A 123796-nucleotide genomic window follows, 5' to 3' on the forward strand; every position below is an offset into this window, starting at 1 on the left:
AAACTGATAAAGGCAGTAAGAGAGTGAGGTTCTGCAAAACTGAGCCAAGAGTGCAACACCATCATCTTCTGACGCTAGCAATTAAACTGCTGGAGAGAGATTTCTGTTGTAATGAATCCTGAAGACTGCTTTTCTATATGGATATATAGGGGGAAGACAGACACATCTGAAAAAATATCTTCTGAATATCTGCTGAAAAATATCAGAATATCTGCTGAAAAAATATCTTCTGCTCTCTCCAAGGGCGGACACACCGCCAGCTCCGGAACACAGCTGCAGCAAATCCGCACAAACACCAACTCCAGCCGTCCCGTCAATAAATAATTTAATGAGGTTACAGTTCTGCAAGAAACCACGCCAGCAGCCCCCCCCAGCCCCCGCCTCGCCCCGCCGGCCGCAAACGGCCGCCGCGCCAGCCGCCCGCCGGAACGCACGGATCTTCACAGAATACAGCGCTGCAGGCCCAGGCGCTCGCACACCGGTGACACGCTCGCCTCGGTGGGAAGCACCCGTGCGGCGCCCGCCCCCAGCCCCCCAGCTCCCCCCGGCCAGCTCCTGCCCCAGGGACCGTGCGTTAGGGGAGGGGGAGAGCCCAGACCCACAGGTACCAAACAGAAAACCACGGGGGTGGTGAGATGAGGAGGAAGGCTGCAGCAAGGCTCCCTGCCGCAGGCGGTGAAGATGACTCCGGCGGAGCGCAGCCAGCCGTCAGAACGGGAGTCGCTTCAGCTGCTCGTACGTGATGAAAAACTGGAGGGAAGGTCAAGGAACGGGGCCAAACACACCCTGATAGAGGGGATTGTAAGAAATGTGAAACTATAACAAAAAGGCTTAATATTTTCTAGTTTTTAGTAGTCTTTAGTACTGTAACTTGTATTTCTGTGTGCATAGTGATCTAACGATGTAACTGTTACACTAATCCCTGTTTTCTCATTAAGGAATGTAGTGGAAGGACATGAGCACACGCTATCACAGTCGTTAGACAAAATAATGAAGTGAAACAAAAGTGGTCTTGGTTCCCAGCAAATAATTGGGATAACTGTGGGATAAAAGAGACTCCTCAATAATTCTACTCCAGACAGCCCGGCCTTGGGAGGGCAAATGCGCCAAGCTCCAGAGATAAGGAGGCACCCAGAGACCAACAAGAGCGGAGCCAAGTGACCTGAAGGACACGGTATACGTGATCCTAGAACTGAGTCTGCGCAGAAACAAATGTCAATCAGTGAACAGCATGATGAAGAGGATGGGCCTTCATCTTGGGACCCCCGAAGACCACTCAAAGATGCTAACAGACATGCGTGAAAAATATTTACATATGCTAATTAGTTCCTAGAAATATAATGAATATTTACATGTGTGATTGTATTTAACCTGAAGCAACAGGGTGTCTGGCGCGCACGTTTGGAGGAGAAATCCCCCGTGTGCCCGGCGCCGCGATAAAGAATCCCTGCTGAGCAGTGTACATTGTACTGTTAGGTTTTTCCTACCGGATCTTCAAATCAACCCGGCCGTGCCTGGCAAGGCGAGGCAGGGAGAGCATCGGCACCGTCCAGCTGAAGAGCGGCGCGGGGAAGCCGCTCTGCCGGGCAGCATCGACCGACCCACACGGGGAAGCCTGAGCTGCGGGACAAGAGGTACCAGGAGAGGGCAGAGACCGACCCGGCAGCAAACCAGCCCCGGCTCGCCGAGACCACTGAGAAAGGGAGGTGGCTCTAACCCCAGGCTGGAAGGTCTGTAAAACAAGCGATGCCCACTATCACAGAGCGCAAGAAGGATCCAGCGCAGCAACGCTGGTGCCGCAGAGCAGGTCAGCACCCGTCTGGGAGCAGCAGAACGCTCCCCAGGCTTCCCTCCCCCAACAGGAGCCGACCCAGGATCCGCAGCACCTCCGGAGCGCGGGCCAGCGGGAAAGCCTCCAGCCAAGCACCCGAGAGCCCTCGCTCTCCCGGAGAGCAGCCGTGCTGCCGCGCTGCGGTGCCTGCGCTGGCCGCCCGCAGAGCTGTCGGAAGCAGCAGTCGCAGCGGCGGCAGTGCTTGGCCCCTGAACCAGCAGCAGCCACCTCACAGCTCGCGTCTGTCCAAGCAGGACAGGGGCCTCTACTCTGCCCTGGTGAGGCCCCATCTGGAGTACTCTGTCCAGCTCTGGGCCCCAGTTCAAGAAAGAGGAGGAGCTACTGGAGAGAGTCCAGCGGAGGGCTACGAGGATGGTGAGGGGACTGGAGCATCTCTCCTACAAGGAGAGGCTGAGGGAGCTGGGCTTGTTCAGCCTGGAGAAGAGAAGGCTGAGAGGGGACCTTAGAAATGCCTCTAAATATCTGCAGGGTGGGGGTCAGGAGGATGGGGCCAGGCTCTTTCCAGTGGTGCCCAGCGACAGGACAAGGGGCAACGGGCACAAACTGAAGCAGAGGAAGCTCCAGCTGAACACGAGGAAGAACTTCTTCCCTCTGAGGGTGATGGAGCCCTGGCCCAGGCTGCCCAGGGAGGCTGTGGAGTCTCCTTCTCTGGAGATATTCCAGACCCGCCGGGACGCGGTGCTGTGCAGCCTGCTCTGGGTGACCCTGCTTCGGCAGGGGGCTGGGCTGGGTGACCCACAGAGGTCCCTGCCAACCCCCGCCATGCTGGGATTCTGTGGGCTCTGGGCTGCCACAGGGCAGACAGAGAGGAGCCCCACCACAGCGTCTGCTCCGCGCTTTCCTCCACAGCTCACTCCTCCCCCGCCTGTCCGTACCCACGACCTCCCCGCAGCTCGCTGAAGGATACGATGATGTTCCAGGGACCCAGCCGGAGCCAGTTGGGCCAGAAACCTTTATAGAGCGCGAAGAAACCCTCGCTCTTCCATGTCTGGGAGGAGAGAAGAGACAGATCGGTCATGAGACACACCGGGTCCGCGCTCTGCCCATCCTCCTAACGCCACGTGTGCCCTAACAGACCTCCACGCTGCTGCAGCACGCAGGCAGGCCGGCACAGACGCGCCCGCGCTGCGTGCAGTGTCCCTGACAGCCTACGAACCCAACCAAACCCCAAAAAGCTTTGCCCCGCGAGGCGGGGAGCTGCTCAAGCTGACGGCGACCGCAGGAAAGCGACCCCAGGCCCTCCTCTGCTGTGTCCCAAACACGCGCCAACACGCGCGCTCTGCCGGTGCAGCATCTCCCCGCTCCCACCCGCGGCGTGCGGCGCTGGAATCCGGCCGGCCCCCCGCCCCCCTCACCTCCTTACCTTCACCAGGCCATCCAGCGTGCCCTTATAGAGCTCCGTGCTGCCCACGATCGCCCGCTGGTTCATCATCCGCGTCCGCACCACGTCCACCGGGTTGGAGGCGACGGCCCCAGCCAGCCCGCAGGTGAAACTGGAACTACACACAGCGAGAGGGGAGAGAGGAGCAGCTCTGAGCGCGGCCGTCCCTCCACACAAGCACAGGAGAGCATCTTTCACTGGATTTTACGGAAGGCTTTTAGCAATCCACGCTGGCAGCACTACCTGCTCCCGCCCAGGAGCCAGGCAGAGGGGGAACCAGGCCACCTCGGGAGCCCCGGGAGCTCGGGGAAGGGCAGCACTCGGCTTCGGCTACTCCAGAGCCTCGCCAGAGCCCCCGGCGGGGTCTCCACAGGGCAACCCGCAGCCCAGCAAGCGTCTCCGGGTGCTGTCAAGGTGACACAGACCTGAAAGCAGCCTCTTGGAAGTGCACATCCTTCTCCCCAGAGCAAACATTTCTTCGGGGCGGGGAAGGAGGGAGGAAGACCAAGGGCAGCAAGAGGGAGCATGCAGCTGCCAGTCTCCTCCCTCCGCGTATGGTCTAGTGCTGGTCGCCTTCAGCCCACAGCAGGCAAACCCAACAGAAGCACTGCAGCATCTCCAGCTAAAGTGTCTGCCAGAAGAACAGGAAAATGTAGGTGAAGAAAGACTCTGGGAGGTCTCTAACCCACCCGCTGCTCAGAGCAGGCTGACTTCAGGGTCCTGCCAGCTTTGCAAGGCTCTGTTCGCCTCGCCCAGCTCTCACAGCGACGGCTGCAAGGTGACGGGGTCGGTAGGGACGAGGACCCAGGGCTGGAGCAGCTCTCGGCCGGCTGCCACAGGCAGTCCCACGCCTGGAACGCCGGCCTTGCTCCTGCCAGGGCGCCGACACCGAGCGACACTCCTGGGCATCGGCCAGCAGAAATCACGCTGCCATGTCACGTCAACAAAGGCTTCAAGCGGGTCTCGCCCCAAATCCCACCTCGCTCCTCCGCTCCGCGCAGCCCTGCCGAGCCGGGAGAGTGCGGCAGCTGCGGCAAATACTCACACGAAGTGGGCGAAGATGGTGTCACCCATCAGGCCGGACAGAATTAAGTGCTTCTTGGTGATGTCGTAGACCGGCAGTTCCACCCCGACCACGATGGCAGCTCTCTGGGCCGTCGGGACGACACCCTGCAGAGCACAGACGCCGGTCACGAGCGCCAGCGGCTGCGTGGGGACGGCGGCTCATGTCACATCTCCCCCGGCTCCTCCTCGCCCACCTCGCAGCCGCAGCTCTCCAGGCAGACCAGCTCACCATCTCCCAGCTTTACTCCAAAGTAAAGAGGGATTCCTCCACCCTGGCAGCGTTACTCCAGCGAGAGGAACTGCACATCGCTTCTCCCCTCCCAGCCACCGGCACCGGGCGATCGCCCGCTCACCCTCCCCACGGAGCAGCACCCACCCCTGTCAGATGCCCTCCGCACCCCAAGAGCAGCAGCTGCTCAAGGAGCTGGGGCTCCAGCTCCTCCCTGCCACACGCCAGCAGAGAGCGTCTGCGTCGGCGAGGCTTTTAACTCCGGAGGTTTTATGTGTTGGAAGAGCTGCTGCCGGCAGGACGGTGATCTGGGAACCGGCAAGACAATTACGGGAACAACAGGGCGAGGGAGCTTCTCCTCCCCCTCTGCTCTGCCCTGGGGAGGCCCCATCTGCAGTGCTGTGACCAGTGCTGGGCTCCCCACTTCAAGAAAGATGAGGAGCTACTGGAGAGAGTCCAGTGGAGGGCTACGAGGATGGTGAGGGGACTGGAGCATCTCTCCTACGAGGAGAGGCTGAGGGAGCTGGGCTTGTTCAGCCTGGAGAAGAGAAGGCTGAGAGGGGACCTTAGAAATGCCTCTAAATATCTGCAGGGTGGGGGTCAGGAGGACGGGGCCAGACTCTTTCCGGGGGTGCCCAGCGACAGGACAAGGGGCAACGGGCACAAACTGAAGCAGAGGAAGCTCCAGCTGAACCCGAGGAAGAACTTCTTCCCTCTGAGGGTGACAGAGCCCTGGCCCAGGCTGCCCAGAGGGGCTGTGGAGTCTTCTTCTCTGGAGATATTCCAGACCCGCCTGGCCGCGGTGCTGTGCCCCCTGCTCTGGGTGACCCTGCTTGGGCAGGGGGTTGGGCTGGGTGACCCACAGAGGGCCCTGCCAGCCCTGACCATGCTGGGATTCTGCGATTCTGTGAATCATCTCCCTTTCTCCAAGCTCAGGGGAGAGGAACCAGCTGCCTTCTGCCCGGGAACAGCCCGGCAAACCCCGCACCAGGAACCAGATAAAAGTGTGCAAATTCTTCTTGCCTTGCCCAACACGGACACGGCAGCAATGCGCAGCGGGGCCGCTCCACAGGAACCCGAACACCGCACACGTCCTCGGGGCAGACCCACGGCATCACGAGAGAGCTCCCGGGTCGTGGGGCCGGCAGCGACCCTTCGGCATGGGCGAACGCCGAGCCAGCCCCCCAGGACAGGACAGGCAGAGCCCTCACCACGCACCACCAGAGCAACGGTGACGAGTCCAAGGACCTTCCAGGTTCGCAGCTCCCGCTGGGCTGAGGCAGCACCCAGCAGCCTCCTCCCGGTTCCTGCCCAGTTCCCAGCCCCGGCACAGCCCCACCAGATGAATGCTGGAACTGGTGAGACTGGTGAGCACGGGTCTTTGCCTCAACGCGAGGGAAGGCTGGAGGGAGCAGACAGTGGTTGTCCCCGACCAGAGAGCAGCCAGACCAGCTCGATCCCTGGAATCCACCGTGAGACCGACCCATCTCTGCACCGCGTCCTGCCTGCAGCTCACCCCAGCAGCACAGAGGGTCTCCCTTCTTTTCTAGTCCTCCCTCCCCTCATCTGTGGCTTTGTCTAGAGAGCAGAAACCGTCTCAAAATAAACACTGGGTCAACACTGGCGGTTGGTTGACTCCTCCTCCCCTTCCCAGGCAGGACACGGCAACAGCCACCCTTCGGTAACAGACTTCAGCGACCCTAAGAGGGAAGAACGGGGCTGCTGCCTGGAAGCAAGCACTGGGATCCCGCAGCTCCCACGCCTGACCTCGCGGCTCGGCGGGCTGCTGGGTAACGGGGCGCGTGGAAGCCCTGCGAGGGAAGGGCAACGCGAGGTTCTCTGACAGAAGCCGGAGAACCGCTGCTAAAACGCGAACGGCAAGGCTTGAGCACCGGTAGCTCCCCTCTGCCTTCAAGCCCAGGAGCTTCCCCAGAAGCCACCGCTCTGCCCGACTCTGCTTGCTCAGAGGGCAAGCGTCCAGGGGTCTATGGCTGCGCAGGCGGGGACAGAGGGCAAATCTGTCCCTCTGCAACTTCAGGAAGCTCCTGCATTATCATCAGTGTCTCTCAGGTTACTTGGAAGAACTTCTCCTCCTCCTCCTCCTCCTCCTCCTCCACATGAGGAAGTGCTCGGCCACTCACGCTCAGAGGGGTCAGTCGCCCTGGTCACGGCGTGCAGGGCCACCTCCGACCGACCCCACCACACCCAAGGCAGAGCGAGGAGAGGGCCCGGCCCCCAGCGCGGGGCCACCCCAGGGACACCCCTGCACCTCAGACTTCACGCACAGCAGCTTCAGCCCTGTGGCAACCAGGTCTGCCCGGCCCCGCGCTGCTGCTGCCACAGCACCGGCCCCGTCTCGGCCGCCGGCACGCTGCTGTCTGTCCGGCAGCCAGACGCAGAGCGTTGCCGCTGCCCTGGGTTCGCAGTTCTCCAGGAGCTGCGCCTGGGCGTAGCGAAGGAGCCGAGGACGCCGTCAGTTGTGCCGCCGGCGGGGGGTTCCAGCGGCTGGCGCTCACCCTCCAGAGGCCTCGGGTGCCCTCCTGCTGGTAGATGTCGATGAAGCTGCCGATCATGCCGCCCTGGAACAAGCTGCCTTGAGCCTGCATTCGAATCTGAAAGGAAGGCGAGAGTCAGCGGGACGAGACCGCGCACCCGGGAGGGCAGAGAGGACGGAGAGCAACGCGGAGCAGAGCGACGGCGCCGTCCACGAGCCCCCTCCCCGCAAACCACGCCGCGACCGACGGTGGGCGAGGGGCAGGGGCAGCAACGGGGGGAAGCAGAGGGCAGAACTCGGAGTGACAGGCAAGGCTCCCGCTCCGAAAGCCGTCTGAGAAGGCTGATCTGCACGGGGAGACACGTGGGAAAGTGCTGCGGGCTCCCTCTGCTCAGAGCAGAGCCACGTCCACCCCGGCAACCCCGCAGCGGGGAGCAGAGGGGACCAGGCAGAACCCATTGGGCCCCAGTTGCTCCACGTAACAGGCAGGACTGGGCAGCGGCGAAGCACGGCGCAGTGACCAGAGGGAAAGGGGCCGAGACGGTCCGAGGAACGGCCAGCTGCCACCCCAGCCGGGGCAACGCAGCCCCCGCCCCACGCCGTACCAGATCTCACCACCTTTATGAGCTGCATTTTTAAAAATCTGCTCATTGCTCTGGGCTCTGGTTCCTGTTCGTAACAACCCCGGCTCAGCAGGGCTGCAGCCAGGGAGAGACGCGTCCTCTCTGGGGAGCGGCGGCTCGGCGTGCCAACCGCAGCCGGCCGGAGCTGCCTCTTACCTTCAGCACGTCTGTGGGGTTGGCGATGGCCGAGGAGATCACCCCCGACACCACTCCGCAGAGCACATTGATCAGCAACGTTTCATCTGCCGTCGAGAAAAGAGAGTCAGGTCCCGACGATCCCCGGAGCAGGCGCGCAGGTCGCAGGGAGCAAGCAAGCAGCTCGTGGAGCAGCGGAGCAGCCCAGCCGGCAGACCCGGCGGCGAGGCTGGGGGAGCAGCGGCTGGCCAGCCCCCGCCAGCCCACCGCAGCTCCGTCCCCACGCCCGGAACGCTCGGCAGCACGCTCCCGGCGAGAAGCGGGCCCCACCGAGGAGCCGAGCAGATCAGACAAGGAAAAGGCTGGGATACACGGCAGTTTTGAACAATTATCCGAGATTTGAGTGCCCAGTGACGCGTTTCACAGAATCACAGAATGGGATCGCCATCTCACGATGGAGACAAGCCAAGAAGAGGAGGACAGAGAGGGACAACCCGGCGCTCCGCACGGCACCCTGACACCGATTTGCTTTGATCTGGAGCCCCAGCGGGCCGCCCTCGGAGCACGCAGCCACCCGGGGAGCACCGAGAGCAGCCGACCCCGGCAGCGACAGTCAGAGGCGATCAGCTCTGGGGAGCGGGCGGAAGGATCCAAGGCTCCCAGGCCCGGCATCAGGGGGACGGTTACGCTGGGGAAAGGCCGAGCCCCTCGCTGGTACTGACCGCAGCGCTTCCCAGAGGAGACCAGGCCACGGGCTGCCCAGGCCTGCGGGGAGACAAACGTTCAGACAGCGGCACCGCACTGGGAAATGCCACGGCAGCAGGAGAGGGGACGCGTGGCCCGGCACGCCGACCACGCGCGGCGAGGGGAGCTCCGGGGGGACCCTGCCACGCTGCGCTTCCCGGCCATCCCGCTCTCCCGGCGCGGAACGGTGTCACGGTATTCCCCCGTGTCACGGCGGGGTTTGACACCGCGCCGGCGGGACTCGGGGCTCCCTCCGCGGCGACGCAGCGGAGCCCTGCCGCTCCGCTCTCCGGGCAGGACCGCAGAGGCCGGGAGCGTTCCAGCGTCCCGTCCCGGCGGTCGGAGCTGAGGCTGCGGGGCCGCACGGGGCAGTTGCTACCCGGCTGTGCCACGCTCGGCACAGGGACTCAGCCTGCAGCTGGAAGGCAGGAGGGACTCGCTGCGGGAGCCGGCAGCCCGCGCAACACCTGATGTGCAGACGGGACGCGATGTCCTCCCTGAGCCCAACCAGCAAGGAGAGCTGCGCCTGCGTCAGCGGCACCTTTTTTATTTGGCTCCAACGCCACAGAACGGAGGCAAAGGCTGGGGACCGGGCAGGCGTCGGGCTCGGGGCCGCGGGCAGTGCCACGCGCGGCGGGATTCACGCCTGCGTCAGAACCCATTCTCGCCAGCACTGCACAAACAAACCCGCCGGAACTCTGTCCGCCTCGGTGGGAATCTACAGCCGGGGAGCACGGAGAGGAAGGAATGCAGTGCAGCCAGCGCCGGACCTCACGCCGCGGCGCCCGCGGCCACCCGCTCGCTGCCGCTGACCTTCCAGGCGATCCACGAACAGCCGCTTCAGGCTCTGGTAAATGCCGATCTTTATGGTGCCGTAGGACGCCTGCCGCAGCAACGCCGGGGCGATCCTGCGCGGGGAGCAGAGGAGACCGCTGAGCCCCCGGCGCGGGGTCCCCCGGCCGGCCCCGCGCAGCCGCTCCCCCCGGGGCAGAGCCCGGCCAGCAGACCCTCCCGAGGAGCGGCCCTGCGCGGAAGCTCCCCACCACCGACACCAGGCAGGAAGCTCTCGACGCCAGAAGAGAAGGCTGAGAGGGGACCTTCGAAATGCCTCTAAATATCTGCAGGGTGGGGGTCAGGAGGACGGGGCCAGACCCTTTCCAGTGGTGCCCAGCGACAGGACAAGGGGCAACGGGCACAAACTGAAGCAGAGGAAGCTCCAGCTGAACACGGGGAAGAACTTCTTCCCTCTGAGGGTGACGGAGCCCTGGCCCAGGCTGCCCAGGGAGGCTGTGGAGTCTCCTTCTCTGGAGATATTCCAGACCTGCCTGGACGCGGTGCTGTGCAGCCTGCTCTGGGTGACCCTGCTTGGGCAGGGGGTTGGGCTGGGGGATCCCCGGAGGGCCCTGCCAACCCCTGCCATGTTGGGATTCTGCGATTCTGTGACGCCAGCGCAGAGGTGCTGCTTTATCGCTCCGAGCTTGTGTCACCCTGTTACACACACATGCACTACACTTCCCGGAATGTTTATACATATTTATACTATGTCCTGGGCCTAATGATCATATTTGCATGGTCATGATGCCTGCAGCCTGGGTCAGCTCACTGAGTAGCCTGTGGGTTTCTCAAGCTCCTTATCCTGGTTTCAGCTGGTGGCTGCTGGTTTAGCTGCACCTCCTCGGGACGCGCCAGTTACACGGCCTGGGGTGCGTTCTGCCCTCTGGCCTCTGACAGCCAGCCCACGGCTTCTGCGTGTTCTCTGTGGGGTTCCTTCACCCAACCCCAGCCCGGCAGGGACCTCTGGGGTCACCCAGCCCAACCCCCTGCCCAAGCAGGGTCACCCACAGCAGGCTGCACAGCACCGCGGCCAGGCGGGGCTGGAATATCTCCAGAGAAGGAGACTCCACAGCCTCCCTGGGCAGCCTGGGCCAGGGCTCCGTCACCCTCAGAGGGAAGAAGTTCTTCCTCATCTTCAGCTGGAGCTTCCTCTGCTTCAGTTTGTGCCCGTTGCCCCTTGTCCTGTCGCTGGGCACCACTGGAAAGAGTCTGGCCCCGTCCTCCTGACCCCCACCCTGCAGATATTTCGAGGCATTTCTAAGGTCCCCTCGCAGCCTTCTCTTCTCCAGGCTGAACAAGCCCAGCTCCCTCAGCCTCTCCTCGTAGGAGAGATGCTCCAGGCCCCTCCTCATCCTCGCAGCCCTGTGCTGGGCTCTCTCCAGGAGCTCCTCCTCACCGCTCTTACACGTCGCAGACTCCCTGTGCATCACAGCCCCCCCGCACCATCACCCCCCCGGACACCATCACGCACCCCGTACATCATCACCCCCCGCCCCCCCCGCAGTGCGGCAGCCCCACGCCCCCCCCCCCACACCCGGAGCCCGCAGGGGGGTCCCGGGGGGGGTCCCGGAGGGGGTCCCGGGTGTCCCCGCGCTCCTTACCCCGAGTACAGCGCGCGGCCGCCCTCCTCGCGGCAGATGCGGAAGAGCGCGTGGAACATCCCGCGGTAGCGGGGCTCGCGGCTCCGCGCGCCGCCGCCCTGGCCCTGCACCTGCAGCCGCGTCTTGGTCAGGTCCACGGGGAAGGTGCCTGGGGGGGGGGAGCGGCCCTCAGCGCCCGGCCCCCCGCCGAACCCCGGCCCCCCGCCGAACCCCGGCCCCCCGCCGCCCCCCGGCCCTCCCCGCCTCACCGAACTCGGCCACCATGGAGGCGAGCCCGCCGTAGACGAAGGGTTTCCAGTTCAGCGCGGACATGGCATGGCGGGGCGAGGCCGGCGCCGAACCGAGCCCGGGGCCTCCCTCCGCGCTGCGCGCCCGTGCCCAACCGGAAGCGCGCGGCAGGGCGGGGCGGGGCGCGAGCATCCACACCCCCCACCCTCGGCTCAGCCCTCGGGGGCGGCAAACCCCCCCCCTCGGGGCTACCAACCCTCCCTCCAGGGCGACCCAGCCCCCCACACACCCCCCAGGAGACCAACCCCCCCCCCCCCCCGTGGAGGCCGGCGGGATCCGTTCTCCCCCCCGCTTCCCCCCCGCCGTCCGGGCCGCTGGCCGCAGGCCCGCTCCCGGGGCCGGGGACAGAGCTCCCGGGACGGGCTCCTGCTCAACAGGGAACATTTTATTAAAAATAAACCCAAAAACAAGCCAGATCCCACCCAGCCGCCCCCTCCCCCTCCCCCCAGGACCCCGAGCCGGTGTGGGGGGCCCCCCCAAGACCCCACCGCTCTCCCGCTGCCGTGCAAGAGGGGAGACACCCCCCCCCCCCCCCCAGGCCCGGCAGTCTGGGGGGACAGGGCCCTGCCGCTCCCTGGGACACCGGGTGGTCTCATCCCACTCTGCAGCACAGGGCATCAGGGCGAGGGGTCCGTCCCGAGGGGCACAGGGAGGCGCGGAGCAGGGTCGGGGCCCCCCCGGCCCCCCCAGGGCTCAGCAGCGGCTGGAGGCTCTCGCCGAGCCCCGCTCGCCGGGCCGGGCCTGGGGGTCCGCAGTGCTGCGCTCCCGGGCTCTGCCTGCCGCCCTGCCGTGCCCATCACCCTTCCTCCCGGCCTCCTCGCTCCTCTCCCTCTTGTCCCACAGATCACTCCGTGCCCTCGGCTCCTGGCGGCTCGGCTCCCCGCTGCGCTGCTCCCCGCTGCGCTCCGCCGGCCGCCGGGGCCTCCGCTGCTCCTCGTCGCGCTGTGGCCTCCTCGCCGAGCCCTCACCGGGCGGCTGGCTCCCGCCGGCGTAGCGCTCGTAGCCGGGGTCCTCCTTCTCCTTCTTGATGCGGACCCCGGAGTGCGTCTCCGCGGCGGACGCCGTCCTCTCCGCGGCCTGGCAGTTCTGCTTCTGCCGCTCCCGCCGGCTCTTCTCCTCTGAAGCACGAGGGGCAGCCGTCAGGGCGGGCAGCAAGCGCTGCCTCAGCCCCCCGCGCTCTGCCGGGCAGCTCTCCCCCTCCCCTCCCACGCCAAGTTCTGCCCTGGTCCCCAGCTCCCCAGCCTGCCTCCCCCTGGCAGAGCCCCTGCTCCCAACCCCAGCTTTGCTCCTCCAGCTCCAGCCATCCCACTCCCCCCTTCGACACTGGCCCCGCCGCGTTGGTCCCAGCCGGGACAGCGAGCACCTCCCTTTCGCTCCCCTTCCCCACCGACATCCGCGCAGTAACGACACCGCGATCCGCCCCGCCGACATTCTCCAGACCCAACGCTGCTCTTCCCTCTCCCTCTCATTTTGGTGTGTCTCCTCGGCGCTCTGGAGCAACACCCCGTCCCCACCCTCAGTTCTGCTGCCTGTTTCCTTCCCTCCAACCCTCCTGCAGTGGGACTCCAGCCTGACTGACGTGCCCCCTGCCCCAGGTGCCATCCGTCCCCCGTCCCCCTCGCAGCACGGCGCTGAGCCCCTCGCTCCTTCAGGGTCGGGTCTCAAACCCCGACAGCGCGGGGGCTCAGCTGCAGCGGAGCTCGAAACAAAAAACTGCCAGAAATTCTTCCCCAGACGTGGAACGCGGCCCCAGACCGCTGCTGCCCGTTCCCGCCGGCCGCAGGCAGAGCCCGGCCCAGTGAGGGAAGGTCCCTCCGCTGCCAGCCCAGCTCCCTGGGAGCCGCAGCCCACCTCAGCCGGGTGCTGCCTGGAAGGGGTCAGCACGGCCCAGCCCGCAGCTCCCCGCACTCCGCTGGCCCTCACAGGGGTAGCTGGCAAAGTCGCAGACTGGTTTGGGTGGGGAGGGACCTCTCCAGGCCAAGCCAGACACGGACTGAGTGCGGGCACCCAGCCGCCCGTCGGGAGATCGCAGAGCCAAGCCCGCACGTCAGGCCCGTGGCTCCTCTCCAGAGCACACCCGGCCCCAGCGCTGCCCCGAGCCAAGGGCCCTCGCGAGGCCGAGGGCTCCGCGCAGACCCAGCGGCAGGGCTGGCAGGAACACGCCTCACCTTTCCGCTTTTTTACGGGCACGTCACCATCTTCCGACAGGGAATCGGACGACACGTGAGGCGGCGTTTTAACTCCACAGCCCTTCGCGTGGAGGGTTTTTGTGACGTCATCCAAGTCATCGGAGTCTTTGGGGGGCCGGTAGTTGGCCACGTGGTCCACTCGAATGGTCCTCCCTTTGATCTACAAGCGGAGCCCGGCTGTCAGTGATGGCACGGAGCCGCTCCCAGGCGCCGCGGGTCGCCCACCACCCGCGCTGCCGGGGCTCCCGCCCGCCGCGTGGCCGCACCTCGGGAGCCGTGGTGGGCAGGCCCGGGCTGCCTCACTCACCTTGATCCCATTGAAGTTGTCGACAGCGAGAACGGTGCTCCTCTGGTCCTCGTAGCACAGAAAGCAAAAGCCTTTGGACTTGCCAGTCTTCTTGTCCCGCACCAGGTTGATGTTGACGACCTCCCCGTACCTGCAACGGATGCTCAGCACCCGAGGCGGCGGCCGGGGCGCGGCAGGGCCGGGGGCTGCGGCACTTACTGCGAGAAGACGCAGATGACATCTCCCTCCGTCAGCTCGTAGGGCAGCCCGCCTTTGGGGAGCGGGAGAGGGGGGAGAAGAGAAGGGAAGGGGGCACCGGTGGCCCGGCCCGGCCCGTCACACCATCCCCCCCAGACCCTGGCCGCCCCCCGGCCTGGCCCGGGTCCCGGCCCCACCACCTCGCCCCCCGCCCAGCCGCCCCCCGGCCCGGCCCGTCCCCACGCCCCCCCCCCCCAGGCCCCGGCCCGGCCCGGCCCGGCCCGGCCCCGCCCCGGCCCGGCCCCGGCCCGTACCTACGAAGACCCAGGCGCTGTCCTTGTACTCCGCGTGCCACGACACGGCCTCCTGCACGCCCAGCTCCGCCTCCCGCGCGTTCAGCTCGTTGATCAGCTTCACCTTCGTCAGGGGGCTGAGGGCGAGGGCACCGTCAGCACCGGGACCGGACCAGACCGGCGAGGCCTCCCCTCCCTCCCCGTCCTCTCAGACTTACTTCATGGCGGCGGCGCACACTGCGCATGCGCCGAGAGACGCGCATGCGCGCCGCGCTCCGCCCAAGCCGAGCAGAGACGGAAATAGACGAGACGAGCCGAACGCAGATGAGTGGTGACGAAGCGACACGAACGGAGCCGAGTGCAGCCGAACCGAGCCGAGTGCAGCCGAACCGAGCCGAGTGTAGCCGAGCTGGGCCGAGCCGCGCAAAGCAAGACCCGGAGCGGAGTGGGGCCGCAGAGGCTTTATTGGGGTGACCGCGAGCGAGGGCAGCGGGCCCGGCTCAGCACGGGCAGGAGGCTTTGGCACCAGCGTCGTGGGTCGGCTCCAGCCGGCGGGCCTGGCCCGGCCGCCCCTCCAGGTCCCGGCAGAGCAGCGAGCGCTGGGCCTTCAGCCGGCAGGCCAGGCACATGAAAATGGCGTCCACGTTCTGGCTTTCCTGAGGGTCCTTGGCCGAGGTCTCGAACAAAAGCATGTTGTGCGCATCGGCGAACTTCAGGGCCATGCTGGATGGCACTTGGATCAGGTCCTTTAAGTCACACTTGTTCCCAACGAGCACCCGGGGGACGAGGGGCGGCACCGCGTGCCCGTTGCACTCCTCGATCCACATCTTGAGGTTGGTGAAGGAGGCCATCTTGGTGACGTCGTACACGAAGACGACGGCGTGCACGTTGCGGTAGTAGTGCTCCACCATGCTCTTCCGAAACCTCTCCTGGCCAGCTGTGTCCCACACCTGCACCTGGGGAGAGAAGCAGACAAGGGAAGGCTACGGCAGCGCCGAGCGTCCGCCCCGGGCAGGGCCGGCTGCTGCGGCAGGGCCCCGGCTCGCCTGGCCACTGCGGGGAGCTGTGGGAGGCTGGCCCGGCAGCGGTGCCATGGCCGGAGCCGGGCGCGGGCAAGGCCAGCCTTGCGGGGAGGGCAGGCCCTCGTGAGACAAACCAGCGTCGAGGGGTGAGCCACACCAGCTTTCGGGCCTACGCTGACGGTGCCCGGGGCTGTGTCGGCCGGTGCACGTGCTTGTGTAACTCAGCCACGCGAGCCCGGCGCCTCTGGGAACAGAGATCGCGTCCGTTCACTTCCAGTATTCACAGGGCAGCGCCAGGCTCGGCACAGCACATCCCGCTCCTCGGCCACCGCGGCTGATCCTCTCTGTTCAAGAGAATTGGCAGCGCAATTTTCAGCAAGAAAGGGCCCTGCCTGACGGCTCAGCTGGCTGCGCAAACCCCCTCCTCCAGCTCCCTGCCCCTCATCCCCGTCCCGACGCACTTGGCCACCACCCCCACCGCAGAAATGAACCCCACACAGCACGCCTCGTCTCACAAAGCATCCCTGCGCCAGGTCAGGACTTCTGTCCACCTACTCCTACGCCATGAGAGAACCCTGACAATTACACGGCGGCACGCACAGAGGAGTCGGGGCCACGAGACGATGGGGAGGGGGAGCCAGCCTTTGTGTGGGAGCAGTGGGAAGGCAGGGAGCTCTGCGTGGGGATGGGTCAGGAGCCAGCTGAGAGCTTCTGGGTGAGCAATACAGAGCAGACTGGCGCGGGCGACGCTGCAGTGGGTGTCTGCTGTGGGCCGCCTGACCAGGAAGAACAAGAGGATGAGGCTCTCTGCAGACAGACGGGAGCAGCCTCCCGTCTGCAGGCCCTGGTCCTCACGGAGGGCTCCAGCCACCCCAGTAGCTGCTGGAAGGACGGCACAGCAGGGCACGAGCAAGCCAGGAGGTTCCTGGAGAGCACTGGTGACAACTTCCCGACCTAAGTGACGGAGGAGCCAACAGCTCCCGGGCTGGATGAGCAGGCAGCGAGCTGGACTGGAAACCGGTGAACATCTGGGCCTAGAAGGCAGCGATCAGGGACACAAAGTCCAGCTGAGCACTGGTAACAAACAGTGCACCCCAGGGGTCAACGCTGGGCTTGTTCAGCGTCTTCATGAACGATCTGGGTGGCAGGGCAGGCTGCACGCTCAGCAGGCGTGCTGGGAGCGTGGCTGGGAGGCGAGGTGGTCCTGCGGCCATCCCGAGGGACCTCAGCAGCCTGGAGAGATGCGCCAGCGGGAACCTCACGCAGTTCCACAAAGAAGAGGTGCCAAGCCCTGCCCCAGGGGAGGAACAACTCCAGGTACCAGCGCACGCTGGAGAGCGCCCAGCTGGAAAGCAGCTCTGCAGAGAAGGACTTGGGGGCCCCACCAGGTCGAACACGAGCCAGCAGCGTGCCCTTGCAGCAGCGGTGCCAGCAAACGGTATCCCGGGCTGTGTTAAAGTATTGCCAGCAGGCCGAAGAGGTGAGCCATCCCCCCTGCTCAGCGCTGGTGAGGCCACACCTGGAGGGCTGTGCCCAGTTCTGGGCTCCCCAGCAGAGCAGAGGCTGGAGAGGGTCCAGCGAAGGGCCACGAAGATGATGAAGGGACTGGAGCGTCTCTCCTGCGAGGAAACACTGAGAGAGCTGGGACTGTTTAGCCTGGAGAAGAGGAGGCTCAGGGGGAATCCTACCAATGTGTGTAGACACCGGAAGGGAGACTCCGAAGAGGAGGGGTGAGCTGAGCCCCAGCGGTGCCCAGTGCCCGGACCAGGGGCGGTGGGCATACACTGAAACACAGGAGGGGCCCTCGGAGCACCAGGAGAGACCTTCCACCATGCGGTGACTGCCCAGGGGGGCCCGGAGCCTCCCTCCGCAGGGATGCTCCAAAGCCACCTGCCCGTGGCCTGGGGCCACCAGCCCTGCCTCAGCGGGGGCTGGAGCAGGTGGCTCCAGGGGTCTCTTCCAACCCACGCGGTGCTGCCAGCCGAGGACCCTGAGCGTGCTCTGGGCCCTTGCAGGTGAAATTTCGAAGCTTGGAACTGGCAATTTCCAAACAAGTGTCGGGTTAATCCGAATCGCCCTGCACCCCACCGAGACGTGCCCCGGAGGCCTTCAGGGCGCAAGAACGCGGGCGAAGAGGAGCTGCCGCTCATCCGTCTCCCTGCCGGTCCCTCCGCAGACGCTCCATCCGGGCAGAGCGTCGGGCACCTCTCCCCTCTCCCGCTCCCCTCCTGGACGTGTGGTCCCAGGCAAAGGCCACGCCGCCGCGCTGCCTCCCGCTCCTGCCTGCTGGATGCTCCAGCGATAATGGACAAACATCGCTCCCCTTAACGCCCAGAGGTGGGAAGCCTGGTGGCGTTTCCCGGCGGAGAGACAGGCCCGATGCCAGCCTGCCCGACGGCTTCCAGCACCACAGCCCCGCGGCGCTGGGCAGAGCTGGGGGAGGCAGCGGGGGAGAGCAGCACCCTCACGGCAAAGGAGCGAGAGAAGAATGCGCGCGGACAGTTTAACAGCACAACTGAAGTTCCTACCCGCTGATGGCGACTCCGATTTCATCGCGATTAGTCCCTCGTCTCCCGATCGCCCGTCTGTCAGCAAATTTGCAGTATTTGGTGCCCAGCGACAGGACAAGGGGCAACAGGCACAAACTGAAGCAGAGGAAGCTCCAGCTGAACCCGAGGAAGAACTTCTTCCCTCTGAGGGTGACGGAGCCCTGGCCCAGGCTGCCCAGGGAGGCTGTGGAGTCTCCTTCTCTGGAGATATTCCAGACCCGCCTGGCCGCGGTGCTGTGCAGCCTGCTCTGGGTGACCCTGCTTGGGCAGGGGGTTGGGCTGGGTGACCCACAGAGGGCCCTGCCAACTCCGACCATGCTGGGATTCTGTGATTTGCTTCTCCCGGCAGCCGGTCTCACACGCCGACGGCTCTCGGTGCCGATCCCCCTCACCGTGCTGGCCCAGCCCCGCTGCCCGCTGCCCTCCCCAGCTGCCGGCCCGCGGCTCTGCTCGCTGCCAGGGCTCTGCGCGTCTGGGCTGGCGCCTTCCCTGCCGCTGTCACGCCGGCCTTCGCGCTGTGAATCCCTCCCGCTCCAGTCCCGCTGAGGCGGCTCCCTCCCGGCGCTCGCCAACCGCAGCCTTCGGCGTCAACGCCGCCAACGCCGCCAGCCCCCGGCCGTCTGCTCCCCCAGACCCACGCCCGGTGCTGCCCACGGCTCCCGGCGGCGCTGCCGTTCCCTCCGTCCGGAGACCCGGCGCAGACGCCGCGGGGGGTCGGGAGAGCGGGGGACAGCGGCGTTCACCCCCAGCCTTCGCCATCCCTCCAGACTCCGGCCAACGGCACAGAAGGCAGCGACGGAGCGCGGGAGGCGTCTGCGCGACGCGGGGACGCGAAGCCAACCCCTGTCCCTGCTCCCGAGCGCGGGAGCCCCCCGAGCGGCAGCCGGGGCACCGGGACGTGGGGCCGGGGCCCACCTTGATGCGCTCGCCCTCGATCTCCACCGTCTTCTCGCGGAAGTCGACGCCGATGGTGGCCTCAGTCTTGTCGGGGAAGGCGCCGCCGCAGAAGCGGAAGGTCAGGCACGTCTTGCCCACGTTGGAGTCGCCGATCACGATGATCTTGAAGATGCGGGTCTGCACGTAGGGCTCCGGCACCGCCGGGTCGGGGCCCGCCGCCCGCCCGCCGCCCGCCGCCATCCCGCCCCGCCGCCGCCGCCTCACCGGAGCATGGCCCCGCCCCGCGTACTGGGCATAGCACCGCCCCGCGCACCGGCTGCGGCACGGCTCGGCCCCGCCCCGCCCACCGGGCATGGCCCCGCCCCGCGCACCGGGCATAGCCCCGCCCCGCGCACCGGCTGCGGCACGGTTCAGCTCCGCCCCGCCCACTGGGCACGGCCCCGCCCCGCCCACTGGGCGTAGCCCCGCCTCGCGCACCGGCTGCGGCACGGCTCGGCCCCGCCCAGCGCACTGGGCATAGCCCCGCCCCGCGTGCCGAACATCGCCCCGCCCCGCGTACTGAAGATGGCCCCGCCCCGCGCACCGGACACGGCCCCGCCCGGAGCCCCCCACGGCCCCCTGACTGGCGCGGGCACGGGGAGCGGGTCAGAGGCGCGGCCGGGGACAGGGCGGCAGGGCCCGGGGCAGGCGGGGAGGGGGCACCCGCGGCGGGGGCAGCAGGGCGGGCAGGGAGGCCACGGGGACCCTCGGCACCGGCTGGGCAGCCCCACGGCCGGTGACACCACAGGGACCCTCGGCACCGGCTCGGTGTCACCACAGCCGGTGATGCCCCACGGACCCTCGGCCCCGGCTCGGCGTCACCGCAGCCGGCGATGCCACAGGGACCCTCAGCACCGGCTTGGTGTCACCGCAGCCGGCGATGCCCCAGGGACCCTCGGCACCGGCTCGGTGTCACCACAGCCGGCGATGCCCCAGGGACCCTCGGCACCGGCTCGGTGTCACCACAGCCGGCGATGCCACAGGGACCCTCAGCACCGGCTCGGTGTCACTGCAGCCGGCAATGCCATAAGGACGCTCTCGGCAGTGCCGGGGCTGCCCCATGGGTTTGGGCACGTGCTGGTCACTGCACCGCTGAGCCCCAGCACCGGTGGCACTGCCCGCACCGGCGCGGGCAGGGGGACACGCAGCAGCTCCTGCCAGAGCCAAGTCGGGGCTCCAGCCCCTCTCACAGCTCCGAGGGCGGCGGTGGCACTGCCACCAGCCACAGCCAGCACCAGGGACGGCATCACAGAGCACCGCGAGGGAGCAGCTGGGGGCCTGCCCCTCCGCGGAGACCCCCGGCGCTGCGAGGGGGCTGTGCCGCTCCCGCAGCCCAGGCAGCTCCGGAGGAGACCCCAGCCCCGCAACAGGGGCCGGGAGGGACTCGCCAGAGGGCCCCAAGCGGTCACAGCCACCTCGGGGCTCCAGCAGCGCCGAACGGGAACGCAGAGCCACAAGAACCCACGCAGCGGGCGCAAAAGCCTCGCCGCGCCGAGTCTGGGCCCGAAACCCAGCCCCTGCACCCAGCTCCGGGCGCGGCTGCAGGTCTGCAGCCCACCCGCTCGCCGCTGCGCCCTCCCCTCCCTGCACGCTGCCGCCGGTGCGGAGCAGCGGCACGGGAGGGATCGCCGCACGGCCACCGGCTCCGCTGCCGCTCTGGCCCACGGAGGAAGCCCAGCCGACGGACCCAGCAGACTGCGTCCCCGAGGCGTCACCACCTCTGCCCACCCCAAGAACCTGCGGGCGAAGCCGAGACGAGGAGCCCCGCTGCGGAGCCGCCGCCCGGGCCTCTCCCCGCGGCACACCGCTGCCTTTCGCTGGCGCGGAACGGCGTGGTTCACGGCTGGCGTGGGACGGGCAGCGTTGATTTCTGAAGCGTTCGGCAGCGCTCAAGCCCTCTCCTCCATGAGGAGGAAATAAAGCTCGTTCCTCTCTGTGGAGGCGGCTTTCAACCCCGACAGCTCGCTCCATTCCACCACCCGCAGACGGGGCGAACGTGCTTTTAACGACGACGACGCTTTCCGGGATGTCCCGGAGGCTTTTATTCACAGAGGCCGTTTGTCAGGGCCTAGAGCTCCTCGGCTTCCGCCTGGTGCTGCCCCGACTGCTCCAGCCTGGGGAACAAGACGCCGGTGTCGGGTCCGAGCTGTCGCCCCTCAAAGGGACACGGCTTCCCGTCGTAGCGGGGCAGGAACGTCAGACTCGAGAGGCCTCTCTCCTCCGGCTCAACAGCCAGCCTGGAAAGCAGCCTGTCCGCAGCGTGAGGGATCACGGGCTGCAGGAGCGTCCCGTAGACACGCAGGCACTCCAGCGTCACGTGGACGACGGTGTCCAGCCAGAGCTGCTCGCCAGGGTCTTTTTGGTCGAGTTTCCAGGGCCTGTGTCTCTGGAAGAAACCGTTGGTCTGCCGCACGCACAGGGCGATGCATTCCAAAGCCTTGTAGATCTGGAAACCTTCGAAATAACCAGCCACCTGCAGAGGCAGCGACGCCACAGACGCCACGAGCTCGTAGTCTTCCGCAGAAGCCCTGCCCGTGGCCTCTGTCTCCTTCGGAAAGCAGGACTCTGAGAAGCGAGGGTAGGTGTTGCTGGGGTTAATGCTGGGGGCCGTGCACCGATTCAGGAGCCCCCCAAGCGCGTCCGCCAGCTCCGAATTCAGCACCTTGACGACCTTCTCGTCGTAATAGTCACAGTCCCGCTCGGGCACGCCCTGCCTCAGCAGGAAGTACCGAAACCCATCGACGGTGTACCGGCCGACACAGGCGGCGGGGTTGACCACGTTGCCCAGGCTTTTGGACATCTTCTGCCCACGGACAGTCCAGTGGGAGTGCACGAAGATCCGCTCGGGGGGAGCCAGCCCCGCGGCCATCAGCAGCGCCGGCCAGTAGACGGCATGAAACTTGAGGATGTCCTTGCCGATGACGTGGTGCGCGGCGGGCCACCACTCGCCGTGCGTCTCGGGGTAGCCCACCGCGCTCAGGTAGTTCACCAGGGCGTCCACCCACACGTAAATCGTCTGTGTGGAGTCACCGGGGACGGGGATACCCCACTGCAGCCGGCTTCTCTCCCGGGAGACGGACAAGTCTGGCAAGTCCTCCTCCAGCCAGCGGAGCACGCGCTGGTAGAAAGGCTCGGGGGCAACGGCGCGGGGGTTGTCCCGCAGCCACTTCCACAGCGGGTCCCGGAATGCCGACAGCCGGAACATGTAATTCTCCTCTTTGGTCCAGTGCACCTGAGAAGGCGGGAGGGAAAACGGGAGAGAAAAGGATTACGGCCCAAACGCTCTGCAAGCAGTCGTACAATCCGCACCCAGCGTTCCCAGCGTGGTTCGTCGCCCGCTCCCTCTGCGCTTGGCGTGCTCCCCACCACGCGTGAAGCCCCGGGTGTCTTTCTGTGATGAGCGGGGACCCCCTCTCCTCCGAGCCCGCCGCCCTGGGCTCCCCGGGACAACCCAAGGCCTTGGGCACGTGGGAGGCTCAGCACGCTGCCTCGAGACGCGTGTGCCCCCAGGGAAGGAGCACCTTCACCTGCCAGATTTAGGTCTCATCAGGCAAGAATGAGGGAGACGAGAATGCACTTTCTTAAAAACATAGTTTTGCAATAATAGTAGAAAATTGTGAAAAGACAAAATGACATTGTTCACTGCCGCCCTACCAGCAAGCCTGGCGGGCGCCTTGGCTCTTCTCCTAGGTGCTGTGTTCCTCTCTCTCCCCAGTTTAAGCATCAGCGCATCTTAGTTGCTGACTTCGTTAGCCCATAATCACGTTGAAGTACGGACAGCACTTCTCCAGCACATTTAAATACATTAAACAACACATTTAGCTAAATCAATGAAAACTCCGTGGGTAGCTACGGTATGAGCAAGCTACATAAAGGCACTCAAGAGATCTTCGGCTCGGTCCAGGACTTGTAAAGCTCCAGAAGGCTCCAAGATAAGAAGCGGAGGCTTCGGCAGCCCACAGGAGAGCTTCAGTCTCGGCACCGACCTCGCCAGCTGCTGACCGAGCCAGAACGCGCCTCGCTCTCGACACGGGCAGCAAAGAGCCCGGCACAATGAGCCCTACTGGTACAGAACGGCCTTACGACGTAGCTGAACTTGTCCAATTTCAGCAGCAGCCAGGAGCAAACACGACCCTTTGCTCGCTTGCTTAGAAGGTCACCCCAGAAGAAATATCCTTCCCTACACAAACCACGAGCAAGTTACACAAAAAAGGTTTGGCTCCCCCTCCACCCCAAAATTTCTTTAAGTTTTTCCACAATCTTTTTCATGTTCTGGGTACCAGCTCTCCGCGCTCCGCAGGAGTAACACTTCCCACAGAGCCAGCGCCACGTCCCCCCATCCCATATTCCCTCTACACAACCCAGCGATCCTTTCGGTAAAAGCCAACTCAAAGTGGGACCTGCAACCACTTCTTCCGGCACGCTGCTCTGCAGAGCCCACCTCGCATCGCCTGCCAAGCGCTCAGAGCCGAGCCACCCACCAGCTAGCCACCTGCGGAAAAGGTGGTCGACAGGTGAGTGGGAAGAGGAAAAGGGATCAGAAACATGCTGTGTCCCGAGAACTGCTACCTCAGAGCCTGCAGCACACACAGAGGTCGATAAAGGGCAGAGTAATTAGAACAACCCGCAAAACCGGCGCCCTTGTTCCAGGCTTGCCTGTGAGCAGTTACCGAGTACCTGCCCTGCAGAGAAACCTGCGTGCTGTCTCTCCTGACCTTCAGACAGCCCCGACCTGGGGAGCACAGCACAACTCAGAAGTCTCTAGCGCAGGCTCCTGCTCCCTGCCGCCGCCTGCGGGGTTAGAACAGGTTACTCAGGGCTTCCGCCAGGCACAGCTCCAAAACCTCCCCGGACAGGGACCGCAGAACTCCCCCCGGCAGCCTGTTCTGCTGCGCGGCTGTCCCCGTGGGGAGGAACTCTCTCTGCTGAGGCTCTGAAGCACCTGGATGACACCCTGGAGCTCCTGACGCCTTGCAGAGAACGCGGAGGCAGAGACTCTCGGTCAGGTGCCACGCTCCTGGCTGCGTCGCCACTCAGTCATCAGACCAGACCACAGGCCGGTGAGGTTACTGTGCTTTACGTAGGGCCAAAACCCACGCAACAGGGTGGATGAAAAGCGCCCAGAGGCCAAACCGAATTGGCTCACAAAACAGATCTGAAACTCCAGATGCCCAACGCACACCTCAGTTACAAACACCTTCACCCTGCCGCACAGATAACTTCTTTCACTACGGCTTTACAACACTGCTTGCAGGGCAGCAGCCTGTGGAACCCAGCAGCCTGAACCCTTCCCACGGCACACGGCCGAAGCTTGCCCCTGCCGGCTGGAGGGTCGGCAGCTCTGCCCTGCACAGCCCCACACCGCTGTGAACACAGAAGAGATGTTCTGTGATTTTCTATCCTTGGTTTTCTATGATCACCGAACCCCAGCCCGGCAGGGATCTGTGGGTCACCCAGCCCAACCCCCTGCCCAAGCAGGGTCACCCAGAGCAGGCTGCACAGCACCACGTCCAGGCAGGTCTGGAATATCTCCAGAGAAGGAGACTCCACAGCCTCCCTGGGCAGCCTGGGCCAGGGCTCCATCACCCTCAGAGGGAAGAAGTTCTTCCTCGTGTTCAGCTGGAGCTTCCTCTGCTTCAGTTTGTGCCCGTTGCCCCTTGTCCTGTCGTTGGGCACCACTGGAAAGAGTCTGGCCCCGTCCTCCTGACCCCCACCCTGCAGATATGATTTCCTAGTCTATGAATTTGATAGGTCAAGGGGTGATGGCTTGCAGCTGAAGAGGGCAGATTTAGATTAGATATAGGGAAGAAATTCTTCGCTATGAGTGGTGCAGCCCTGGCTGCCCAGAGAAGCTGTGGCTGCCCCCTCCCCGGCAGTGCTCAAGGCCGGGTTGGACGGGGCTGGGAGCACCCTGGGCTGGAGAAAGGGGTCCCTGTCTGGAACCAGGTGCGGCCCCTTCCAGCCCACACCGTTCTGTGGCTCTGCAAAACACAGGCGAGCCTGGGCTGACGGCCACGGGAAGCGTTCAGCACCCCCAGAGCAGGCCAGGCCGGAGGACCAGCAGCTCCCGCAGCCGCGCCGCTACCTGATGGCCGCTCTCCAGAGCCACCCTGCAGCGGCGTCCCCGGGCGTCCGGCCGCTCGCCGAGCTGGCTCTCGGGCACGAAGCACTCCTCGGCCGTGCAGTACCAACCCTCGTAGGCCCCTTTGTAGAGGGCCCCGGCGTCCCGCAGCGCGCCCCAGAAGCGGCGCACGGCCCGCTGGTGCCGGGGCTCGCTGGTGCGGGTGAAGTCGGTGAAGGAGACGGCGGCCTGGGCCAGGGCCCGGCGGAACAGGCCCGAGACGCGCTGGCACAGCTCCGCGGGCGATGTCCCCGCCGCGGCCGCGGCCTGCTGGATCTTCAGCCCGTGCTCGTCGGTCCCTGGAACGGCAGAGAGGGCGGGTGAGGCGGGGGGAGCGGGGAGAGGCCCCCCCACACCCCGGGGGGACAGGGCCGCTCACCCGTGGAGAGGCGGCCCGGGCCGGCGGCGCGGAGGCGGCGGTGGCGGTGCAGCGCGTCGGCCAGCAGCGCGGAGTACAGGTGCCCGATGTGCGGCGGCCCGTTAGCGTAGAAGATGGGGGTGGAGAGCAGGAGGCGGCGGCCGGGCCCGGTGGCGGCGGAGCGGCGGAGCGGGGGGCGCGGGAGCCGGCGCGGCGGCCGCAACATGGCGGCGGCGGCGCCACCACAGAGGCGGCGGGGCAGAGCGGCCGCCTGGACGTGGTCGGCGGCGGAGGCGGCGCCACCATAGAGACGCGGGGCAGAGGGGCCGCCCAGACGTGGGCGGTGGCGGCGGCGCCACCATAGAGACGCGGCGCAGAGCGGACGACCGGAAGTGGTCGGCGGCGGCGGCGCCTGCGCGGTGCGTGTGGCGGGGGTCGGCGCGGCGGGACCGGGCGACAGGCGACAGGCGACATGTTCCGCTGCCGCGTGGCCGCCGCCGCCGCCGCGGGGGGCCTGGCGCGCGCGCTGCGCCCCCTCAGCCCTGCCCCGCGGGGCCGCGCCGCCGCCGGTGAGTCGGGACCGGGGGCCGAGCCGGTGGGGCCTTGCCGGTGCGGCGGGGCCCGGGGCCCTTCCCGCGGGGCCTTGAGGCTGCAGCGGCCCGGAGCCCCCCTCCTCCCCGCCGGGCCCGGGGCAGCGCGGGAGCCGCCGGTGTGCGAAGCTGCGGCTGCCCGGGGCTGCGGGTCCCGTTAGCCGGGCAGCGGGCACCGGGCGCGGCCGAACGAGGAGGCGGCTTAACGGAAAACACCGCTTTGGGCGGCGGGGGAGCTCGGGAGGGGAAACCTCCGTGTTTCTTCGGGACACCCGGGGCTGGCTGCGCGTCCGTGCCGGCCGGGATGCGGATGGGCCGCTCGGGGCGGGAGAGCCCAGGCGCTCGGAGCAGCCCCCGGGGCCCCCCGGTTACAGCGGGGTGAAGCGGGGTGTCACGGCTGCTCGGCTGAGCGAGCGGGAGGCCGTCCCGGCAGCGGGAGCCCGTTGCTGCCGGCAGGACGAGCGGCCTTGGCCAAGGGACGTCGTGTTGCCGGTAGGACCGTGCCCGCTGCGTGGGCTGGCGAGTCGGCGGCGGCCTCTGCCCACGCCTGGGGCGCGGTGCGGCCTCAGGCCAGCGCTTGGGTCGGGAGGAGGGAGCGAGAGCGGCAAACCCGCAGCACCCACCCACCCGCACCCACCCACCCCTATCTGCGGTGCTCTCCCAGCGAGGAGAAGGGAGCGAGGGTGGCAAACCCCATAGCACCCACCCACCCGCGCCCACCCACCCCTATCTGCTGCGCTCTCCCAGCGATGTGCGGCTCGAAGGCTCCGGCCGCCAGCTGTCTGCCGTCCTGGCGGGTCTCCCTCCCGTTAATTAGTGCAGCTGTTCTTTGATCTCGCAGATGTTTTCGGTATCCACGGCTGCCCGGAGCCCTTGGTTGTGGCGAGAATAATTCCCCACAGCCGCTCAGATGTGGTGCTGGGCTTCCCGAGCGAGTAGCTGGCTTGCTTGGTTTCAGAAATTACTTGGTCTCTGAATTTCAAAACGTGACTTTGTATTGACAGTCTCTTTGTGTTTTTCTCTAACGAATTGTGTTCCTCAGGCAACTTGTTGCAGCGCTGGAGCGTTCCCATAGAGCTGCAGCTGAGCAGACAAGTGGCTAGCTCTGGTGTGCCCGGGGGCAAAGGCCATAGTTCTGTTTTTGTCCTTATTGTGGGCTTGTCAACGTTAGGAGCGGGTGCCTATGTAAGTAGAAAGGCAGTTCACGGCAAGAAGCCGCAACGCCTCTCTCCTGTCAAGCATTTGCTGTATCTCAGCTAACTTTACTGAGCTTTTTATCTCTGTAGCTAGTTCCTCCTTCAGAAAACTTCACAGGGAGCTAACTGAACTGTCTGGAAATTAACTTCTTATGATAATTTTTTAACTGTAATTTCAGTTACCTTTTAGGTTTCTTTATAGTAAAGGCACTCCTTTTTCACCAGCCACAGCTCTGCCTGCTGCCTTGTATGTGACAGCAGCGTGTGGTCCCAGGCGAGTGGGGTGGCCTGTGTTTTTAGTACCGAAGCAAACCGCTCTTTGCCAAATCTCCACTGAGAACATCAGCTTTTAGTGTGTTTGTAAGCGTACCAGCTCAGCCCAAAACTGGTGAGCGGGCATGTATGTCCTGCTCAAAAGATTCAGAAGGATAAAGCTTTTCAGGCCGACTCGGAGAGCAAATCGCGTTCCCAGCCAGCTGAAGAGTAGCAGCATTACCTAGGAGTGGACGGGTCCTAAGTTTACATCGTGCAAATTTCAGTTTCAAAATTCTTACTCTTTGAGGATCGCATTCATGAAAAGTTCCAAGTCCTGATTTTCTCCTAATGAAACTCTTTGCATGCAGAAGGCTCCTGGGGAGCAGAAAAAATTCGAAATGGTGCATGGAGGAAAAGTCTTTCCCTGTTCCCTTTAGATACTCTTTACTGTGCCCTGCTGTACTTTTTCTGCCCAAGAAGGTAACTGAAATTACGAGGCGCATCCTGCTGTTTTCCCAAGATCTGTTTAATCGAGAGTGCTCCTTAATACTCAGCTCTTCCCCTCTCTTCTTTCTCTGCCTGTCTTCACCTACAGTTTTGCAATGTCATCATCTAAGATGCCCTTCTAGATCACTGACGTCTTCAGGTGTTCCTGGCAAAGCTGGCAGCAACCTATTGCTGTACTTAATTGTAGGAGGAACGGTCACTGGGACAGGAGCTTATGTAAGATGCTGAAAGCAGCGCGGTGTCCCTGGGGGCGGGGGGAGGCCGGGTGCCGCGCTGGGTGCCGCACCAGGTTAGCCACTGACTTTAACTGAACCGTCGTTGTGCTCCCCGGCCTCGGGTATTTAATTCCCAGGGACAGTGTCAAATAATGGAAGCTTACAAATGTTATACTCTCAAACAGTGTAGTTCTGAGTGGGAAAAATTGCCTTGGAATTAACTTTTCTGTGTGAAATCTAAAAGCAAAACTGGCCATCCTCGGTTTGTAACCATCAGAAAGGCACAAATTAATTCACGCATCTATTCTGATATCAGTCATGTTGGCATACCAAAAAAGGAAATCATCAACTAAATAGAAGTATGCCAGAGGAAGGTAAAGTTGTCTGACTTGGTGATTTCTTCAGAGCAGAGCACTGAAATACCACTCCGGTTATCGGGCAAAGTACACAGCTGTGCTTCTGACTAGGAAGAACTTGGCATTGTCCCCTTGGAAATATTTATCCTGAAGGCCTGATCTGGTATTTTGCATGTACAGAATCGTCACTTCTGAGGGCTCAGATTTAGTTTGCTGTACGCTGGCCTTCGGACTTGCTTAAAAACTTCATGGTTCTGCTTGCGAAAGCAGAGGTGGTTTTGTTAACCTTGACTTTTACATGTTTAAGCAAAAGGCTTTAAAAATACCTGTATCTTAATCCTCTTCAACACTGACGAGTTCTTGTTTTCTGATACTTTTGCCATTGTTTCAGTTCCCTGGCCGTGCTTTTGTCTGCCTGTGCTCTTTTTTGTGCCTGGCATGAAATTCCTCGGTTCTCGTCTGAGACGATTTGCTGTGGTATAAAGCACCTAATTGTGGAGACTGGGGAAATGCAAAATGTCTAGGGAGTAAAAGAGATTTCAGTTCCCCGAAGGAATTAACTTCTGTTCAAACATAGTTTGGATGTCGTAACAGTCGCTTAGCTAACAGTGAGTGGTTTGGCACCAGCTGCAGCGTTACCTGTCGTGCCTTCACGTTTAGGAGGCAGCTGTTATTTCTTGCTGGAAATCTTCCAGTTTTAATGTTCTTTCACAATTCAAAATCCAGTGATGGGATAGAGCGTTGCGTTTCAGGCCGTCTCGGTAGGGTTTTTACCTTTTATAAACAGCGCAGAATGAAAGCTGGTGTCGTGCACACGTGGTCCGGATTATTTAGCAAGGCTAGGTTTTGCCTTAAAAAAATGGTTTGCTTCCCTCTAATTTGTTAACTGGGAGGGCAAATATCATACCGTGACCTGCTTCCAGCAGTCGCGTTGCCTTTTGCTTCTCCACATTACCGGTTTTTCTTGGAAGTTAACATGATGTCTGAGAAGATGTTCCCTCCTTGTCTGCACCGCTGAATCGTACCCCCAGAGCGTGCAGGCCTGGCTTACACTGTGCCCCGAGCTCAGCAGCCACACACGCCGCGGGTCAGCGCTGGGACGCGGGCATCGCTTCCAGCTGAAGGCTGTCACCTAGCCCAGCCCCGCTCCGTGTCTGAGGACACTGCCAGCATCACGCCTGTCACAGCTGGCCTGAAGAACGCCGGTCAATCAGGCTGTTGGCTTGTTCTGGCCGCCGCTCTGGGCTCCTGAAGCTGGGAGATGCCTTTTGCCTTGGATTTGTCCTCCTTTTCTGCAGCCGTGTGTGGTGCCCGTGCCACGGCCTAGTCTGCAGATAGCCTGGGGTCCGTTTGCCTGCATTTCCTTTGCTGTATCTGCTTCCTCTTGGAACACGTCCGCAGCCCAAAGGCCACACATCTGCAGAAAGGTTGGTTGCTTGCTTATGGGAAGCAACCAGACAAGTGAGATTTGTCACATCGTATGTAGAGCAGACCCTGTTCCCAGTGCACTCCTCTGTTAGCTATGCATACGTACCTTTACGGGCCCTTTTTTCAGTGAGGTATGTTTTGGTCTGCCTGCTTTAATTGAAAGCAGATGGCATTTCTGAGCAAGCAGGACAGACAAAAGCCTGTCGGGGGGTCGAAGCAGAGTGGTGCCTTGCTGCTGTCGGATATAAATATCTCCTTGTCTGTCTCCAGGTATACAGAACATTGAGAGAAAAGAAAGAGCGATTCACCAGCCGAGTCACAACAATAACTGCGCGATCGCAAGGAAACGAGTCGTCTCCTTCCGGTGGGTACTGGCCAGCCAGTTCTCGGTTTGGCTCTGTTCTTCATAAGCTGCTCACTTGAGACCTCTGAGACGAGTGAACAGAGCCCTGCTGGACACGGAGATCAGCGTAGGCTGTGCCTGCACAGCACTGGTGCTTCTCAGCGCCTTCTGTTCGTGGTGAATTCCCGTGCCCTCCCAGCGTAGCAGACGGGGCTGGCTTCCCATGACCCGGAACAAGGCTCTCTTTTACAGATAATCGTGAGGATAAAGCAGGTTATCTCTCGGGGCTCCTTTCTGCCGTTTGTGCTTTCTGTGATGAAAGGAGGAAAGAGTTAGCCCTGCTTTTGGCCTTTACCCTTACGTGGGCTGGCAAAGACGCTGTGACTCCGAGGGATAATACGGCCTGCCAGCACAAACGCCTCCGCGCCGTGCCACGTCCCTGTGCCGCGCGTGGCGGGCTGGGCGTGCGAGAAGCAGCGTGTAGAGGGAGGAGTCGGGACCATCAGTGAGGTTCTTGAAGGTGCTTTGCAGGCTGCCTGCGGACCGCAGGTTGCTCATTGAAGGTCTCTTAATTTATGAGCTCAGATAGTGTCTGAACTGTTGAGCCAAAGGACGACGTGTTTCCTAATAACAGTGGCTTTAGGTCACAGAAGATAGGGTGCGTTGTGTCCCTTTACTGGGACACCAGCAGAAAGAATATCCTGCAGGCAGGCCAGAAAAGTGGTGATTGCTTTGGTTTGAGGGAGAGGATAAAGTGTGTTTATCGTGGTTGAGGCTGGAGGACAGAGAGTGAGAGCCTAAACGCTGAAGCAGAGGTCTTGGTAAGTCTGCATTGCTGGAGGCTCTGTCCCTTTGCAGTGGAGAGCCTGTCAGTCCGGTGGTCTCCTCGGGTCAGCCCCGAGCTGCGGCTTGCTGGCCGCACTATCCTGGGTAGCCTGTGCTTCGCTGAATTAAGTCGATGTCTTCTCTTTCAGATGCAGATGCTGCTTCTCAGGGCACAGCAGGTGAGTCTTGATGGTAATATTTAACTGTTTTATTCCTACAAACGGTTTAACTGCATGTTGCTTAGAAACAGGACCTGCATGTGGGAGGAGATGCATTCTGGTAGGAACTCAAAAGTTGGTCTCCTTGCAGAGTACAGCTATAGAAAAATACGCCTTGGCATTTTAGGGAACTCTTCTTTCTTATAAACTGTTCACTGAACGGCTGGTGCAGGGTTGCTCCCAAGTTGATTCGTGTTCTTAAAGCTAGATCAAACACTTTGCAGTTCATACTTTCCAAATAATTTTGAAAATTGCTTTCTGATTTGGATGACACCCAGGCCACATCTCTTCCCCTGGTGTTCTGAATGATCTGTAGGCGATGTCCCTCGTGCTGGCTCAGCAAACTGTCACTTACCTTCAAACCTGAATGCGGGATCTCTAGTGCGTCCTTTGGCCTGAGTAGAGGCCGAGCACGTTGTTGCTATGTCCTGATCTTATGTGAAGCTTCTGAAATCGCGTGTTGAATGCTGGAAATGAGCTTTGCGAGCCTCCGACTTTGCAGCCGCTTCGCCCCGCTGTGCAAATGTGAGCAGCGGTCTCCAACAGATCGGTTTATAAAACGAAGCGCTCTGGGAGTCTGCTGGGCAGGCAGCACCCATTCAGGGTAAGGCCTGACACCTGTTTCCAGGCCGTCCAGGTGGTGGTGTTTCAAGCTTGTTATGTAGAACGGTCTGATTCTGAACATCTTAAAAGCAGAGAGAAGTAGATCTGTAACAGAGAAGCTAAAGCCGTGCGATGAAAGCTGTGCTAATGGTCTGTTCCAAAACTCTGCGATTACCGTTGAGCTCCGCTCTGCAGCTGTGGCTTGGGGGGAATAATTTGCTGAAACCTGACAGCCTGATTTATGCAGGGAGCCAGCTTTGAGTGAAGCAGCTGCATGGTTCTTGGGAAGCGTGTTGGGGTGGAAGGGGAGGGGAGGAGAGGGTGTCTGAAGGGCGATTTGCCGAGGGAGGTCTGTGCCTGAAAGGCGTCTGGTGACCAGCTCTGTGCTTCGGGGCTGGGCCTTTCTCCCTGCCGTCCTCGCAGTAAGCTGTCCAATGTGTCACCTGCAGCTCCGGGAGCTCGCCCCGAGGTCCCGTCTCACGTTCCTTTCCTGCTGATCGGTGGAGGAACTGCTGCTTTTGCTGCTGCCAGATCCATTCGGGCTCGTGACCCCGGTGCCCGGGTAAGAGGTGCCCTGTTCTGGTGGATGACGGAACACTGTGCTCGCGTCGGAGCCTCTGCTTTGCCATTTGCCTGGCATCAGTACAGCTGACGTGTTTAATGACCAATTAAAGGTGCTGATCGTGTCTGAAGATCCTGCCCTCCCCTATATGCGTCCACCTCTTTCCAAAGAACTGTGGTTTTCAGATGATCCAAATGTGACAGAGACTCTGCGATTCAAGCAGTGGAACGGCAAGGAGAGGAGGTATGTGTCGCTTACTGGTAGCCAGGGTGAAGGAGAGTGTTTAATGAAGAGCTGACGATGATCAGGCTGTTGTGAGAGAGCCACTGCAGAGCTCTGGAGGACCCTGGAGTGCTGTGTGGGCGAATCACGGGGTAGATTCCTGTGGTCGTGTGGGCTGTGAGAGAGCCCTGTGGCGTGCGAGTGCCGGTGTGCGGTGTGGCTGGGCGGATGGAAGGAGGGACAGCGGTGCGTGCTGCGTGCGGAGCTCGTGTGGTGGTTTGTGCTGGACCAGCTGACTGGAGGAGCCGCCGAGAGCCCGCGGGGCAGGCTGCGGGCCTGTGGAGCGTGGCTTCCCAGAGATGCTGAGGTGTTGCAAACAGGTCAGTGGAGCTCTAAGGAGCAGGCTGGAAGGTGCGACAGCGCTGGCAGTCGCACACAAGAGTCAGCTTGGTGCTTGGTACCTCCTGAAGCTCGCTGCGATTCCCCTGGGCGTGCACTGGCAGAAATCCTGTGAAAGAAGTTAATAGCAAAGGTGGGGGTAGAGTTTCACAGTTTAGAGCAGAGCTCCAGGGACCCTGGGCCACATTTGATTTTTGTGATAAAGCCTTACCGATCTAAACCCTTGAACTTCAACAGTGTGAAGACCCTGATTCTTAAAAATAAGAATTCTGGAGCTTGTTATGGATGCATAGAGTAGTCTTTGTGTCATTGGTAATTGCTGAATAGCTGCTATCGCAGAGAAAGTGGAACGCATTTGATAATGGAGCTTTTTTCAGTATCTATTTCCAGCCGCCGTCGTTCTACGTGCCTGTTCGTGACCTGCCTTTTGTAGAAAACGGTGGAGTAGCAGTTCTCTCTGGCAAGAAGGTGGGTACGGCACGAGCTGCTGCTCTGGCGTTGCGCAGTGCTTCCCGAGCAGAGCCGGTGCTCCAGGCTGGAACTGAAGAGCTGTAGCTGGTGGTGTGGAGGGAGGGCTGGCTGAGGAGGAGAACCTCTGGGAGAAGGGTCTGTGATGAAGCAGGGACTGTGCTGATCTGAAGGACAGCATGAGTGACGTTTGAGAACGGGACAAGGTATGAGGAACAGTAGCGAGCTGAGGGAAGGGTAAGTCTAGAGTTTGGGCATGGGACAAGAACGTGTAGAGCTCGGAGACGGGGTGTGACGAAATGGGAAGCAGGCTATCTGCTGGTCAGAGGGTGAGGCAAGGGGAGCAGGGTGATCCGAGTACTGGGTTACAGTGGGAGCAAGAGCATCGTGCAGAAGCAGCAGGAAGGTGCACAAGTTTATGGCGAGGCTTCTCATATATTTGCCTCCTCAGCTTTTTAAATGCTGCTAAAATAATATTTCGGTGACTCCTCTTACTGCTGAACTACCACGCTAGTGTCTGAGTCCGTTCCTTGGCCTCAGATCCTGGGAGAATACCCTGATCTATGATGGCTGCCCAAGAGTCTCAATTCCTACTTCCAGTCTTCTCCCATCCCCCTAAACGTAAAGGTGGGAGCGTGTGGCTTCCAGGCTTGCTCCTCGCATCGGTAGTCTGCGTGGTTTAGCTCCGACGGCCTGCGGTGCCTGGGAGCTGAGCTGCCCTGCCTGTTGAATTTTGCAGGTTGTGCACATGGATGTCAGGGGCAACACAGTGAAACTGAGTGATGGGACCCAGATATCCTACGACAAGTGTCTCATTGCCACTGGTAGGTTGTTGGGTTTTCTCTCTTTGTTCTTTGTCTGGTGCCAGGCTTTTTCTTTCAGTGGCATTTACCCGACAAGGAAGTTTCTGCGGTATGCGTCAAACACTTGGTAGAGCAGTCGCGTGCAGGACAGTCGCACAGACAGCCCCGCCGTTGGGTTTTTCACCTGTGCCCGCGGGACATTCAGGGTTTTGCCCTGTGCCAGTCAGCGGGGAAGGAGGGAAAGGTGGCTTCCCTCGCAGCTGGGCGGAGGAACTCCAGTACAGGCCAGGCTCTTCAAACCCTGCCCACAGCAGCAGCCAGCTCGTGCTTGGGCAGAGCCCTGCTCCAGCATCTGCCGCTGGCAGTTCCGCAGCCCTCTGCGGTGAGTTAGAGTGGCACTGGCTGTCTCCAGTCGGTGGAGCAAGGTGTGCAGCATTAGAGCTTCTTACCCTGGCTGTTGGGTCAGCTGCTGCTCACACAGAAGGTCTCTCAACTTCAAAGCCCAGACAGCAACAGGGAGTAGAGCGTATCGTAACAGTTTAGAAAGCCCAGTCCAGGTTAACGATGGCTTTGCGTTGTCTGGACAGCCAGTGACGTGGCCGTGGTATCACGAGTCTCTCTTTCTCTCTCTCTCTCCCCGCCCTTGTCCTCAGGTGGCTCCCCGAGGAACCTACCCGCCATCGAAAGAGCAGGGAGAGATGTGCAGCAAAGGCTGACGCTGTTCCGGAAGGTAATCTCCAGGTGCTGCTGGTGCTGGGGTGAGAAACATCAGAGCCACTGCCGCTCTTTTCAGCTTTTGAACTCCTCTGCTTCGGGTCCGGGACAGCCTTGCTGTGGCAGCTGCTTCCCTCGGCTGGTAGCCAGGAGCCCGTTGGCTACGTAGTCCTGTTCCCCAGGCAGGGAACAGGGGAGAGTCCACCAGAACACTCACCCACTTGCCTCAGGCCTGAGAGCTGTGATAATCTGCGCTTAAGTTTTTTAAAAGCACGAGCACGGTAGTGCGGGCTGTGAGCAGCGTGTGCCTTCGGGAAGCTGGCGTAGGACTCTGGCCTGGCACCCTCTCGACGCGGTGTGCGCCGCAGTTGTGCAGCACGTGGGCACGAGGTCGGCCTTGGGCGTGAGGCCGGGCCGAGACTGCTCTCGTGCTCTGAAGTTTTACCTGAGTGTGAAGCTGGGTGTTCACGTTAGCCCGTGGATTGGCTTAAATAGTTTGCTAATGAGCTAATAAACCGATACCCATGCCTCCTTCGTGGCACTTCTTCACCCCCCATCCTGTGCCTTGGGACAAAGTGAACGCAAGCCATGGAAGCTGGTCAATGGTCTTCTGGTTTTCGCTGTAGAGTTGCTTTTTGTTAATGTACCCGGCTTTCTTGAAAACCTGGGATTTAGAGCAGGCACGCAGCCTTCTCCTTGGTCCTGTTCAGGGGAGGAATCGGGAACGAGAAGCCACATGGGAAGTGTCTGCTTTGTGCTGGACTTCCCAAAGGTCTGGTCTCTCAACGGTGGGAAGGGAAAGATGGGAAGTAGCACTCTCTGTGCTGCAGTGCCTTCGTGTCTAGAAACTTTGTTGCAATTTCTCTTGAAATTCGGGGGAGAATGCAGGAATCTGAGAGTTCCTGGACAGGGAACAGCTTGCACAAACATTAGGAAGCCAGAGGGTTTCTTCTGTGCAGTAGATGAACAGGAGGAAGGAGAAACAGATTTCCCTTTCTGGCTTGGGGAGAGAGTTGCTCTGATTTCAGAGGGAGAAACTGGAGAAAAATACCTTCTGCTGCCATTCCTCTTTGAGGATATTTGAAATGGGAATAAATCTTCTTTCAGATTGAGGACTTCAAGAATCTGGAGAAGATTTCAAGAGAAGTCAAGTCCGTCACGATTATCGGCGGTGGCTTTCTGGGCAGCGAGCTGGCCTGTGCTCTGGGAAGACGAGGTGAGTGTGCTGCTGCGGGCAGCTGGTCTGCAGCCGCCGCCTTGACAGCAGTGCGGGACGTTGGGCGTACGCAGCCTGGCATCACAGGCTTCCTTTTCATGCCCCAGCTGGTGAGTTTTCGCACAGACTTGTGGTTTGCCTGCAGTAACCTTGACGCACGGGGGTGGTGTTGGCTGTGTGGCCTGGCCTGCTTTCCCGTTTTCCCTCTCATTAGCTGTCGAGCAGCCCCTGACCACGAAGGTTTTTGTAAGTTGGGCTCCCTGGACGCTCTGCAGGCCAGTGCGTGTTGCCCAGTCATTCCACCCTGTAAAAAGTTACCTTTGCTCTCTCCATGCTAAAAGCCACCCTAGAACACTTGTTTCAGAGAGGTTGTGAACAACTGGATTTGGCAGTCAAGGGCCTGCAGCTTTCCGAGTAGTGTCTTGTGGTGATTTCTGTAATACGGGAGGTTTTCTCCAAAACACTAAGCGTTCTATGCAGAAGTCTGCTGCCTGTTGTCCCAGTGTCTGCCAGAACCAGTGGTCACTCACTTGGTGACTCCTGTGGAAAACCTGGGAGCCAGAACTCCCCGTTTTGGAGACTTCTGTCAAGCTCCTTGCCTAAAGTAAAGCACGTGCTGGTGTCCCCAAGCCTGTGCTGCTGCTCTCTGTCCGTGGGTTGTAAGAAGCCTGCTCTTTGCTTTCCTTCCAGCACGAACCAGAGGCCTGGAGGTGATTCAGCTCTTTCCAGAGGGTGGCAATATGGGCAAAGTCTTGCCAGAATATCTGAGCAACTGGACCACGGAGAAGGTCAGAAGAGGTGAGGCTGCGTTTGGGTGCTGCTGCTCCGCGAGGGGCAGAGCTGTGGTGTTCAGGCCAGTGGCTGCTGTGTGGCTCTTCCTCGTGGAAGACAGCGCTCTGTGTGATCCATCAGCGGGGCCGCGGGCAGGCCGGGTCCCTGCCGTGGTGGCCCAGGGGCAGAGCAGAGCAGGTGGTGGTTCAGGCAGCTTGGGTAGCACAGAGCTGCCCTGATCTCTGGCTTCTTAGCAGTTCCTCTGGGAACGCCGAGCAATTACGTACGCTGATGCCGGTGAGATTCTCCCTCTGGCTGTTCCTGCACGGAGCGATCCCTGCGAGCATACTCACGAGTTTAACGGCCTCCGTAGTCTGGAGCCGAGGCTGTGTTACGATAACTGCCTGCTCTCCTCTTCTGAGTGGCCCTAGCCTCGAATAATTGCACTGCCGACAGCCTGCCGCGTCAGCCTAGAGCCCCTCGGAGAGAAGGGCTGTGCAGCCCCACGCCTGGTGCGTACGCCGTCGTAAGGCAGCTGCTGCGGTGTGTGGCCGATAAAAGCCGGCAAGACCCGAGATAACCTTTTCTCCATTCAGTGCAGGATATATTGCTGTGCGTGGGTAAGTGGAGTGGGGCTGGAGGGAGCAGGGATACGGCTGGGGCTGCAGACTGCGGGGCCTGGCAGCCCACAGGTCCGAGCAGCGTTGTTTTGTCCATGGCAGCTGCCTTGTCGGAGCTCTGGGTCTGGCTGTGACAGGGCACGGGGTAGCTGAACGTCCCTGGTGCCTGAAAACCTGCCTGGGGGAGCTCGCTGGGGTCATCATGTGAGACGTGTACTTCTGATCGGCCTTTAAGTCGCTCTTTCAAACTTGTTAGCTGGGTTTCTTTCTCCCCATGCTTCACTCAAAACTGCGCTGGCACAGGCAGCGAGAAACGAGGGTCTCCCTCGGCTCCTGACCTGGCCCCTGCTCTGCCTGCATCCTGCTGCCGCTGAAACCGGTCTGGCCCCGAGCAAGCAGCCCTGTTCGCTGTGTTTGTTTCCAGAGGGCGTTAACGTCATGCCGAACGCCGTGGTCAAGTCTGTCTCCGTCTCTGGCAGTCGGCTGGTGATTAAACTGAAAGACGGCCGAAAGGTAAATGTGAAAGCAGGGAGAGGGTAAAGTTTGCGGGGGCATTGAGAGAATTAAGAGAATAATTCCGACTTCCCAAACAGGTGGAGACTGATCACATTGTGGCTGCAGTGGGGCTGGAGCCTAACGTGGAATTAGCAAAGTCGGCTGGGCTGGAGGTGGACTCCGACTTCGGAGGGTTCCGAGTGAACGCAGAGCTGCAGGCGCGCTCCAATATCTGGGTGGTGAGTACGCGCAGCGGAGCTGCGGTCGGGACACGGAGAGTTTCGGGGGCTGGCATGCCCCCGTTAGGCGCATGGGGCGAAGAACAGCGAGCAGCGAGGCCGACTGCGGCGCGGATCCTGCCGGCAGCCGCCGAGGCTGTTCATGCAGCACAGCACGCTTCGTTGCTGTGGTAACGACTCTGCGAGTTCTTGAATATTTATGCTGTGTAAGAGGAGTTGGGGTGACCTAAAGATAGCGCGGATTACTCTGTTGCGTAAGAGGCCCTCGGGTGGGAGTCACAGCTTCGGTTCCTCTGGGAAACGTACCCGATGCTGTCGTCGTTTCCCGAAGATCAGTCAAAAATGCGGAGAAACTGGCAGCTGTGTAGCCCGGGGAGCGGGATGATGCAGTGGTGGTGGTTGGGGTTCCGCTTTGTTCTCTTCCCGATGCCTCATTTGTCTGTGCATTGATTGAAGCTTTCGGTGTCCGTGCTCAGCCCTCACTGAGTGGTTCTTTCTAAGGCCGGGGATGCTGCCTGCTTCTACGACATCAAACTGGGCAGGAGACGCGTGGAGCACCACGACCACGCTGTGGTGAGCGGCAGACTAGCTGGAGAGAACATGACGGGAGCTGCGAAGCCCTACTGGCATCAGTCCATGTTCTGGTAACGCTGATCCCTTCTCTCGGTCGTTCTTTGGCTGCGCAGCGGGAGCTGTGAGGAGATGCACCGTGCCAAGGCTTCCGTTTCCGGAGCGCAGGGAAACCGCTTCAGCAGACGCCTTGCACAGCTTCGTGTTCCCAGAGCCCAGGGAACCGGAGGGCATTTGGGCCTTCGCTGCTCTGCCCTGACCTCTCTGAAGTGTTTTTCCTTCCGGCAGATCCCAGTTTCTCCCTGAACGAGTCCCGTTCAGCAAAGCAATTGGCAGTAAAGAGCCGCCCCTCTCCTCGGAGCTGGCTAATTTATGGGTTGAACTTGGCAACAGCTTTTCTGTTACAGTCACCTGAAGCTCCCCGGCACAGTCTGTTGGTTTTGGTGACGCTGCACTGTCGCTGAGGAGCTGAACGGCCGCTGTAGTAGCATCGCCGCATCCAGGAGCGTGTGTGATGGGTGGGCGTGTGGTGCTTTCCAGAGAGAGGTACCGAGAAAAGGGGCAGTTCCGCTCTATCCTTCTGAAGCTCTTTTTAAAACAAAAACAAACAAACAAAAATCCCAAAGCCTGTTAGCTCAAGATCAGGAATTTAAAGTTAGCAGGAGTTTGAATATGGGGAAAAGAGTTTTACTTCTCTTGGAGAAATCCCCTCAAAACCAGCCGTGACTCGCTGGCCGTTACCTGAACGCGTGGTCTGTGCTGCGTGGACTCTGGCCACAGGCGGTTTCTCGCTTCGCTGTTAAAGTCGGACGCGGAAGCACCCCTGTCAAATGCACGTTCTTCGGGATGCCCCCGCCATGCCACGGGCGCCGGCAGCCTGGGACGGCGAGCTGCAGCCCGCCTGGTGTGGGCAGGTGCTGACCCCGGGGCTTGGCCGGCCCCACGCAGCGAGGCCGCCGTCCCCGGCGCCGAAAAGCTGGCGAATGGCAGCACCTCCTCCTCCTCCTGCGTGTTTTCAGGACGTTCAGCATCCCCCCCGAGCTTCCCCACCACTGGGTGCCTGGGCTGGCTGGCCGGCGTGTTACTGGTAGCCCAGTCTGCCCCGGAGGGTGCTGATGTGCACAGAGAGATGCCCGAGTCGTTTCAGAGGATGCATCGGTTTGCGCAGCGTAGCTGGGAGCGCTTCGGACACGTTGTGCTTACCGGGCCCCGACCCACAGCTGCGCTGACACCCCAGCGAGCACCCCCGGTCCCCTTCGGCGGGTGCCCAGTGCGGGGAGCTGTTACAGCACCGTGTTCTTCTCTTTAATATTCAAACGCCCTCGCTGAAACACGCGCGAAACAGCTGGCGGTGGCCAGCGCTCGCCACCGCGCCCTGCCGCAAGGCTGCTCTTGGCGGGGCCCGGAGGAATGCTCGCTGCTGCCCCAGCTGAACCGCGTCACGGTGGTTCGAAGCCAGCAGCAAAGGAGACTTCGCCGCGCCCCAGTACATGCGAGAGCCGAGGGCGGGTGTGTGACTTCCAAGATGCGTGCGGCTCCGGGCAGCCAGCCGGCTTGCCGCGAGGGAGCAGGCCCCAGCGTCTCGGGGGTTTGTTCATCGAGCTGGTTTCTTCTGAAGCCGCTGGCCGTAGCCTGGCTGTGTCTGGGCTCCTCTTCCGTGCCGACGGGCGCGAGGAGGCTGGTGCGTGTCCGTCAGCCTGCGGACAGCGGGCTCTCGCACGCCACCATCGTCGAGGATTTCGGGTTGCGTGGGGTTGCCCGGGGTTCATCTCGCCAATGCCACCAATGATTTTGTTCCTGCTTCGTTCCTAGGAGCGACCTGGGCCCTAACATAGGGTACGAAGCCATCGGCCTCGTTGACAGCAGTCTGCCGACAGTAGGAGTCTTTGCTAAGGCCACGGCAAGAGACACCCCGAAGAGCGCGACGGAGCAGTCAGGTGGGGCTGGGCCGCGCGGGGAGCGGGGTGCGGGGTGCGTGCGGTGTTTGTGTCTCACCCGGGGTGGTGCCCACCGCGTCAGCCGGTCTCACTCTGCGGCACGAGGAGGCGGCAGCCCGTCTGCTTCCTTCTCGACCAAGCTTTAAAGGCCGGGTTTGATATTAAAATGGGATTAAAACGTAACATTCCTCCCAGACAACATTGCGTCACTCACCGACCAGAACCAAAACGTTTTTCCCCGGTGATGCCTGATTTCCTCTGCGGCACTAAAACGGCCCGGTTTTGCGCAGAAGCGGTGCTGGGGGTGTCAGCGTGTTTGGGAGCGGCGGGCTGTGCCGGCCGTTGCGTTTGGAGCTGGGAAGGGTCCGTGTGCGCTTGGTGCTGGGATTGCTGCCTGGGAGCGGTGTTGGAACTGAACAACACAAAGGGCATGGCCTCTGACGGAGCCCCGCTCTTCCGTCTGCTCGCCGTCTCGGGCAGACGGCCGCTGCTTGTCCCTGCGCTGGGCGTTTGATCTCTCTTACCTTGGCATTAGGGACGGGGATCCGGTCGGAGAGTGAAACGGAAGCGGAAGCCTCGGAAGTTCACATTTCTCCCAGCTCCTCACCGACGCCTCAAGTTCCGAAGCAAGGAGAAGATTATGGCAAAGGCGTCATTTTCTACCTCAGGGACAAAGTTGTGGTAGGAATCGTCCTGTGGAACATCTTCAACAGGATGCCCATCGCTCGGAAGGTCAGTGCGGGACCGGGTGCGGGCAGCGGGGCTTGCTCGGAGGAGGATCCATCTGCCAGTTTAAAATGAGGAGTAGGGGCAGATGCTCCACCTAGAGCAGAGCTGCGCGAGGGCCGGTGGCAGCCCCGTCGCGGGTGACTTGCGGGAGGTGTCCTCGCGCCTCGCTGCGTGTTTGCTCGGAACTCCCACAGAAACAGCGGGGGGCGGGCGGATGCTTCCAGCCCTGCCTGCGCACGGCTGAGGCTTCGGGTCTGCGCCTGGCACAGGCAGGAACCACAGGCGAGGAGCGTCGGGGTGCGATCTCCTGGGTTTGTGTGACTCCAATGTACGAGTGTCTCGGTCCCCACCGTTTGTCATCCTAGATCCACAGCCACAAAAAGTCAGGGTTAGAAGCAGCCTTGAGTAGGTGCTTAGTCTGTCTCCACCCCCTAGGCTGTTGCCATCCTCCCAGGTAAGACCACCTGTGCCCAGGTCAATTTTTAACGCCTCTAGAGAATGTCGGTAGTTTGCACTGTGGGAGCGATTCCACCCTGTCCCAGGGGATCTGTCCCGAAAGGAACCGTTCCTAATGCCGGGGGTTTCCGTTGGTATCGAAGCCGAAGCTTTCAGGATGCAGTTCAAAGCTGTTACCTCTCCCGTCCCCGGGAGAGATCGATCCTTTCCTTCCGCCTCTTAGCAGCCTTCCCGTTAAATGGGAGCGCCAGGCGTGCGAGGGACCCTTGGCCTCTCCGTCGCGTTCTCTGACAGTTTTGCAGGTTTAAGCCACTCCGCTGGCTCCTCTAAGTCAGGGCAGAGACCGGCTCGTCGCCTCGGAGCCGCGGTGAATCGCTCGCTGAGGATGCTTGTTCTCCCCAGCTGTACGGGGAGACCCGGGCATCGAGACGCGTCCCCCAGGGACAGCGCGGTTGGTTTCCACTCCAGCCTTTCCTGGGGGCAGATAAGGCGACGTTTCAGACTCCCGTATAAACCTGGCTGTAGCGAGTCCGGCTGTCGCGTTGTGGGCCGCCTAAGTTGGCAGGCTGGCATCAGCAGAGCTGCAGAGAGGGGCTCGGCCGCTCGTCCCGCGTCCAGACTTGGCAGCACTGATTGCTCGTGGTACGCGCAGGGTTTAATGCCTTCCTCCTTCCTTCAGATCATCAAAGACGGGGAGGAGCACGACGATCTCAACGAAGTAGCAAAGCTCTTCAACATCCACGAAGACTGAACTCCGCAGAGGAGGGAGCGGGGCCGCGGCTCCCTGCGCCCCTTCGTCTCGGCCAGCTTCCTCCGAGCACTTGTGAATATTTCCGGGCCCCGAGAGTTCTAACGTTTGCGCCAATAAAGTCCGTGGGTCGAAGTCAGACGCCCGCAGCTGCGCCTTTCCGGCTTTGAGCAGGGAGGGGGCTGCCGCCTGCTGCCCCGTTCTCCCCTGCGGCGCCAGCGGAGCAGCCTGCAGCGCTGCCCTTCCCCGCGTCCCGGGTGCCAGCCTGCGTCCCGCTGCGCGGAACGCCGGGCTCTGGGCAGCGAGCGCTGCCGGCGCAGGGAAAGGCCGTCCCGCCGGGATCGAGGGGGTGAGGCTGAGCTCTGGCTGTGCTGCGTGGCGATGGCGTTGCCAGCTCCCGGGTGCGTTCGGTGGGGCTGAGCTCTGGCTGCGTGGGCCGGCAGCACAGCGCGGTGGGAGGCGGTGGGGGAGGTGCTGCCGCTGCGTTCCTCCTCCTGCCCGCAGCGCACCCCGGGACGGGGGGAGCAGGGGGGCCTTGTGGCACCCTGCGGGCCTGGCACAGGGGGGACCCCCCAAAGGGCTGGGGTGAACCTCGGCTGCAGAGCCTGGGGCCACCCCGACACACATGGACACCCCGACACACACACACGGACGGACACACAGACGCACGCTGCCGCAGCCAGCTCCACTCTTACCCCCCACGCAGCTGCCCCCCACACACGCGGACCCCCGCCCGAGGGCACCCCGGCACGGCCCAGCCACCACCCCCTGCACACTGGTGTCGGGGAACACACGTTCCCTCGCCCTTCTACCACGGGGTCTTTGTCGTACGGCAGCGGACGAGCTGGGTGTAGCGAGCACTGCGTCCTGCGCAGCCATGGCTCGGGCCAGGCGGCTGAAGGACCCTGCGTCTTGCGAGGAGGAGGAGGAGGAGGACAGCCCCACCCTGGCATTAAAGACCTTTGGTTCCCAGACGAAGAACAACGGGGCACCCCAGCCTGCCCCGCGCACACCAGCAGCTCGGCCGAGCCCCCGGCGCGGGCGTCAGGGGTCGGCGGCAGCACCGCCAGTGGGTTTTGACACCGCAGACCTGCGGCTGCTCCGCGCGCAGCTTGGGGGGCTCTGTCACACCCCGGGCACAGCCAGCCCCGGGCTGGGGCCGTCGCGAGCAGAAAGCCGGCCGCAGCCGCGCGACCGGGAAGGAGAGGCAGCAGACGGGGGGCCTGATGCAGGTTTTTTCTGTACATCAGTGTTTTTGACACCACAGCCTGTTGCTGCTTATAATAAAACAGAAATCAGAAAGAGCAACCAGAATACACACCCAAAGGCGAAAAAACCCTCGGCTGAAACAAGGTGCTGCCTGGCCCCCGGGCGGGGGGCTGGCGGCGGGGGTCCGTGGGGAAGGGGAACACCTGCCCTGGCCGGGAAGAAACACAACACAAAGGAAAAACGAACCAACCAAAAAAAACACCCCCGCCGCCCACTGCTCCCGCGCGGAGCGGGGGAGAGCCAGCGAAAACCAGATTGTCCCGTCCTCAGTCCCGTTAGCACCCGTACGATAAAACTGTGCCGTCCCCCGCCAGTGAGCGGGCACCGCGCCGGGCACGGAGGGGGCTGCTGCGGCGGCGAGACCCCCCGGGGCCGCGGGCAGGCGTGGGCCGGGGCTGCGGGGCAGCGGCACGGAGAGGACGCGGGAAGGAGCCCGGGGAGCCGATGAGCAGCGGGGCTGGCTCCAGAGCGAAGGGACGTGACCGTCCCCCGGCGCTCGGCCGCAGTGCGAGGGCCGCGACCCCCCGGGTCTGTGGTGCAGGGCTGGGGGGCTGTTCCAGGGGAGCGCTGGAGAGGGACCGGAGGCAGCCCCCATCCCCTAGCCCAGAGCTCACCCTCACAGTGATACAGACTCAGCAAAAACAAAGGAAACATTACAAATTAAATACTAATTAAATAAATACTATGGAAGACGTTGGGAGGGGGAGGGCAAACAGAGAGGCGCAGTCCCACGGGGTGAGGTGGGGAGGGGCAGCGGCACCCACCGCCCCTCGCCGCCCCCCGAGCTCACGCAGCCCCAGTGCTGGAGGGGGCCAACGGCTGCAACCGCCGCTGCTCGGCGCGAAGGGACCCCGGGACGTCCGAGGAGGCGAGGGTCCGCTCCCCCCGGCCGGAGGAGACCCTGAGGGCAGGAGGGCTGGCTGGCCAAACACTCGGGTCCCTGCGGCGGGTGCCGGGAGGGCTGCGGCCCCTTGGTCCTTATTATTGCCTCGTGATGCAGGGAGCGACCCGTCCCCGTCAGCTGCTCCAGGCCTGGTACTCCACGGCCGAGCCCAGCAGCTGCAGCAGCTCGGGCTCGTAGTGCACCAGCTCCACGGTCTCTGCAGCGCCCGGCGCCGGCTCGGGACTCTCCCGCGGCTCCTCCTGCGCCAGCACCTGGCTGAGAGCAACCTGGCGCTGGAACTCGGCCCGGGGCAGCACAGCGACCTCGAAGTGCGGGAAGCGGGCCTGGAAGATGCGGGAGGACAGCTTCAGCCGCTTGAGCACATCGGCAAAGAGGAACCAGTTGCAGGGCCTAAGAGGACGGCAAGAGGACGGCGGGTTAGGGGCGAGGGGCCGCAGGGACGCTGCCCACCTCCCTTCCCCTCCCCTCGCTGCCGGGGGTCCGGCGCCGCTCTCCCCATGTGCCCCCTCCGCAGCGTCAGGGCACAGCCCACGCAGGACCTCTCCTGGAGCACCTCTGCTGCGAGGACAGGCTGAGGGAGCTGGGGATGCTCCGCCTGGAGAAGAGAAGGCTCCGCGGTGACCTCAGAGCAGCTGCCAGTGCCCACCGCTGTCCCTGTCTGGCTTGGGGCGCTTGGAAAAGCTGCGACCTGCAGAGCGGTGCCTGGAGCCCGGCGCATCTCCGAGCCCGGGTCACAGAATCCCGGAATGGTTTGGGCTGGAAGGGACCTTAAAGCTCACCTGGTTCCAGCTCCCCTGCCAGGAGCAGGGACATCTCCCACCAGCCCAGGGTGCTCAGAGCTCCATCCAACCTGGCCTTGAACCCTGCCAGGGAGGGGGCAGCCACAGCTCCTCTGGGCAGCCTGGGCCAGGGCCTCACCACCCTCATGGGGAAGAATTTCTTCCTAATATCTCATCTCAATCTGCCCTCTTTTAGCTAAGAGCCGTTCCCCCTTGTCCTATCACTGCACCCCCTTGTGAAAAGCCCCTCTCCATCCTTCCTGCAGCCCCTCCAGGCACTGGCAGCTGCTCTAAGGTCACCCCGGAGCCTTCTCTTCTCCAGGCTGAACAGCCCCAGCTCCCTCAGCCTGTCCTCGTAGCAGAGGTGCTCCAGCCCTCGGATCATCTCCGTGGCCTCCTCTGGCCCCGCACCAACACATCCCTGTCCTTCTTATGTTGGGGGCTCCAGAGCTGGACGCAGGACTTGGGCTCTCAACGTTTCTCAGGCAGGCGTGCGTTCTCCACACACGAACACCTCGCGTTCTCCCTCACCCGAAGGGCAGCCCAAGGCTGCCTCGTACTGCTGCTATCTCACCAGCTCACGGGCTCTGTCCTGGGAGCTCCCCCTCCCCCCCGCGCTAAGGTCACCCAAACGCTCTCTGCTCCAGGAAAAGGTACTCACCCCCGGGAGACTGACACTTGGAGGTTGTAGCTGGGAAGCAGCGGCTTGTCCGAGAACTCGAACATGAAGTTGTCTGCATCTTGCTCCTCTTCCTCCTGGTCTGAACTTCCTGGAGGGTTGAGCAGAAGATCGCATCCAATGCTGTCCTTCCCCTCTGCAACAAGCAGAACAGACGTTGGCATCGCTCACGGCTTCACACCAGCCACTGCTCGTCGCTCCCTGGGGAGCGGCTCTGCCCAGCCGGACCGGCCGCCGCCGCAACCTGGCACGCACCTTCCCCATCGTCACCGCAGCCCCAGGGCCGAATCCCAGGGGCTCCCCCCGCTCACCTTCCAGCCCCTCGTCCGGAGGAGCCCAGCGAGCGCTGGCTGCTCTGCGCAGCGTGACCAGGTCAGGTCAGAACACCCCGTGTCGCAGCAGCAGCCTTCGGGTTCCCACCGAGCCCGCGCGCGAGACCAGGCCCTGCCTGTTTGCGAAGGGAGCCGCTCGCACCGGCCGTCCCCACGCTGACCCCGAGACGGGCCCAGCCCCCTCCGCTTGCCAGCACCTCTGCCCTCGGCCGGGAGGGACCCGGCCCGGGGAGGAGGAGGTGGGTGTACGGGACGCTTTGTCTGCACAGGTCCGATAAAGGCAGGCACCGCGCTCTGCCTCTCCGCCCAGATCCCACCCGCGACTGCTGCCGGCAGGAGGTGCGTGCCCGCGCCGGTCGCTAAATAAAGACTGCAGGGCTGTGCCACCAAACGCTGCGGCAGATCTAGAGGCCGACACAACCAAGCAACAACAAGCGCGACTTCAGCGAGTCGGCCCCGCGGATTCCTGGCACGAAGCCGGCTGCTCCGGGAGGTACCCGAGCTGCAGCCGGATCTGCTGCCGCAGGAGACGCAGAGCAGCGCACCTGATCCGCAAACCGTTTCAAGGCAGTTAAATTTACTACGCACCGAGCTGAAGAGCGTCTGCTGGAAAGCAGCTTGCTGCCTGGATTGTATTATTAAGGGGTAAGAATAGTCTTGGGCTGGCAGAGTGGTTTTGTCCTGCTGAGGTAACACGGGGCGACTCCAAATACTTCCAGAAAACAGTTTAGATTCTAGAGAGGGAACTCGGACCAAATGTGCTGGTGAGCAAATAAACCAATCAGGCAAAAGCTCAACACCACGCACAAGAGAGAAGGCTGAAAAAAAACCTCACAGTGTGCTGCCTGAGCGAGCTCCGCGCCCCACGCTGCTCTACGGACAAACGCGGCACCCTGCAGGAGTGTCATTTCAACAGAGAAACAGCAGCAGACGACAGGAGACGCAGGCTCAGACAGGGTCTCGGGAAAAAAATTCAATCATTTCTTAGTCCTGACAAGGAAAAATAAATTCCCCAAGAAACAGAAAAACAGGGTGCTTAAATCTTCAAAACTTACTGTAGAATAGGACAAAAATAAGCGACTTGAGCATTGGTCTGATAACTGCTTGGCAAAGATTCCACCACCAAAAAAACCTCAAATTTCTCGAGCAACCCAGGGAAAAAGAATTAAATGCATTTCACGTGGCAACGACAGGGTGCAACGTCTCTCCTGAAAATTCTTCTCCCTCGGCCCTGCCCGTCAGCCTGGGTGGAAGCTGCGGCAGGAACGGGAACGCGCGGTACCAGCGCAGCAACGGGGAGATGATCTGGCACAGCAGCGCTGGTCCCAGGTGCAGAACACAGCCCCGAGCGGGACTTGGCGTCTGGAACCCCAGCAGCACCAAGCGGGGGACGCAGATGACTTTACCATGCTCAGACCCCCGAGACCCCACACCCCGCCTTCCCTCACTATCTCCCGGCCCCCAGAGATCTGCAGACCTAAAGGAAAATGTGGACGACGTTCCTGCCTCGAGGAATAGAAACAGATCAAGCAGGGGCCTGGGATTTCTCCTCCGCCCCGAGGGACGTGCGATGTTTTGTGCTTCAGCTGGAGGATCCGCTGGAAAGGGAAGCTCTGCAGGACTGAGCCACTGACGGAGGAGAACAGCTTTCTGCTGAGCTGGCTCAGCTGGGAGCAGCTCAGTTACCCAAGAGCAGAATCAGGTACTTCCCTGCCTTGGGGAGCATCTGCTCTCGGCAACCCAGGGTGGCTGCGGAAGGTAACGGAGCCAAAAGGGCCCGTTTCCAAACACCCTGTAAACAGCACCCTAAAAAACACAGCCCCTCGTCTCAGGTTTGGGCGTCTGGCCCTTCCTCGCTGAAACACGCAGTGTCCTGCTGTAGTGGGATCTCTGCCGTCCTCTCTCCGAGCCAGAGACGGAAACACCCCACAAGCCAGACCAAAGCCACGGGGTTTCAGCACATTTTGTGTCGCTGACATTTCTCCAGGGACCATCAGTCTCATGTCTGGGAGGAGCCCACATTCTCCCAAGCGCTGTGCAGAGGCACCCAGTGAAGCCCGAAGCACCCGAGAGGCGAGCATCAGCCCAGCCAAGACTGGAGGGATCTTTCCACTGCAGCAAGGGTGAGGTGACGTAGCCAGGGAAGGGCACAGGCAGACCAGCGCGGGATTTGTCTGGCTCGTTAACCAGCTTCAGGTAGCACAGGAGAGAAAGCAGGCAAAACCTAACAGATGGCACCATGTGAGCGACAGAGACCCAGCAGAGATGCAGCCACGGTGGCCAGCATTCAGTGTGAAGCCCCGCTGGAAGCGGCAGGACGAGTTTAACAGGGAAGGTAGTCTTTTTCCACCCTCAAATGAAGAAATACTCTGAAAAGCTCGAGTAAGGTCCAGGGGAAGGAGAAGAAGTGCAGCTCCCAGCACTCCCCGTGGAGATTTTCCATGTGTCAGCCAAGGGTCTAAGCGAGGCCCTGGCGGGCAGTGAACTGCCATCACGATGGCACCCCAACCTCCCTCCATCCCCCCAGCAAACACCAAAAGGTCGGTGATGGTTTGCTTGCTGAAAAAAATAACCCCTGTCTTTTTGCCGCCGGGGTGGAGGACAGAAACGTAGGAGGACATGATGCAAGACGGGATTTTTCGAGACGTGCCGGGGGACGTGGCAGTGAAAGGCCTGCAAGCAGCAGCTACTCTGAACTAAACACCAGTGGCTTGCTTTTCCAAGACCCACCCGTTTCACGCCAGGCGTCAGGGTGTACGAAAACCGAGATGGCACATTTCTAAGCTGCTCGCAGGTGGCAGCGGGTCTCCTAGAGCGTATGAGAACCGGCAGTCCACAATCCCATGCCAGCATCTTCAAGAGGACAGGACGCTGACAAACGGGACACAAGCGGATAGTGGAGCTCAAGCACATAAGCTCTCTGGGTAACCAAGAACCCAGCACGCAGCAGCAACCAGAGCGCCAAACTCTCCTACCCACAAAACCACACACACAATTTTCCTCCCTTGTCTATCAGAGAAATCCAAGTGGGAATCAGTGATAAATCAAAACTGGTAAGATCTCTACTCTAAAACATTACAGTCAAAGAATAGCTATTTTTCTTGTGGTAAAGAGGCTGCTTCTTCAAGGACCGTGATAGCTTCAAGAGTGAGAAATCCAAAGGAAGGAGGCTGTGATGCGAACAGTTTCCCTGGCGTGCCTGAGTGCCAAAGCCTACAAACAAAGTCTTCTTAGGAGCACGGAATTTCCTCCGTTCCGAAACGCAGAGACATCAGGGTCCTCCAAGGGTAAGTCCTCTCCCAAGAGCACCCTTCCGTACGTATCTGCATTTTTTCATTTCTAGAGGGATGTTGGAAACGACAGAGGTGAGCAGCTAAAACCAGCTGCCTTTTGGCTTGCCAGCGTAGGTAACCCAAGTCTTTACGAAGGGCTTGAGCGTGCTGATCTACGTCGGCAAAGTGGCCAGGAGGGACTCTGCAGCCTGGCACAGGCCCGCGGCTAGATCCACCACACCATCGTTCACGGACCCTGGGGGAACTGGAGCAACACAGCGAACCGTTTGCAGACCTTGCGCCTGTATCGTTTCAAGAAAACTTCAAGGCTGGTAACCACAATTTTCAGGAAGTGACAGTAAAAGGTAGAAGTCATGCCTTCACTGGGGAATGCCTGCCACTGTAAGAAGAGGACCTTCCCTGGACGAACACCTCCCCTCCAAAGCAGAGAAGAGGGATGGGCAGCTCTGGGAACCTGGAAGTTCAAGACTTCTATACCAAGACTTCTCTGCCTTCCTTGGTTTTATCTTGATGACTGGACTAACGAGAACTGCTACAAGTATAACACGGTCTGGGATCGACACCCAGAGACCCTCAGGAATCACCAGCAGCACCTGGAGTCTAGTCTTGCACGCTGCGTTCAGCCTGCTTGGAGGGGTCCACACGTGCAGCCTCCCAGAGAAAAAGCCCCTTTCAGGAGCACCTCCCAGCAGGCAGCGTTACGGCCAGAGCTCTGGCTACGACGTGAGTCGGGAGGGACGCAGACCGACCCGAGTGAATGACGCGTCATCACACAGCACTGCTGCTCTCTGCTCTGCTGCCGTGAAGGAACTGGCACAGACTGAACTCACCGAGCACAGAGCTGCTGTAGAAGTCCCACGCTGTTCGAGGATCCCCGTCAGCGCGCCCCTCGAGATCCGAAAGGTAATCTAAAGAGAAGCAATAGAGAGGGTTAAGGCTTATCTACTGGTCAAAGCATGATCCTGGCACGCAGATCCGTTGATCCTGGTGAGCCACTTCACCTCTGCTGCTCTTCCCCACTCTGCATTACGGCAAAAGCTGAACCACGACTCGCAAGAAGGGCGCCCGCCCTCAGGAGAGGGCAGCAGGGCCCCGGGCCTGAGAACATGAGATACAAGCTGAAAAGGGAAAGCAACCGACCACACTATGTGGGTCGGAAAGAAAAGTTCCTAGGGTCGTCTCGAGTTCAGAATTACATCTCCAACACCCGCGTGTGCAGGTAAGCCTGGAGCAGCTCAGACAGACAGCTGGCAAATGAGATTTTTTCAACACTGGAGGTTTTCTGCCTTGCAGCTATCTGGGAACCACTGCTGCCTCTTCCTCGCTGTTGCGTAGAAGCCACAACGCTCATCTTGCTTCCACACAACCAGCGCAGAGAGCAGGCACGCTGCACTCTCGGCCACCGGGATCCAAACGGGCCTTTCCAACAGCGGCAGGCAGGCAGCGTTTGGGCAGAGCTGGGTTTGATCAGAAGGCATCGCTACTTGGCAGCAAAAATACGTTCCCTTAGGTTACGCAGCAGAAGCGGGAACGGTGGAACAGCGTCTCCAAGCCTCACGCACAGCACTGTCTGTAGCTGTGTGACCGTGGCATTGCCATCTCCTTGCACATTAAAGACTGAAAAGCGAATCATATCTTATCTGGAAAACAACTGTAATTAAAATTTGGGCGGTAAAAACACACACGCGTGACGGGACAGAGCTAAAATGATTCAGTCACCTGCTGCTCAAGCACTTCTAAACCCTTTGACACCCAGATCTGGTCCCGTATGGTGCCAGACTGGAAGGATGGAAGCACCGCCGCCCCCGGGCTTGGCACCTACCGCAGAGGAAGCGCTTCATCACTTCGCTGGTGGCAAGCTTCACTGCTGTCTGCCCAGAGTAAGTGGCCAGAGTGGGATCAGCACCATAGGAGAGTAGAAGCCACATGGTTTCCAGGTTGTCATTTGCTACTGCATCGTGGACAGGCCTGCAAGGACAGAAGCATTGGCAGAAAAAGAAGAGACTGGAAGAGTTCGCAAAGCAAATGCTCTGCTTCGGGTTAAGACAAAGCTAGCGATGACCGACAGCTCATCCGGAAAAACACGCCCTGCTCCCCGCTCCCACGCCTCTCCGTGCTTCCCCCGCCGTGCCCCCCTCGCCGGCTTGCCTTGTGCCGTCCTGCGCGCTGCAGTTCACGTTGGCGCCGTGCTCCAGCAGAATGTGGAGGATGTCGATCCAGCCTCGCGCACAGGCTTCGTGCAGTGCCGTGTAGCCAGCGTTGTCACGATGGTTCACGTCACTGCTCTTCTTCTGCAGGCAGTACAGCACCACGTCCTGCGGGAACACGAGCGTTGCAGGCCCGGCCGCACACAACCCAGGCAAGGCAGCGCAGGGGACACCGCGGAAAAGGGCGGCCGAACTCACCTTGTAGCCCAGGCGAGCTGCTCGCTGCAGAAGGGTCTCCCCTGCATTTTTGTTCACAATCAGCCGCCGAGCTCCAGGAGGAACGTTCTGGGCCATAGGCGGTTCGGGGGAACTCTCCGGGCTGACCCGACGGGACTTACAAAGCGCCCACAAGTCCTGGGGCTTCTTCGGAGGGCGCATTTTGGGCTGGTTCCAGCAGCCTTTCCCCTGGAAAAGGAAGGAATACAACTCCTTGGCACGTGTGGCCACGGCTTACTCAGAGGAGTCCCCTTCTCTCTGTCCTCCCCGTGCGTGCTCCCCTCCTCAGCCCCAGCCATACCTTCCCCTCGTCACAGATCCCTGCCAGGTGCTTGGTTTTACATTTGCGTTTTCCTGATGGTTTCTCCAGCTCTTCTTGGATGGGAGAGCTGTCAGAGTGCTCCAGGAAGAAGCCATTCCGAAAGTCTGGGTGTCCTTGAGATTTTCGGGGGGATGGGGAAAGCCGGCTCCTCAGCCGCAGCTCTGTGCCTTTACCCTGCACGGACTCCTTCTGCTTCCGGTACCTAAAATCTAACGGAGAAACGGGAATGAGGAGCTGCTGTAGGCACAGCACTGAAGGCCAGCAACCCAGACCTCTGCCGCCAGGCAACAGAAACTGCTCACCTTTGCCGGCCACTCATCCAGAAACCCAGACCGTGGACACGGGAGGCCCAACGACAGCCAGCCATCCTGGTCTGAAAAGGCCAGGCCTGCCGAGAGCTGCGGCTTGCACACACCTGACCCCGGCTTTTCCTTCGGTCTGACAGGGAACCCAGCACGGCGCAGCCCAGTTTGTCCGCGCGCTTCCCGGTAGTTTGGTAATCGCAGGCTGCCATACGGCGCGCTCCCCCACCTGCACGGCTGGGCGGGACTCACGCGGGACACCCCGCAGAAGCAGAAAACGCCAAAAATCCCCTTTAAGCTGTCTGCGAACAGTCGTCGCTGTGCTGCCTACAAAACCAGGCCCTGCCTTGCCCGCTCACATCTTCCCCTTAAGCAGCATATTAAAGCTTCGATTAATACGCATGCAGGTAGGCAGTACCAGGGTGCCTCAAGGGAAATCCAGTCTTTCCTCGCACCACACAGAGCTGCAGGGCTGCTCATTACGAAGCCCCGCGCATCGAGCAAGGACAGGCGCTCTGCTTCCCTGTAACAGCAACGGGAAAACAAAGTATGGAAGGAGAACGTGAAACCCTGTGAACACACAGCCCCCCAGGCTCGTACAGCACCACACACCGCGCGCTGAGCAGCCGGTCAGTGCTGGAATCCGGCAGGTTACCAAGGAAGAGCCCTGCGCAAAGGACGGAGGCGGCTTCTGCACACAGCTTCGCAGAGCCCGAGTCTCCCAAGCCTGGCTCTCTCCACAGCTTTGGGCACTTTGTTTGGCAACAAAGACTTTGCTTCGTTTCTCGGGGGAGAGCTAGGAGATGCCCCAGTGGGTTGGTTCAAGGGATCAAGGGGATAACTCCCGGAACGAAGCTTCACATCTGTTAGGAACACTGCCGCCTCCAGCAACAAGGCAGGGTTTGTACATCTCCAGGAGCAGCATCTTCAGCTTCCACGTTCTGCAGAGATTCTAGATTCTCCCCGTCAAGTACCAAACATAACTTCCCCGTATGTCTTGTTCTTGCTAGGAAGCAGGGGCCACGGGTCTTGCACAGAAAAATAGGTTTGGCTAAGACACCGAGGTAGAACCACAAATAAAACCTCAAAGCCAGCATGTCTCAAGTACTGCAGTGCTGTTCTGGTCTCCACTTCTCAGGAAAAATGGAGTGGAAGTGGAGAAAGGCAAGCAAACCAAGCGAGGGGTGGCGAGGCCACCCTACAAGATAGGTTGGGACTCCTCAGTCTGGAGAGGAGAATGCAGAGGAGGATGTGACCAAAATCTGCAAAAATCGTAAAAGGGTGGATCGGCCAAGTGGAGGAACCTCGTTCACCCAATCCTGCAGCACAAGACTCATGGGCACTCGATGGAGGGAGTAAGAGACCAGTTGAAAAACAGACAGCAGAAAGGAGTTTGCACAGCACAGAGGGAACTTCAGGGCTTCGCTGCCACCTCCAGGCGCTGCAGGCAGATGTTATCACCAGGACCAGGAATTATTTAGGCAAATTCATGGACAACAGGCCCATAAACGAGCTGTAGAAGGCCTGGGCAGGGACTGCCCTAGTTTAGCTGCTCTGGATGCCGGGGAAGCCCAGCCAGCTGAAGTCCGGGAAGCGGCTGTGCTCGAATGCCGGCCCTGCGTAGCCTCTGCCCTTGCCACGGTCAGGGGAAAACCACGGGCTCGACAGAGCCTGACAGAACACAGCACGCTGGGTGTACCTCGGCGAGGAACAGGAGACATCTCCTGGCTCTGAGCAAAGAGAACGCACCCACAAGACAGGGTCTGGGCAGCAGTCCTAGTTTCCCACCACGCAGAACACGGTATTTCTTTCTAAGCTCATGCACAACTCCTCAGGCTGCACTTCAGCGAAGTTCTAGCAACGATACTTGCCAAGAAGGTGGCACACGGCAATCACCAGCCTGCTTGCTGTTTTGGGAGCAGTCACCGGACGGAGATTTCTGCTGGGCTCTCCGTAACACCGTCTGTGTCTTTTTTACAGCACTGTTACACTGTCACAGCTAACCCGGGGCAGTATGCGAGGACTCGAGATGCTCCTTCCCGGATACCCCATTCCTTCTGCCAGCGTGCAGGGGCTCCGCGCTTCGCAGCACAGCTTTTAAAGCAGCCCATCACCGTAGCGTTAAATACACCTCGCTCGGCAGGACACACACCCGTGCCAAAGAACACCTTCCCGGCAACCAGCAGCACCTTGGGCTGCGGAGGAGACGGGCTGGAAACGGCACAAAGCTCAGAAGAGCCGGGAATGTGGCGAGGAAGAGCCAAGTCTCGTGAAGAGAAAGCGGTAAAACGCTGACAGGTCAGACAGCACGTGGCGACCAGGACGGTCTGTGCTTGCCAGGGGCACGCTCCGGCAGCCCCTGCGCACCCAGCGGGAGGAAAACACAGGGACTCCATCGCTCCTCCGAGCACAGAGGGGAGGTGGGCAGCGGGTTCCCCTACCCCAGAGGTCCGATACGTGGCTCTGGCAGGGATCTGCATCGACCCTCCCTCTCTCCAGTATCCAAAGGAGACAGAGGAACGCCACTGGCTTAGCGCTCTCATCAACGCGTGCACCTCGACCGCGGCTCAGCAGCGGCGAAGCTCTGGGGCTTGGGCTCGTAGCGGAGGAAGGGCCAGCCCAGCCAGTCAGAAGGGTCAAGGCCGCACCGGTCAGAGGGGAGACGTGCCAACGGATCCTTCACCGTCAAAGGGACCAGCCTCCTTCACCCACGTGCCCGCCCCGAAGACTGCCCGTGTGAACCCCTCTCCCGGAGGGACCCGGCCTCAGCGAGCCAGCTGCTTGTCAGTGGATCGCTCCAGCTCGTACCCGCAGGCGACGCAGGTTCCTGAGCCAGTACAGGACACGGTGGTCTGCTTTCTCCCTGTCCCTGCTCTGTCTGCCGGCCAGCTTACAGAGCCACTGTAGCACCCAGGTCCTCATCTCCAAAGGCAGCAACGGCTCTAGGCCACAGCTTCTGAATCCAAAACACAGAAGCTCACGTATCTGAGGGCCGAGCAAGCAGTCCCTGAGGGAAACCGGCTTCTGGACAGAAGACAGACACTCTCAAGGAGTGTGGTAAAGCTCCTGGAGAAATCCCTCCTGAATGCTGCTGCACTCAGACCTCCTTCTCAGGCTCTGTTTGGGACAGACATCAGCGGGAGACAGCTTGAGCACGCCCTCAAACTGCGAAGATGCCAGGAAGGCCATCAGAAACCATACTCCTGGTCTCACAGAGGCACCCAGACACTGCAGCAACAGCGTCAAACTGTGCCAGGGCAGAAACGTAGCTTGGGGGACCAGGTGCTGGGAGGACAGCGGCCACCTCTCCTTCTCACAGCACCTCAGCAGCAGCACCTCAGCCTCTCCTGAGGACTGTCGATCCGAGCAGCAACGCAGCAGAAGGCAACTGGTCCGTATCCACCACATCCCCTCCAAGAGCAAGGCCCAAGGGTACAGAGGGCCGGCAGAAGCGCTTCCCCCAGCACCGTGGCTCGGACATGCTCTCCTGCAACCCTGACAGAAGCTACCCGGGGGACCCAGCCAGCTGTCAGCACACGCTGAGCCATCGGTGCGCTGCGGGGTGAACCCCAGTCTTGCTCCCAACAGCCTGAGGCTGCCCCTGCACGGGCAGGGAGGAGGGACCGCAGGGACCGCTGACCCTCAGGGAAACGTGGATTTAGTTTGGAGCACACGGTCTGGGCAGTTCTGGGAGGAAAGGCAAGAGTGGAGGGGGAGCAGCGAGCAGGACACAGGCAGGTGGCACAGCCCTCTCCTCCCAGGGAAGCTGCAAAGACGAGCCACACGGGGATTTCTCCGCCACTTGCAGGCACTCTAGCTGTGTTAATCCTCTCCTGCGTGCCCTGATGCAAGCTCGCAAGTCGCCTTAATAAAGCAAGACAAAGCATAAAGGAGCCCAGCGGAACCGCGATGCTCCATCTCCCTCCGCTTTAGCCAGGAAAGCCAAACCCCGCTCCCAGGAGCCTGTGCTTGTCCAGAAATATTTCACTGTGCTACCTCGTCCGATTCGCATTTTCCCACGCCCTCTGCCTTAATCTGAGGGTAAGATCAGTATCTAATTAGCCACATCAGCTGCTGTTTCCTACTCCGAGATTTACTGTAAATATTTTTCAAAGAAGAGCTGATCAATTGAAGCGGCCCACGCTGTGGACATCAAGCCACTAACAATGATGGAGATCCATCTTTTTTGGGCTGTCTAGTGCTCAGTTGCCAGGTGCCGGGTTAAATTACGACAATTACAAAAAAAAAATCCCCAAATCCAAAAACTCCGAAGAATCCCACACCCAACAAATGAAACAACGAAACAAAAAAAAAAAAACACCCACGTTGATCCCCAGCCTGGTACCAGAAACCCCCTCCCAGATTGTACCTGCTTTGGATTTTCGCCTCCTGTGGGGGTAGCCCACCCGCTCCTCCTCTCGCTCAGTCAAATATTCTCCTGTCTGGTATTTCCGACTTTTCTGTCGTCTCCTTTTCTTCCTTTTGATGTGGCTGTCATCTTCTTCCTCCTCGTTGGGCTCCCACAGCTGCCTGGGCGATTCCACTCTCCAGGGCAGCTCCCGGGTCCTCCTTGTGTAACAGCCGCTCCTCTCGGACAGAGACCTGTCCCTGGCCCTGCGACTGTGATAGCGCGATGTCCTGTGGGATTTTCGCAGCTTGCGACGTTTCAAGGATGTCTCCTCCTCCTCTTCCTCCTCCTCTTCTTCCTGATCCTCCTCCAGCAACGGTAAAATCTCTTGACCAGTCACATCACACTCTCCCGTCACACCAGCAGAAGAGCCAGCGATGCTTCCTGCAAGAAAGCAGGATTTCTAGCTGACAAAAAAGCCAAGAGTGTCTACGAGAAAAGCCCTGCAAGGCAGGGCAGAAGGCAGGCACAAGGCCAGCTAAGCAGGGGAATGCTCGCAGGCCACCCAGGACTGCCACCCGGGTCCCCCGGCACCAGCTCACCCGACTGACTGCGCGTCCGGCTGCTCAGCACCACCGGAATGAAATCCCGAAAGTTGTTCTTGGGCTTCTTCTCCAGGTAACCTGTGGGGAGAACCGAGCCTTCAGCAAACATGCCACAGATCTGTGCAGGCACGTCCGCTGGCCCGGGAAGGGCAGTCCGGCATCACGCTGCCGCTCGGCTTTGGGTCCCGACCCGCGGCAGCTCCGGAGGCCGCTCAGCTCCCGGGCAGCGGCGGTTGGGCCCCACGGGCATGAGGAACCGCTGCAGCCTGACCCCGCAAGAAGACGTCGCCATTCACCAGCGTACCTTCCTCGTGGCTGTCCCCGCGGCGTGCCGGAGATGGGAACTCCGTCTTCGCCGGCCTCCTGCGCTTACGCTTTACCCTGAGGCTGTTGTGATCCTTCACCGAGCCCAGGCCGGTTCGGCCTTCTCGCCTGCCGAGTTCGTGAGGATTGTCATGGTGTTTTCGCCACTGTGAATGGAGGACACAGACTGAAGCCTGAGCTGCCAACTGACTGGGCTGGAAAAGCAAAGGAGAAGGGACAAAACGCTGTCCCCCACGCATCGTGCCGGTGCCCTCCAGTGTTTTTGACACCCCAGGTCCACTTTCACTCTAGATAACCTGCAGACACGGGAACATTAATCCCCTGCCAGGTAATGCCGAAGGGCAGGGGTGGAAAGCCCTGTGCGCTCAGCTGCCCCCCCCCACGAGAGCTCCCTCCTCACCCACTGACCTGCGCCACAGCCCAGCAGCCCCAGCCCGTCCCACCCACCTTCCGGCCATGCACGCTGCGGCTCCCCGATTTGCTCGGGGACTCCTCGCCGTCCTGGGCTTGGCACTTCGGTCTCTTGTGGGCCTGCCGGGCGTCCCCATCATGCTGCCGCTTGGACTTGCAGCGCGCGCCGCCCTCTTGCTTGATTTGCCCTGCTCCTTTGAGCTTGACCTCGGCAAAGGCCTGGGGAGCCGTCCCGGCGCGAAGGCAAGTCACAGAAGGGAATGACACGTCGCACTCCACTCGCTCCTTCTTGACCCTGCACAGATCCACCTGACGCACGCACTGGAGCGGCTCTGCAGCTGGCGGCTCCGGCGAGCCCTCGCAGCCCGGCTCCTTGCGCTGGCTCTCCGCGGGCACAGCGGGCACCTCCGAAATCATCCGCAGGCTCTGCTGCCCGGCCGCGGGCAGATCGTGCGACAGATACGCTGCTAACACTTGGTTTTTGGGCTTTGCATCCAACTGTTTGAGGCTACAGCTCCCCTGGGGAGCCTCAGTCTGCGCGCTGCCCTCCTTACCGGAGTCAGCCTCCGGCTGCCCGCGCTCCTGACTCTGCTGAGGGTTGTCCGGCTTCCCCTTCCCCGCTTTCCCATCCAAAGCACTGGTCTGAAGAGACGGACCCGCATCCGACGGGACTGGATTGGACGGCTCCTCGTAGAGCTTGGGCAAGGCCCGGCAGCTCTTGCTCTTGGCCGCAGCTTCCCGTTCCTGAGGCGGGAGCCTGGGCAGCCCCTCCGGCAGGCTCTGGGCGGCTGCGCTGGACTCTGTGGGCTGCACGCTCGGGAATGTCGGGAGCTCGCCGGCACCAGCTGGCTTGCAGGAGCTGCTCTGGTTTGGGGGCAGCTGCCCCGTCGTGGAGATGCCAATGGAAAGCAGGGGGGTCTGATGATAAGGAGACCAGCCGAGAGGCAGAAGCTGAGGATTGGAAGGTTTCCCATTCACGGGGCATCGTGGGTACACGCTTCCCTGGCCGGGATTCCAGGTGGAGATGTCCTTGGACTGACACAGAGGAGCTCCTGGAGCAACTCTGCCATGAAGAAGTCTCCTGGCAGGATCCTGCTGTCCTTCTGTGCTGACCTGGCTGGCTTTCTTCCCACAGGGAACCCCGGCGCTGCGAGGGTCCCCCTGATCGATGATGGAAATGGGCTCCTGCTTGGGAAGGTGGCGCGGGTCCCTGCTGAAGCTCACTCCGGGGTCCTTGCTGAGCAGCAGCGAGGCAGGCACCGGGTTGGCGACGCCGACGTAGGTGCCCGGAATGGTGCTGATGAGCGTGGTGTTCTTCACCCAGGAGCCCTGCTCGCCGTTGCGCAGGAACTCAGGGAAGATGACCAAGGGAGGGGTGGTGCCGAGGCACGAGGTGACGCTGCTGCCCGCAGCCTGGGCCGCGCGCTGGGACTTGGAGAGGACCGTGGTGAGAAGCGCCTTGCCGCTGGTGTGCACGGGCGTCAGGATGGGCATAGGAGGTGTCTTGCGCTGACTGGGCGGAGGCAGTTTCTGACGATTGGACTTGGAGGAGAGATCGAGCGGCATCTCGCTGCACTCCGGAGAGGAGACCATCTCACGCTCGAGCTGCGGAGGGGACTTCAGGGGGGAGAGCGAAGTGGCAGCCACCGGTGCGTGCGGCTCGGGAGCTGCCGGGGCTCTGGCGTGCGCACCAGTGCCGGAAGCGGGAGCGGCGCTCCCGCACGGCGCTGCCAGCGCGGGCTGGCTGGGGGCGAGGGAAGGGCCGGCGGTGGATGGGGGAGCACCCTCGGCAGCAGCCTGGGCACCGCTTCCGGCCGCGGGTGACGGGCAGCTGAGCTGATTCACCTCCACAGACACCACTTTGGCGTCTGAAGCCAAGGGCCTGGTGACGGAGAAGGTGTAGGGGTAGGAGCGCAGCTCCGGGGAAGCGATGATGCCCGGCAGGCAACGCTCGTGTAGGTAGGAAGGCAGGACGGGGAGGGTGAGCGTGGAGGAGACCCCCAGGGTGGCTGGAAGCGTAGCCACGCTGAGCGGCTGCCCGCAGCTGGGGGGTGGGATGTACACCAGCGACTGGCTCGGGCTCAGAACCGCCCCGGCCTGAAAGGACAGGGGCATTTTTTGCATAGCAGGGGCCTGAGACGTGGGAAAGCACACTCTGTTCAGAGTAAAAGTAGCTGGGGTGGAGGCAGAGGTGTTGCAGCCGGAGACGACGACAGACAGCGTCCCTTCCGCCAGCACGCCCGGCCCTTGCGCTCCAGCGCTCGGGGTGGTTTTCTCCTTCCCAGCGGGCTCGGTCTCTGGAGCTGCAGAGCAGGCTGGAGGAGCACCAGCCTGCTTGTCGCCGAGGGGATCTGCTGGTGTCCAGGCAGCGTCAGCACCGCTGCTGTCCCGCTCGGCAGCTCTGGGGACTGCGGGCTCCTGCCCTCTGCCACCCCCCTGGCTTGCCAGAGGGCCCGGGGCATCATCTTTCGCAGTCTTTCCCGCACACTCCGGGTTTAGGTTGGGATCGGGCGGCTGCTCTTCCAATTTGGGCCCAAGCTTTTCCTCTACCTTGCCATCAGCTTCCAGCCCCTGGGCGCTGCCGCCACCACCACTGACTGCTGTGAGCTCCACCTGCAACGAGAAGGGAGAAGGTGTTCCCCAGAGCCGCGCAAGCGGCTCCCAGCGAAGCAGGCGGGACCCTCTCCCTATCCCCCCGCAAGACACAGAGGCAGAAGCGGCAAACAGCTCGTGCCGAACTAGAGCGTTGCTTTGCCTTCCTGCACGGAGGACCCCCCCCTCGAGAAGGAGCCCGCGGGAGCCATCGGGGCAGATGCTCCATCAGGGAAAGGCCGTCTCGGACCCAGACACGCACGCAAGGCGCTCACCTCGGAAAGGCTGCTGCTGACGCAAAACTCTTGAGACCCCAAGTGCTGGGAGCTGCTCGTTTTAGACTCCTCATCAGAAAGGGGGGCTCTCCTAGCCGGGGAACAAGACACAGCATTACGAAACCCCACGATACTCTCCCAGCAGCCTGCCCCTCCCCGACCCGGCGTGGGACGGCAGAGCAGCTGGCAGCTTGACGAAGCGTGCCTGCTCCAGATAGCCGGCTCCTCGTCACCACACCTCACACGACGGGCACAAGCCACAGCAGACCGACGGGGTGAGGAGCGCCGCTGGCCATGGCAGCCCTCCCTCCTCGGAGCCCTGCCCGCAGGACAGCACCTCCTCGCACACACACGAACGCTGACCCCACGGCTCCGATCCGCCCAGCAGGACTTTCTCTGCAGCCCAGCAGCTCCGTGCACCTTCCTCACCCACGGCCATTTCGACCCCCAGGGTCTCACCATGGGCCAGCCCAGCCCTCCCCGACTGTGCTGCGTCACAGCCTGGCTCCGCACACCTACTCCCGTCCCCCCCGCCTCCCGCTCTGCCCCGACACACGCTCCCAGCCCCATCACGCTGTCCCCTCCATCTCCCTGCCACGCTCACTCCCTGCCCCGGGACTTCCAGCCCAGCCTGAGGTGCAGATCTCCCTCCAAGCTCTCCAGTCCCACGCCACCCAGGACAGGAGCAGCGGGTGCCCACAGCCGCCCGGCGTCCTGCTGGCCTGCCCATCCGACCCCGTCTCTCCAGGAGAGAGCTCCTGAGCGGGAAGCCCGAATTCAGGGCGAGGACTGCAGAGCCCAAGGAGGCGACAGCCGTCCTTAGGGTCTGCGAGGGGCAGGGGACAGCGCCCGGGGGTATTCACCCTGCGAGGGGCCGCTGCTCGTTGAGGGTCATTCAGAGCAGCTGCCGGGGCCCGGGGAGAGCAGCTGGAGCTCAGCATCCGCGGGCGCTGCGGTTCTTCCCGGCTTGCTCCCCTACCCCCGGCCCTCACGAGCAGGTAGCGGACGCCAGCTGTGGGAGGACGCCTCCCCCTCGGGCTCCCGGCCCCCGCTGCGGGCTGCCCCAGCGCCAGCCCCCCGGGACAAGGCCGCGCTCCCCGGCCGCAGCAGGCCCAGAGGACACCCCTCGGCCAGGGGATGGCGGGCGGCCCGGGCTCGGGGTGCGGCGCGGCCCAGCGCTGCGGCGGGGCTTGGGGGGGTGCCCGTGACCAGGCCGGTGCCCCTGGGGCCGGGAGCGGGGCCGGGAGCGGGACCGGGAGTGGGGCCGGGAGCGGGGCCGGGAGCGGCTCCACAGGGGCGGGCGGCGGGCGGGACGCCAGGGGGCGCCCGAGCGCAGCCGGCTGCCCGCGGCCCCGCGAGCGATCGGCCCGGAGCTGGACAGCGCGGCCCGGCCCTGCCCGGCCCCTCCCGGCCCTTCCCCCGCCCCTGCCCCGGCCCCTTCGGCCACCCGCACGGCCGGCCGGCCCGCACCCGCCCCGCACCCGCCGGGCCCGGGCCCTGTCAGCTGCCGGGACGGCCCCGGGGGCAGGACGGCGCGGCGCGGCCTGCCCGGGCCCCTCCGCAGGCCGGCCCGCCCCGCGCCAGCCGCCCCAGGCCCGGCCCTCAGCGGGGCTGGCGGCCAAGGGAGAGCTCGGCTGCGCCCGCCCGGCTCGCCCGCCTTGCTCAGACACCCCCCCCCCCCACCGAACTTTCACGTCTGTTGTAAACGAGGAGCAGCTGCGAGCGGTGTGGGAGAGGCAGAGCGCAACGCCGGCCCCGGCCCTTATCTGGGGGACGCACGGTGGGGCGAGCGGCCGCTGAGGGCTGGAGATGATCCCTGCCCCGAGCGGGAGCCTGAGCCCTGGCCGGTGCCGCTGCTCGTGTCACCGGCCCCGGGGGACTCGCCGCCAGAACCCTCCACACCCGTGGCGAGGAACAAGAGGCACGCGCTGCCTCCGAGCCTGTGGAACTTCTCCGTCCCCAGCAAACGGAGCCGTGGCAGCCTCGAGGCAGCCACAAACCGATCAGTTCTGAGCACAAGACCCCAGGGCTGCGAGAACGACAAGGCGACGCAAAGCCACGGGGCAGGCCAGGAAGTCGTCTCCATCGATTCTGCCTCCCAGCCACTAATCCTCCCTAATCTCCCATTTGGTGGCATGTCACAACTCTCCCATCTAATCATTTGGTCTGCACTAACCCTCCTGGCTCACCGAAAGCTCCTCTTAGCGGCTTGGCTTGCAGTGGGTCAAGCTCTTTCCCTCCCCTGGCAGTTAAGAGCACGGGCCTGGTGAAGCCAACAGTGCACGCAGACGACTCGGCCTCGACACCCACCAGCGCCGCGGAGGCAACACGGCGACACACAGCCAGCGGTTCCTCTGCAGAGACCTCCAGCGCGCTCTGCCCGCGGGCCCTCCTCGCGGGGACCGTTGCAGGATGCCGCCATCTGACCCCACACCCACCCCCTCCCTGCGGCTCTTTCGCCCCTCAGTCCCTTTCTCACCCTGGTAAGAGCGGGCCGAGCCAGCGCCAGCTCCCTTCCCGTAGCCTCTCCAGATCCCCAGCTCGCTTCCTCCGCTGCCTTCCCCCCCACCACGCCACCGACGCACCTCACCTCTCCTCGTTGAGGCCACACATGCGAATCCGCTCTGTGCTGGTCCAGTTGTGCACCCCGCTGTAGAGAGGTGCTGTAGAGATCATGACAGCTGCTTGTCACCACCGGGACCTGCTGGGGCTCGCGGGGCCGCTCTGCCTACGAAAGAGAAACGCAGGACTGGTACCTCTCCCCGGGACGCTCGCATTCAGCCACGCTTCGGAGAGAGTCAGCCCCAGCTCCGAGGTACAGCGCCCGAGATGCTACACCTCTGTCCGGAAGAGGGCTGGAAGAAATCGGCGGCGCCTTGGGACGGAAGCCACAGTCTGCTCCTCCCTGCATTAAGCGACTTTATTGCCAGAACCCCTGGGGATACCCTGAGAGCTTCACACAGGCGTCTTCACACACATACGCACCCCTTGAAAGACTCCTCCCCTTCTCCCTCCAGAGGGACCTCCAGCACCGGGTAGCGAGCCGCAAGGCAGAGCTCTACCCGAGATGCTGGTCTGTTAAAATGCTGACCTCCCCAAGGCTTCCTAGGACCTTGGTAAACCAGCACGTGGCGGGCTCAGAGGGGGAGAGCCTCAAACAAGGAGGCAGCTGGGGGAGCCCGGAGGGAGCAGAGGTTTGCCAGCAGTGCTGCCAGGCGTGCCATCGAGGGATTGTCCCCTCCCTCTGCCAGGAAGGTGCTGCTATTCGGCGGAGTTACGGGTGGAAAACGCGAGGAAATCCAGAGATTCGGGAGCATCCAAGACGCACCGTCGGCTGGGTGGAGCTTTCGAGGGAGAACGTCGCAGCCAATCGTGCAGCGCTGGGTGTTCGAGCATTAAGGCAGCTTTGCTGCTGAAGTCGTATCAGGGAAAAAGCAACGAAGGGAGAGAAGGATCTGCTGCGCTAACAAGTGGACTCGGTCGAACCACGCAGGACTGACTGCAAAAGGCGGAGAGCTGCTGTCAGAGAGCTGCCTGGTTCAGATAAATACCAAACATCCGCAGGTAAAGCAGGCACAGAGCCACGGCAACGCTCTCGGTGCAGCGGGTGAGAGTGGGAAGAAGCTGAAAGCGACACGTGATCCCAGATCTCCGTCGGTTTTCTTTTCCCTGACAAGCTCCTGGCGACACAAGCTCTGAACGGGACAAGAAGCTGCTCGCACCATCCGTTTACGCCGAAACGAGCTGCGCAGGGATCTACCGGCCAGCGGCTCGAGCGATCGGGCTGTGGAACCGAACGACTCCTCTGACCTGCCGCCGGGTATCCTCACCGCAGCCCGAACACGCCAGCGGGGATCCTCCAGACAGAAAGGAAGGGCCAGGCACGCAGGAGAAATCGAGGCAAGGCGGCTCGCTTGCAAAAAAGAAGCGACAGACCCATCTGCACGTACGAGGGCACAAGCGAGCAAACAGACTACGGAAATCGGAGGGCAGGAGAAGAGGGGGAAACCTGCTCAAAGACACACACTGTAAGATGGAAGAAGTGATCTCTCACGAAGGGGGAGCCGGGCAGACGCTCAGACAGAGAGCAGGGTCATACCCAAAGAGAATGCGAGGTGGCTTGGAGCAGGAAGGGGAGGAGTCTTTCGGTGCTTGGAGAGAAACGCAACATAAAGGAAATAGGGGAACAAACAATCTGCGGGGATTTCACCATCTTAGGCCAAACTGAAAGAAGGGGAGGAGAAAGGTTCTGCCCCTGAGCACAGCGGCAGGACCGACGTTTGGGGAGAAATCCAAAGGGACCTTCTGTGCCGCGGGGGACGGGGCCGCGTGCGGCTGCACGGTGCGGAACAGGAGCCGGAGCCGAGCTGAAGCCTCAAACAAGCACAGCTGAGGCGTGACCCGCAAATAGGTCTGGCAAGGGAAAAGTGGTAACAGGGTGGTAGGAGGAGCTGGGAGAAACCGCACGTTTGGAGCGCTCGAGTAAGAGCTGGCCAACAGAGGAGGCACGACGGCCACGAGAAGCGAGCCAGGAGGACACAGCAACAGAGACAGACACTGTCTCACGAATCCCTGGCCTCCACCCTCCACGGACGACGTGGGACACGTGCCAAAGGCAGGCATTTCGCAGGGAACGAAGAAGAACAGAAGAGAAGAAGGATCAAGATTTCAGCCAAGGCAAGGAAAAACAAGAGACGCGGTCTCGAGCACAACCTGGAGCGAACGGCAAAAGAACAGCATCCATACGATGGCGGACGCCGGGAAGTTCGCTGAGAAACGCAGGGACGAGCAGCCTCCGATGCAGCCCCGAAGCAGAAAGAGCAACTGCAGCCTCCCTGGGTCAAAGCACCCTTTTAGTCGAGTCGACAGAAGGAAACCCAGCACATCTCTCGTCTACACTGGTGCAGCCCGACACAGCGTTGAAGGGATGTGATTAAACCAGTAGGAGCCCCTTGGAGAACACAACTAGGGCATGGGCTCACGTGCCTGCCTTCGACTCGAAGAAGCTCTTGGAGAAACTGTCGAAGCCGTTCTCCCCTCTCCCCTTCAGTCCTGTCACTGACACCGCGCGGTGTCCCGGTAAACTTGACCGGGGACTTGATCTCGGTTTAAAACCTCTTTTTCCCTCCCCTCCACGGCTGGGCTGGTTTTAACCCCCACCAGCTCCTCGAGCAGGTTCACCTGGAGGGAGAGGGCACAGCCTGGCACAGCTTCTGCTCAAGCCGCTACGTCTGCCAAAGGAAGCGTATACGAAACCACAGTCTTATTTTGATTTAGCTAAATAGGTGCCCAGCCAATTCTAATTAACTGCAAAGAAAACTAGTTTAGAACCAAACAAGAACACCGACACAGCATTTCGCACGGAGAAGCTCGCCGTGCGATATCACAGCTCCTTCACCTCTCGACACGGAACGTCCTCGAAGAGCTGCGCGCAGGGAAGGTGCCGAAGGCGCTCCCCCCCAGCAGCAAGCCCTCGGAGGGACTGGCAGCGAAACCAACGCCGTGGATCAGAATAAAAGCGAGGGGGTTTCGTTCACGAAGACAACACCTCCCGTCGGTTTGCAAAAGGAGAGGATGCCGCCCTGCAAACCCGTCTCTTCCAGGCTCCAGAAAAAGCAAAGCAGAAGGCGTTTTCCTTGTAGTAAAAGCACGCTTTTCCTCAGGTTAGCGGGGACTTCGCTGCACGTGGAAGTTCCCCTGGATTAGGTCGAGACGTTACCACCGAAACACCGCTACACCGCCGACGGAAACAAGTTTCCCCCAGACGAAGTTCTTCGGGAATGGATCTTTTCTAAGAATTCTCTCTAGACAAATCCTCCTCCCGCTGAAATCCCAGCAGCGCCGAGACCACCGCAGCCCGGACACAGGGCAAGCCGTGGACGGCAGGACGGGCTGCCGCCGCCCCCCCCCGCCAGCTCCCACACAGCCGCAGGGGACCAAGGCCCACGGGCTCCCCACGCCGACCCCGCTCAACCCTGCCTGCTCCCCGGGATCCCCATGCAAGTTGCCCGAGGTGAGGCTTCCCAACGCAGTTTTCCGCTGCAACGCCGCCCCTCGCACTCGCACCTCCCGCCCCAGCTTTATCGCAGCAGGGGGGTACAGGAGCTGCAAAGCACATTTCCAAGCTGTGCCCCCCCCGCCAGCCCCCAAATAACAGCGATTCCTCGGCAGGATCAGTCCCATTGCTGGACACAACGCCCAGCTTCTCGGCAAACATGTCAGGCAGCGCTGCTGGGCCGCCACCGAACTGCCAGCCACGCAGAGCTGGGGTTTTACCGGAGGGTTTGGTACCGCCGGCGCTCGCCCTAACAGATGTCACGTCTACGTCGCCACCGGGTCTAAACCACTTTCGTACTGCTCTGACCACGTCAACCAGAGCCACGACGTCCCACAGCCGCCCACCTCTGCCGCAGCCGGGGCGGACCCAGGCCCGCGGGCACAGAGAGGGGCTTTCCCTCCTCCTCACGGAGACGGCCTGTGCCAGCCACTTCTTCACGGCGCGAACACGTTCAGCTTCAGGACCGTGCTGCCTGGGAAGCTTGTCACGTATTTTCCTGCTCTGTACGTTAAGCACCAAGCCAGCTGGCTCCTCCGCCGGGGCTCCGGGCGGGCATATCACCCCCCGACGCAGGCAGGAGAGCGACGAGCGAAGGAGCGGCGACGTGCGCCACGGCCGGGGTTCCGACGATGGCACGAGCTCGCCCGGGACGATCAGCAGCTTCGCCTCTCCCCGCTGCACGAGCGGCAGCCATGGCGCGAGCCCAAGGGCCAGCTCCGGTGATCCCGCCGCGGGTCACGTCGGTGGGAGCTCGGCGCACAAAGCGATGCCCGCGGCCTTCACGGAGACGGCAGAACGCTGCCCGCCGGCGGTGCCTCCTTCCGCTCTGGCCGCGGCCTTCAGCGGGCCAGCGGCACAGAGGAAGGAAAGGGAGACTTCCCAGCCGCGGGGCATCGCGGAGGAGAAAGCCCACCGCATCCCCCCGCAGCGGGGGACGGGGAGGACGCGGCCGCTCGCCCTGGCGCGGTGCTGTGCGGGGGCACGGCGGAAGGCCGGGAGGGCTGCACTTTGACCCTGGAAACACACCCGAGGGTGACACCTTTGTAACGTTCATTCCCAGAGAGCAGCGAAACCTCGAAGGCGAGGGCTTTTTCCCCGGATGGCTACAAAATATGCAACGACACGAGCTGCTGGAAACTCAGACGGGACTGGGAGCGCGTCGCCTGCAGCCCGGCTGCTTCGACGGCAGCGAGAGCGGCGGAGGACGGCGGCACGTGCCGCGGCGGGGCTCAGAAGCGCCGGAAGGGAACGGTCCGCGCGGACGGGAACGGTCTCCGGCGCTTGCCATAGTTTGCTCACTTTGGCAATCTTCGTTGCCATTAGTAACACCGGCAAGAAACCGTATTTGTTTTCATACGTGAGTGTCGGGCGTCCATTTGAGGTACAGAGGTCCGGAGCGAGTGCCAGCGCCCAGCGTTGCCCGAGACGCCTTCGCAGGGATTCAGCGCCGAGCACTGCCTCACAAAACCCCCTGACAGCAAACCGCTTGCGAAGAAATAGAAATTAAATTAAAAAAATAAATTTAAAAAAAAACCCCACCGTGACGGTCCTCTCATGGGACTCAGAATGGGCATGATACCCAGCGAGGGAGAAACTGAAACAAGAAAACTGAAGAAAAAAAGGAAACGGTTCATCTTCTGCTACGTTCCCGCTGGCGCAGAGGTCAGAAACTCGCAGGAGTGACCAGGAACAGCCAGCGAGGAACCAAACCCCGCGCGGCCAGGCCAGGCCACCCCGGTTGGCGGGAGCCGGTGCCAGGCGTGGGGCCCGGCCCGCGGTCGGTGCGGCAGCCCCGAGCTCGGTCGGGGCTCCCCACCGGCAGCCCCGGCCGCTGCCGCGCTGAGCCAGGCTTTGCCTACACGCATTTGCTTAAGCTGATTTAAAGACACAGTAACACCGCGAGTAATTATAGAGACTCGGTGCGATGGATCGGAAATAAAAAAGAGAAAATCCATCCCCATTTAAAAAAAATAAAATAAAATAAAAGCCAAGTTTGCGGCACGTTCAGCAGTCCTTCACCACCAAGCCCCAGCCGCTGGGCGACCGGTGCGGCTCAGCCCCCGCGCGCGCCAGGCAGCCCGGCCGTCCCCGCGAACGCCCGCTGCCGCAGATTTTTAAGGACTGAAAAAAAAAAAAAAAAGGAGCCACTAAGGGCAGACAGCGTTAAAAAATTTCATCTCCGAGAAGGCGCGCATCGTCCGAAATACGGCAACGGGAGCGCAGCCTGGCACGCCGCGATGCCAAGGGCGGCTTCCTCCCGAAGGCCACGCCACGCCAGCCCGGTCCGCGAGACCCTCCCGGCCGGGCGAGGGGCAGTGACGGAGCCGGTGGCCTGGCCGGGCACGACGCAGCCCCGGGAGCGGGCGGACGCACGGGCCGGCGACGCGGAGGGCAGGGCGAGGCGCGGGTAACGGCGAAGAAGATGCGGACAAGCGGCCGAGGGGTCGCACCGGCCCTTCTCGCGCCGATCCCCCGGGACCCCCGGTGGGATGGGGACCGGGACCGATGCTCTGCAGGGACGGGAACTTACCGCCTGCTCGTCCTACCCTCGAAGACCTTCTCCCGGCGGCTCTGGGAACCGGCCGGACCCGCACTCAGGCGCCGGTGCCCGGTAACGGAGGTCCGGAGCTCGCCGAGGGAGTTCTGGCTTCCTCCCCGGGGGGCGGGGGCAGGAAGCGCCTCCCGCCCGGTCCCGCCGCTGCCCGAACTCCCCCCTCACCCCGCACCGGTCCCGGGGGGCGGCGGCACCGCCCCGGCCCCCCCCCCCGCCCCGGCACCGCGACCGGCGGGGCTGCCCGCGGCCGAGCCGCCGCGCCCGGGCAGGGCCCCCCGGGACGCCCCGCCGGGGCCAGGCCCCGCACCGCCGCCCGCAGCCCCCGGCCCCAGCTCAACAGTTGCCCCCGGGGGAGCCCGGTGCCGCCGCCGCCCCCCCCCGCCCCGCCGCCGGGACAGCCCCGAAGATGGAGGTGGCGGCGGCCGCGCTGCCCCCGGGGAGGGCTCTTCCGCCATCGCCCGGCCCCCGGTGCGCGGGGCAGGGCCGGGGCCGCGCCGCCCAACTCCGCCCGCCCGTCCCGGGCACGCCGCGCTCCGCCGCCCGCCCCCGGGACCCCCCCCAGCCCCGGGAGCGGCAGGTGCCGCCGGGACCGGGGCCGCCGAGCCGGGCAGGGCAGCGGCACGCCGCGCCGTCGCGGGGCAGGGACCGCAGCCCGCCCGTTCCCCTCCCCGGGGCCCGGCGCTGTCAGTGCCCGCCGGCCCCGCCGCTGTCCTGCCGCAGGACGCTGCCCCCCCCGGCCCCGCAACCCCGGGGGCGTCCCGGGACCGTTTCCATGGAGACCCCGTCCCGCAGGGAGCGCGGGGGGGGGGTCCCGGCCCGCCGCTCCCGTCCGCGTGTCCCCCCCCCCCGCCAACGGCGGCGGCTGCGGGCCCGGGGTGCCCGGGCAGCGGGGTCGGGCGTCCGACGCGGGGCGGGGGGGGACACCCGGGGGGGGGGAAGAAGGCGGGGGGGGGGGGCGGTCACGCACCTGGTTGTCGGTGCGGGCGGGGGGCGCTGGGCCGGCGGGGGCCCCCCCTGCCCGAGGCGGCGGGTCGGACGGCGGGCGCTGCGAGCGGCGGTTCGGCGGCGGCGGAGACACTGGCGAGCGGCAGCCGGGGTGTGAGGGCGAGCGCGAGCCGCCGCCGCGGGGGCCGACGGGAGATGTAGTCCGTCCGCCGCCCCCCTCCCCGGCCCCGCGCCGCCCCGCGGACTGCGGCTCCCGGCGTGCACCGCGGCCCGCCCTGCCCGCGGGGGGGGGGGCTGCGCGGAGCCAGCCGAGTCCGGAGAGAGAGCGGGCGGGGGGGGGGGGGGGGGGGGAGAGAGGGGAGGGGGCTCCGCGCCCGGCACGGCCCGCGGGGGGGGGCGCGGGGGGGGGCCGCTCCCGCCGGGGAGGGGCCGCACGACGGCGCGGCGCGAGCCCCACGCACCGCACACACACGCGCGACCCCGCGCCGGGGCACCGGGGGGGAGGAGGAGGAGGAGGAGGAGGCGGCCGGGGGGGGGGCAGCGCCGGACGGGCAGCGCCCGCAGCCCCGCTGCCCGCGAGCCGGGCCGGGCCGGCGGAGCGGGCGCGGGGATGGCGCTGGCTGTCGCGTCCCGTCCGTCCCCGCGTGTGTCCCGCGTGTCCCGCCCCGGGCCCGGTCCCCCGGCGGGCGGGCAGCGCTGCGGGGCGGGGGCGGCCCGGGCGCCATGCGGGGCACGGCACGGCACAGCGCGGTGCGGTGCGGCGGGGGGAAGTTTCTCCCCGGCCCCCCTCCCGCGCCGCAGGCCCGGCGGCCCCGCACCCCCCCGCCGTGCCCGCCCCGGCCGCTGACAGCCCGGCCCGGCCCCGCGCAGGCCTCCCCGCCGCCGGCCCCGCCGCCCCGCCCGACGCCTCCGGCCTGGCCGCTCCCGCCCCGGCCCCCCCGCGCCGCCGGACCCCGCTTCTCCGGCGGGGGGGGGGGGGCGGTCCCCCGGTCCCGCTCCCCCGCCCGCTCTGGGGAATGGGGGGTCTCCCGTTCCCGCACGGGGCTGGGGGAGGGCTGGATCCTGCCCCCCGGGTGCTGGGGGGGCGGCTCCGGTGGGCTCCACACCCCCCCCCAGGGACAAGCTTTGGGGGCTGCGCGGGGTGCGGGGTGTCAGGGTGGGTTTGGGGGGGCCGTGCTGCCGGGGGGGGCTGGCGGGGTCCCCTCGCCGTGCCAGGGGGGGTCTGAGTGTCTGCGACCCGCTGCCCTGCGCCGGTGCTGTCCGATGGCGACGTCGCCTCTTGGCTCGGCACGGGGGGCCAAGGGGTGGGCTTGTCCCCCTGGCTGGCACGGCGAGGGTGGCACCTGCACCCCGGCGTCACCGGCCGCCACCGGGACCCCGCTCCGCAGCCTCGGCACCAAACCCCTCTGCTGCCCGAGCAGGGAGCAGAACACCCCGCCACGGGACGGGGCTCCCCAGGTTTCACCGGAGAGGCCTTGGCGGGGGCCGGCGCGGTGCCCGCCGGGGACGCGGGGACGTTTCGGGGCGCGGGGCCACGGGCAGGACGGTGCCGAGGGTGCAGGGCTTGGCGAAACGTGGGGGGCAGGGGAAACCCTTCCTGGGGAGGGGACCCGCTCAGCCGCCCCGTCACCTCTGCTCCCGCTGGGCCCCGGGGTGCGGGGACGCTCGGCGCGGTGTTCCGGAGGCTCGGCTGCGGAGCCGCGCGGGCCCAGCCCGCGACAGGCACGCCACCGGCCCCGGCTTCGTCGGGACCCACCTGATCTGCGTCCCGCCGCGATTAAAAGCAGAAGGTTTGGGTAACGGCCTCGTCTGCAGCTGGCCTCGGCCCATCCCTGCGGGAGCCACGCTCGGCACGCGTGGTCCCGGCTCTGCGTCCCGCCCTGTCACCGCGCCGCTCCTCCCGGGCTGGGCCAGGACCCGCCGACGCCGCGACGGCCCCTGCGACGGGCCCAGGGGCTTTGAATGGCGGCGAGGGAGCGTGCAGTGGCTCCCGTGTCGGTGTGCGGGGGCAACGGGACGGTCTGGGCGACGAGGAGCGTCCCTCGCTGGGGAGCGTCGTCCGGCGGACGCCAGCTCGCCGAGAGGCCAAGGCGCATCGGCTGTCGGTGCGACACGGCTGGGCACGCTCACCGGGAACGGCTCAGCCGAAAAAAGCTGAGGGAGGAGCGGGGGGCTCGTTTCGGCTCGCCCCCGGCCGCGGGCAGCACGGGGGGTGGCAGCAGCCCCCCTTGCCTCGGCGTTCCCGCTCCTGCCCAGCTCCGCAGGTCCGAGGGCACCCGGGGGCTCTGCGGGCGCACGCGGTGGTCCCCGGAGCGGGGGGCTGTGCGTGCTATGCCTGCCGTGCTCCCCGAGCTGCCCGGGCTCCAGCGCTCGGCCCAGACCTGGCCTGCAGCCGGCGTCGCCGCTGCTCTCGCTGTTCCCACTTCGTTTTGTTGATTTTCTTCATTAATTCCACCCGTTCCCTCTGTTCCGGGGGGCAGGACCCCCAAGCCAGAAAGGGAAACGCGTCGGCTGCCAGGCCGCGGGCGGGCAGAGCCACGACCCTGCTCGCAGGGTGACCGTCCCCCCCCCACGCCCGTCCCCACGCTGCCGGCCGCCTCTCCGGGGGCTGCTGGCCCGGGGGTGCAGACGGAACCATCCCAGAGCCTGCGGCTCCTGCCAGCACGGTGGCAGCTGGCGGGGTCGTAGCTCCGGTCCTGGGACGGGGGGACACACCGCATGCTTGCCGTGATGCCGTGTCCAGCTGTCCCCCCCGAGCATCTTGTCACCAGGCTGGTCCTGCGCTGGACATCCCGGCTTCGGAGCGCGGTGTCACTGGGAAGATGGAGCTGTGGCCGAGGAACCAGCCCGGAGGCCGGGGAGGGGGTCCCGTTGGGATGGACGGGGCGGCCATCGCCACCGGGCCCCAAGGTCTCCCTCCGGGTTTCTTGGGGCTTCTCCCCCTGCTCCGAAGAAGGAGCCTCTGGGCTGCTCCCTCCGCGCGGACAGAGCTCGCCTGGCTTGGTGACACCGGCGTGGTGACACCGGTGTGGTGACACTGGCATGGTGACACCAGCGTGGTGACACCGGTGTGGTGACACCGGTGTGGTGACACCAGCGTGGTGCCCGGCATCGTGACACCGGCATGGTGACACCGGCGTGGTTCCACCAGCATGGTGCCCAGCGTGGTGCCCGGCATGGTGGCACCGGTGTGGTGCCACCGACGTGGTGCCCGGCATGGTGACACCGGCGTGGTGGCACCGGTGTGGTGCCACCGGCGAGAGGAGTCCGCTCCCAGCGCAGCGCGTGTCCCGGCGCCTGCCCCGGAAGATGACGGCGTTGTCTCTGGGGGCCGGAGGGGAGCGGGCAGGAAGGCCACGAGCCCTGCGGGGACGCGACGGGCCGGCGGCTGCCCGCCATCCCGCGTGCCTTCCCCAGCTCCCCGGACGCCGCGGAGGGAGGGTGCCGGGGTCCCACCTCCCGCGTCGGAAGCTGCATCTCCTCCTTACGAGCTCGGAGGTTGGCGCTGGGAACCCAGCGCAGCTTCTGCGCCGGGAAGGGGCTTCCGAGGCTCGAGGCGTGGGGCTGCCTCACGTGGAGCTCCCAGGGGAGCCGGGCTCCTGCCCCACGCGCGCTCCAGGGGGGTTTCGAGGGACTCGGCTCCGCGCTGGCTGGAGAAGCGTGGGGAAAGCGGGCATGGCTGCTGGCGAGCGCTGCGGCCGGGGCTCGGCGTCAACACGCTGCGTCCGCCGCGGGAGAAGCAGCCCTGGGCTGGGGGGACGCGCCGGCGGGTGGGAATTCGGGACGGTGGGGGTCAGGCAGGGAGGAACCGTGCCTGGAGCCGAGGGGAGACGCGGCAGCCTGGGTGATGGAGGGGAGAAGGGCGCAGGGCGAGCAGAGCCTGGGCTGCCCGAGGAGCCCCAGAAGGCAGGCGGGGAGCATGGCGGGGCTGGCAGGGGCGGGGGGCTGCCCGCCGGACCCCCGGCTCCTTCGTTGTCCACCCTCCAGCCCCAAGCCCCCAGGTCCGGCTTCGGGACCCTCCGGGGACCCCTAATTGTAACTGGAGACAAAGAGCCGGTCTCTGACCGCGGCGCTGCCAGCCCGTGCCGGGAGACGCCGAGCGCGCTGCCGGCAGCCCCGGGGACGGGTGGGCTGCGTGGGGCCCTGCGGCCCCTCGGGAGATGGAGCCCGGCGTGGCCCCCGACGCCCACCCGCAGGCGGGGCCCCCGGCCCCCACCGCCGAGCCCCAGGGCCGAGGGCTGGCGGGGGGCGCGGGCAGGGCCCAGGCACGGGGAAGCCCCCGCGGGGGCCGCGGGGTGGCCGTGGCTCAGGGCAGGGAGCCCGGGGGGCCAAGGCGGGGAGCGGGCATGAGCGTGTCCCCGCTGCGCTGCCGCGCTCCCTGCTCCTCGTCCCCGCGGCCGGGGCTCGCTCGCAACCGGGATTTCGCCTCTCGCCTGCGGAGCGAATGGCTGCCGCCTCTGCCGTAGCTGCGTTAACCAAGGCTGCTTTCGTGGCACGCGGACCCCGCAGCCGCCCGCCGCAAGCACGTCGGCTGCCCACCCCCCGGCTTTCCTCAGACCAGCCCCTCCGGGGACCCCCCGACCCCCCAGGAGCCTCTCGGTGCCGCGGCTCTGCTGGGGCCCAGCCAGGTGTCCCCCAGCTCCAGGACGCGGCTGGCTCGGGGCTCGGCTTCCCGGTTTCCCCCGGCTTGGGGGTCCGGCGCGGTGCCCCCCTGGCCCCGACATCCCTCCTCGGCCCCACGTCGCCATGGGAGGTGCAGGGGGGCAGCTGGGACGAAGTCATCAGGGCGATATGGGGACATCCTACTCTCCTCCCCGGGCAGCTGGGGACGGACGGGGACCCATCACCTTGGGAGACCCAGGAGGTGACAGCACCACGCGACCCAAGTGACCGGGTCCCCGCGCCAGCCGGGTGACGAGGCTGGCGACCGCTCAAAGCCAGCGATGACAAACCAATCTGGGGACAACAACGGCAGCTGCCCGCGTCCCAGCGCCCGTCACCGGGCTGGGGGTGGGAGGGCGGCCGGGTGCCCCCGCACGCCGCCCCGGGACCCGCCGCCCGTGCGAGGGTCCCGGCGACAGCTTCTCGGCGGAGATCTCCCGCCCGGGCTGCGCCGCGCTGGATACGGCATCTCCATGGAAACCCTCCCGCTCCGGCTGCGGGCTCGGGAGATGCCATCTCCACGGAAACGCGGGGCTGCGGCGGCTGTGCGGGCACCGGCTGCCCGCGGCGGGAGGGCTGCGGGGCCGGGGGGCCCTGCCCGCGGGACCCCCGCCCGCACCCAGACCCGGACCCGGGGGGGCCCTGCCCAGGTGGGGCGGGGGGGTCTGTCCGTGTTTGAGGCGCAGGACTGCTCCTCGCAAGGGGTCCCTCCTGCCCCCCCCCGCCCCGTCCCCCCTGTGCCAAGCGGAGCCCCCCACCCCTGCTGGGTTTGGGGGGGGGCTCAGTCAAGCCCAGCCCGGGGAAAGCCATTCCCTACACCGTGGGGGCTGGGGGCGATCAGGGGCACGGAGACCCCTGAGCACCAGGAGGGAGGGGAGGGTGCAGGACCCCCCGGGGACGGCTGGGGCGGGGGGCCATGGTGGTCCCGGTGCTCACACCCATGTCCCACGGCACAGGGAGCTGGAGGGCCGGGATGTCACCCTCCGAAATAGCCCAGGCGGAGCATTTCACCGGTTATTTCCAGCCTGCACCAAACCAACCCAAACCCAAACCCAAACCAAACCCAAACCCAAACCAAACCCAAACCCAGCCCAAACCCAAACCCAAACCCAAACCAAACCCAACCCAAACCCAAACCCAAACCCAAACCCAAACCCAAACCCAACCCAAACCCAAACCCAAACCCAAACCCTTTTATCTGTTGATTTTAAACCCACCTTTTACTCCCATCCCGCTCCCTCCGGTCTCCCAGGACGGCGGGTGCAGGACCGTGGCTGCACCAGCGATGGCGGCTCGGGCACCAGCTGCCCCTGGCCGGGTCCCTCCCCTGGCCCTGCCACCCACTCCCCCTGGGGCATCCGGGCTGGGGTCCCCCACCACTCCCCACCGGTCCCGGGAGCCGCTGGGCTGCCCTCGCTGGGGCTCCCGGCTCTGGAACCCAGGGTTTGCCATCACCCACAAAACCGGGCTGGTAAGGGCAAACTGGGGCACCCCACCGCCTGGAATTGGTGTTTAATGAACCCCCCCAAGGCCGACATCCCCGTGCCCGGCCGTGTGGCTGCTGCAGGACAGCCGGGGGGGACAGCCCCTGCCCGGGGTCCCCCCTCCAACCCCACCCTCGCCCTGATGCCTTCTGCGTTCATTTTTGACACATCCCTGGGTACTGGAAGCCCCAGCCCACGCCCAGTCCAGCCCAGCGCTGCGCTTCCTTGCGGGACGAGGCACGTCCAGCCCTGCGGCTTGAAGCCGCCCGCTCCCGACGCCGGCTGAGCACCAGCCACACTCCTGCCACGGGACCCGCCGGGCAGAATTCGGGGGCAGGCAGTCTCGGGGCTGCGGGGCTGCGTGCCGGCGCGTCCCGCTCGCCGCTTCGGGTGCTCCCAGCTCGTAAACCCGTGGGCTCTGCCGAGACCCGAGCTGGTTCTGGACCCGGTGGCCTCGGGGATCTGCAGGATCTGCAGCCCGGGAGGGGACTGTCCCGGCACCGTCATCGCCCCGGCACTGGTGGGGAGCGGGATCCACACCCCAGGAAGGGACGGGAGCATCGCTCCCACTCTGGGGCAGCTGGGGCAGGGGCAGACCCCCAGGCTGGGCAGCCCCTTCTCGGGGGGCACAGCAGGCGCCGGGCTCAGCAGAGGATGGGACTTTGCCGTGGGGCAGCTCGAACGTGGGGCCGGAGGCCAGGGCGGCGCAGGGGGTCCCCAGCCCAGCGGCACGACACCGCTCCGAGAGCCGAAGCCGGCTCCATGCTGGCCGGCATTGGGCCGCGAGGTCTTCCAAGACCCTGCCCAGGTTCTCCGAGCACCCCCGGGGCTGGGAGCTGTGGGAGGTGGTCTGGGTCCTGGGGCAGCCCCTCACCCCCAGCCAGGCACCATCCTGGGGCTGGGAGGAGGCAGGCAGAGCCCCGGCTCCGGGCAGACAGGACAGGGACAGGGGTGACGCAGGGCCTGGGACAGGGACAGCAGTGCCACAGGGGTCTGGGGCAGGGACGCCGCAGGGGTCTGGGACAGGGACAGGGGTGACGCAGGGGTCTGGGACAGGGACGCTGCAGGGATCTGGGACAGGGGGGCTGCAGGGGTCTGGGGCAGGGACGCCGCAGGGGTCTGGGACAGGGGGGCTGCAGGGGTCTGGCTGGCCCAGCAAACGGGGGCTGCAGGGGAGCCCAGGGCTGGCTGCGGGCAGGGGAGGTGCAGGCAGGGGGGCTGCGCACACCCCACGCCGGGCACTGCCTTCCCCAGGCTCCCCTAAACCCCTTCGGCTTTTACTAAAACAACCGGTAACCCCCCCACCCCCTAGCGACCTCCCAGGGGCGGGGGGCGAAGGCTTCCCGCGGCGTTGGGGTCGGGGGGCCGGAGGGAAGCCGGGCTCTGAGCTGGGGCCGCCAGCGCAGCGAGGGGCTCGCCGGCGGCACGGAAACGCTCGCCGCTTCCTTTCCTCTTTTTTTTTTTTGTTGTCAGCCTCGGGTAAATTCATGCAACGCAACCACGGCCCCGCGTCCTCGGGCTCGGTGCTGTGCGGGGCCAGCAACAGCCCCCCCCAGCCCCCTGCGCCGTGTCGGGGTGGGAATCGGGGAGTCGCAGGGCACCCGCGGGCAGCAGGCGTGGGCAGGGGGGCCTGAAGGGCTCTGGCACGTCCCTCCGCCAGCACCGGACACCCCGAGCCCCCCGCCGAGGGGGTGTGCGGGGGTCAGCTCAGCGGGGTTACTGGCACTGGGCAGATGTTGGGGTGCAGCGGGAGGGGGGCCAGAAGAGCGGGGCCCCGTGGCCAAGCGCAGCGGGGCAGGGAGAAAGCCCCTTCAGCCAAGACTAAAAAAAAACCCACTTCCAAACACAGATCTGATATATTTTATATCAAAGGGAAACAAAAAACCCAGGGGGCAGGGGAAGCCCGGCCCCGAGGCTCCCGGCCGGACCCGCAGCGCACGCTGGCCGCGCTCCGCCAGGCAAAGCCCCCTGCCCCGCGCGGGGCCCCAGCGCGGCAGCAGCTGTCCCGTCCCCGGGGTGCAGCCTCCCGGCGGGGGACGCGGCGGCAGGGATGGGGCAGCAGCAGGAGCCTCTCCCCGTTCCTCCGCCGGCTCCAGCCCGAGCAGCGGCGAGACGCGGGCACAGAGCTACCGTGCGCGCTCGCGGGGCTGGCGAGGCGGCTGCGCTCCCCGCTTGGGCAGCGTTTCCAGCGCCGGCTGGGCCCCGCTGCCAGCCGCGGCGGCCATGTCGGGGACGTCCTCGGCAGAGAGGGGCTGGATGATGTGGCCGGCGCGGGTGACAACGCGGGGAGCGGTCAGCTTCTGGAAGGCGCGCTGCGTGTTCCACGTGGCGCCCACGGGCGTCCGGATGCTCTGCTCGAACTGCTGGTGCCTCTCGAAGGGGAAGGGCAGCTCGCTGACCTGCGGGGACACGGCGCCGCGGGGTCACCACACAGTGAACCGGCCCAGCACCCCAGCCGCAGCCGTCACCCTGTGCCAGCAGCGATGCCCGCGGCATGCCTGCGCCTCCAGTCCTGCCCCGCCGAGTGCCTCGCCCATCCCCTCTCCCAGCAGAGCCCGGACCGCCGGCACAGCCGTCATCAGAGCAGCCCAGCAAGTCCCTGCTCCCTCCCTCGCCGCGCCGGCCTCGGGGCTGTCGGAGCAGGCAGGGATGGCGGGCCGGGCACCAGGACACTTCGGGCAGGGGTCGCAGGCAGGGTCCGGGCACGGGTCGCGGTGCCCACCTGATGCGCTGCCGCGTGGATGTTGCGCCGCTCGCTGATGATGACGTGGGGCAAGTGCTGGTCCTTCCGTGGAGGCGCCGGGGGCGGCTTGAGCAGGAACCTGCCGGACAAGCGACGGCGTCAGGGCCCGCCGCCGGGCTGAGGCACGCTGCCGCAGCTCTCCCGCGCTCACCGTTTTATTTTCTTGGCGCTGGGCTTCAGCCCCGTGCCGCCCCACTCGCCCCAGCCCGGCAGCACCAGGTTCACCGGCTGCGGCTTGGCAGCCTGCTCGGCCTTGTCCTTCTCCCGGCGGAAGTCAGCGACCACGTCGTCCCCGGCAAAGGCCTCGGTGATGACCCCTCTCTGGTCGATGCCTCCCTCCTGCGGGGAGAGGAGTCAGCCCCCCGCGCGCAGCCGGGACAGGGGCAGGCCCGTCCCCGCGCCGCTCACCTCCTCCTCCACCAGCACGGGCAGGCTGGGCCACGGAGCCTCGGGGGCCGTCCCCCCCAGCATGGCCTCCAGGCTGATCAGCTGCTTCTTGGCCGGTGGCTTCTTGGCGCGCCTGTCCCCGGCTCTGCCTTCCTCCCGCTGCCGCGCTCGCTTCTTCGCTTGGGCGGCTGCCGGCGGCTCCCGCCCTTCCGCACGCTGCTCCGAGGCCAGAGCTTCGACGTCCTCCATCACAGGCTCCTCCGAGGCCAGAGCCTCGACGTCCTCCATCGTCCGCACCCGGCCCAGCTGCTCCGACAGCAGGATCTCCTCCCGGGCCTGGGCAGGCTGCTCCAGCCCCGCGCTGGCCGGCTCCTCGGCGCGGACGGGGCTCATCCCCGGCAGCTTGGAAGCCGCCCCCGTCTCGCCAGCACCTGTGTGTCGAGGCGAGTCACCCACGAGCAGGGCAGGACAGCACAGGACAGCAGCCCCCAGGGCCCCCGTCCCTCTGCCCAGCGCCGCAGCACGCCAGACGCACGCTGCCCGGGGCTGCGAGCTCCTCACCTCGTCCCGCAGGGCTCCCGGCCCGCTGCTGCCGTTTCTGCGCAAAGTCCTGTAGCAGAGCTTCCTCCTCTGACATCTCCTCCTCCTCCTCTGACACCTCCTCCTTGCTCTCCGCCACACCAGGCACCGCAGCATCTCCGAGACCCTCCTGCACCTCTGGCTCCTCGGCTGCGCCGCTGGGCTCGCCCAGCATCCAGGGATTGGCTCTGCTGGCACCCGCAGGGACAGCGGGGACGCTCGCGGGCGTGGGGTCCTCCTCGGGCGCGTCACCCGCCGCCTCCTCGGGCAGCTCCACCCGCACCTTCTGCATCAGCTCCTTGCTCCGGGCCAGCTGCTCCTGCACGGCCTTGCGGGCCTGCGAGGGGATGGATACGTGCCTGAGGCGGGCCAGGAGCAACACGCCCACCGCCCTCACCCACCTCAGCCGCCCGCCCCCTCCCCAGCCAGCGCTGGAGACCTCATCGCGGCCTTTCACTACATCAAGGCGGCTTGCGAGGAGACAGAGAGCGCCTTCGCACCCAGGTCCGGAGTGACAGGACACGGGGCGGCTGCTCTGAGCGAGAAGCGGGCAGGCTCAGGTCAGGCGCGAAGCAGCAGCGCTTCTCGATGCGGGCGGGGAGGCCCTGGCACAGGCTGCCCCGTGCAGCTGCAGCTCCCCAACCCCGGCAGCGTTCAGGGTCAGGCTGGACGGGGCTTTGCGCAACTTCGTCTGGCGGAAGCTGTCCCCGCCCAGGGCAGGGGGGCTGGACTGGATGCTCTTCCAAGGCCCCTCCCAAGCTGAACCCTCTCGTGACTCCGCAAGCTCACCTCCAGGTCGTACTTCGCCATCACAGCCCTGGAGCGCGCCCATTTTCCCTTGTTCTGGTGCTTCAGGCTCATCCGCTCCTGGGGGAAGAGGAGCAGCAGCATCAGCGGGAGCAGCCCCACGGGCGGGGATGGCCCCCGGGCTGGGGCAGCAGCCCAGCAGCAGCACCTGCATCCTGAGCTGCTCCAGCTCCTCCAGCCGCGCCAAGGCGGCCTCCGGATCCGACTTCTGCAGCAGCTCAAACTCCTTCAAGGCCTTGCGTCTCCTGCTCTTCTTCAGCACGCGATGGTACCTGCACACGAGGGCGGGGAGCCAGGGGGTGAGGCCCCGCGGCGCCGGGGAGGCCGTGGGGAGCGCGGCGCTGCTTTGGACAGGCGGCTGCCCGACACGGTGCGGACCCCGGGAAGGATGGGGGCTGCTCTGCCTCCCCCTGCGTCTCGCCCACACCCGCGCCATGGCCAGGGCCCGGCCTGAGCCCACCGCGCCGAGCCCAGCCGCGGCAGAGCCTTACTTCTTGCTCTTGATCTTCTTCTCCCGCCGGGCCTTGGCTTCGTAGTAGGACTGCACCACCCGCGCCTTCTGCAGCTCCGCGCGCCGCCGCCGCGCCTGCCGGGGAGCAGAGGGTGAGGGCGAGCGCCGAGGCGGCCCCGGAGCCAGGGCACGGCGGGGGGAGGCACCCACCTCCTCCAGGCTCATCGCCTGCAGCGAGGCCGTCTCCTCGGGCGTCAGGAGCGGGTCTGTGATGGGCTGCTGTGTCTTGTGGAGCAGCCCGAAGATCTCCTGCTCCAGGGGAGTTCGCGCCTGTCGGGACAGAACGGACACGGCAAGAGCACAACGAAAAGAGCTAACGCTCCCCTGGACGTCCCCATCCTTCCCAGTGCCCCTGAGCAGGTCCCTCCTCCCGGGGCTGGGCTCACAGCCCTGCTTAGGGCTCTCACACCGGCCCAGGGCTGGCTGCCCGGGTGCCCCGCCAGCCAATGCACCAGGCTGGGGTGGGCAGGACTCCCCCGGGCAGAGCAACAGGCCCATGGTCGGCCGGCGGCGCCGAGCAGGCCGCAGAAGCTCCGGGCCACGTGACACCACGTCCCGCCGAAATGGAAAGGGACCTTCGGGCCGACGGAGGTGAGCGCTGGGCCCGTCGGGAGCTCAGCGGGGGCTGCCGCTCGCCCGAGCACCCGCACAGCGGGGAGAGCTCTCGGGGATGACAGCGACTCCTGCCAGCAGCACAACCCCGCCGGAACTCGCGTTCAAGCCCGACAGCGGCCTCCTTTCGCAGCTGGGCTTCGCAGACGCACAGGCTTGGGCAACCAAAGCCCCGCTGCGTCTCGGCGCAAGCAGCCGAGGGCTGCCAGCAGGCACCAGGCTCAGCCCAGGGCCGGGACGTGGCCGGCTCAGCCCGGGCTGAAAGGCCAAAAAGCGAACGGGGGGACAGCGCAGGCTCCAAACCCTCCGCTCACGCCCACCCGGCCTCTCCCAGAGAGCGTTCACACCTCTGCTCCGTGTGAGGAACGCAGCCGCTTCACTTTTGACTCCCCAAGCTCAGCGTGCACCCGCCCAGAGCCTCGGCTGCAGGCTGGACCCCCCTCATGCCTCCCAGCACAGCCAGCAGAGGCCGAGCTGCCCCCACCGACCCCTGCCAGCGCCCACCTTCCACGCCGAGATCGTCTGCTCCAGGGGGACGACCGCAGCAATCTCCTGCTTCAGGGGGAACACCAGCTGCTCGGCCCGCCGGTTCTGCAGAACCACCGGCTGCCACTTGCCCACGTCTTTCGAGGTCTCGACGTAGGCAGCCTCCCTCACAACCTGCAGGCAGTGGCGAGACGGGCAGAGGGTGAGCGGAGAAAGGCCAAGAGAAGCCTGTCAGCATCAGAGGGGAGTAGAGGGGCACGCAGGGGCTCAGCTCTGCCTCCCTGCAAGGCCAGAGCTCGGCTGCCTGTGCAGGGCCACCCACCCGCTTCGCCTCCTCCTTGCTGAGTGGCAGCTCCACCGCCGCCTTCTGCTTCACCCTGGCCAGCTCCTTCTTCACGCCGCTCAGGGCGGATTTGGGACGGATGGGCTGCAGCAGCTCGGACAGCACCAGCTTCTCCCCAGCACCTGCAGAAGGACCCGCCCGTCACGAGGCTGCGGCCGCCTCCGGCCCAGCGCACCCCGAGCCGTGAGCTGCGGGCGGGCGGCTTGGGCCCTGCCCGGCCTCCCGGGGACCGCACCTTTGCAGCTGATGTTGAATTCTGAGACCTGCGCGCTCGCCTCCGTGCGCTCGGCCAGCTTCCGCCTGCGGGAAGAGAAGAGGAAATAAACCAAAGGGGTCCCCGCGTCCCCCCCCCGCCCCCCCTCCGACCCGCGGCTGCGGCAGAGGAGCTGGGGCCGGTGGGGAACGGAGCTCCGCCCCCTCCCACCGCCCCCCCGCAGCCCCCCGGGGGGGGGAAACGCCGTCGCGGCGGGGAGGTGGAGCCGAGGGGAGCCCCCCGCACGCCCCCCACTCACCGCCTGCGCCCGGCCAGGGAGCTGACCGCCTCCAGCAGCTGCCGGTGCCGCCGCTCGCCATCCTCCGGCCCCTAAGGAGGGCAGACGCGGTTACAGAGCCCGGGGGACAGCGCCGACACCACCGAGGGCAGCGTCCCCGGTGCCCCGCCACCGCCCGGCCTCCCACCAGGCCCCGGGATCGGGCCCCGCCGCCCCCCGCCAGGCCTAGCCGCCCCCCGCCGCGGCCGCCCCGGGTCGCAGGGAACGGCGCAGCGCCCGCAGCTCGGCGGGGGGTGCGGGGGAGCCCGGCCGCGGCCCGCTCACCTCGTCCTCCCCCTCGCTGGCGCTGCCGGCCGCCTCCACGCCCAGCCACTCCTCCGCCATCGTGCCGCACGCCGGGGCAGCCGTAAAGCGCCGCGCCGCGCCGCCCCCGCGCGACCTGCCGCAAAGCGCGCCGCTTCCGCCCGGCCTGCCGCCGCCGCCCGCCGCGCTTCCGCCCGCCCCGCCTGACGTCACGGTTGCCGTGGCAGCGGAGCCGGGCCCGGGGTAGGCGGGGGGAGCCCCGGCCCGGTCCCGCGCCGCTCCCAGGCCCCGAGCGGGCCGTTCCCGGCCGGTTGCAGCAGCCCTCGGACACCGCGCGGTGCCGGTGCCCCTTCCGGGCGGAGCGGCCGGGCAGGGCCCGGCGCAGGGCGGGGAGCGCCGCGGTCGCCATGGCAACAGCCGCGGAAAAGTTCTTTATTGGGGTTTTGTTTTCACTCCCCGCCCGGATCCGCCGCGCCCGGGGCAGCTCGGGCCGGGGTCGCCGCCGGGGCCGGGCCACACCGGGGACTTCATCCCCGGGGACCGGCGGGAGGCCCCGCCCCTTGTCACGCCCCCCCTGGCGCCCCGCCTCCCCTTGTCCGCACCGGGGCGGAGGGTGTCGCCGTGGAGTGACGTTGCGCTCCCCCAATGGCAAAGCTGGGAGAGGCGGGGCGGGGCGGTGGGCGCCGTGGGGCCAATGGCTGCCGCGGCCCCGCCCCCTCCGGCGGCGCGGGGCGTGGCGGCCCCTCCCGCGGCGCTGAGGAGCGGCCCGACCCGGCGCTGCCCGCACCGGCACCGGGTGAGCGGCGGCTGCGCGGGCCCCTCCCCCCCTCCGCCCCGCTCCGCTCCCGGGCTCGGTTCCGCTGCGGGGGCTGCCCTGTCCCCGTCCCCTCCCGGTGGGGCCCGAGCGGGGCCGCCCCGCCGCACCCCCCTCCCCCGACGCCGGGGCCTTTCCCCTCCCCGGTGCGTCCCGGGGGCGCGGGGGATTCCTATGGCGATGGCCGCCGCCCCCCGCCGCTGAGCCGCTCCCCGTCTCCCCGCAGGCCCGGCCGAGGATGCGGCGGGAGCGGCGGCGGCAGCAGCAGCAGCAGCAGCAGCAGCAGGGCCCGGACGCGTGGCGGAGGCCACCGCCCCCCCAGTGAGGGCCCCGCCATGTCGGTGATGGTGGCGAGGAAGAAGGTGGTTCGGAAATGGGAGAAGCTGCCGGGCAGGAACACCTTCTGCTGCGACGGGCGCGTCATGATGGCCCGCCAGAAGGGCATCTTCTACCTGACGCTCTTCCTCATCCTCGGCACCTGCGCCCTCTTCTTCGCCTTCGAGTGAGTTCCCCGGCGCGGGGCTGCGGGGCAGCGGGGCCCGGCTCGGCTCGGCTCTCCCTGCCCGGGCCTCGGGGGCTGCCCCCGGCTCTGCCCGCAGCCTGGGGCTGGGCCCTCGCTCCTCGTCCTGCATCGGGCCTGGGGGGCTGGGGCACACGCTGCCAGCCCAGGGGCAGATGGGGATTGGGGGTCTGGGGCACACGCTCCTGGCCCGGGGACAGCCGGGGGTCTGGGGCACACGCTGCCAGCCCTGGGGACAGCCATGGGTCTGGGGCACATGCTCCTGGCCCGGGGACAGCCGGGGGTCTGGGGCACACAGTCCTGGCCCGGGGACAGCCGGGGGTCTGGGGCACACGCTGCCAGCCCTGGGGACAGCCGGGGGTCTGGGGCACACGCTGCCAGCCCAGGGATGGCCAGGGGTCTGGGGCGCATGCTCCCAGTCTAGGGACATACAGGGGTCTGGAGCACACGTTCCCGGCCCTGGGGACAGCTGGGGATCTGGGGCACACACTCCTGGCCCAGAGATGGCCGGGGGTCTGGGGCACACGCTGCTGGCCCCAGGGATGGCTGGGGGTCTAGGGCACACACTCCTCGCCCGGGGATGGCCGGGGGTCTGGGGCACACGCTGCCAGCCCGGGGACTGTTGGGGGGCTTAGGCAGTGCTGCTGCAGCAGCCGAGGCCGGCGCAGGCCGTGCCCGTGTCCCTGCCCGCTGGCTGTGCCTGCAGCCCCCAGCTCAGCCCTGCCAGGGGAGCTGACAGACGCGGAGCGAGCTGGCTGGCACAGGGGTGCGGCGCCAGTCCGGCCTGCCCTGCAGCTGCCTGCTGGCTCGGGGTCGTGGGGGGCTGCGCTACGGCAGACGCTCCCGAGAGCCGGAGCGCTGGGGTTTGGGGAGGGTCCGGCCGCCCTCCCGGGTCAGCCCAGAGAGCTGCAGCCAAGTCTCGGCTGCTGCCGGGGGCGCGGGGCCTGCCCCCTCCCCACAGCTCTCCCCTGGGAGCGGGGCCGGGGAACGGGCCGGCCTCAGACTAATCCTACGGAAAAAAACAAACAAAAAGGAGAAAGCGCCTGTGTGTGCCTGGGCAGCGGGGCTGCGGGGAGGGGGCAGGGCTGCCCCTTGGGCCTGGCTTGGGGATGAGCTGAACAGCCACAAAACTTCCCTTCCCCTGTCTCCGTCAGCGTGTTTGTGTTGCTCTTGGGGAGGCGAGGTCCGAAAGGGCGCTGGGTAACACAAAAGCTCTTTAAGCTGGGAAAGCGGGCGGAAGAAACTGCTCGCTGGCGAAGTCCTGGCTATTCCTCCCCATACGTGAAGCACCCGGCCCAGGTGCTGCCCTGCTAGACCCCTTCCCCAGACCGGGGAACTTGTCTGGACCCCCCCTGGCCCGGCACTGCTCTCCCAGCGCCTCTCGGTAGCGGATATCGCTGGCAGCCTTGGAAAGGGCTTTCTGGAACAGTCTGCCGAGGCTTGCCGCGTCCCGGCAGCAGCCACGAAGCGGGTGGTGGTCAGGTACGAGACTGGTTTTTCTGCTTCGCCGTCGTGCAGCTGTGGAGCCTGTGCAGCCGTCCGGCGAGGCGCGGGAAGCCCAAATTACCCCGGCTCGGGCTGAGCTCAGGGGAACGAAGCGACACCACGCTTTGCTTTGCTGTTTGGTTTTTTCCCATCTGCAGAACGGGGCGAAGGCTTCCTGCCTTGCGGGAACAGCGAAAGCGTTCCTGCTCCAGAAACACTCATCGCGAGGGCTCGTTGCTCCCGCTCCCTGCGGAGCCTGCCCTTCGCCGAAGAGCGAAGCGCCATCCCGCTCTGCCGCGTTCGCCCTCGCCCGCTGCGCGCCGTGGCTGCGCGGGGCAGGGCGAGCGGCGGCTGCCTCGCCGGTGCGGGGCCGTGTCGGCAGAGCCGGCGGCGCGGGGGCTCGTTTGGCCGCGGCGGGCGGCTGGAAGCTCCTCGGGAAGCCCCAGCTCTGCTCTGGGAGGCAGAGCCCTGCACAGGGGCTGCTCACGGCCTCGCTCGCGCCGAGACGCCCCGGACGAGCTTGCTGCGGGGCGGCTGGCCCGGGGAGGGGGTTTGCAGCGAGCAGAATCGTCTGGGAGTTTTGGTTAGGTCGGCTGAGTGGTTTCCTCCAGGGAGATGAGAAGTCTGGGGGAATGCAAAATGCCTGTTTGATTCTGTCAGAGCACAACACCTGGATGTTTTCTGTCTGAGAGAGGTGGGTTTGTTTTGCAAATCTTTGGGGGTTTTTGAGTTTGGCGTGGGGATGAAGTGTTGCCTTCCCAACCAGCAGCACTCCACGTCATCCCTGCTTGACCAACCAAGCTGAGCAGACGAGCAGGCTGGCTGCTGGGGAGCCCTGCTTACCCTGTCTGCCTTCTGCCCGCGTTACGGTGCTTTTGCAGAAGGGTCTTGGCCTGGAGCTTTACCCACTTGTTTCAGCTCTTGGCAGATGCTGTGACTTTTGCGTGGAAATTCGTGGTCTCCCCCTCAAAGTTTGTGCTAGCCGGGCGGCTAGGATCCGGTGTGGGAGGGAAGCAGCCTGCGGTGGGCGGAGGAGTCCTGCTGACTCCGTACGCGCGCTGCGGGGTGCCTATGTTGTGGACGCGCGTCCCGTTCAGCTGAATCACTTGCGCAGTGACACCTTGTCCGAGCGAGGCGGCGGGTGCCCCAAGCCAGAGCGCGTCTCGCTGCTCGGTCTGCGCCAGCGCGGGTTTGGTCCTCGCCCTCCCGGCTGCGCCGGCGCTGGCGCTGAGAGCCGGCGGTGACTGGCGTCGCGCGTCACGAGATAAGCCGAAGGCGTCCTCTCCGGCCGCGAAATGACAGCCTCTCTGTTTGGGCTGCTGCTGGCAGTGTTCTGCTGGGTTGTTTTTTTTTTTTTCCCTCCTCCACGCAGCTTTGATGCCGTCGGCTCATCTGCTGCGTCCCAGCCGCGCGGTCGGAAGCCGCCTCAGCCCCGCGCGCGGGAATTTGTGTGTTGTTCTGCCCCAGCCCGCAGCGCTGCGGTCTGGAATCGGGTAAGTGCCCTCGTCAGGGAGCGAGCAGGGCCTGGAGCAGACGGAGCTGTCGGTGCCGTACCCGGGGATCCGGCTCCTCCCTCCCTCCCCGATAAAGCCGGGGGCCGCGGAGCCGTACCGGCTGCCAGGGAACCGCTCTGCGGTGACCGGAGTCCTCTGCCCAAGGGCACCGCGCTCGCCTCCACCTCGGCAGGAGGCAGCTCGCGCTGCGCAGGGGCTGAGGCCTCCCGTGTTAGCTGGGTCTGCTCCGGGACCGGAACGCGTCATGTGAAATTCCGTTGAACGCCCTCCCGGCGTGATTTCAGGCCCTGGTCGGGTCTGTCGGCGCTGCGACAGGGCGCGGGGTGGTCTGACTGCGTGCGGTGTGCGAGCAGGAGGAGAAGCCCGGGGAAAGCACGCGGTGAAATCCCCCTGGGAACTGGGGTGGTGGGATGCCGCGTCCCCTCGCTGGCTGCCGGGGGTTTCCTCGCTGCGGGTTGCCGGGGGGCTGCAGTGGCCCTCCCGAAGCGAGGGGTCTCCGCGCAGCGCTCCAGAGCAGCGGCGAGGGAACTGGGTCTCTTTTGTCTGCAGCTTCTCAGCAAGAGCGTTCAGCATTTGTCAATGTTACGGGCAAGACAGCACCTGCGACGCCGGGCTCCTGCGTGCGGCGAGGGGCTGCCGTTCGCTCTGCCGCGCTCGTCGCCGAGGGGTTTGTTCTGCTTTGGTAGCTCCGTGGAGAGTAAAACGGCTTTGTTTTCTGGTGAGTTGAAAAAACCTGCGCTTGGCCTTTCCTTTGACTTAATTTTTCATTTTTTTTTTTTTTTTTTTCTTTTTTTCTCCCCCAAACCTCCAAGATTTTGCACTGAAGAAGAGGTGCTGCTGAGCTGGCTGCTCCCCCTGGTTAGGTGTGTGCTGAGCGCTGTCAAACCCTGCACACGAGTTAGCCGGCGCTTTGTAGCAGTTGCCGTGTCTCTGGGCAGAGGTGAACTCGTCGGTATCCAGAGTTCAGCTCGTCTGGCTGCTGAAGGCGCGCTGCTGCGTGAAGGGGCTGCTCCCGGGTTGCGGAATCGCGTGCCTTTTCCCTTGCAGGCGGGCTCCTTCTCAGCGGACGGCTTCGCCCTCCCTGCAGCACGCACGTCCGCCGCTCCTCGTGCGGGCCTCGCCGTGCCGTGGCTGGGAAACGAGCCGTGGCGTCGGCGCAGCGTCGCTGCCTCCCACCCTCGACGTGGGTCCGGCGAGCGTCGGCGCCGTTGTTGGCTGTAGATGGCTCCGGTTCTGCCCGGGAAGGGCCCCGGCCTCGCAGCGCTGCGGTGCGGCGCTTACCCCGGTTCTCAGCGCGACGGTTTCCCCGCTGACCGCAGTACCTCAGCCAATGGAAGCCGTCCTGGGTCTGGGAGAGGCGGCCGGCCGGGAGCGCTCCGGTGCGGGTCAGGCGCTGGGTGAGGGGCACCGCTTTGCTTCGCTGGCGTTCCGGACAAGCACGTGGCGTGGTTGTGCGTTACTTTAGGGAAGTTAATTAGGTTGTGTGCGAGTGAGATGTAAACGAATTATACAACAGAGCGTGCGCGGAACCCTGGAGGAACGCGGCTGAGAGACGTGCTGCCCTGTGCCTGAGGTCCGCTCCCGTTGGGGCGGGGGTGGGGGTTTCCCCCCTCCTCCAGAGCTCGGCTCCATGTGCCGCTCGCCGCAGACCCCGCCGCGGCCCCGGAATCGTCGCGCAGGCAGTTCCTCGCGCCGTCCGCCTGCAGCACCGCCCGCCTGCTGCTTCTCGCCGCTCCCCCCGCGCCCCACTGACCGTCTCTTTGTCCCGGCCCTTCTGGCCCCCCAAGCCCGGCACCCCCGCGGCGAGGAGTCGTGACAGTGCCGGTATTGTCTGCCGGAGGTGACGGAGCGCTGGAGAGCACAGGCGTCGCGCGAGGAGCGGAGGAGGAGCAGCGTCCCGACATGCCAACAGTACGGCTGTGTTGGCTCGCAGCTCCCCGAAACAAAAGAGCTTTAAAATGTCTGTTCCTTCGCGCTGTCGGCGAGTTGCCGAGCGTGGTCGCGCTGAGGCCGAGGCGCAGACCGAACCCTGTGCAGCGCTGGCGAGTACCAGGCCAAAGCCTGGCATGGTGGCCGGGCCGTTCGGGCGGCACGTGGCTTCCTCCACCATGGCGGGCGCGGGGTCTGTTCCCTGACGGGCAAGGCTCTGTCAGCGCGGGGAGGGACACCGCAGGCGCAGTCTCGGTGCCGTGGGGGTTTGTCTCGCTCGGGTGTCTCTGCCCTCGCCTCCAGACCCTGCTCGTGCCGAGGGGATGCGGCGGCTGGCCTGGGTGCTGGGGCAGCAGGGGGGTCCGCTCGTCCCCGCTGTGCCAGGGCGCGTCGGAGCGACGGGGCTGAGCGGCCGGTGCAGCGCCTGGGGCTGGCTTCGTGCCGGAGGGACGGCGGCTTCGCTGGGCAAACGTCTCTTCGGTGCGTGGCGGCTGGAGGAGCCGGCGTTGGTACTTCCCGGCGTGCATTTTCCAGCGTCTCCTCCCCATCACGCAGGAGAGCAGGCATCCGGTGATGGCTGGGGCTGCGCGCTGTCCTCCCCGCTGCCCAGCTCCGGGCAGCCTGCCTGGGATCGCTGCGCTCCCTCCCGAACTGGGGAGCTGACCCGCCCGGTGCCTGCGCCGTGCTGGGAGCTGGGTGGAAGGGCTGGATGCTGGCTGGACGGGGCTGCTTCCCTCCTCGCGGCCGCGCGCTCATCCCTTTCGCCTCCTAAAATTGCAGGCTTCTCGCCGTTCCCGTGGCACGCTCCGCGGCGTGGTCATGTCAATCTCGAGGCCGCTCGTGTGGTGCCTCGGGGACAGCGGGAGCGGCTGCGTCCCCAGAGGACAGGCTGCCTTGCGGAGACGCGCGGGAGCTGGGCCGCAGCGAGCGGGTTGTGTCCCACGCTCCTGCTCCTGCGCCGGCTGAGCGGGGACTGCACGGCTCGCTGCGGGGACCGAGCCCGTGCGCTGCTGAGTGCCGCTGGGTAAAGCCTTCAGGTCTGCACCTGGGAGAGCGTGCCCGGTCTGGGTTGGGTGCCTGCAGGTAATAAATCTCTCTGCTGACACAGAATCCCAGCATGGTGGGGGTTGGCAGGGCCCTCTGTGGGTCACCCAGCCCAACCCCCTGCCCAAGCAGGGTCACCCAGAGCAGGCTGCACAGCACCGCGGCCAGGCGGGGCTGGAATATCTCCAGAGAAGGAGACTCCACAGCCTCCCTGGGCAGCCTGGGCCAGTGCTCCGTCACCCTCAGAGGGAAGAAGTTCTTCCTCGGGTTCAGCTGGAGCTTCCTCTGCTTCAGTTTGTGCCCGTTGCCCCTTGTCCTGTCGCTGGGCACCCCTGGAAAGAGTCTGGCCCCGTCCTCCTGACCCCCACCCTGCAGATATTTAGAGGCATTTCTAAGGTCCCCTCTCAGCCTTCTCTTCTCCAGGCTGAACAAGCCCAGCTCCCTCAGCCTCTCCTCGTAGGAAAGATGCTCCAGTGCCCTCACCATCCTTATAGCCCTCGCTGGACTCTCTCCAGTAGCTCCTCATCTTTCTTGAACTGGGGAGCCCAGAACTGGACACAGCACTGCAGATGGGGCCTCCCCAGGGCAGAGCAGAGGGGAAGGAGAACCTCCCTCGCCCTGCTGCCCACACTCCTCTTGATGCACCCCAAGATCCCATCGGCCTTCTTGGCACCCAGGGCACGCTGCTGGCTCATGGTCACCCTGTCATCCCCCAGCACACCCAAGTCCCTCTCCGCAGAGCTGCTCTCCAGCAGGTCCGCCCCAGCCTGTGCTGGTGCCTGGGGCTGTTCCTCCCCAGGTGCAGGACCCTGCCCTTGCCCTGACGGTACACTGGAGAAGGTGTCAGTGTGCAGCTGAGGCTGGGAGCTCGGCGCAGTTTCTGCTCAGCTTTAACACGGTTTGTGAATCCATGTTTTAGCCCATAACACATCCGTGGTGTGACAGCAGTCAGCAAAGCTGTCATGTCAGCTGGGCAAGGGTCGAGCTGCAGCCCCTGGGGGCAGACCGTGCCCAGCCTTTGGAGGATCCAGCCCGTATTCCTTCCCAAAAGGGGATCCAAGGTTTCTGTTTGATCGCTGGCTGCCTTGCAGCTCCCTTTCTAGACTTTGCCCTTGCAGAGGGAAAGCAAAGTTCCCTTGGGCCGCCTGAAGACGGGAAGCTCAGCCCTCTGGGCGCTCAGCCCGATCCTGCAAGACCAGGCAGGATTTTGCACGCGGCCGACGCTAAGGGTTGTGGTGTTTGGAGGAACTGCAGAGTTTGTAGTGTCCAAAATTAACGCCGTAGGTTTAGGAGCCGGGCCCTGTGCATCGCTGCGGATGCATCGTGGGGCGGCTGCGGCCAAAGCGCGCTGTCGCTCCAGCATTCCGCCCTTGCTGTACCTCGTTGCACGCAGGGGAGGGTCGCTGCGGTCGAGCAACGGCAAATTAAAGCCCCCTGAGCCTTCCTGCGGTGGGTGGTGGGCTTGCAGAATCCGGTGCTGCAGAGGAACCAGCTGGAGCTGGGAGAAGCTATGGGTGGGGAGGCTGCCCGCAGTTAAACAGCTAACGCTGTGGGTGTAGGGATCACCTTGCCTAGGACCCACTGGGGAGGATGACCCCGTGCCTCTCCCCGCAGCAGCCCTGCGCTTCTTGGAGAGTGGGAGTGGGATCCTGGGCTGGATCCCCCCCGGGGAGCCAGGGCTTGCGAGAAAGCCGGGTGCTGGCGTCGTTGGGGCGAGCCTGGGGAAGCAAGGCGTGCAAGGGGGGCTGGAGCCTGGCACAAGCGTTGGGATTTGGGTGGGGTTTCCCTGAAACCCTAGGAGACCTTTGTAGGGACTTCAGCCTGACAGAAAGGGGTTTTTCTGAAGAAATCGGGGCAAAAATGTGTTTTCTTTCAGCCCAGTACATCTCTAAACCACGACTTCCATACAGGCCTTCTGCGTGGCCTGTGCCACAGTGCCCGTGCAGACGTGTTTGCGGGTGTCCAGGAGTGACAGGGGCTGCAGCGAGATTAATCTCCTTGCTCCCTTTGTGCTGCCTCAGTCGGCGGGCCTAGCAGTAGAAATTCCTCCTTAGACCTTTCTGTATTTATTAAGCAAACAAACCTTATGCTGCGCTTCCTCTCTTGAGCGGGGGGTGTCTTGGGGCAGGAGCCCTGCTGCTGTATTTGGAGCTTCCGAGTCCCTTACCTCAGAGAAGCCGAAGGAAGCCAGGCGTCGTGTCGCACGGGAATGCTGTGCTTCCACGCGGATCCGTTCCCGAGAGGCACAGGACGCCGTCGATCCCGGGACAGTCGTTTCTGTGGCACTGGAAGCTGCTGCCTCTTTGGGGGACAGGCAGAGAGTCCCACCGCCCCGCTGCCTGCCAGCGCTCTGCAGTGGCAGGGTCTCCAACCCGGGTGCTGCTCCCGGAGGCACGCCCGGCCCTCGGCAGCTCGCTGCAGCGAGTGTCCTCTAGGCACGGTCCCTCCAGCGTTCCTGGCATCGCCCGTGACTCCGGGCAGAAGGAGCTGGGAGCAAAGCAAAACGCTGGAGAGCGTGCTGTGCCTGGTGGTGCTTTGATGGTGGCTGGTTGTCAGAGCTGCCCTGGGTGGTGGGATCAGAAGGAAGTGCTGAACAGCTTCTCTTCTCCAGGTGTAACTGGAGTTCAGAGGAGCCTGGCCTCTGAGCCTCGCCAGGCTGTCGGGCCGTGGCTCGGGCAGAGCTGGCGGTGCCCTGGTTCATCGCCTCCGACGTCTCTCCGCAGGTGCCGGTACCTGGCGGTCCAGCTGTCCCCAGCCATCCCCGTGTTCGCAGCGGTTCTCTTCCTGTTCGCCATGGCTACACTCCTGCGGACCAGCTTCAGCGATCCCGGGGTGATCCCCAGAGCCCTGCCGGACGAGGCTGCCTTCATCGAGATGGAGATTGGTGAGCGCGGAGCTGGCTGAGCTGCTGCTGGCTGGAAAAGCCTCCGTATTCCTGGCAAACCTATAGGCTACGTTCTCTGCTGAGCCTTTCTTCCCAGCTGGGCCTCCAAAAGCAAGGGTTGCCCCAAACGGGGAATCTTACGGCCTGCTGGCTGATTCTGCCGGGCTGGGTCGCAGAACGGTGGGGCGGCGTGCCTGCTTCCCTCTCTGGGGACCTGCTCTGGGCTGTTGTCTCCCCTGTAGCTGTGTGCATACGAACTCGGTTTGCTCTGGGGAAAGGGTGTGGGTGGCTTGGTGTGGGCCCCTCCATCTTTCAGGGAGAGAGGAAGCTTGGTGGCTGCAGGTCTGTATGGTGACAGCCCCCTGGCCCTTCTCAGAACGCCCACGAAAGCTCTGCCACCCCTTCTCCTGCCTCCAGGCTGCCAGCGTGGCTCGGGACCGGGCGAGCAGAGCTGCAGCCGCTGGCTCTAGACCCGGCGGGCTCTGATCCCGCTGGCAGGAAAAGCAGGGAGGTGGGTTGTGGCTCCGGGTCTGTCGCGTTGTGGCAGCAGGTCTGACCTCTGCTTGGCTCTCTCTCTCAGAGGCCACCAACGGGACCGTGCCGCAGGGTCAGCGCCCGCCCCCGCGGATTAAAAACTTCCAGATCAACAACCAGATAGTGAAGCTGAAGTACTGCTACACGTGTAAGATCTTCCGTCCGCCCCGTGCCTCTCACTGCAGCATCTGCGACAACTGCGTGGGTGAGTAGAAGAGGCCGTGCCCGCTCCTGCGCCTGGGCGTTAGCTGAGGGCCTGTGGAAGAGAACGGGTGAAGATCTGCACCCGGTCTCGCTCCGCACTGGGTCTCGCGCTGCGCCGGCTGAGCGAGTCCAGCGTGATGGTGAGACGGGGACAGTCTGCCCCTTCTGAAGCTCAAGGAGCTGGAGGTTTGCTCAGAACCTGGAGCCGGATGGTTCATCCTTGCCAGTACTTCTTTGGCAGTGGCTGGTCTGACACAAGTCCAACTTGTCCGTGTAAACGTGCAGTCCATTTCTGAGCTTCGCTGGACTGCTGGCCTTGCTGGGCTGGAGGGTTCCCGTGGAGAGCTGTGTCTTGCCTGAAAGCAGCTCCTTGCGTCGGTACGGAGATTCTGCCGTTACGCTGAGTGCCGCTGGGTTTTGTTCCCCTTGCTGCCTAGCAGAAGCTCTCTGAGCCCTTCTGCGTGTCAGAATTGGTTTGTGCTCAGCATCCCTTCTCGAGGAAGAAGTCCCATTCGGTTGGATCCCTCTCCTCCTCTGCAGGTTCCCAGCCCTTGGAGTGTTTGTGCAGTTCCTTGAACCCTCTGCTAGTTATTGTTGTAGGAGTAAAGCGGCACGTGGGTTAGATGTGAGCTTCTGAACCCCCAGGCCTTCATCTAACCCCTGTGCTGCTTTGGTAAAAGCTGTTAGAGCTCAGGTCTCTGGGAGAGAAGACGTGCGTGGAGCCAAGTTCTTAAACTTGGTCTTGATGTGCGAAATGACCCAATAGTAAAATGATTTTGTGCGTTCTTACCTGGCCTCCCCTTCCGGAAGGGGGCTGTGATACGGGGCCTGGAATTAGCAGAGGGTTGGACTTGATGGCCCAGGGAGTCCTTCAGCCCTGGAAATGTTTGAGTTCGGGGCGCAGGAGTGAGCATCTGCGGATGGGCAGGACCGGGCTAGGGCAGGACTGATCTCCATCTTCACTTTCACAGAGCGCTTCGACCATCACTGTCCCTGGGTGGGCAACTGCGTGGGGAAGAGGAACTACCGCTATTTCTACCTCTTCATCCTCTCGCTCTCACTCCTCACCATCTACATCTTCACCTTCAACATAGTCTACGTAGCACTGAGTGAGTCTGGCTGCGGAGGCTGAGGGCGAGGGGGGGTCGCAGATGGTGTTGTGAACCTGGAGGTGATGGAGAGGGAAAGGGAACTGGCCTCGGGGCGGTGTTGCGGAGAAGAAATCTCTCTCTTTTTGTATTGCCAGAATCTCTGAAGATTGGGTTTCTGAACACGTTGAAGGAAACCCCGGGGACATATCCTTCCTCAGTGCGGAGGGGTTGGCGGCTCCAAAGCTGGGGGTTGGTTAGTCCCTCCTCTGCGGTACGGAGGGACTGGAGCCTGGATGCCCAGACTTCTCTGAGGAGTCTTTCAGGGCGTTTTCCTCCATGATTACAAGGCAGTTCTGTGGCTTTTGGGAGGAGGGTGAAACAGAAAACTCTGTCTAGGAGAAGAGGAGAAGTTAGGGCGGCGTGTCTGGGGTGGTGACACGGCGCGGCTGGGGCTGTGTCCGGGCTGTTCCCAGTCCTTAACTGTTCCCACTGTACTGGAGGTGCTCATCTGTTTCTTCACCCTGTGGTCGGTGGTGGGGTTAACTGGGTTCCACACCTTCCTGGTGGCACTGAATCAGACAACCAACGAAGACGTAAGTAGAGCCCTTGCGTTCCCCTGTGCCGTCTCCATTTCTCAGCGCTTCCTGGGTGTGTGGCAGCTGTGCCCGCCTCGCTGACGTGCCCTGCGGGCTGGGGGCAGGTGGCAGTGGAGCAGGCCTGAGCCTGTGCCCTCACCGTTGCAGATTAAGGGGTCCTGGACTGGCAAGAACCGCGTGCAGAATCCCTACAGCCACGGCAACATAGTGAAGAACTGCTGTGAGGTGCTCTGCGGGCCTCTGCCCCCCAGGTAAGCTCCTGAGCGGCAGCCCTGCCATTTTTGCCCCCAGAGCCCGGTGCGGGGCCCTGAGGAACTCTCCTCACTTGGGTATGAGACCTGGCTGCTCTTCTGCCAGCGCTGTGTGTGTCTGGAGGTCGCTTGGGACACGGCTGGGTGCTCTGGGGAGGAAGGTCTGGTGTATCTGCAGCGATTGAAGCTTGTGCTGCGCTTGGGAAGCCGGGGAGGAGCGGCCCCCCTTCCCTGGGGCAGCGTGCGGAGCAGAGGCTCTTCCCAGGGCGCTCATTCCGGTGGGCTCCCACGCTCTGACCTGGGCTGCTCTGCCAGGGGCTTGGTTTTCACAGACCCTGTGAGCTAGGTTTGGGCTGTGCACAGCCTCTTTTGGAGAGGACGTCTGAGGACGTCTGTCTTCACCCAGCGCTTCTCCTGCCAGGAAGAGAAGCTGGCTCCGGCGGGTGCGCGGGTCTCTGATGGTGCGGTTCTGTTCTCGCAGCGTCTTGGACAGACGGGGCATCTTGCAGCAAGAGGAGAGCACAGCTCAGGAGGAGTCGAGCCCGCGGGGGCCCGGCGCTCAGGAGCCCACCGCTGCTCCGAGCCCTGGGGAGCAGGCGGAGGAGAGCAGCGCTGCGCAGAAGGACGGCAGCCTTCCTCACCCCAGCGCCGTGAGTGATTCCCTCGGCGGGGGGTCAGTGGGCTGGGGCTGCTGACGCTTCGGGCCGGCAGAGAGGAAGCTGATAGTGCGACTTCGCAGGGACGAAGCAACGCTTGGGGCTTTGCCGAGAGGCTGCCGGGGAGAAGCCTGGTGTGCTCTGGCCCTGGGAACCAGCTTCTCCCCGGAGCTGGCTGGGATGGTGCTGGGCTCCTCTGGCTCCTAGGCAAACCTCAGAGGAAATCGCAGCTGGCAGTGGCTTTGGAGATGCCGGTCCTGCCGCAGGAGCACCCAGGAGCTGGCACCAATGGAGGCGAGGAGGGACGGGAGGTTGCGGGCATCGTGTTTTGGCACCAGGTGCCCCGGGAGGGGCCCTGGCAGGTGTGGGGTCTCCATCCCTGGAGAACACCGTTGCCCCACAGGGTATGGCCCCAAGCAGCCTGCTCTGTCTTTGAAATTAGTTTGAGGGTGTCATTGGACAGGAGACCTCCAGAGTGCCCTTCCCGCTTCAATTACTCTGTGAACGAGGTGGGAAATGGCTGGACCTGCTGCCTGGGCGTGAGCTGCCTGTTTCGCTGGTGGGAACGGTCCAGACCACCTCTGCTGGAGCAGTCCAGTGCTCCCGATCTTCCCGAAGCTGCTGTTTTGCCTGTTTGGTGGCCCCTGGCTTCTCCTTTTCCCAGGCAGAGCTGAGACCGCTGCCCGGTGGAGCTGGAGGCAGGAGCAGGGCAGCGGGGCCGTGTGTCTGTGTGCTCCAACAGATGCTCTGTGTTGGGTGTACTGGTGCAAGTCACTGCTGCCTTCTCTCTCCAGGTCCCTGCGCCGTCGCTGAGCAGCGCTGAGATGCCGGAGGAGAAGCAGCTAACGTCTGGGGAGCTCCCGGTCCCGTCCCAGGACGCTGGGCAGGCAGAGCACTAGCCTCTGCTTGGAAGGGAGAACTTTCTTGTTTTGTCTAATTGAAGCTGGAAGTGATTGAGGAGAGGAGGAGATGGGCTGGATGGCAGGCAAACGATTCCTCATGGCCATTTTGCTTTAGTCGTCATTCGCCTCGACGCGCAGGCGGAGCGGGCTGGCGCTGGCCTCGCGTGGTGTCCCGGGATAGCGAGCGGGAGTCGCCCGCCTCGGTCACCGCAGGGCACTGAGGCCGGTGTCCCTGCGGGCCGAGGCGGGACCTCTTGCTCTGCGGGTTGTCCTGGATGCCGAATCCCTGCTCGGTGGCCGGGGCCGTCCCTCCGCCTGGCCCCGACGCTCTGACGAGGCGACTTGTGGTCAGGCAGCTCAGAAGCGACGTTAGGGTCGGCCTGCTCCCTGCTGCTGAGGAATCCTGGTGGGAAGGGGAAAGCGATTTATGGCAGCAGCGTCCTCTCTCCCCTCCTCCCTCCTTCCTCTAATCTGTGGCGTTGTTTTGTTGGTTAACGTGGCAGGGGTTGCCAGGAGACATTTTGGTGCCAAAAAGGGCCAAAACCAACTGGGAAGGTGTTCTGCTGGCGACGGTTTTTGAAGTAGCTTCCTTCCCGTGCTCTTTCATTTCGTGTGACTTCGCCGGCGCGAGAGCAGCCGTGGCGGGGGCCCTCCTTCCCGCCTGACGGGGGGCTCCGGGGAAGGAGCGGGGCGGCCCCTCTTCCTGCCGCCTCGCCCCGCGCCGGCCGCAGAGCGGTTGTGCCAGGGGTGTACGGAGCCGCAGGGGAGGGTCTGCCTGCGCCCCTGGCTCTCGGGCTGGCGCCGGGGCTGCGTTGGCTCCCGGCCGTGCCCTCCCCTTGCCCATCAGGCTGCGGCACGCTGCTCGGCCGCTGCTCTGCAGACCCTCAGCCCCGATTCTGTGTCGTGTCGTCATGTCCCCGTGTCCCCCCCTGCCTTGCCCTGCATTTCTCAGCCATCCCCGAGCGGCTTTCAGAGCCTTGAAGCTTCCCCGGGCTTTGCCGGCTGTCCTGCGGCCGGCTGCGCGGTGTCAGCGGTCGGAGCTGAGGAGAGGCCGGGGGCCGGGGGGAGAGCTCTGTGCCAGGCAGGGCTCCCCTTCCACTCCCGCTCCCCATCCTGTGCCCGGCAGCCGGGCTGGGGACAGCCTGGGGTCTGCGGGGTCCCCGCGGCGGCCGGCGGTGGAGAGCTGGCCACCCGGCGCCCTGGCAACCCCCCATCCCGTCCCCCGAGCGCTGGGCACTCCGGTGCCCGCCGCAGACGCGTGCGGGGTGGGCAGCAGGCGGAGGATGTCCTGCCGGGCAGTCCTGCTCTGCTCCTCCGTCCCCGGCCTCGGATCCCATCCCGCCTTCGAGCGTGGCGGGGAGCCTCGTCGCTCGGGAGCCGTCCCTGTGCCTCCCAGCACGCTGCTCTGCCCCGGCCCCTCGCACGTAGACCCAGGCCTGCGAGGTGGTGGGTCTGCTCTGGGGGGCAGGGGTCTCCTCCCCGGGTGCCCGGCTGCCGCCCCAGCCTCCGGCAGCAGCTTCGCGCTTGCCCCGCGGCTGCCGTCGGCTGCTCCCAGCTCCCACCTGGGACGGAGCCCTGGGCTGCCCCGGCCGGCCGACCCCCCAGCCCCCTGCAGCCAGCTCCAGCCCAGGGCGGGGGTCCGGGGCAGCCCCCGCTGCCTCGCCCAGCCCCACGCAGCCCTGCCGGCAGCGGAGCCCCCCTGCTCCTGCCCGCCCCAACGCGCTACTGACCAAACCTCAAACGCGGTGTGAAAAAGTGTATTTTTTGGCTTGGCTGATCTCGGCTCCGCGGCGGGGGGCGGAGGGCTGCCTGCTGCCCGCGCCTGCGGTTCCGCTCTGCGCCGCGCAGGTTCTCCGCGCAGGAAGTGGGGGGAGGGCGAGGGCTGGCGTTTCTGTAATTTTTTTCTTCTTCTTTTTTCTTTTTTTTTTTTTTTTTTTTTTAATTTTAAAACAATGAAGGAAACTTAATTGGTTTGAGAAATGGCTGAGCTGTAGCCTCTGCCTCTGTCTGTGCCTCCCCGCTCCGGCCGCCTCTCTCCCCTTCCCCGTTGCTTGCCAGCCTCCCCATCCTGCGCTCCCGGCGTGGCTGGTCCGCGTCGCGCTGTCCCCCTCGTCCACGCGGCCTGTGTCACACTGTCCCCCCCGTCCACGCGGCCTGTGTCACACTGTCCCCCCTGTCCACGCGGCCTGCGTTGCACTGTCCCCCCGCCGCGCGTGGACGGGGGTCTCGGGGTGCAGGGTGACAGATCCCGGCGGCCGCAGCGGGGCAGCGGCCGGGGCAGCTCTCGGGGTCTCCCTGCCCCGCCTCCCTCCCCGGCGGGGGGCAGTGGGCTGAAGCGTGCACGCTTTTATTGGAATCGAGCGCAAAGGAACGAACCGGGTGGCCCGAGGCCGGTGCAGCCGCCTGCCCCTTCCCGCGGGTGCGCGGGGCGGCAGGGCCCTCGCTTGGGCTTGCTCTCGGAGCCCCCCGGACCAGGCTTGGGGGCAAGCTGTGAGCGGCAAACGGGGCTCCCCTGGAGCCGAGGCCGGGGGCTCACGGTGCCCTTGCTGGGCTGCTCCCGGCTCGGCTGAACCTCGCCCCCGCAACCCCAGCGTTCGGGCAGACCCTGCTGCGGGGCTGGGGGTCCCCCTGCCCTTCCCGCTGGGCTGCGGGCGCTGGCTGTGCTGCCGCAGAGCTCCCTGTCCTCGAAGGCTCCCACACTCAGCCTGGCTCCGAAAGCCGTGGATGAGGTGGGACAGAGCCAGGAGGGGCAATCCAGCCTCGGCAGGGCGCTGGACCCCCAGCACTAGGGCAGCCGCCTTGGCAGGGCGCTGGACCCCCAGCACCGGGGAAGCTGCCTCGGCAGGGTGCTGGACCCCCAGCACTGGGGCAATCCAGCCTTGGCAGGGTGCTGGACCCCCGGCACCAGGGAAGCTGCCTCGGCAGGGTGCTGGACCCCCAGCACCGGGGCAATCCAGCCTCGGCAGGGCGCTGGACCCCCGGCACCGGGGCAGCCGCCTTGGCAGGGCGCTGGACCCCCAGCACTGGGGAAGCTGCCTCGGCAGGGCGCTGGACCCCCAGCTCCGGGGCAGCGGCGTGAGGCAGCGCAGGGCAGAACGTCCTGGGGAGAGCGAACGGGGCAGCCTTGGGGGTCCGAGGGCCCAGCAGCCCGCAGCCACGTGGTGCCCGCCTGCAGCGTGGGGTCCCGCACCCGGGGCTCGTCTGCTGCCCCCCAGCAGCCGTCCCCTCCAGTCCGGAGCCACTGCCGGAGCAGGGTGCGAAGCAGCTGTGGGCTGCGCCCGTCGGCGAGGCAGGGTGGGCTCAGGGGGCCTCTGCCAGGGAGAGAGCCTGCAGCTGCCCCTCGGGACCCCCCAGCTCGGCCTCGTCCCGGCTGCCGTCCAGGGTCTCCGATCCCTCGAAGCAGCCCGAGTCCCGGGGAATGTCCCCCTTGGGCTCCGAGGGTGACGGCTGGGCTGCGGGGCCGTCGCCTTCCTCCGGCTCGCTCGCTGCTGGCAGAGGGGCCGTGGCGTCGGCGGGCAGCGAGGCCGCTGCGGGGGCTGCCCGGCGCGGGGCCACGGGCAGCGTGGGGACCCCTCGACCCCCCCCCCCCCGGCTCTTACTGTCGTAATCCAGGAGGAGCTCGGCGGCCGTGAGCAGCTTGGCGCGGTGCTGGGGGTCAGTGATGTGCAGCTCGTTGAGGTGGGTCTCCCGCAGCTCCTTGAAGTCCTCCAGCGTCTGGTAGCCGTTCAGCAGCAGCGTGGAGGTGTGCTCCTGGGGCAGGAGCGCGGCGGGGGGCTCGGCGGGGCGCGGAAAACCCCGCGCGGCCCCTCAGGCCCGCTGCCGTGCTCGGGCACGAGGTGGGGGGACCTGTCGCTGTCCCCCCGGGCCCCCCGCCCCGTACCTGCAGGTTGATGCGCTCCAGCAGCTCGTGGAGGGTCTTGGGCTTGAGCCGCTTGCTCCTGGCGGGGCCGCGGCTCTTGCGGGCGGGCGCCGTCTCCTCGGGGATGACGTCCACGTAGATGAACTTGAAGGAGCCCACGCGGTCGTTGAGCAGCCCGGTCCAGGTGCCCACCGGCGGCTTCTCGATGATGCCAATGATGTCCCCTTTCTGGGCCGAGGGAGAGGCGGGTGGTGGCGGGCGCGGGCTGGGGACGGCTGGGGGGTCCCCGGCCACCCTCCCTCCCTTGGGGGTCCCCAGCCACCCTCCCGGCTGTCCCCAGCCGGCGCTGGCCGTGGCGCGGCTCACCCGCAGCTTCAGCGAGTCCTTGTCGTAGGGGCTGGGCGTGAAGTCGGTGTGGACGCGGGCCCGGCCGCAGAAGGGGCCGCTGTAGGGTGGGGGGCCGCTCTCCTCCAGCCCAAGGCTCTCCCGGTTGCTGCCCCCGGGGCCGGGGCTGGAAACTTCGCTGCCTGGGGAGGGGAGGGGCAGGGAGGGAGGTCAGGGGGTGCGGGCGGTGGGCGAGGGGCCGGCGTCACGCTGCGGCCGGGCTCACCGCTGGACGGCTGGCGGCTGAGCGACGGGTGCCCGTCTTCCTCCGTCTCCAGGTGGGACAGGGGCACCTTCTCGGGTCGGGGCTCCTCCACGCTGCCGGCTGGGGACGGGGGACACGGGGACCCCTCCTCCTCCACATCTCCCTGCAGGGGGGGCCGGGGTCAGGCCAGGGTCGGGGGGCTGCCCCCGCCTGCCTGGCCCCCCGCTCACCTTCCCCTCAGCCAGGGCTTTGACGGCCATCCTGCCCATCTTGCGGTTCATGGTGCGGGAGATGACGGCTCGCCACTTCTTGCCCAGCTTCATCCCGCTGCTCCGCGCGGCGTCGTCGGCGCCGACGCTGCCAACCTCATCCTCGGGGATCTGCCGAGGGGGGGACAGTGAGGGCAGAGCCCCCCACCCTGCCCAGCGCACCTCAGCTGGGTCCCACCGGGCGGCAGGACCCCTCGGGGAGCGAGACCCCGAGTCCTGCTGCTGCTGGGACCCCCCAGGCTGCCCCGCGGGGCCCGGGGGTCTGGGGAGCAGGCTCTGGGGAGGGCTGTGCCCGGCGGGAAGGTGGTCCCGGGGGAGCGGGACGGGGCAGGGGGTCGGGGCGCTCACCTTCTCCTCCAGGTTGAACTCCTTCTCGCTCGGCACCGGGGAGCTGACTTTGGACTTGCCGAAGTCCTTGAAGCTGCTGGAGCGCTGGAGGGAGAGCTGGGGGGGGACGGGACGGGGTGAGGGCTTCTCGCTGTGCCCCCCGTCGCAGCTCCCGCCCTCCCCTCCGGCCGCCGGCGCAGCCCCGGGGCGGTGCGGGTGCCCGCGGGGTGGGCTGGCTGGCGCAGCACAGAATCACAGCCTGGTCTGGGTTGGAAGGGACCATCAGAGGTCACCTTGGCCAGCCCCCAGCCGCGCATCTTCAGCCGGAGCCCCGTCCAGCCTGGCCGGGGACGTGGCCAGGGACGCGGCATCGACCACCTCTGGGCAACCCGGGCCAGGGGTTCACCACCCCCAGCAGAAAAAATTTCTGCCTTCCATCCAGTCTGAATCTCCCCTCTTTTAGTCTAAAACCATCGCCCCCTGCCCCGTCGCCACAGCCCCTGCTGAGAAGTTTGTCCCCGTCTTTCTCCTGAGCCGCTGGAAGGACTGGAAGGCTGCTGTGAGCTCTCCCCGGAGCCTTCTCCAGGCTGAGCACCCCGCTCAGCACCTTTGTGGGCGTCCGGCACGGAGCCGGGAGCAGCCCGGGACGGCCCCGCACCGCTGCTGGGGCAGCCGGGTGGGCGCTGGCGGGGGACGCAGGGGCTCTGCAGCGCAGCCGCTCCGCTCGGCACCCAATGGGGGCTTGGGGTCCACCCGAGCCGGGGGTCTGGGGAGCAAGAGCAGAGCGGGACCCGCCTTGCGCTCCATCCCGCTCCGGCCGTGGCCGTGCCTGGGCCGGTGGCTCCCGTCCCGGGCAGCGTCTGACAGCTAAAGGCGGTTTCCAGCGGCTGAGAGCGTGGGCTGCTGCGCCCGTGCCCCTGCCCTCGCGTGCAGCTCCGGGCCCAAACGCTGCCCGCGTTTTTCTGCCTGTGAGCAGCGTCCCACAGCCCGGGGAGCAGCTCCCCTGCCCGCGTCGCCCTGGCTTCACCCCGGAGCCGCCGGAGCAGGCCCTGGGTCTCAGTCCTGGTGCAACCATCCATCACCGCCTCTTCCAGCCCCCCTGTGCCCCCCTGCTTCCCCCCTCGCCGCGTCCTGGGGTGCCTGTCCCGCGCAGGAAGGGGCTCCCCGCGCCCGGAGGACCCCCGGTGCTCGCCAGCTGGGATCCCCGCGTGGCCACGCGGTCCCGGCTCTCCCGCGTCCCCCAACACCCAGTGCTGCCGTGGGAGCGGGCTGGCGTGCCGGGGCTGGGCGAGCGCGGGTGGCAGCCGCCGGCGCAGCTCGCAGCTCGCAGCGCGGCGCTGGGTCTCGCCTCGACCGCAAGCGCAGCAATTTCCTCTCTCGAGGCCTCTGCCCGCCCTGGGCTCTGCCTATGCCGGAGGCCGCCGCGGCGCGTCCCAGCCCCCACGCTCCGGCTCGGCCTGCACCTCCCCGCCTCCCGCTCCGTTTCGCCGGCTTCACCGAGTGTCCGTTGTCACTTCTTTGTGCCGCTTGCTTGGCACCGTCCCCGCTGGGGCTTTCCTCAGCGGGAGCCGCTCAGCTGGAGCATCCCTGCGGAGGAGATGCTGGCGGTGCGCCCCGCTGCCCACCCAGCACCCCTGAACCCCCCAGACCCGGGCGGCTTCAGCCCCTCGGGTCTCCCTGCAGATGAAACGGCTTCGCGCCCGGTGCCCCCCCGCTCAGCACCCCCCCTAGGGCGGCGCTGGGGAGCGGAGCCGGGGCGCCCGGGCCCCCACATCAAGCCCGGCAGCGAGAGGGAAGTGAGAGCTGCGGCTGCGGCTGGGCGAGGGCAGGGGATGCCCGCGGGGGCTGCCGGGCTCGCTGGGCCCCCCCGGCGCAGAGCAGGGGCTTCACCCAGGTTTCCCCTGGGAGCTTCCCAGCATGGAGGAGCCGCCATGGCGGGTGGCTCTGCCGGGATGTCTGCCCGACGCGGGCAGGACTGCGGCACCAGCGCTGTCACTGCTCCCCGCAGTGGCTCGCTGTTGCCGAAGGCGAGCCGAAGCACTGCTGGTGCGGGACCCGGTGGTCCCAGCACTCGGTGGTCCCGGCACGCAGCGCAGTGCGCCGGAGGAAGCGGGCGACGCGTGTGACGGAGCTGCCGCCTCGCGCTGCCTCGACCGCAGACGCCTCGGAGCGCGGGCCGGGCTGGGAGCTGCACAGCCGGCACCGGCGTCGCTCCCCGGCAGGAAGCGGCGGGCGGCCGCCCACGCTGCGCGGAGCCCCCTGCCCCCCGGCAGAGCCCCACGCGTCCCACCCACACCCCGGCTGCACCCTGGGGGTCCGCACATCCCCCGGCCATCCCACCGGGCTGCAAGGGTGTGGGACGACGTTGGGACCGCGCAGCAGCGAGGCCACGGTGGCCGGTGGTGGCGGGACCGGCTGCTGGCGGTGCTGCCCTGGGTGCGGGGGCTCTGCCCCACGGCTCCCCAGCCCCCCGACACCGGTGCCCCCCGCTCAGCATCCCATGGGCAGCCGGGCTCCGCCGGTGCTGGGCACGCTGGGGCACCCGCGGTGCCGAGGGCAGCCAGGTTCCACCATCACTCACCTTCTTGTGGCCTGGCTCCTTCTCGCCGGCGTTGGAGGGCTTGCGGCGCAGCATGGTGCCGGGCCCCGTGGCGGGGTGCAGCGTTCAGGCGGTGCTGGCACGGCACGCACCGCGGCACCGGCGCCGAGGAAGCACACAGGAAGCCACCGGTCACATGAGGGGTGCTCGCAGCGGCGCGGCTCGGGGTGCTGGCGGGCGCGCGGGCTGCGGCAGGAGGAAGGAAACCCGCCACGAAGCTGCCGCCCTGCCCAGGGCCCCTGGGGCGAGGGGTGCCTGCCTGCACCCCGCCACCCCTCAGCGATGCTCCCGTGCATGGACTGGGGGTCCCCAACCCCTCCGCCGCGCCCGCTCCCTGCGCCCGCTCGTTCTCCCCGCCAGCACGCGACGACCAAGCCCTCCGTGCGACGCTCGGTCCAGGATGTCCCCCGCGTGCCCAGGGTCCGCGGGACCCCCGGCTGGGCAGGGAGCCCCGGTGGGACGCACGCATCGGCACCGGTGGAGCAGCGGCGACGGCCTGCCCTGCGCCATCTTGCTCCGGTTCCTCCGTCTCTTGTCCCAGGAATGAAAATCTGCCCCGCGTCAGCCTCCTCGCCGCCCTGGGCAGGGTGATGGCGTGGGCTGGGTGACGACGTGGGCTGGGTGACACGCGTGGGCTGGGTGATGGCGTGGGGCTGGACCCCAGCCCCACAGCAGCCAGCGAGGCGGCGGGCGGGCTGGCAGCATGGCGGGCGGCGGCGGCGGGGCACAGCAGCGCGCGGGCAGCCGCTGGCGATGCTCACGTTTAGTGACCAACGAGCGAACAGAAAACAACAACGAAAAGAAAAAGGGAAGCGCGCGGCGGGGAGAAGCGGCGTCGGCGGCAGGGAGGGGTCAGGCCTGCAGCGCGGCGAGCAGCGCGGCGAGCAGCGCGGTGAGGGTCGGCGTGCCGGCGGCGGCGGCGGCACTGCCCAGCGGGAAGGGCTCGGTGCTCCGCTGCAGCCAGCCGTACTCCTCCTCCAGCCGCTGCCGCCGCAGCTCCGGCCCCACGCGCGCCCGGATGGTCTCGTAGTGGGCGTTCAGGTAGCGGATCTGCAGCCGGGCACCGCGGGGGGCTGCAGGGGGCTGCCCCGGCCGCTGGCCCCCCTCGCTGCCCATCACACCTCCCCGATCTCTGGCCACGTCTGCAGACCCCGTCGCCCTTCTCCATGCACCCACCCATCGCCGCCCCCCTCGCCTCCCCGTCCAGCTACCCCACACCCCAATCCCTGGCTGCGTCTGCAGACCACCATCGTCCTTCTCCATCCACCCACCCATCGCCGCCCTGGCCCCGTTTAACCTGCCCCGACCTCACGCCGCCGTCCCGCCCTACATCCACCCCTGTTGCTCTCCCCGCACCCCAGCCCCACGCACTGGCCCCGCGTCCCCTCTGTGCCCCCCTGCCCTGGAGACCCTCTACCTGCTCCGGCGAGAGGAGGCTGAGGTCGATGAGGTTGCGGTCGTAGGGCACCAGGGACACCACCTCGAAGGTCAGGAAGGGCTCCTCCGCGCTCTGGTGCTGCCGCAGAGGGGGGGCCTTGGGTGCCCCCAGCCCTGCCCCGGGGGTCCCCCCACCCCTGGCTCGGCACAGCCCCCCTGCGCCGTGCCACCCCAGCCCCGCCGCGCTACCTCGGTCTGCGCCTCCACCACAAGGGCGATGTCCTCGATGCGGATCCCAAACTCGCCGTCCCGGTAGTAACCGGGCTCTGGGGGCCGGGGAAGGTGCCCGGTGAGTCCCGAGCCCCCCGGCTCACCCCACTCCGGTGGGGACGGACCCGGCCCCTGAGCGGGACCGAGAGCCGAGCGCCTGTCCCGCTGGCCGGGCATCCCCGAGGGCCGAGGCGCCGGCCGGCGCAGTGGGTGGACGCACCGATGGAGGTGAACATGCCGGCTGCCAGCGGCACGTTGTTGGACTGGAAGCCCACAGGCCCTGCAGGGGACAGGGGGTGGGTCACAGCTCCTGGGGACAGCGCATGCTGCGGGGACCCCCTGACGAGGACCAGGGTGTCACACTGGCAGGAGTCATGGGGCCACCCTGGCAAGGACTGTTGGATCATCCCAGCAAGACCCATGGGACCACCCTGCCAAGGACCATTGGGTCATCCCAGCAAGACCCATGGGACCACCCTGCCAAGGACCATGGGACCACCCTGCCAAAGACCATTGGATCATCCCAGCAAGACCCATGGGACCACCCTGCCAAGGAACATTGGATCATCCTATGAAGGTCCACGGGATCACCCTGGCAAAGACCATTGCATCATCCTATCAAGGTCCGTGGGGCCACCCTGGCAAGGACCATTGGACCACCCTGGCAGGGACCATTGGATCAGCCCATCAAGGTCCATGGGACCACCCTAGCAAGGACAATTGGGTCATCCCAGCAAGGTCCATGGGACCACTCTGCCAAGGACCATTGGATCATCCCATAAAGGTCCACGGGAACACCCTAGCAAGGACCATTGGGTCATCCCAGCAAGACCCATGGGGCCACCCTGGCAAGGACCATTGGATCATCCCATGAAGGTCCAGGGGATCACCCTGGCAATGACCATTGGATCATCCCATCAAGGTCTGTGGGACCACCCTGGCAAGGACTGCAGCACCCTGCAGTTCAGGGACACCCGCCCACAGCAAGAGGCTCAGCTGGGCTATGAGAAGCCCCAGATGAGCCCCTGTCCTCGTCCCTGTCCCCCGCAGCTCAGCCTATGTCACCGGCACTGGTGCCAGTGCCGCGGCACCTACACTCATGGACCGAGAGGAAGTTGCCGATGCCGTGGCCGGTCCCGTGGCCATAGTTGAGTCCCACTTCCCAGAGCGCCCGGCGGGCGAAGGACTCCACCACTCTCCCTGAGGAATGATGAGGTGGGATGGGGACCAGTGAGCTGGTGAGAGCCCCCCCCTGTGCTGGGGGGGTTGGGGCAGGGCTGGGCTGCCCAGCGCCTGGCTCAGCACCCACCTGCTGTGTTGGGTGGGAAGACGAGGCGGGACAGGTCGATGTTGCCCATCAGCACGCGGGTGTAGGCTTCCTACGGGGGGCACGGCGTGGGGGCTGAGCGTGGCGGTGTCCGGACGCCCCCCGGCGCATCCATCCTCGGTGCTGAGTGCTGCCGGGAGTTGCTGGGCACCGCAGCGGGGTGCTGGCTGGAATGGGGGGGGGGGGGTCTGATACCTTCTGGAGCGGGGTTGGCACTCCCCAGTGCACTGTCCGAGTGATGTCTGTCGTCCCGTCCCTGCGAAGGGGGGACGTGAGGCAGCCCCAGCGCTGGCGTTGGGGGCCCCTGCCAGCACCCTGGGGTGCTGGGGGGGGGTCCGGGGTAGGGGCTACGCACAGGTATTGCCCTCCGGTGTCTGAAAGGTACAGCTCATCCACAGACAGCTGCCGGCTGCTCCCGTTGGAGGGGCTGCGAGGGGTGGGGGGGTCAGAGCCCGCTCCCAGCCCCCCGCTCCCCCCCGCCGCTGCAGCCCTGGCACCCCCGGCCGCGGCCACACCGTACCTGTAATGGGCCAGTGCGGCGTTGAGCCCGCTGGCGGAGATGGACTGGAAGCTGGGCCCGTGGCTGTGCTCCTGAGCCCTGGAAGGCAGCAGGGAGGGAGGTGCTTGGGGTCCCTGGCTGCCCTGTGCCGGGCGGGGGGGTCCGTGGCCGCAGCACGCACCGCCGGAGCGCGTCGACGCGCTGCGCCCCTGAAAACTCGTCCACCTCCCCCCGCGGCACCGTCTTCTCCAGCCACACCAGGTACTGGATGACAGCCACCGCGTCCCGCACCTGGGGGGACCCGGCGGCGTCGGGGGGCAGGGGGAAGCCACCAGCACCCCGGCTGCCCCCCGTGTCCGCTCGGGGCTGCGGGGACGGGGACGGCGCTCACGTGGGCGGCTCGCAGCAGCTCCTGCTCCTTGGCGTTTTTGACAGCCTTGGCCAGCATGGCGGGGGAGTAGCTGTCCTCCAGCAGCTTCTCCTGTGAGGGCGGGCTGGGGTGGCATGGCCGGGCACGGCCACCCATCCCCGCGTGCCATGGGGACGGCCGCGGCGCATCCCGCAGCCCCGCGGCTCGGTGGCACGGGGATATCCCCACGCCCAGCAGCACCCGCGCCGCCCGCGGATGGGCTCAGCGGTGCCGGCGTCGTCGCCGGCGTCGTCGCCCACCTGGGGGATGACGCCGTAGAGGCCGTAGGTGGTGTACTCGGTGCCCAGCCAGACGGTGACGTTGCCCTGGGCGTAGCGGCGCAGGTGGTCGCGCGCCTGGTCGTAGCCCTGCAGCTCCACGCACCGCGGCCCCGGGCAGTCGGCCCGCAGGGACTGCTGCGCCGCCGCCGCCAGCCGCCCCTCGTCCACGAAGAGGCTGGGGGGGACGCGGGGCCGGTGGGCGCAGCCGAGGGGGGGGCTGAGCCGTGGCCCCGCGCCCCGCGCCGCAGGGAGCCCACCTTATGCTGGTGTTGGTCAGCAGGGTGTAGGAGTAGAAGACGGGGTTGTAGGGGATGTCGTCTCCGCGGAGGTTGAAGAGCCCTGAAGGGAGCGGGACCTCTGAGCCTGTGCCCGCCGGGTGCACTCCCACCCCCGGGGCTTGGAGCCCAAGGCACCCACCATGGCACCCACCACAGCACACCATGGCACCCACCACGGTACACCATGGCACCAACCATGGCACCAACCATGGAACCCACCACAGCACTCACCATGGCACCCACCATGGCACCAATCATGGCACACCACGGGACACACCACAAAACCCACCATGGCAGCCACCGTGGCACACCATGGCACCCACCACAGCACCCACCATGGCACCCACCACATCACCCACCACATCACCCACCACAGCACCCACCATGGCATACCATGACACCTACCACAATACCCACCACGGCACCCACCACGGCACACCATGACACCCACCACAATACCCAACATGGCACCCGTTGTGGCACCCACCACAGCACACACCATGGCACACCATGGCACCCACTGTGGCACCCACCACGGCTACTCACAGGCCGTCTCCTCCAGCGCCGAGAGCAGCACGGCCGTGGGGTGCCGGACGTGCTCCTCCATCTGCTGCCGGATCCCGGCCACCTTCTCCTGCCAGCTGCTCCCTGGGACCGGAGCGAGTGTACGGCTCAGCCCCGGGACCACCAGGACGCCCGGGCTGGGGGCTGCCGCGGGCCACCCAGCAGCCCTAGGCGGGGGGGGGTGGCAGTCGGACCCGTGAAGGCTGCCGGGAGGCTGTAGATCTCGCCGGAGGCTGGGGGGGGCCTCTGGTCACCCCACACTTGGTCCACGAGGTTGGTCTCGACGGGCAGCAGCGTCCTGCCGGAGCCGTGCAGAGCCTGGCTGTAGCTGTTCCAGGTGCCTGGGGAGGGGCAGCAGCCGCGGTTCGGGGCACCGGGGGCTGCCCCGGCGCCGGGCAGGGCCCCCCCATGCGACCCCAGCCCTACCGACGGAGAAGAGGAAGGGGTCCAGGCTGACGTTCCCCCCGACAGGAACCTCCTCCAGGATCCACAGCGCGATGGACTCGACCAAGGCTGCGGGGCAGAGCTGGGTGGCACCGCCAGGACGAGCCACGTCCCGGCCTGCGCTGAGCCCGGATGAGGACGCGGCCGGGGCTGGGGCGTCCTGGGGGCGGGGGGAGGCAGCAGCCCCCCAGGCTGCCCCCCACTGACTTGTCCTCTGCAGCTCCCAGTTGCAGTCCAGCTGCCGCTCCGCCTGGGTCCAGTAGCGGCTGTCGGTCCACAGGGCAGCCTTGTCCTGCGTCACCACGCCGGTGCCTGGGGCAGGGGCGGGGGCTCAGGCATCGCCTCTCCCCCCTCTCCGGGCAGCCGGAGGGGACCCCCAGGCATCCCCAGCCCACCCTCCCACGCGGAGTGGGACCATGCCCTGCCCCGAGGATCCCCAAGGATGGGGACCAGCAGGCAGCGGGTGCTGGCCCCCCGAGCGGGGACCCCGGGGCGACGGGGCCACTCTCACCTGCGGAGCCGGTGAAGCCGGTCACCCAGCCCAGCCGGGCGTCCCGCTCGGCGACGTACTCGCTCTGGAGCCGGGGACGGAGCCGTCAGCGGCGGCCGCGGGTGCCGGCGGGGTGCCGGTGCCCGGGGCCGCGGGCGGGCTGCTCCCTTACCATGTGGGCGTCCGTCGAGGGCACGATGTAGGCGTGGGCGCCGTGGGCTCGCATGGTGGCCCGCAGAGCGGCGAGCCGCGCCGAGGTGTTGGTGGCCGTGGGGGGCAGGTACTGGCGGCAGAGGGGGACACGTGCCGGGGGGAGCGGCGGCTGCGGCGGGGGGGCTGGGGAGGGGGACCCAGGCGCAGGGGGGGGCTGCTCACCGGGGGGTCCGACGAGCAGTCCCGGACGTCGGACCTGGGGAACGCGGGCAGCACCGGCGTGCGGCGTGCGGCGCAGCCTGGGAGCGCGGCACACGCGGAGCCTCAGGCCGCAGCCCAGGGTCCCGCCGGCCCCCCGCGCCAGCCCGGTGCCAGCCCCACGCACCGAGCCGGCGCGGCGGCGGGGTTTTTTGATAAAAACAGCGTTTCCAGCCCCGGGAACAGCGGGTGAAAGCGAGCGCCGTGGCTCGAAGAGGCTCGTGGGCATGGCCAGCGCCCGCGGCACGCGTCCCGCGGCGTGCATGCGACGGGGTCCGGGGTGCACTGGGTTCCTCACGAGGCGCAGCCGGTGCCCACCGTGCCCGGGAGCCAGCCCTGAGCACCCTGGGCGCTGGGGCTGCCGGAGGACCTGGCCACCAGCCGGGGATGTGCCCCGCTGGGACCCAGCCTCTCCCCAGTGCCACTCAGCAACTGGTCCCAGCACCGGCATCGCCTTCCCCAAGCGCTCCATCACCGGCACCGCTGCGGGCAGGGGCCTGGTTCTTTGCCGAGGGCCGAGGGCACCGGGCTGGGGTCCGCGGGGCGGCGGGGGAATGGGCCACCCTCAGCGCAGTGTGGCCTCCGACGCCTGGTCTCACTGCTCCGGGGGCTTCTCCTTGCCCGTCACCCCCCCAGAGCTCATCCCAGGGGTGGGCAGGCGGGATCAGCCCCCCGCCCTCGGGCCCCCGAAGGGCGAACCCACCCTTGCTTCACCCAAAGCCGGGGTCCGGACGGCCGCATCCTCCACGCCGGCACCCGCCCGGTCCCCGGGGGTCCCGGGATGCGCCGTCCCCCAGGAGCCCACCCAGCTCCCAGCCCCTCGACGTACCGCTCAGCAGGAGCACCCAGGCTGCGACCCACTGCACGGGGGCCATGGCTGCCCCGGGGGTCCCGTCTGGGCGGAGGGGACGTTTCCCGGCACCCTGGGTGACAGGTCCCTCCTCCGGCGCCTTTGCCCCGGGGGCGAGGGATACTGGAGCCAAGGCCGGAGCAGATATTGGGGGGGGGGGGGAGGGGGGGTGTCCCGTGCGTTGGGAGCGAATCCTGCCGCTAAATAAAAGCAAACAGCCAAATCAGCACAAAGTCCAAAGATCCTCGTGGGGCGGAGGTGGGGCTGTGCCCTGGCACGTCCCGGGGTGAAAAGCCGGCAAGAGGGGGCTGCGGGGGGGAACCTCCGTCCCCCCTGGCACGGGGGCCCTGGGTGAGGGTCCCGCGGGGGGGCCGTGCTGCTGGGCCTGCCAGCTACGGAACCAGCCCTGCTGCTCCGCCGGGACGCCGAGCGGGGCAGGGCATCCTCCCGGGCACGGCCGCGGGGGTCCCCGTCCCGGTGGGACCCCCGCCCTGGGGCTGCCAGAGACTCGGGGTGGGGGCCGGGGGCATGCCATGGCGTTATGGCTCTGCCTCCCTGGGGGGCTCAGAGGCTCTGCCTTCCTGGGGGGCTCAGAGGCTCTGCCTTCCTGGGGGGCTCAGAGGCTCTGCCTTCTGGGGGGCTCAGAGGCTCTGCCTCCCCGGGGGGCACAGGGGCTCTGTCTCCCTGGGGGGCACAGGGGCTCTGCCTTCTGGGGGGCTCAGAGGCTCTGCCTTCCTGGGGGGCACAGGGGCTCTGCCTCCCCGGGGGGCACAGAGGCTCTGCCTCCCCGGGGGGCACAGGGGCTCTGCCTCCCTCGGGGGCTCAGAGGCTCTGCCTCCCTGGGGGGCACAGGGGCTCTGCCTCCCCGGGGGGGGCACAGAGGCTCTGCCTCCCCGGAGGGCACAGGGGCTCTGCCTTCCTGGGGGGCACAGGGGCTCTGCCTTCCTGGGGGGCACAGGGGCTCTGCCTTCCTGGGGGGCACAGAGGCTCTGCCTTCCTGGGGGGCACAGGGGCTCTGCCTCCCTGGGGGGCACAGGGGCTCTGCCTTCCTGGGGGGCACAGGGGCTCTGCCTCCCCGGGGGGCACAGGGGCTCTGCCTTCCTGGGGGGCACAGAGGCTCTGCCTCCCCGGGGGGCACAGGGGCTCTGCCTTCCTGGGGGGCACAGAGGCTCTGCCTCCCTGGGGGGCACAGGGGCTCTGCCTTCCTGGGGGGCTCAGAGGCTCTGCCTCCCTGGGGGGCACAGGGGCTCTGCCTCCCTGGGGGGCACAGGGGCTCTGCCTTCCTGGGGGGCACAGGGGCTCTGCCTCCCCGGGGGGCACAGGGGCTCTGCCTTCCTGGGGGGCTCAGAGGCTCTGCCTTCCTGGGGGGCACAGGGGCTCTGCCTCCCCGGGGGGCACAGGGGCTCTGCCTTCCTGGGGGGCTCAGAGGCTCTGCCTTCCTGGGGGGCACAGGGGCTCTGCCTCCCCGGGGGGCACAGGGGCTCTGCCTTCCTGGGGGGCACAGAGGCTCTGCCTCCCTGGGGGGCACAGGGGCTCTGCCTCCCTGGGGGGCACAGGGGCTCTGCCTTCCTGGGGGGCACAGGGGCTCTGCCTCCCCGGGGGGCACAGGGGCTCTGCCTTCCTGGGGGGCACAGAGGCTCTGCCTCCCCGGGGGGCACAGGGGCTCTGCCTTCCTGGGGGGCTCAGAGGCTCTGCCTCCCTGGGGGGCACAGGGGCTCTGCCTCCCCGGGGGGCACAGGGGCTCTGCCTCCCTCGGGGGCACAGGGGCTCTGCCTTCCTGGGGGGCTCAGAGGCTCTGCCTTCCTGGGGGGCACAGGGGCTCTGCCTCCCCGGAGGGCACAGGGGCTCTGCCTTCTGGGGGGCACAGGGGCTCTGCCTTCCTGGGGGGCTCAGAGGCTCTGCCTTCCTAGGGGGCACAGAGGCTCTGCCTCCCCGGAGGGCACAGGGGCTCTGCCTTCTGGCGGGCACAGGGGCTCTGCCTTCCTGGGGGGCACAGAGGCTCTGTCTCCCTGGGGGGCACAGGGGCTCTGCCTCCCTGGGGGGCACAGGGGCTCTGCCCGGGGGGCCGCGGCTGCCGGCGCAGGGCTGGGAGCCGGGGCGCAGGGCCGGCGGGGCAGCCGGAACGCCGACGGAGCAGCTGCCCCGGTGCTCGGCTCCCGCCGACGGCTGCGGGCCGGTAACACGATTTTGCCCCCCGTGGCATCGTTTGAGCTCCGGGTTTCTGTCCCGTGGCTGCTCTTCCACCGCGGCTCCGGTAACCGGGTTATCGATCTCGCCCTGGCAGGATTTTTACTCCCGGGAAAAGGCGGTTGGCACCAAGGGGTGCCCCCGGGCAGTGCCAGGGCGAAGCGGGGTGGGCAGGGGGTGGGAGGGGGTGAGGGTGCTGGGTTTCCGGGGAGCAGGAAGACACGGAAGGGGGGGAGGGGAAGCGCGGGGTGCAGGGATGCGAGCAGGAATGCGGGCAGGGATGCGGGCAGGGATGCGGGCAGGGATGTGGGCAGGGATGTGGGTAGGGATACGGGCAGGGATACGGGCAGGGATGTGTGCAGGGTTCTGGGCAGGGATGCAGGCAGGGATGTGGGCAGGGATGCAGGCAGGGTTCTGGGTAGGGAAGTCAGCAGGGATACGGGCAGGGTTCTGGGCAGGGATGCGGGCAGGGTTCTGGGTAGGGAAGTCAGCAGGGATACGGGCAGGGTTCTGGGCAGGGATACGGGCAGCGATGTGGGCAGGGAAGTGGGCAGGGATGCAGGCAGGGATGCAGGCAGGGATGATGGCAGGGACGTGGGCAGGGATGCAGGCAGGGATGTGGGCAGGGTTCTGGGCAGGGTTCTGGGCAGAGATGCGGGCAGGGATGCAGGCAGGGATGCGGGGCGCGGGGTACTGCCCTCCTGGCACAGCCTCGTGGGCCGGGTGACCAGCCTGGGCTGCCCGCTCCGAGCAGCCACTGTCGCGCCGTGTCACCGCGGCGGGGCCCGGCTGTGTCACCGGGATGCTGCTCACCACGAGGTGGCACCAGGACCGCGCCGTGGAGCCGCGCAGACCCCTGTCCCCTGTCCCCCTGTCCCTCTGTCCTGTCCCCTGCCCACCCGCCCGGGCCTGCCGCAGCCCCGCTGCAGCGTGGGGACCGGCGGCGACAGAGCCCGGTCCCTGCCGCGGGTGGGCTGAGGCCTGGCACACTCATCTCACGGATGCTCCCAGGCTGTCACTCTCCGGAGGATCCCGGGGGGGTTCGGGGGGTGTCCCCTGCGCCAGCAGCCCCAGCACGGGCAGGCCAGGGGCAGGAGGGGGGGGACAGGGGTGACACCCGTAATCGTTACGGCAACAAAAGTTTCTCCGGGGTGTGTGGCGTGGTGGCCGCGGTGATGGTCAGGCAGCGGTTTGCTGCCGTCCTGCTAATTAGTGAAACGCGCTAATGATGCTCCCATCCTCCCCGCCTGGTCCCTGCCCAGTGCCAGGGTGGGGGCTGCCCGGGCCCCCCGTCCCCCACCACCCTCCCGCAGCCGCACGCCCGGCCCGTGGGGTGACCCCCGCTGACGAGGGTGTCCCCCACCCCTTCTCCCCAACCTCTGAGCTCAATGCCACCCCCCACGCCACGTCCCAGGGCTGAGGCTGGCGGCGTGAGCCCTGCGGCCTCACATCCCTCCTCCTCCTCCTCCTCCTCCTCCTCCTCCTCCTCCTCCTCTGTGCCCAGCGCGGGGGGTGGCAGCGGCCGCCCCTGGGGACCCCGGGGCCGCGTGCCGCTCCGAGCAAGCCAGCGTCAACAGGACGAGGCTCATCGGCCTCCGCGCGTCCGGTGGGACCCTTCCCTCCCGCGGGAGGTTTCCTCGAAGACGAGCCGGAGGAAGGCTCTGGGGGGGACATCCTCCCTTTGTGGGCTATTGTTGGCCTTCCGTCACCTGCGGCGGCCGCGGGGTGACTCAGGCCGGGGTGACGCGCCCGCAAACAGGACGCGGGCCGGAGGGAGGGAGCCGGCGCAGGAATGCGGAAGGCGGCGGTGGCACACGGGGATGCCGCGACGATCCCGGGCGAAGGCAGCGCCTGCCTGCCCCTGCCTGCCCCTGCCTGGAGCCTGCCCGGGGAGGGGCGGGTATGGGGGTCCCTGCTGCGCCCCGCAGCCTGGCAGTGCCTGCGGGGATGGGGGTCCGGCTCCCGGACCCCGACGGGGGCCCCGCTGATGGGTGCTGTCCCAGGGTGCGGGTGCCCTCGTCACCCGCTCCGTGCCGGGGTGATGCCTTGGACCTGGTGCGGGGTTCACCCCGGCGGGGGGCCCGGCGCCCACCCAGCTGCTCCACCGCTCCCCGCCACAGCTGAGCGGGGGGGGGAAACCAATGGCAGGCTCGTGGGCTGAGACAGGGACGTCACGGGCGAAACAGACTCAACTTGGGGAAATTAATTGAGTTTATTCCCAATCAAATCAGAGCAGGGTAATGAAAAGATAAAAACTAAAGCTTCAAATCCCCTTCCCCCCACCCCTCCCTTCTTCCCGGGCTCGACTCCACTCCCGAATTCTCTCCCTCCTCCCCCCGAGCGGCGCAGGGGGACAAAGAATGGGGGTCCGTTCATCACATGTTGGCTCTGCCACTCCTTCCTGCTCCCCCATGGGCCCCCACAGCTGCAGGGACAGCCTGCCCCACCATGGTCTGCTCTGCCATGGTCTGCCCCACCATGGTCTGCTCCACCACGATCTGCTCCATGGCTGCAGGGACAACCTGCCCCACCATGGTCTGCTCTGCCATGGTCTGCCCCACCATGGTCTGCTCCACCACGATCTGCTCCATGGCTGCAGGGACAACCTGCCCCACCATGGTCTGCTCTGCCATGGTCTGCCCCACCATGATCTGCTCCATAGCTGGAGGGAGCCTCTGCTCTGGCGCCTGGAGCACCTCCTGCGCTCCTTCCGTGTGGACCGTGGGAGCCGCAGGGCTGCTCCTCTCAGGTATCCTGGCTCCTCTCTCTGGCTGCAGCTGCTGCTTCGCCGCAGGTTTTTCTCCCCTTCTCAAAGCTGTTGTCCCCGAGGCGCTGCCACCGTCGCTGCAGGGCTCGGCCTTGGCCGGTGGCATCGGTCCGTCTTCGAGCCGATGGCATCACCTTGGTCGGACACGGGGGCAGCTTCCTCCTCCCAGCAGCCAGCCCTGCAGCCCCCTGCTACCCCCCCCAGCCCGCCACACAAACCCCGAGCACCCCCGTACCTGCACTGCCTGGCGGGGGGAGGCATAGGGGCAGGGGCTGCCGGGGTGGTGGGCATCGAGGGGGGGCCAGGACAGTCCCCTTGGGTGCCAGGGGAAGGGCAGTGGTCTGGAAGGGGGTGCATAGGCCAGGTGGGGTGGAGGGTCCCAGGGTCCCGGGGCTGGGCTGGGAGGGGGGCCCAGAGCCGGGCTGGGTGGGGAGTCCTGGGCCAGGCCGGGTGGGGGTCCTGGGTGTCAGGCTGGGAGTGGGGGTCCCAGAGCTAGACTGGGTGGCGGGTACTGGGCCGGGCTGGGTGGGGATCCTGGCTGCCAGGCTGGATGTGGGGGTCCCAGAGCCAGCCTAGGTGTGGGTCCTGGGTGCCAGGCTGGATGCGGGGGTCCCAGACCCGGGCTGGGCGGGGGTTCCCAGCATCCCGAGACCCAGCCGGGGGGAGGTCCCCGAGTGTGGTCCGGGGCCGCGACGGGGTGCGGGACCCCCAGGAGGGGTGCCTGGGGGGGGTGCCGGAGCAGGGGGGTGTCCCGGGAGGGGTGCGGACGGCGGGGCGGGGCGGGGCGGGGCGGGGGGCGGCTCCCCCCCCCCCAGGGGGGCCCGGCGGCCACATGACCGGGCGGGCGGCGGGGCCGGGCCCGCTCTCACCGCCTACAAATGCGGCTCCCCCGGAGCGGGGCCGCCGCCGCCCCCCCCGCCCCGCAGACCCCCGCCATGGCCGCGCTGCGCTGGCTCCTGGCCCTGCTGCTGCTGCTCGGGCTCGCCCTGGCGGCCGCGGGTGAGTGCGGGACCCCCGGCCGCGCTGGGACCCCCCCCCCCCATCCCCCCGGCATCTCTCGGAGGATGGAGGGGACCGTGGGCAGGGTGGGCTGCGCGGGGGGACCGGGACCCCCTGCCCGCGCCGGCCGGGAGCCGCTGCCGCCGGGCTGGGGGGGGCGAAGCGCGTCTCACGGTGCCAACCCCCCCCAAACCCCCCCGTGTCCCCCCCCGGGCCGCCGGGCACGGAGCCGCGGGTGACGGGGGTGGGACGGCGAGGGGACCCCCGAGCATCCCGGCCGGGCGCCCCGGGGCGGGGAAGGGGGGTTTCGGGGGGGGGGGGTGCGGGGTCCGGCTAACGCTGTCGCCGCCGTCCGCAGGGCCGCCGGGCCGGGGCCCCGAGGGGGCGGGCGCGGAGCTCGGGCTCGTCCGGACGCCGGTGCGGGCTGCGCGGCGAGGGGCCGGGCTGCGGGCGGGGGGCAGCTGGCGGAGGTCCCGGCGACCCCGGCCCCGGCTCTCGCACAAGGGCCCGATGCCCTTCTGAGGCAGGTGAGGAGCGGCGGGGGGTGGGGTCGGGGGGCACACGGGTGATGCTGCCGGGGGGGGGGCTGACGCCCGTCGGGGTTTGCTCTTCTTGCAGGGTCGCCAGCAGCGCTCCGGGGACGCGGCGCCCACCGCCCGCTCTGCCCGGCCCCCGGCCCCGAGCCCCCCACGGGGGACCCGGCCTCGCCCCTTTCCCGCGGCTGCCCCGGTGGGACCCCCACCCCGCCGCCCCCGGGGGCTGCCTGGGAGCAGGGACCCCCGCGGGGCTGGCGGGGGGCCAGGGGCTGCCCTGGGCTTTGCGCGAAGCACTTTGTCGGCGGGGGGGTCTTCTCGGCAGGGGTCTGCGAGCTCCCGCGGGGGTCCTGCCCTGCCTCTGCCAGTCACTCGCATGCTGGGGGGAGCACACAGCTTGTCTTGGGGGGGTGTCTATTTATTCCCATGGTGCTACTCCCGCACGCTGGGTGAGCTGCCCCCCCCCCCCGGTGAGCCTGGGGTCCCCTCCCCCCATCAGACCCACCTCCTGGGGACCCCCGAGGCGTGGGGTGCTCACCCAGGGCACAGCGGGGGGCTCTGGGCCCCTCTGCCCACACCACGCCACAGGACAGAGGAGAACGGGGGGGGGCTCTGTGTCAAACACTGACGTATGCCAAAGGGGGGGGCCCTGCTGACTGCGTCTCTCGTGTCTGTAAAGATTTATTCCGTGTAAATACACCTTTCTAATACATCTTTATAATAAAGAGCTATGATGACAGTAAACTCTGGCTTTTGGAGGTGCGGGCAGGGGTTGCTTGCCTGTCGGGGGGGGGGGGGTCCCAGGGGTCCTCTGCTCCCTCCCGCAGCTGTCCGGTGGCAGCTGGGGGCCCAGGCAGCCCCTTCCCCTGCCCGGAGCTGGCAGAGAAGATGCCCAGCAAGGAGAGCACCAAGCTGCAGGGCCGCCTGGCTGGTAAAGTTGGGGAGGGTGGCGGGGGGGCACAGGAGGTCAGGGTCCCCCAAGCTTGCAGAGGGGCTGGGTGGTGGATGGGGGGGTGCTGGGGGGGGCACAGGGACGCTGGTCCCAGCTGGGGCAGTGTGGGGGACCCTCGGGCCATGATGATGCTGCCATTGCCATGGTTACCAGCGCCCACGGGTGCTGGGTGCAGCCATGGGTGCAGCCCCCGTGTCCGGCAGCGCGGTGCCAGGGCAGGAGGAGGGTTTGGGCCTGGCCCTGGCGCAGGGAGGATGAGGCCGGTGGGGCTCAGGGACGGTGTGGCGGGTGCTGGAGCTGCCTCGCCGGGATGCTGGAGCCCTGCTCGCAGGGCAGGCAGCCCCCCCAGCCCCGCGGTGTGGCACCTGGCCCTGGGCACCGCTCCCTCACCGGTGCCCTGCGGCTCCGCTGCCGTCAGGCTGCCAGAAACCTCGATCCCCCAGCCTCACCCCAGCCGCCCCGGGCAGCCGTCCCCACAGCCCTGCACGCAGGAGCGGCTGTGAGGGCCTGGTACCTGGCACTGCCATCCCTGCTGTGCCTGTCCCTGGTGTCCCTGCCTGTGGTATCCCCCTCCCTGGTGTCCCCCTCCTTGGTGTCTTCCTCCTTGATGTCTCCATTGCTGGCATCCCTGGCATCCCCCTCCCTGGTGTCCCCATCCTTGGTGTCCCTGCCCCTGGTGTCCCCCTCCTTGGTGTCCCCATCCCTGGTATTCCTGGCATCCCTCCTCCCCGGTCTCCCCATCCCTGGTGTCCCCATCCCTGGTGTCCCCCTCCCTGGTCTCCCCCTCCCTGGTGTCCCCATCCTTGGTGTCCCTGACCCTGGTGTCCCCCTGCCTGGTGTCCCTGTCCCTGGTGTCCCTGCCATGCCCCTCCCTGGTGTCCCCCTCCCTGGTGCCCCCATCCCCGGTGTCCCCATCCCCCAGGGCTGTGTGTGAGCAGGACCCATGCGGGGGGGGGGCAGTGGGTCGGGGCTCAGAGACGGAGGGTCCCTGCAGGACCTTGCTGTGGGCAGGGGCTGAGCCCTGCAAAGAGATGGGACCCCCCTAGGACAGGACCTGCCCCAGCCCCAGCCAGGATCCCCCCAGCGAGGCAGTGCCCGTGCGGGGACCCCCCAGCCCCACATGGTTTGCAGGAGGCCACCCACGCGTGGCGTCCCGGGGCAGAGGGCAGCGCGGCGGCCGGGGGGCACGGGCAGGGGGTGGCAGCCCCGGCGGGGAGGGGGTTAACGGGGCCGCCGAGGAGCGGAAAGGCTGCAGCTGGGGCTGGGAGCGGGGCCTGGGGAGCAGGGCTGGGCCCAGCTGGCCTCCATTAGCTCATCCTGCGCGACCGGGAGGGATGTGCCGCCCGGCCACGCGCCAGCGTGCTCCCGCCACGCTGCCGACCCACGCCGCCGACCCACGTCACGCTGCTGCTGCCGGCCACGTGCCAGCGTGCTCCCGCCACGCTGCCGACCCACACTGCCGATCCATGCCACGCTGCTGCTGCCGGCCACGCGCCAGTGTGCTCCTGCCATGCCGCCGACCCACGCCGCCGACCCGCACTGCCGACCCACGCTGCCGATCCACATCACGCTGCTGCTGCCGGCCACGTGCCAGTGCGCTCCAGCCATGGCACCAACTCACGGTGTCAATCCATGCCACGCTGCTGCTGCCAGCCACGTGCCAGCGCGCTCCCGCCATGGCACCGACTCACGCCGCCCACCCAGGCTGCCAACCCACACCACTGCTGCTGACCACACGTTGCCGCCTGTGCCCCTGCCGCGGGACGGGTGGGTGGGCGAGGGCTGCCAGCGCCCTGCCCGGACGCCTCCTGGCCCCTGCACCGCGGGTTCCAGCCCCGTTGGCACCCCGGGGCTGCTGGCACCGGTGCCATGATGGGGACAGGCTGGGTTGGGGGGGTGGTGGTGGGTACCAGTCCTCCACCGCTACCCTATGGTGCTGCTGCTACTGGTTTGAACTGGGAGGGCTCTCCCCCTGCACCTCAAACCAGTGGTTTGGCTCCTCACCAGCACCCTGCCCTCGAGCTCCCGCAGCGGGCAGCGCCGGCGTGCCGGGCGCGGGCAGGACTGGCAGCCGGGGCTGCTGCGGCAGTGTCCCCGGAGCAGGGTGGCAAGGCGGCCATGCCCCGCGGCCCCGCCAGGCATCGCCCAGCCCAGAGCGCGGGGGCTTGGGCTGCGGCCAGGGGACGCACAGCTGAGCGCTGACCCCCGCCCTGCCGTGCCAGCCTGGAAGGAGGAGGCCGGGAGGGACCCCCCCGGTTGGGCTGTGGCCGGGCGCTGCCGGAGGAAAAGGCTCCCGGGCCGGGAGACCGAAGGAATCTCTGGCTTTTCCTGGCCTGGCCGGCTGCCCGCGGGCAGGTGGGAGGCTGCCGGGCTCCGCCATGTTCCCGGCACGCCGAGTGCCACGGCAGCTCCCGCGCACGCAGCCCGCGGTGCCGGAGGCCCTGCGCCATGACAGGGAGCACAGGGCCGGGGACAGGGTGGGCGAGGTGGGCAGGGGCACTGCCGGAGCAGCATCTCCAGTGTGGCAGCGGCCGCTGCGGGTGCTGCCGGGGGCGGCGAAGCCGGAGGGTCTCCGGAGCGGGCGC

General features: G+C 65.9%; 10 protein-coding genes across 18 annotated transcripts; 2 read left to right on the top strand and 8 right to left on the bottom strand.

The window, feature by feature from the left end:
- Positions 1 to 367: 367 nt before the first annotated feature.
- SLC25A14 (solute carrier family 25 member 14) lies at positions 368 to 11350 on the bottom strand. 2 transcript variants are annotated; one of them, XM_075435793.1, is made up of 9 exons: positions 11207 to 11350; positions 10959 to 11106; positions 9337 to 9431; positions 7801 to 7886; positions 7044 to 7139; positions 4279 to 4403; positions 3216 to 3351; positions 2760 to 2840; positions 368 to 750 (listed from the first exon to the last, which is right to left on the bottom strand). In XM_075435793.1, exons 1-9 carry the CDS (start codon positions 11268 to 11270, stop codon positions 709 to 711), a joined length of 873 nt encoding a protein of 290 aa, XP_075291908.1. In that variant the 5' UTR covers positions 11271 to 11350; the 3' UTR covers positions 368 to 708. The 2 variants fall into 2 exon arrangements, with proteins under 2 accessions (XP_075291908.1, XP_075291907.1); XM_075435792.1 differs by lacking the exons at positions 368 to 750; positions 2760 to 2840; positions 3216 to 3351 and adding an exon at positions 3403 to 3864.
- Positions 11351 to 11743: 393 nt separating this feature from the next.
- On the bottom strand, positions 11744 to 14560 carry RBMX2 (RNA binding motif protein X-linked 2). Its single transcript, XM_075435693.1, has 6 exons — positions 14431 to 14560; positions 14234 to 14349; positions 13941 to 13992; positions 13743 to 13872; positions 13415 to 13595; positions 11744 to 12364 (listed from the first exon to the last, which is right to left on the bottom strand). The coding sequence occupies exons 1-6, from the start codon at positions 14433 to 14435 to the stop codon at positions 11940 to 11942; spliced, it is 909 nt and encodes a 302-aa protein (XP_075291808.1). The 5' UTR covers positions 14436 to 14560; the 3' UTR covers positions 11744 to 11939.
- A 95-nt stretch (positions 14561 to 14655) lies between these two features.
- On the bottom strand, positions 14656 to 18920 carry RAB33A (RAB33A, member RAS oncogene family). Of its 6 annotated transcripts, XR_012765514.1 has the most exons (5): positions 18699 to 18791; positions 17763 to 17819; positions 16090 to 17527; positions 15835 to 16010; positions 15373 to 15578 (listed from the first exon to the last, which is right to left on the bottom strand). XR_012765514.1 is itself a non-coding variant. In XM_075435689.1 (2 exons), exons 1-2 carry the CDS (start codon positions 18918 to 18920, stop codon positions 14713 to 14715), a joined length of 678 nt encoding a protein of 225 aa, XP_075291804.1. In that variant the 3' UTR covers positions 14656 to 14712. The 6 variants fall into 6 exon arrangements, 1 of the variants encoding a protein (XP_075291804.1); XR_012765516.1 differs by having other exon boundaries at positions 15373 to 15478; positions 15835 to 17527; XR_012765513.1 differs by having other exon boundaries at positions 15835 to 17527.
- Positions 18921 to 20712: 1792 nt separating this feature from the next.
- MARS2 (methionyl-tRNA synthetase 2, mitochondrial) lies at positions 20713 to 25433 on the bottom strand. The gene is made up of 3 exons (XM_075435692.1): positions 25220 to 25433; positions 24805 to 25139; positions 20713 to 21951 (listed from the first exon to the last, which is right to left on the bottom strand). The coding sequence occupies exons 1-3, from the start codon at positions 25422 to 25424 to the stop codon at positions 20788 to 20790; spliced, it is 1704 nt and encodes a 567-aa protein (XP_075291807.1). The 5' UTR covers positions 25425 to 25433; the 3' UTR covers positions 20713 to 20787.
- Positions 25434 to 25655: 222 nt separating this feature from the next.
- On the top strand, positions 25656 to 42818 carry AIFM1 (apoptosis inducing factor mitochondria associated 1). Its single transcript, XM_075435687.1, has 17 exons — positions 25656 to 25767; positions 26831 to 26973; positions 30016 to 30109; positions 31063 to 31092; positions 32184 to 32296; positions 32409 to 32539; positions 33295 to 33385; positions 34125 to 34209; positions 34842 to 34918; positions 36010 to 36118; positions 36809 to 36916; positions 37934 to 38022; positions 38103 to 38243; positions 38745 to 38887; positions 40626 to 40750; positions 41286 to 41482; positions 42615 to 42818. Exons 1-17 carry the CDS (start codon positions 25671 to 25673, stop codon positions 42684 to 42686), a joined length of 1845 nt encoding a protein of 614 aa, XP_075291802.1. The 5' UTR covers positions 25656 to 25670; the 3' UTR covers positions 42687 to 42818.
- Positions 42819 to 43910: 1092 nt separating this feature from the next.
- BCORL1 (BCL6 corepressor like 1) lies at positions 43911 to 71209 on the bottom strand. 2 transcript variants are annotated; one of them, XM_075435679.1, is made up of 14 exons: positions 71121 to 71209; positions 64132 to 64269; positions 61542 to 61632; positions 58711 to 61287; positions 58244 to 58409; positions 57937 to 58017; positions 57356 to 57778; positions 52664 to 52893; positions 52345 to 52551; positions 52088 to 52254; positions 51762 to 51907; positions 50770 to 50847; positions 46297 to 46450; positions 43911 to 45246 (listed from the first exon to the last, which is right to left on the bottom strand). In XM_075435679.1, the coding sequence occupies exons 2-14, from the start codon at positions 64215 to 64217 to the stop codon at positions 44970 to 44972; spliced, it is 4683 nt and encodes a 1560-aa protein (XP_075291794.1). In that variant the 5' UTR covers positions 64218 to 64269; positions 71121 to 71209; the 3' UTR covers positions 43911 to 44969. The 2 variants fall into 2 exon arrangements, with proteins under 2 accessions (XP_075291794.1, XP_075291793.1); XM_075435678.1 differs by having other exon boundaries at positions 58244 to 58457.
- An 8051-nt stretch (positions 71210 to 79260) lies between these two features.
- UTP14A (UTP14A small subunit processome component) lies at positions 79261 to 84604 on the bottom strand. Its single transcript, XM_075435685.1, has 14 exons — positions 84528 to 84604; positions 84225 to 84295; positions 83948 to 84012; positions 83692 to 83834; positions 83388 to 83543; positions 82422 to 82541; positions 82252 to 82346; positions 81909 to 82032; positions 81743 to 81820; positions 80936 to 81290; positions 80396 to 80805; positions 80139 to 80326; positions 79967 to 80066; positions 79261 to 79643 (listed from the first exon to the last, which is right to left on the bottom strand). The coding sequence occupies exons 1-14, from the start codon at positions 84585 to 84587 to the stop codon at positions 79371 to 79373; spliced, it is 2238 nt and encodes a 745-aa protein (XP_075291800.1). The 5' UTR covers positions 84588 to 84604; the 3' UTR covers positions 79261 to 79370.
- Positions 84605 to 85243: 639 nt separating this feature from the next.
- Positions 85244 to 99566, top strand: ZDHHC9 (zDHHC palmitoyltransferase 9). The gene is made up of 10 exons (XM_075435695.1): positions 85244 to 85302; positions 85547 to 85822; positions 94536 to 94696; positions 95277 to 95435; positions 96406 to 96543; positions 96681 to 96729; positions 97016 to 97118; positions 97269 to 97372; positions 97854 to 98022; positions 98823 to 99566. The coding sequence occupies exons 2-10, from the start codon at positions 85656 to 85658 to the stop codon at positions 98925 to 98927; spliced, it is 1155 nt and encodes a 384-aa protein (XP_075291810.1). The 5' UTR covers positions 85244 to 85302; positions 85547 to 85655; the 3' UTR covers positions 98928 to 99566.
- Positions 99567 to 102229: 2663 nt separating this feature from the next.
- Positions 102230 to 107229, bottom strand: SASH3 (SAM and SH3 domain containing 3). Of its 2 annotated transcripts, none has more exons than XM_075435691.1 (8): positions 106556 to 107229; positions 103996 to 104091; positions 103609 to 103758; positions 103400 to 103541; positions 103156 to 103316; positions 102811 to 103017; positions 102530 to 102680; positions 102230 to 102415 (listed from the first exon to the last, which is right to left on the bottom strand). In XM_075435691.1, exons 1-8 carry the CDS (start codon positions 106607 to 106609, stop codon positions 102231 to 102233), a joined length of 1146 nt encoding a protein of 381 aa, XP_075291806.1. In that variant the 5' UTR covers positions 106610 to 107229; the 3' UTR covers position 102230. The 2 variants fall into 2 exon arrangements, with proteins under 2 accessions (XP_075291806.1, XP_075291805.1); XM_075435690.1 differs by having other exon boundaries at positions 102230 to 102418.
- A 92-nt stretch (positions 107230 to 107321) lies between these two features.
- On the bottom strand, positions 107322 to 113906 carry XPNPEP2 (X-prolyl aminopeptidase 2). Its single transcript, XM_075435686.1, has 21 exons — positions 113753 to 113906; positions 112888 to 112964; positions 112685 to 112795; positions 112534 to 112597; positions 112230 to 112334; positions 112005 to 112091; positions 111773 to 111919; positions 111561 to 111662; positions 110994 to 111075; positions 110716 to 110911; positions 110438 to 110527; positions 110228 to 110337; positions 110068 to 110145; positions 109903 to 109974; positions 109743 to 109803; positions 109530 to 109599; positions 109316 to 109420; positions 108441 to 108500; positions 108200 to 108276; positions 107991 to 108089; positions 107322 to 107623 (listed from the first exon to the last, which is right to left on the bottom strand). The coding sequence occupies exons 1-21, from the start codon at positions 113796 to 113798 to the stop codon at positions 107426 to 107428; spliced, it is 2037 nt and encodes a 678-aa protein (XP_075291801.1). The 5' UTR covers positions 113799 to 113906; the 3' UTR covers positions 107322 to 107425.
- Positions 113907 to 123796: the final 9890 nt, after the last annotated feature.

The sequence above is a fragment of the Opisthocomus hoazin genome, chromosome 14, assembly GCF_030867145.1.
Source record: "Opisthocomus hoazin isolate bOpiHoa1 chromosome 14, bOpiHoa1.hap1, whole genome shotgun sequence".
Classification (NCBI taxonomy): domain Eukaryota; kingdom Metazoa; phylum Chordata; class Aves; order Opisthocomiformes; family Opisthocomidae; genus Opisthocomus; species Opisthocomus hoazin.

Bases quoted from the DNA above. Each gene is read 5' to 3' on its own strand.
- SLC25A14 (XM_075435792.1), bottom strand. From the start codon at position 11,270: ATGTCCGCGCTGAACTGGAAACCCTTCGTCTACGGCGGGCTCGCCTCC. The intron at 11,107-11,206 runs GTGAGGCGGGGA...CCCCCCCCCCAG, and splicing joins CTCCATGGTGGCCGAGTTCG to GCACCTTCCCCGTGGACCTG. The intron at 9,432-10,958 runs GTAAGGAGCGCG...CTCCCCGCGCAG, and splicing joins GGCCGCGCGCTGTACTCGGG to GATCGCCCCGGCGTTGCTGC.
- RBMX2 (XM_075435693.1), bottom strand. The intron at 13,873-13,940 runs GTAAGTGCCGCA...CATCCGTTGCAG, and splicing joins GTCATCTGCGTCTTCTCGCA to GTACGGGGAGGTCGTCAACA. The intron at 13,596-13,742 runs GTGAGTGAGGCA...CTCCGCTTGTAG, and splicing joins ACAACTTCAATGGGATCAAG to ATCAAAGGGAGGACCATTCG.
- RAB33A (XM_075435689.1), bottom strand. From the start codon at position 18,920: ATGGCGGCGGGCGGCGGGCGGGCGGCGGGCCCCGACCCGGCGGTGCCG. The intron at 15,169-18,698 runs GTGGGCCCCGGC...TTCTCTCCCCAG, and splicing joins TCGAGGGCGAGCGCATCAAG to GTGCAGGTGTGGGACACAGC.
- MARS2 (XM_075435692.1), bottom strand. From the start codon at position 25,424: ATGTTGCGGCCGCCGCGCCGGCTCCCGCGCCCCCCGCTCCGCCGCTCC. The intron at 25,140-25,219 runs GTGAGCGGCCCT...CTGCCGTTCCAG, and splicing joins CCCGGGCCGCCTCTCCACGG to GGACCGACGAGCACGGGCTG. The intron at 21,952-24,804 runs GTAGCGGCGCGG...CCGCCTTCTCAG, and splicing joins CTCTGGAGAGCGGCCATCAG to GTGCACTGGACCAAAGAGGA.
- AIFM1 (XM_075435687.1), top strand. From the start codon at position 25,671: ATGTTCCGCTGCCGCGTGGCCGCCGCCGCCGCCGCGGGGGGCCTGGCG. The intron at 26,974-30,015 runs GTAAGTAGAAAG...GTCTGTCTCCAG, and splicing joins CGTTAGGAGCGGGTGCCTAT to GTATACAGAACATTGAGAGA. The intron at 32,540-33,294 runs GTATGTGTCGCT...AGCTTTTTTCAG, and splicing joins TGGAACGGCAAGGAGAGGAG to TATCTATTTCCAGCCGCCGT.
- BCORL1 (XM_075435678.1), bottom strand. From the start codon at position 64,217: ATGATCTCTACAGCACCTCTCTACAGCGGGGTGCACAACTGGACCAGC. The intron at 46,451-50,769 runs GTGAGTTCAGTC...TGCTTGTTGCAG, and splicing joins CTACAGCAGCTCTGTGCTCG to AGGGGAAGGACAGCATTGGA. The intron at 45,247-46,296 runs GTGAGTACCTTT...CCGTCCTCTTAG, and splicing joins CAAGTGTCAGTCTCCCGGGG to GCCCTGCAACTGGTTCCTCT.
- UTP14A (XM_075435685.1), bottom strand. From the start codon at position 84,587: ATGGCGGAGGAGTGGCTGGGCGTGGAGGCGGCCGGCAGCGCCAGCGAG. The intron at 84,296-84,527 runs GTGAGCGGGCCG...TGCCCTCCTTAG, and splicing joins CCAGCGAGGGGGAGGACGAG to GGGCCGGAGGATGGCGAGCG. The intron at 83,835-83,947 runs GTGCGGTCCCCG...GTCCTTCTGCAG, and splicing joins ATTCAACATCAGCTGCAAAG to GTGCTGGGGAGAAGCTGGTG.
- ZDHHC9 (XM_075435695.1), top strand. From the start codon at position 85,656: ATGTCGGTGATGGTGGCGAGGAAGAAGGTGGTTCGGAAATGGGAGAAG. The intron at 94,697-95,276 runs GTGAGCGCGGAG...TCTCTCTCTCAG, and splicing joins CTTCATCGAGATGGAGATTG to AGGCCACCAACGGGACCGTG. The intron at 96,730-97,015 runs ATATCCTTCCTC...AACTGTTCCCAC, and splicing joins TTGAAGGAAACCCCGGGGAC to TGTACTGGAGGTGCTCATCT.
- SASH3 (XM_075435690.1), bottom strand. From the start codon at position 106,609: ATGCTGCGCCGCAAGCCCTCCAACGCCGGCGAGAAGGAGCCAGGCCAC. The intron at 103,542-103,608 runs GTGAGCGGGGGG...CCCCCCCTGCAG, and splicing joins AAGCCCTGGCTGAGGGGAAG to GGAGATGTGGAGGAGGAGGG. The intron at 103,018-103,155 runs GTGAGCCGCGCC...CCCTCGGCCCAG, and splicing joins AGGACTCGCTGAAGCTGCGG to AAAGGGGACATCATTGGCAT.
- XPNPEP2 (XM_075435686.1), bottom strand. From the start codon at position 113,798: ATGGCCCCCGTGCAGTGGGTCGCAGCCTGGGTGCTCCTGCTGAGCG. The intron at 111,663-111,772 runs GTCCGACTGCCA...CTCCGGTCCCAG, and splicing joins CCTCCCGGCAGCCTTCACGG to GGAGCAGCTGGCAGGAGAAG. The intron at 107,624-107,990 runs GTAGAGGGTCTC...GCCCGGCTGCAG, and splicing joins GCCTCCTCTCGCCGGAGCAG to ATCCGCTACCTGAACGCCCA.